Source organism: Erpetoichthys calabaricus, chromosome 5 (genome assembly GCF_900747795.2).
Source record: "Erpetoichthys calabaricus chromosome 5, fErpCal1.3, whole genome shotgun sequence".
NCBI classification, from domain to species: domain Eukaryota; kingdom Metazoa; phylum Chordata; class Cladistia; order Polypteriformes; family Polypteridae; genus Erpetoichthys; species Erpetoichthys calabaricus.
The window spans coordinates 226276180-226420358 of record NC_041398.2 but is presented as its reverse complement, the minus strand read 5'-3'; positions in this window follow the sequence as shown (position 1 = coordinate 226420358).

Below are 144179 nucleotides of genomic sequence, written 5' to 3'. Positions count from 1 at the left end.
GTACCGATTGAACGGACCACCACAAGTATAAATGTGTTTTGGTCACTCACCGTGCACATCTAGACTTCAAGGTGCAACCAAGGAGTGGAGGGGGTCCGGTTCGGTGGCCTCAGGTTCACACTTCTGCTTTTGTGCAGTTGTCCTGTTGGCTCCATTGAGGTGGTGACCTCCGGTGGACACTATGGTGGTTTGCAGCTGGATAAAGGTCAGCACCTCCAAGTCTGAGGTCATGATTCTCAGCTAGAATGGTGGGTAGGGGCTGTTTGCTGAAGTACGAGGGCAATCCCAAAAGTAAGGTCTACTATTTTTTTTAGAAATGCAAACAACCGTTTATTTTCTATAATGTTTACATCGTTTTAAAGGTTTAAAACGTATTTATTTTTCTACATAATCGCCATTTCGGTCGATGCATTTTTGTAGACGCTGTGGTAGTTTTAGAAAGCCCATGTCATACCAGCTCGCCGCCATGTCCTTCAGGAAGCGTTGAACCTCATCTTTCACCTCTTCGTCGGAGTAGAATCGCCTTCCAGACAAATATTCTTTCAACTTAGGGAACAGGTGGTAGTCACTGGGTGCCAAGTCCGGACTATAGCGTGGGTGGGTGATGACGTTCCAACCGCCGATCTTTACGCATGTTTTCCTCAAACTTCGCGACTGTCTCGTCGGAAATTAAAGGTCTCCTCCGCGAACTTCGCACTTGGTGGTAGCGTTCAATGGGAGCTCCATTTTCAAGGGCTGCCAAGCTAAGATTGAGCATCCCAGTGAAGCCGCACATGCTTATTTGGGAGTGGAGGAAGCACCGATCACAACAGTGTGGCTAACAGCCGTACAAACAGTTTCTCTACGTCCCCACCGCTTTGGAGACCTTACTTTTGGGATTGCCCTCGTATCTTGGGGTCTCGTTCACGAGTGAGGTAAGAGAGGGAGAGATGAACAGGTGGAGAGTACCGGCGTCAGCAGTTATGTGGAAGTTGTGTGGGTCAGTCGTGATGAAGAGTGAGCTGAGCCGAAGGCTGGAGCTCTCAGTTTACAGGTCAGTCTCCATTCCTACCATCACCTGTGACCAGGGGATGAAGTCTGCGTGAGCAGCCCGTGATGAGAGAACAGCTGCCCACCGTCCAATATCGGGACACTGGAGTGCAAAGGGCAATAAGCTTGGACTGGACTGGAACCCTGATCCTTTGAGCTGTCAGGCAGTAGCGTTAACTACACTGCCACCCTGTTAGCTGAACGTATTTATTTAAATGTATACGGTGAAAATGGCAATAAATAAAAGGAAATGTCACTCCTGAATGAAATCAGTCAGTCATTTTCCAACCCGCTATATCCTAACTACAGGGTCACGGGGGTCTGCTGGAGCCAATCCCAGCCAACACAAGGCGCAAGGCAGGAAACAAACGCTGGGCAGGGTGCCAGCCCACCGCAGGGCACACACACACTAGGGACAATTTAGGATCGCCAATGCACCTAACCTGCATGTGTTTGGACTGTGGGAGGAAACCCACGCAGACACGGGGAGAACCCGGAAAGCGAACCCGGGTCTCTTAACTGCGAGGCAGCAGCGCTACCCACCGCGCCACCCATCATTAAATCAATAAATGTCAAAATGTTTTTGAGAATTAATGGTGAAGTAAACTAAGACCCCGCTCAGGGTGAAGCCGGCTTAGAAAATTATACAGAAACATCGAGTCTACTCGGGCAGCCTGGGCCACCAAACAGGCATCAGCCCTGGACGGGTCACCAGTCCATTAGTGGGCACACACACACTGGCATAGAGATACTTAAGTACACAGGGCTGGCAGTGGAACCCAGGTCTCTGGGCTAGCACCTCATTCTCTATTATTGATTTGTGTTCATACATTTTTTTAAAACATAAAGGTACTTTTTTTTCTTTTTTTTTTGGCTGAAGTGAAAATGTGACTAAAAAAAGGAAAACCCAGCCTGGCACTGAGCTGCCAGCCAGCGAGTGTCGGCTCTCGCTTGTGCCGCAGCCCTCCTCTGTCTAGACACTTGACCTACTTTTAAAAAAGCCGCACGGCTGTCTGTTTTTTTGCTGAATTCCCTGGGCTCGCCGTTCTGCCTCTGAATTTCCTGTCTTGTCAACAAAAAAAATGACAACAAACTGGCATGCGTGTGCAGGGCGCCGAAGTAAAGACTCACCGGGTGCTCCATCTGCCCCAGTTTGGCTCTCGGTGAGGGGTTTGCTTTCACCTCTCCCATCCTGACCCACCTCCCGAATGGCAGACCCCAACATTTCATCCATCTGTCCGTGGAGAGAGGCTTTGTGTATGGAAGCAGAGCGAGTGGTGATGGGAGAACCGTCCAATGAGCAACCAGAGAAGCAAATGGCCCATCCCACCATGAGAGGAAGGAGCAGCTGGTAAGATGATTGGCACATTGGCATTTCATAAACCCGCTTTGTCATTTTCTGGGTTCTGGACAGCTGGAGTCTGTCCAGGTAGTTTCAGATGGGATGTCCTTCTCCCAGGTGCCACACCAAACGTACCCTTTGTGACAAAAGCTGCTATAGCAGCACTCAACCCGGCATAGACAGACGCAGAAGGCACACTGATCAAACTAATAGATGTTTTATTTTCTTTTGTTCGTCTGTGGGCAACGCCTTCCCCATTCACACGGGCATAACACAGTCCCAATAAGCACAAGCCCACACAATTCTTCTTCTCTTTCTCTTTTTTCCATAACTCCTCTCTGGCAAACTTCATCCACTACCACCCAACTGGTGGCTCCTTTTATAGCCCACCTGGAAGTGCTCCAGGTGTTTGAGCCCTGTTTCAGGCTGCACTTCCGGTTGTGGCACAAGAGCTGCTCACACGGGCTCAGGAACAACTGCAGTGCCCCCTGGCAGCACTCCCAGAACCCTACAGGTTTGTAGAGAACCCCATCTTCCATGGAGCCCTGCAGTAATCCGAGGCACCACTGCCACCCAAGGGGGCTTCACCCTAGCATCCCGGGGGAGGTACTGTTCAGTCCATACTTGTTCCCCCGGACCCCGGCCGTCCGCCAGACCTTATAAATAAAGTCAGCTTATGATGGCGATGAGCACCGGCGCCTATCAAACATGAGAAGAGATTGGCTCAGGTTGGCCAGGCAGCCGGCTCTAGGAGAAATATTTCAGTTTTTTATTCTTAATAGATTTGTAAAAAATTGTAAAATCCTGTTTTGTTTTTGTCATTCCGGGGTACTAAGTGTGGCTTAAAGTATGGAAAAAAGTAAATGTAAGCAATTTTAGCAGAAGACTGCAACACAACAAAATGTGAAAAAAGTGAAGTGGTCTGAATCTGCCGTCCATCTGAGGCCAACTCCCACCCAGTTCCTGATCAAATGAACTGCACTAAGCCAACTCGGAATTGTAGGGCTGGATGAGATGTTGATCCTCACTGATAAAAGGGACACCATTAAAGAAGGATGCCCCTCCAATCAGATGAAGTGGCACAGTCTGGTGGTCTCCAGTGAAAGGCCAACAATGGTCACACGAGGATTACCCTCAGCTGCAGTAGAGAGAGGGATAGAGTGGAGAAATCCAAACGGAGGAGAACCTGAGATGACTATGATAGGGAAATGTTAGATTTGATGCGCCCCTGGAAGACTTGAAGTGGGGGGGGCAGAGAAAAAAATGATGAGTGCTTCAGTTCAGAATGACTGCACCACACGTAGATTAGCTTTATAAGGTTAGACAAAGAGTTGATCAAGGGTCTCCCCCCACCATCATGACTGAGGTCCAGTCCGTGCCAGTTATTTTGCACCCTAGGCCAATCTTCTGAGCCGTTAGATCGACTGGTAAATTGAGAGCTTTGCCTATATTCCTACCCTCACCTATGGTCATGAGCTATGGGTAGTGACCAAAAGAACGAGATCGCGAATACAAGCGGCTGAAATGAGTTTCATCCGTAGGGTGTCTGGGCTCTCCCTTAAAGATAGGGTGAGAAGCTCAGTCATCCGGGAGGGGCTCAGAGTAGAGCCGCTGCTCCTCTGCATCGAGAGGAGTCAGATGAGGTGGCTCGGGCATCTGATCAGGATGCCTCCTGGACGCCTCCCTGGTGAGGTGTTCCAGGCACGTCCAACTGGGAGGAGGCCTCGGGGAAGACCCAGGACATGCTGGAGGGACTATGTCTCTCAGCTGGCCTGGGAACGCCTTGGGATTCTCCCGGAAGAGCTAGAAGAAGTGGCCGGAGAGAGGGAAGTCTGGGCATCTCTGCTCAAGCTGCTGCCCCCTCGACCTGACCTCGGATAAGCGGAAGAAGATGGATGGATGTCCAAACTTATTAGTCTGCCAACCGACTGTTCGGTAGCTAACCCCTTATAATCCCTAGATAATTCCTAATTCACCTTAATGGTGGTTCAATAGTGACGCAGAAGAGGTTGAGACACCAAACAGCAATGTACGAGCAGAGTCATATGAGAGACTGAACATCTAGCCACATTGGGCAGTATGGTGTGCATTGCCACATCTCAATTTGCTTTCACTTTGGCAAATAAGATTAGACAATATAAATGCCACAGGGGGTTGGATGGGCATCCCGACCAGAGAAGGGGATGGTTCCTTACTAGGAGCCAAGCCCGGAAGTGATGGCTGGAGTGGATGGACGGACAGCCCACCTGAAGGCGCTGCAGGGGATGTGCCATTCCTCCAGAATGGTAGGTGGCAGCAGCCTTCTGTATTAGTGCCCTTTTGGGAACCAGCAGGGAATGCTGGGAGATGTAGTCAGGCAACACAGCCCTGCAGGGGACCATGGGTGCCACAAGGGGTTGCTGCAGGGAGATATGCTCCCTAATAAGTACTTCCATCGGGCAGTAGCCCTGGCACTGGAAATACTCCCAGATCCTTAATAAAAGGGACCTCATTTCCTTATCCAGGAGAGTCGGAGCTGGAAGGACGTGGAGCAACACTCAACTGGACGAGGGTGAGAGGAACTGGGAAGAGTTATTGTGGAAAGAGACAAACTGTCTTTGTTCTTGTCTTACTTTGTGGAGGAATTGGTGAATAAAGCATCCTTTATTTGAACCCGGGACTCTCTTTGTGATCGTGTTTGGGGGTTTGAGGCTCATTGACACCCCTCATTCTATCACAACATATATAAACGAAAGACCTGTATGTGTGTATGGAGCAGTCTGCTCTGCTCACGCTCAACCACAGCCACTAGATGCCGCTTGTATGCACTTCACTTCTCACTACGTAAGTCCTGTGCACAGCAAACACAGCTATGCAACAATGGCGTCGTGCTAATGACACAGATGAAAAGACACAACGTCGAAATGAAGCAAACACTGCGGCTCACCAATGTGCAAGTGAAACATCTCAGCAATGGAGGACAAGGCTTCAGATTTTCACTAAAACATTGTCTATCTGGAGGTATTTTCTCGAGACAAAGATTAATAAGACTCATACACCAGCGATACGACTAAGATATGGTAACACCTGTGTCTTCTTACAAAAGCCAGTGACGCAGCAAGCACATGCAGATCCACGTCCTCTGCACTTGGTAAATCTTAAGAGTTAGCTGACGCCTCTCCAAGTTCACAAACATAGTAAAACTGCTAGGGAGTCTTCGGGTTGTTATTTTGACCACACGCAACTGGTCGTGTGATATTCAGATTTTGACAATTACAATGTTTAAGTGACTCAACTGCCTGCTTCTGTTTACTGTGTGCACTGGCTAGGTCAGTGGGTGAGTAAGAGGACACTCCAAAAACTTTCTGTACAGTAGCGTGAAAAAGAATGAAATGTGTGTGCTGTACAAGCCAAGTGCTGCTAAAGACCATTAGATATTATAAGGTGGGTCCACAACACAAGGAATCTGCACAGGTAAGAAAAGGTCTTTGTTTTGTGGGGAGGTATCCCCCAGAAACCTTTCTGTGATGAAGTAACATCCTTTATGTGTTGTATGACTCTGTGATTGCCTGTGTGACTTTCTATGCTGTAGTGTGGTGGGCAAGTGGTATCACTTCAGGAGAGGCCCACCAAATCAATCAGCTAAGTAAAACTTTGTGGAGAGCCCAGGAAGGTCTGGAGCTAACGGAGTCTCAGCTGAAACAGAAGACTCTGCTGGGTGTTTTTGGCAACAGGGTTGGCGGGTTTGGGAGCGATCCAACAACCTCACTACGACAAGTCCCATGGCAAGGACAGATGCCATCTAGTCCTGGAGGAGGTGAGGGTAGGTGAGGAGGAGGTGGAATGAATCAACAGGATGGTGGGCACGTGGCAGCAGGGAGCATGGACAAGGTGGGATGAAGTGCTGGAAAGGAAATTATCTTGGGGTGACATCTGTCAGGCTCAACCACAGTGCATCAAGTTCATGGTTCAAGCCATGTATGATGTCCTACCCAGCCCGGTAAAACTTCACACACACCTGGGGCAAGAGTCAGTCTCTAGTAAGTCCTCACCGCATCAGAAGGGGCTCAATGGAGCTCATCCTCAGTGAGGGCCACTACTGCTGGTGACACAACCAGGTGCTCAAGTCAGTGACAGAGGCCATCTGTAAAGCCATGGCTAACCACAGGGTTATCCGCAGCCAGGAGGACATCACCTTATTCAGGGTGGGAGAGCAGCCTCAGCCACAGCCTTCAGTAGCAGCTGGCCTGCTCACCTCAGCGTTGGACTGGGAACTGTAAGTAGATTTGGGCAGGCAGTTCAAGTTCCTGCACCATGTTACACCAACTTCTTTGAGGCCGGATGTGATGCTAACATCTACCTCTTCCAAGCAGATGCTCATAGTGGAGCTGACAGTCCCTTGGGAGATCCGCATTATGGAGGCTAATGAATGAAAGTGGTCCAAGTGCTAGGAGCTGGCGGAGCAGCGCTGGAGGAGCGGCTGGAATGCTCATTGTGAGCCCATTGAGGTGGGGTGTAGAGGCTTTGCTGGCCACTGATTATCAAGGTCTACAGCATGGTTGGCATCACAGGAGCTGTGAAAAGGAGAGCCGTAAAGTCCATCATAGAGACTGCAGAGTGGGTCTCCAGGTGACTTTGGATCAGGGGTCCGAATCATGGGCTGTTACTGCTGAGGCACAAGCCAGGGTCCAATCAACCCTAGCTGGGTCACCAGAGTGATGTTGTGAGACCAGAAACACCTGTCCCAGCTCATCCTAAGACGTATCTTTAAACTAACAAAGGTGGGCTAAGGTATGGGACACACTCTGGACCAGGGGTGGCCAGCTGTGCAGTGGCTGCAGGTTTTTGTTCCAACTCAGTTGCTTAATTAGAAGCCAATCCCCACCAATAACAGATCTTCTTTGATTTCATGGCGTGTTTGTGTCTTCACTCTGCCATGTCAGTTCATTCTTAAATCATTGATTTATTTTCCTTTCTAAAGATACCTGTGTCATCCAAGTGATGTGAAGCTTTTTTTCAATTCAGTTTTCAATTCTTCACTTTCTCTTCAATTTCCTTCTGCGTTCTTAATTAAATCAAATAGTGAATGATGAATACACGGGTGAAAATGGAGACAAGTGAGATGGAGAACTGCTGGCTCCTTTGTCTTTTGCATCTTATTGCTAATAAGGAGTGGGTAAAACAATGGAAACTAATGTTTAAGACTAAAATAAGCAATTAAAGGGTCAAAATCTTAACAAGCAAGACCATTAAAATGAACTTATGAAATGTCACTAAGCAGTCAGCAATGAATGATTTCTCATGAAGCAATGCGGCCCCCCAGGACCAATGTTACTCAGCCCTGATTTAAAAGGTCCGAGTCTTAAATAAGAAATAAATTAAATGAAGTTAATTAGTAGCAAACACTAGTCGCTAATTAAAAAAATAGAATGAAAATCTGCAGCCACTGTGGCTCTCCAGGATGGGAATTGGCCACCCCGGCTCTGGACCACCTGGAAGTAGCAGAATAGGAGATCATGAATGTAAAACGGAGGGCACATCCTCTCTGTGACTCACTAACGCTGAGGACTGTCGGCACACCAGTTATTCCTCAGATGTGTGTCAAGAAACACGACTGGGGGGCTCCTTCATGCCCACGGCAATGCGCCTTTATAATGCCTGGCTATGACTGCTTTCTTATCTTTCTTACCGAATTGAAGACTGGACTCTTGACCAATGAACGAGGGGCAGAGGTGGGTCTTTAATTCACAACGTCAATCACCTGAGTCTTTAGGTTCCCGTTTATGATGTGCTCTGATTATTTTGGGCGTTCATATTTAACAATATTTTAGCAAACAATTCACATCTTTTGCATGTTTTTAGCAAACGACTGTATAACGGACTTGTGGATTAAGTGATACGAGTAACACAAGCTGTTTTTCTTATTCTTTTTTCCACGTATGTTTTTCACATTGTTTGCCGTTTTACAGCATTGATCACATTGGCTTCTATCCATCCATCCATCCATTTTCCAACCCGCTGAATCCGAACACAGGGTCACGGGGGTCTACTGGAGCCAATCCCAGCCAACACAGGGCACAAGGCAGGAACCAATCCTGGGCAGGGTGCCAACCCACCGCAGCACATTGGCTTCTATTAAATCATAAACTTTTTTCTCTCCATTCTGCACAACGATATAGATAGATAGATAGATAGATAGATAGATAGATACTTTATTAATCCCAGGGGGAAATTCACAAATATGATATGAGATTCAAATTATTTTCTTGGCTACTGCTGCAAACTGCATGGAGTAAGTAACATATTCAATAAATATTTTTTGTATTCTTTTAAAGAAAATCCAAGAGCAACCGCTCTTCTGCACTTCCCATGACCCCCTGTGGCCATCTGATGGAGGCAGTGCCATTTGACAATGATGATGGACCTGACGGCGCCCCACCAGGATGTCCTTTTGTAGCTCCCTTTAATTTGTGTTGTCCTGGAGGTCTTCATGCGGCTCCTTGTTTGGCCGTTTGTGTGACCCTCAAGTCTTATAACAGAAACAGCTTGATACTTCACGGAGGGCTCCTCAGAGCCGTGGTACGCTGTGGACTAGATGGTCATTCCTTGGAGTATCAGATTAGGTGCCTCATTAAGACGATTTGTGTCATCCGAGCTCACGCAGGTTTCCTTCAATGCACGGCAGTGAACACCAATGTGATCGAGACCCCGCGTTTGATCCTTAACTGCCTTTTGAATGTTCAGTAATTGTTCTTTCATTTTGAAAACTAGGCAGTTGCTCGTGTGGATATGGAAAACAAAATCCTACGTGAAAACATTTGGAGGGAGGACCCTGTGCTGGAATGTGCACCTTCAGAAAATGATGGAAAGATGGAAGAAATAAACTGGTTAATTCATTTTTTTAAAATTTTATTGATTTTATTGAAATCACACAAACATTCCATACAAGTAGATCAATTTTACAAGAATAGGATTGAAAATAAATCAACCCGCACCCCTGAGAAAGAGAGCATGGGCAGCAGAATAAAACTTAAACCTAGTAAAAATAAGTAAATAGATAAATTAATAAATGAATAAAAATAATTAAAGTAAAAAAATAAGGGAGAGAATCTGCTTCCTCAATTTAAAAGATTATTCTAAAATGTTATTGATTAGGTCCAGCCAGGTTTTGAAGTTCTGCACAGATCCTCTAAATGAGACTTTGATTTTTTCCAGTTTCAAATAATATAAAACATCAGTTACCCACTGACTTAAAAGAGGAGAGTTAGGATTCTTCCAGTTGAGCAAAATAAGATGGACGTGCCAATAGTTAAGTAAAGGCAATCACAGTTTGTTTGTCCTTCTCCACTTTAAGCCCCTCTGTGAGCCCACCAAACACAGCTGTTAGTGGATTAGGAGGGATTGTGACCCCAAGGTTGTCTGAGAGGTACTTAAAAATTTTGGTCCAGAATGATATTAATTTGGTGCAGGCCCAAAACATGTGACCCAGTGAGGCTGGAGCTCGATTGCAGCGTTCGCAGGTTGGATCTTGCCCTGGAAACAGTTTGGACAATTTTAAACGAGACAGATGTGCTCGATATTTAATTTTGAGTTGAATGATTGTAGCTTTGCACATATGGAGCTCAAGTGGATTCTCTGCATTGCTACCTTCCACTCCTTTTCTGAGATGTTGAGTGAGAGATCTTTTTCTCACTGTCCTCTTGGATCTTTGAAAGGGAGGGACTGTAAAATAATTTTATATATTGCAGAAATGCTGTCTGAGTCCTCGAAACTGATGAATATTTTTTCCAGCATAGAGGGAGGTGGGAGATGAGGAAAATCTGGCAGGTTCTGTTTAACAAAGTTTCTAATTTGAAGATAGTGAAAGAAATGTGTTGCTGGAAAGTTAAATTTAGAATGTAATTGTTCATAGGATGCAAAGACGTTGTCTATGTACAGATCTCTAAGTGATTTAATCCCAAATGTTTTCCAGACATTAAGAACTGCATATGTTTGCAAGGGTTGAAAAAGGTGGTTCTCGTGCAGTGGTGCCACCAATAAAAGATTCTCCATCTTAAAATGTTTCCTATATTGGTTCCATATTCTGAGTGAGTGAAGCACAATTGGGTTTTGTTATTTAGCAAAATGTGACAAGTATGCAAGGCTGTAAATACGTAAAAAAACAAACCGGGACTGCGCTCCCCTCGACTTTCTCGTATACTGAGATCGAGGAAAAGGTCATCAGAACCACTTCCAGTTGCACAAAATTTCTCAAATATCATATGTCTTTGTTTCTCATCATAACTAATTGATAATACCGATACATAATCATTTATCTCTATAATCAAACTTTATATTAAAATGATATTTTCACACTTGGGGAGGTCGAAAACGGAGATGGAATTTTTTCATGATTACATTTGCATTACCTAGATTACGAACAAAGTAAAAAGAGTTATAGTCACTTAAAAACAGAAAAAGTGTTCGTATTATATAATACTATCTGTCCCCTGTGGCTTCGCTCGCGTAGTTGTGAAACAGGACAGTGAGGAGGGCCCTGCTCGACTCCCCACTCCTGACGTCACGCTTCTCCCTCCACTCGGCTCACAGCCTCTGTCTCAGATTCACACGAATATATCGCTCCTTCTAGTGAACTATGACTCTTAGCGCAACGAGAGAAGTCGCAAAATCAACCGGAATGTTCAAGCAAATTATAGGAAAAAAACCAATCTAAATCTGTTAAGTAGCTCTCTCATTCTCTAGGTAAGCAGAGATAAGGTACACACCCCGAGGCTGGCACATGAGTGAGGAGGGACCCGCACTTCTCCCCTCGGTCCGCTGCGTGTCTCTCAGATTCGCACAAATATATCGCTCCTTCTAGCAAACTGTGATTGTTAGGGCAATGAGAGAAGTCACAAAACCAACTGGAATGTTCAAGCAAATTATACAAAACAAACCCAAACTAAATCCGTTAAGTAGTTCTCTCGTGAAAAGCAGACAGACAGACAGACGGACGGACAGACAGACAGACATTGTTGCAATAAATTGCTAAAGGGAAAACTGTGTTTAGCTATGTTAAATTACGATAATGATGGCGGAATTAAAAAAAAAATCATAAAGTTAAAGGTATTACCAGGAACACGACGGGGATGATCCCATTACAGATATTAACATGGCATGTTCAATGTTTACATCCATCCATCCATTTTCCAACCCGCTGAATCCGAACACAGGGTCACGGGGGTCTGCTGGAGCCAATCCCAGCCAACACAGGGCACAAGGCAGGAACCAATCCTGGGCAGGGTGCCAACCCACCACAGGACACACACAAACACACCAAGCACACACTAGAGCCAATTTAGAATCGCCAATCCCCCTAACCTGCATTTCTTTGGACTGTGGGAGGAAACTGGAGAGCCCGGAGGAAACCCACGCAGACACGGGGAGAACATGCAAACTCCACGCAGGGAGGACCCGGGAAGCGAACCTGTGTCTCCTTACTGCGAGGCAGCAGCGCTACACACTGCGCCACAATGCCGCCTCAATGTTTACACGTTCTTGTTAAACTGATGATGTATAAATTAAAATAAAATGAATAATAGTTATTGAAAGAATATGTCCATCCATTATCCAACCTGCTATATCCTAACTACAGGGTCACGGGGGTCCGCTGGAGCCAATCCCAGGGTGCAAGGCAGGAACAAACCCCAGGCAGGGTGCCAGCCCACCACAGGGCACACACTAGTGACAATTTAGAATGGCCAATGCACCTAATCTGTGGGAGGAGAGACACAGCAGACACGGGGAGAACATGCAAACTCCACACAGGGAGGACCCAGGAAGTGAACCCGGGTCTCCTAACTGCGAGGCAGCAGCGCTACCCACTGCGCCACCGTGCTGCCCATTTAAAGAATATGTGTTATATTGAATATATATGTGTTTTTAATATCGTACACACATTTATATTTCCATTATACAAAAAATTTGGATGGTTGTTTAAATAAAATATTACTTCCGGGTGAATAATTTTTCTCAAATTTTGTATCTGTTTGCTTTTTATCATTATCCATATCTATGCAAAATTTGAATCATCTATCTGTAATTGTAACCATAGTTTACTTGAAAATTTGCAAAAGTATTCAATTTAAAGTACCACTCCAGTTGCCAGAAGTGGCCCAAAAGTTGACGGGATTCCTTAATTTTGATATAAAGCAGGTGTACATAATCTCACCGGCCTCGGTCAAAGCGTTTTCCAGTTATCGTTACACACACACAGACAGACAGACAGAATTTCAAAAATGGTATTTCAGACTCAGGAAGGTCTAAAACGTCAAGATTCATCAAAATCCAGAGGTTGAATTTTTCCCTGATTCCTATACTTTCTGTATGCTATATATACAAGAAAGTTAAAAAAAAGAAAAGTATTTTGTCCATCCTCAAGCAACTCACTAAGCCACCGTCCACACCCTAGAATGGCAGAAACAAAGAAAAACAGGAATTTAGGACTTTAAGCAAATGTATTAAAATAAAAATCCAGTGAGCTTCCTCTCAACCCTGCCCCTTCTCCCTGTCCCTGCTGCTGAAAAACAACTCCATAGCTGCCACCATCATGCTTCACTGATGGAATGGTATTGCACAAGTGATGAGCAGTGCCTGCTATCCTCCAGACATGATGAAAATCTTGAAATGATCACACCGGAGAATCTTGTTTCTCACAGTCTGAAAGTCCTTTAGGTTCCTTTTTGTAAACTTCAAGGGAATTCCCATGTGTCCTTTACTGAGAGGAGGCTTCTGTCTGGCCATTCTGTCACAAAGCCCAGGTTAGTGGAGTGTTTTTGTGACAATTGTCCATCTGAAACTTTCTTCCATGTCCACAAACAGGTTCTCTGGAGCTCTGGTTCTTGTTCACCTCTCTTCCCTTCTTCCCTGATTGTTCAATTTACATAGGAAGCAAGCACTAGGTAGAGATGTTGATGTTTCAGACTTCTTCCATTTAAGAGTTGTGGAGGCCACTGTGCTCTTGGGAACCTATTAATGCGGCACACATTTTTTGTAGCCTTCACCAGATCTCCCTCCACACTAAGCCATGGAGGAAGTTCCTTCAACCTCTTGGCTTAGTTTTTTTTTATCTGCGACACATTCTCAAATGTGGGACCTTCTACAGACAGGTGTGTGTCTTTCCTACTCATGTGTTTTGAGCTGAATTGACCACAGGTGGACTTCAAACAAAGTGTAGAAACATCTCAACGATGATTGATGGAACGGGTTGTAACTTGAGCAAAATGTTAAGTGTCATAGCCAAGGGTCTGAATACTGGGGTCAATAGCATGCTTACATTTTTTTTTTTTTTTTAATAAATTAGCAAAAATTTCTAAAGTCCTATTTTTCCTTTGTCATTCTGGGGTATTGAGTGTGGCTTGATGAGGGAAAAAAATAATTTAAATGATTTTAGCTCAAGGCTGAAACACAATAAAATGTGAAAAAAGTTAAGGGGTCTAAATACTCTCTGAATCCACTGTACAGCAATTAGAGAGCACCAGATAGCATGAGATCAGCACATACAGTTCGCTATATCGCTATATAGCTATGATAGATAGATAGATAGATAGATAGATAGATAGATAGATAGATAGATAGATAGATAGATAGATAGATAGATAGACTGAACACACACCATCATTGTTCATAATAACAGAATGTCAGGTTATATAGCGCCCTGCTGTGTGGTGTACAAGTCACAGGAGGTTCTGCTTAACCATTATAACACACTGGTGAGGCCTCATCTTGACTACGGTGTGCAGTTTTGGTCTCCAGGCTACAAATAGGACATAGCAGCACTAGAAAAGGTCCAGAGAAGAGCGACTAGGCTGATTCAGGGCTACAGGGGTTGAATTATGAGGAAAGATTAAAGAGCTGAGCCTTTACAGTTTAAGCAAAAGATTAAGAGGATACATGACTGAAGTGTTTAAAATTATGAAGGGAATGAGTACGGTGGATCAAGACAGTGACTCTAAAATGAGTTCATCAAGAACACGGGGACACAGTTGGAAACTTGTTAAGAGGAAATTTCGCACAACATTAGGAAGTTTTTCTTTACACAAAAAATGATAGACACTTGAAATAAGAGACCAAGTAGTGTGGTAGACAGTAAGATGTTAGGACTTTCAAAACTCGACTTGACGTTATTTTAGAAGAATTAAGTAGGTAAGACTGGCGAGCTTTGTTGGTCTTAATGGCCTGTTCTCGTCTAAATTGTTGTGATGTTCTAATGTTGTGATATCACTGTTTTGTCTTCATTCTCTTCTATGCTACTACCTCCAGGGGGTCCTGAGTGCCTGCCATAACTGAGTGATGCTGCACAGACAAGTTGGGGGCTGACAGAGAGATCAGTTGATATCACCAGGAATTGCTCTGCTTGCAGTGTTTAGAGATGGTCTCTGCACAGCTGACTTATGGAGGTCTCCTATTAGCTCACGTTGGAAGGAGATCACTTCTGAATCCATTGTTGTGAACTTGTGACTGACCACCAGTAGTTCACCACAGTGTAAATATTTGAACTGAGATGCTTCATATTGAGAATCCATGGCAGTACACCCTCCATGGCCTTACTTCGTCTGTTAGATGTTAGTGTGTTGTTGTTGGGTAATTAGGAGCCTGGCCCAGGGTGCTCCTGGTGGACTCCCTTAAGCACACATACTTTAGTTTCATTATAATTTGTCCTGCTGAGGTCCCTCAAGCCTCCTGCTGTTGCCAGCGACAGTTGCTCTCTGGGTCTTGATGGACTTTTTCTCTGCTCATATACCATCCTGGCACCATCTGTCCCTTGGTAACAATTAACAATACCTACTGTGTATAAAACACAAATTAATTGGTTAAATATCTCCACGACTCAAGAATACAAAAAGTCATTTAAGAGTTTTGCTACTTTTCCAATATGCCCAACAAAATGTGATGACCTGAAGATGTCCATGTGAGCATCTCAAAGCTTTAGAGCACCATTCATGTGAACAGCTAGTTTAGTGAGGCCCAAATTCAAATCCTGGTTGACGTGATGTCTACAGGGTGCTATCCATTTGGTTTAGTCTGCACTTTGTGTGAGTGCATGTCCTGGTATGGCTGACTGTTTTGTGCCCTTGGTTGCTATAGTGGGGTCCAGCAATGGAATAAGCGGGTTTTCAAAATAGAACAGAGAGAGAGAGAGAAAGCAAATGTAATTTATGACAGAATGTCTTGTAGTTATGGAGATGGCAAGTTTAAAGCTTTGACCACCATTTGAAAAGCAATCCAGCCCCCTGAAGCAATCTGCAGAGACCCACTCTGCTGGCCTTTAGAGCTCATAGAAGCCTTGGGATTTTCTCACCCCAGGTGTGCTGACCTTTACCTCCTTGAAATAAACACATCACACTAAACGCTTATGGCAGGCGGTTTGCTTGTCAGAGTGGAAATGTCAGCGGAGCTTTTCTGTTTCCCTCCATGTTACTGAGTTAAGGTGGCGTTAGATTCAAGGCCACAACTGGGGTGACGAAGGGTTGCAATTACAAAAAGAACACGGGGGTCTGAATGAATCAACACTGCCCCCATTTTACCTGCTGAATGTCAAGAAAGGGCCGACCTCCACCTGCATGCCCAGTACACAACACCAGACCAGTTCTGCAGCTGAAATGTCTTCAGTGAATGTCGTTTAATGCATGGATAGCAGATCAGGTGAGCACAACTATTGTACACCAGAAACATCCGGAAGAGATGGCAACAGAGTTTGGAATATGTGTGGTGGAACGGACAGCCGGGATTCTTACTCAGCTGGGACGCCTCGATAACAGAAGGACCAGGGGAAGGAGCTTGAATGGGGAATGACAGAGGGCAGCCCCCCTGGCATGCTATAGTGCCACAGGTTTGGAGCATGGAAGCTCAACCCTGCTGGGACCCATGGCCACCGCTAGGGGGTGCATGGAGAACGACTGAGCCGTCCGCTGCAGGGCTGCCACCATATCTGGAAGTGCAGTGGGAAGGAGATCATGGAACACCTAGGTGCTCTATAAAAGGGACCAGCTGCCACAACTTGAGAAGCCCGAGTTGGGAGGTAGATGAAGCTTGCTGGAGGAGGAATGGAGGCAAAGAGGAAGAAAAAAGGGACATTGTATTGGTGCTTTGCACTGTTCTGTACTATACCCGGTAGAGGGGGCCAAAGGAAAAGCACTAAAATAAATGGGTGCTGCGTGACAAGACTGGGCTCTATGTCTGTTGTGTCCGGGTATGGGGAGCTGTACGCCCCCTGGTGGTTCACAGAGGTAATCTCTAATTTTCATAAATTTATTATGTTTTTTTTCCGAATATACTCCTGGTAATGTATTGTAAGTTTCTAAACTCTTTTAGGGCTCCCCCCTATGGGACAACACGCTGAAGAGTGTCTTGAAGCACAAACGTCATATCTGTGGAAGACGGCTTATCCATTGCCGGGGCAACCACAGGCTCCCAGCGCTGTAGCAGCTAACCACGAAAGCAAATCCTAAAAGATCACAGTCACGCTATGAGTGCCTGCCATCGATGGGTGATGCCAGGAACATTATAAATGCAGGGAACAGGATTACTTGGCCACTAACCTGGTCACAACCCTGTCTGACTGCTGTGTCTGTGTATAGGAGAGTGGCAGATCCCGCTGCAATAAATAACCGCGCTGTTTCTGTTTCAAGCTGAATAAAGCTGGTGTCGCTAAAGTACTGAGAATCGGCACGTGTTTTGGGGTGCAAGACAGGGACTCACAGGTCACACTAAATATACAATCTGGTGTTTGCATATGCAAGGATTTTGAATATTTCATTAGAAATGGTGCATCTGGCTTATTTTACAAGCAAACATATTTTGTACATTTCCCAGAATACACTGCAATGCTCTCATTTGTGATGTCATCAGAGCGACCATGTAATGGTTGCCCTTGGCGGTGCTGAGGTATTCGAGTTTGACGGCATTAAACTCATTTTTGCTCATTTCTTTTACTGAATGTCTGCTCTTGATTTTTGACTTTTCGTTATCGTTTTGGTTTTGACGCTCGGTCATGTGGATTCCTGGTTTTGAACTTTGGCCTTTTCACTGACTACAGATCAGCTGGTAATTTTTCATGTTTCCTCTGCTATCTCTTGTGAGTCAGTACAATAGGCTCTACCTCCATCTGTGGTTGAATGATTTATAGAAGGTTGCTGCTTCTGGTTAGGTTTAATCTTTAACATTTTCGTTTGTTTTAGATGAGAGTCGGGAAATGCAGAAACAGAGGTAGCTGACTGACACCGTTACGTATATCTAGGCCACAGTGTATGTCTATTTGACTTCACACTGAAGATATTGAAGCAATTACTTCACTGGTGCGTACGTTTTAGGAAAAATTACACACAAGTGCACTGTAAAGTAACATTACTCACAACTCAAAAAGTTGACGTGACTGGAAAAGACTGAAAGCAAATCTGAAATCAACTTGAAAAACTGATTTAGAAAAGTGTGTTGAGGTCTCCGATGACTACCAAAAACAATTTTTTGTTGCCTTGTGATTATCCATATTACTAACCGAGAATGGTAAACCGGATATGGAAGCAGGTACATGCCCGTGGACGCAGGAGACATAGTGCGCAGGCGCCACACAAAGCCCCCCCGCCCCAGAGTGAAACGGGAGAGAAGTAATATGGAAGCAGGTACATGCCCATGGACGCAGGAGACATAGTAAAACAAGAGGAGTCAACGCCCCACCCCAGAGTAAAACGGGACACACTACGGAGTCCACAAAGGTTCACACATCAAACCCGAGATGGTACGGACACGCGTCTGAAACCGCAGAAGCAAAACTGTCTCGGCTCCAAAACCAAACAGCTCAACAACTAACACAGCTACAACAACGAGCCCGCATGGACAGATATAATGAACGTAGACGGCTACAACGCGCGTCTCCAACTGCGGAGGCAAAGCAGGCACGGGTTCAAAACGAAAGAGCTTGAGTGACCGAGATACAAAAACGAGCCCGCCTGGATATAATTAATGAACGCAGGCGCCTACAACGCGCGTCTGAAATGCCGCAAATCAGGCAGGCACAGCTCCAAAAAGAAAGAGCTCGACTGACCGAGATACAAAGTGAAACAGGAAACACTACGGAGTCCGCAGTGCTCCACAATGCACCGCATAATAGTACGGAAGGAGCTCCGTATTAACAGTGGGGGGCCCCAGAGTGACACGGGCGGACGCTCCGTATTAAACGTACATCATCCTCACATGTCCAAACTATACAGCATAGGTGGATCACATTACAGTGATGCATTATTGACAGTACAGTAAAGATCACAAGATCGCAAACAAATGGAAATTATTACTCGAAAAAGGGAAAATATAATCACCACGGACCGGGTATCATTGAAACAAAAGCAGGATAATGCGAGGTCAGAAATAAATGACTGAGTAGAAAACAAAGTAAAACGTCATACAGAGGTTAAAAAAGGGGGCCAAACACATGGAGAGCAGGTTAGAGATAATGAAAACTGGAATTCAAAAGCTTCAAAAAAAACATAGGCGCGATACACATGCAGAGCAAGATACAGAATATGAAAGCAGAAAACAACGACAGTGTCAAAACAAAGAAAGTAAACATTGCATTAGCGCAAAGAAAGAGAAATTATTACTCGGAGAAATAACGAAATGTCGTATAGAGATCGAATATATGGACACAGGTGATATGTTAGAAGTATGTAAATATTGTAAGGCTTTGAAGTTTAAGTCAAGAGAATTTCAAAAACGGAGTTTACCTCACATGCATTTATTGGTTACTTTGCAAAAAACATTATTAACTGCTGAAGATGTGGATTGTTTTGTCTGTGCTGAAATTCTAAACAGAGAAACCTATCCTGAATTATGGTACAAAGTCATTAAACACATCTCACGGACCTCATTTAATAGATTCAGCACATTGGGACTCGAACGATTCCAAATATTGTTTTTTACAGAAGTTCAGAAATAAAAGTGAAACTAATGAAATAGCAACAATTCAAAGAAACAAAACTCTTAAACGTGTGTATCTGGAAAAACAAAAACGGGGGTTGGCGAGCGAAGCGAGCAGGGGGCGAAGCCCCCTAGTTATTACTATTACCAATAGATATTTGTGGCTACTTGGAGCCAGTGGTTTCATGGTTCTCCTCTCCCTTTTTGAGTTTACAGACTTAGCAGGTAATATCAGGCAGTTAATGAATATTCCGTATGAAAAGAGCCGACTTAGTTTTAGCAGGGTGCTGTTTATTTAACGACACTCAAGTGTAAATTGACGCCTCCTACACTGTAGTACTTATTTGATTATTTTTATTTACTTATTGTTTAAAATCCTTTCTAAAATCCACCCAAGCTTGGTCACAGCCTTACGGAGTGTGAGTTTGCATCAGTGTGAAAGTTTTCACCCATCAATAGCTGTCACCTCTGGCAGCTGCCAGCTCCTCACAGATGGATGAAGATGAGTATCTTAAAATTTGCCTCATTTTTGTGTATACAGTATTGCATGTTTCAACATTATGTTATCGGGTTGACTTTTATTTCCAAGTATGTGATTCCATTCTTTTACATTCTTACTGTTCCTCACAGGCTTTCATTTTAGGATTCAACATCTTTTAACCTTCAAAGAATCTGTTAGCGCTGTAGAAAATGAGCAAGTGTGGTTTTAAGAGTAAATACGACAACCCGTCAGCAGCTGTTTGCTTTTTATGAATCAGACATTGGCAGCGCATTTCATTAAAGTCCGATAAAATTACATCAGCATGTTAAACACAAGCCAGGCCTCAGGAATTGTTATTGCCGTAATTTATGAATGTGCCCCTTTACAAAACCTGCATGCAATGTAATTAAAGCTTGTAACTTCGTCAACATTCCTAACCACTCTTAAAATGGCCACATATGTAACAAAAGTGCATTTGTCAAGTCTGTAAAATGCATTTATTTCACTTTTTCTTGAGGTTTATACTGTATAAAAGGAAGCAGTAGCTGAGTGTGACTCTTTCTGTTAGGACTTCTGCTTTTGTTTTGTCTCCTTTAGCGTTTTACTTTGTTTTTGTTATTTTTTTCTCAATCCCTTGCTTGTGATTTGTCTCCGTTTTTGTTCTGTATTGTCTTTTAATCCCCGCTGCCTAACCTTAGCCTTTGTTAATCAGACTTTCAGGCGCTGCATTACTTGGATCTGCAGTTACCTGCAAGTTCTATACAAGCCACCTGCTGCCATCGCCACTTCACTTTCAATGACTCAGATCTCTGACTCTCTTTTTAAGAAAAACTTTATTGTAAGGTTTCTGCTTTTTTGACCATTCAGTTGTAAACCCATCTTCATGTATTTTTTTCTTTTGTGGGAACAGATCAGAAAATGCAACCTAAAAAGGGTTGGGGTCTCCTCTGAGGTCCATGTTTAATAGTAACAATATTAAATAAATAATTGGGGAAAAAAGAAAGCAGAGAACAAAAGAGATTTGAGCAACAGCTGCGCACTAAAGGCTCCTGTCCTGAGGTGGAAAATGTTCCGTTTTTTGAATTGCCGGCTGTTTATATTAAATTTGAATTATTTTACTCAAATGAGCCAGGATGAAGTGAATTTATGGGATTTTAATTATGTCCATTGCATGCATCGTTTCTTGCCATATTATACCTGTGTTGTACCAGTAATGTAGCCATCTGCTCCAGTCGGATTCTTTTTCAATTAGTTTATGACCTGGGAATGGGAAAAAGCATGAATGCCCAAGAACCTGTTTTAATTCATCTATAGCCTGGGAACAGATGGACGCCATAGGACTAGAAGTTGCAGAATCAGGAAAGAAGGAATTACGGAGGTACTTGAAAGATCAAACACTTTGATCAGAGTCATTTGTCTTCAGGACAAGATAGCCAATCAAATCTGTGCAATGTCATGTGTCCCGAAACCCCACGTGTGTATTTTAATATAGATATGGATTGTCCAAGGGACCAAAGAAATGACAGTGGAGCAACAGAGAAAGTGATGTCACAGCTCAAGATTTGGACATCAGAGAGTGTAACCTATGAATAAAACCAATCGCAAAATCAAAAAGCTGCCCAAGACAACATCCACTCCTTGATATTTCAGTAAGCTTATCCAAGAATGTTTATATCCAGACTTTGCTATCTATTGTATTTTCTATTATATTTTCTTCTGTTTGGTATTGTTAAAGTAATTTAAAAATTCTCAGGATGTCCTGGGTATGACGTTAAACTGCACCCGGCCCTGGAAGTGGTCCTCCAACTTTTTGGGAAATCATGGAGTTTGGTGGCAGGATTGGCACTCCAGGCACTGCAAAAAAAACTTCACGCACCTCTGAGATGACAGGCAGGACTCCTTACTGTTCTCCATGGGGGTAGCTCTTCTGCTGTCGGCCATAGGAAGGCCGCTCGCATTATGAAGGGGTGGAGGAAAACCCTGGGGAGCCCCCATCCCTGGAAAAGTCAAAACTGTTGAAAAGCCAATGGGGCCAGGCCTGTTGGGGATCAGAGCTGGTGTGGTGCTGAGGCGTCGCCCACTGCACGGTAGCATTCGTGTCCCAATTGGAGGCGGCATGGAACATCTAGTCTCACCGGCATGATGATTAATTTCCTTTTGATGTCGGAGGAGCTTCTCTGCATTTCAGTGGCTGCACTCTTTGAGGTGAGCAGACCGGGGACTGGCCAGATCTCTGTAGGTGGATGCACCTTTTATTGGTCTGGTCGGTCTGATGGCTGTCATACTCTGGGAGTAGCTGTTGCTGTAGCGGATTGGCTCCTCCTGATGGTGTCAGATGTCACTCTTTTCAACGAGCGTATTATGAGGCTCAGATTACTGCACTCCTTGGGTGCCTTGTCTATTGTCTCAGTGTATGCTCTGACCTCGATGAGGGAGACATTTTATTCGTATCTTTGCTCAGTGCTTGATGGTTGCCAGCGAGGTGACACTCCTCTGGTCATGGGTGACTTCAGTGCAGCCACTGGTACTGACAGGGCTGGCTATGAGGATTGTGTCAGTCCCCATGGGTCTGGTGACTGTGGTGAAAGCGGCTCCATGTTCTTTGACTTTGCAAAATGTCAGGGGCTGCAAATCGCTGGATCCTGGTTCCAGCACCCTGAGCCGCATCGTTGGACTTGGTACTCCAATACTGGTGGTGTGGTGAAGGAGATTGACCATATCCTCGTGGGCAGACGCTGGGGGCTCCTGCAAAACTGCAGAGTCTACAGAAATGCCCAGTTTGTGAATTCTGACCACAGACTTGTTGTTGCTACACTGAAGATCCAGCTTAGATCCAGAAGGTTATCACCTACTAGGAAAATAAGGATGGACCTGTCAGACTCCAAGATCAGGCTGTTTCTGATGAGTTTGCACGCAGTTTGTGTGAGAAAATTATGGATTTGGGTGCGACTGCCGATTCTAGTGTAATGTGGGATACCTTCCATTACAAAACCCTGAAGGTTGCTGAAGGTTGTGTTGGTGTTACTGGTGTTCTCAGAAGGAGGTGCTTAATCTCACAGGGAACTCTGGATATCATCGAAAGGAATCGCAGCACACAGCGTGATGGCAACTCTAGTGTGTACCGGGAACTGAGAAGGATGGCTGCGAGGGCTCTGAGGGCAGATAAGGATGCGTTTGTTAGAGGAATCTGTGAGCAAGTGACACACCATCTGTGGTCTAGCGCACATCTGAATCTGTTCCTCAGAGAGTCACAATCAGGGTGGCCGATGGAACGGTCCTTACGAATGACACTGCAGTTGTGACCTGCTGGGCTGGCTACTTTGAACAGCTGTTCAAAGCTGATCCTCCAGCTAGGATGTTGGATATCTCTGGGTCCACAGTCCTTGAGGCTGATCCTCCAATTAGCTGTGAACCACTCAATCTCACTGAGATTGCACAGGTGGTGAATCAACTGAGGGTAGGGAAGGCTGCAGGGATCTGTGGTATCCGGGGTGAACGTCTCCAGGCTGGTGGTAAGGCTGTCCTTCTGGCATTGCAAGCAATCTCTGCTTCCATTTGGGAGACGGCATCTTCCCAACTGACTGGAAAACGAGACTGGAAAGGGAAAGGTGATCGCCTGGATTGTGACAATTACAGGGGGATAGCACTACAGTTTGTAATCCAGATGATCTAATGGCTGTAGTAATTTGTCCACATTGTTTGCCTAGGAGGGTAAGTTATATCATCCTTATTAAAGTTTACATTCCTCCTCCTGCAAATGGGAACTCGGTAGCAGGTATGATTCACTCTGTTATCAGAACCCTGGAATGGTGCTGGCTTCAACCAAGTGTCATGTCTTTGTGTTCGACCCACAGGGAAGATTTTCTGCTAAAAGGTTAATCTCTGAGAAACTTGAGACTGAAAAAAAACCTTCTCATTTATGTTTCACTTAAGAATCAACTTTGTCACAGATGTTTCTCCTAAAATTCCTTAGAAGAACTAACTTTAGACAAAAAGGAGATGTGAGATACAACTGAGGTAAAAGGTGTCAAAATTGAGAATTGGTTTGAATAGCATGTTATATATTGTGAGATCTTTTCCTAGTCTTGGTATAATCTCCTTCAAGACTGCAAATTTGGGCTACGATTGATTACATTTTGTTTGTTGTTCAGATTGGAGCACAGGAAGCTGAAGTGACTTTCTTGTGATCACGTGGTGTCAGTAGTGGGATTTGAACTTAACTTTAGAGCAACTAATTGTATTATTAAGAAGCAAGGACTACAGTTTTGTCATCATAGTAAAATTTTTATTGCCACAAACTGCTGTCCATACATTTCACCATATATTATTGACTAAATATGGCAAATACTTTCAAATTGCAAAAAAAAAAAAAAAATGTCAAGGCACTACTTGGAAGATCAGATCCCCTTGTGTAACTTTGCTGAGATCTCCGCTGAAACTCAAGAGGAGACACTTGTGAGACCACCAGTGAATTTTTTTTCTCAGGAGAAAAATCTGAGAAGCATGAAACAAAAGAAAAAAAGGAAAATATCTTCATTTTATTTCATTCTAATCTCGTTGTCTAGGCAAAATCAATTATGGAAATATTATGGAGACCTCTTTTTAGATTTGTCATTCCTATGGGGAGGGTCACCTTCCAGGCTTATGTGAGGTAAGCACTACCACTCACCAGAACACCATGGTGCACGATCGCTAACTCCCTTATTTCTCTTATCACCCACATTTCAGAGCTGACGCCCACTGAGGGCAATTGACCCCGTCCCTTAAAAAGTAAGGCACTCCCAAGAGGTGACATTTCATTCAGATGAGTTACCTGCCCCGCCAAGCTCTGACCCTGTGACTAGACCACCCTCCAGAGCCTCTTGATTCAAAACCAACGGCTAAATAATTGTTTTGTTAACCCTTTGCACTATTAGGTGTCTTCGCCCCCTGCTCTCTTCGCTCACCCACCCCCGGGTTTGGTTAACCGGATATACAATTTAAAGAGATTGTTATTTTCATGGGAATTGTTACATACTCTTTCGATTCTATGCATCATGTATGCATCGCTTCTCCGTGATCATAAATATTCACCTGACTGAATTGTGGTTTCTTCGAAATTAAACTTGTCGTAGCTTTAATTGTTGCAGAACCACATATATTCATAGCGTATGGTCCATTATTGTTTAAATCTATGTTTTGTGCATTGTAGATAGATAGATAGATAGATAGATAGATAGATAGATAGATAGATAGATAGATAGATAGATAGATAGATAGATAGATAGATAGATACTTTATTAATCCCAATGGGAAATTCACAATTGTATGATGCGAACGCAAACAGATTATTGTAGACTCGGATATTTTGCCTGTAGTGTTTGTGGATTTCACTTTTTCCTAACAACAAATCTTTAAATTTTCGCGGATACACCTTTTTCCCTGATGGCAACACGAATTAGCCAATCTACAAGTCTCCGACTTAAACATTAAAGCCTTACAATATCTACATACTTCTAACATATCACCCATATCCATATATTCAATCTCTTTTTGCTGTTCCATTATTTCACCGAGAAATTTCCGTTTGTTTGTGCTAATGCGATCTTTATCATCTTTAATTGATACTTTCAATTTTTCCTACTTTCATCTTCTTTAACTTGATCTGCGCGCATATCGTGCCAACATTTTTTCTGAGCCTTTCAAATTTCACTGTTTTCTTAGTCTTTTTATGAAGTCTTTTATTTCTGACCCCGATTGGACATACAAGCTTTTCAATTCCACTTGGTCCGGGCTGATTATTACTTTCCTTATTTTATGAACTTGCACATAGATTATTATTGTTCCTTTGTGAATTCTTTTTTGACTTCTTTTCTCTCCCACGATTTTGTGTCTCTTTTCAGCGCGCTGCTGTTTCTTCTTTGCTTAGTTATTGAAGTGCCATCTAGAGCATATAAAATTATTAATAGCTGGGAGCACATGAAGTGTGTCTGCCAAAAGCATTCCAACAACTGAGAGGTTAGATGTCTGTGATCTTGTTTTAAATTGTTTGTAAGTAGGGCGTGACGTGCAAAAGTCACCGTCTCACGGGTCTTGAATCCAAAGGTTGTAAAGTCTAGTCTCATGTGACGTCAAAGTGTCTTTCCGAGATGATCAGGTCTCGACCCGAGATTTTTTTATTATAATAGGGAGAAATGGGGTGGCCTGGCTAGCACCCCAACATTTCTTTCTTGTCCTGTCTTTCCCTTAACTAATGACACAGGGAAACTCTGGAAAAAAACAACATCAAACTTCCATCAGTATGTATCTTGTTCCATTGGTGGACACATCAGGCTGGACATGCTTTATTTAAGCGTTAAATGCATTTAATTGTAAACCTGTGGCAGAAATGCACAGACGGGATGCACTAAGTGATTCTGTGTCTTTGCCAGAGAAGCATATCAACGAATGTCAGATGGCCGCTGTCACACATGTGTACATGGGATGACAGTTTACAGGCTGTGAGGGATGGCCGGCCATTTACCCCGGCCAATACCCCCAGGCTGCTAGATGGAGCCCTCCCTGTAGCATGGAAGTGCCCCAAAGACCAGCAGGGAATTATGGACAATGGAGTTTTTATTCCCAACCCTGCTGGACACCGTGGGGCCCACCAGAGGACGCTGCAGGGAGGCTCAAGGACTTATACGTGCCCTATAACCCGGAAGCACGTCATAATCATATGACCAGAGGGAACGTCGTGTTTCCGGGTTGAAAAGAAGGACTTTTTATCTGACCCGGAAGTAAGATGGGAAACACTCCCGGGTCAGGGAATATAAAAGGACGATGGGAAATCCCAGACGTTGAGCTGAGCTGGGTGGAAGGGTGGCAACACGTCTGGGAGTGGAGGATTGGTTATTGTTTATTGGAATTATTATTATTATTATTTGAGTATTGTGGAGTGGAGGGTGCTTTGTGCACATTTATTATTATTATTATTATTATTATTAATAATAAACTATTATTTGGACTTTTATCTGGTGTCTGACGTCTAGTCTGAGGGTTCAAGGGGTCACGGAGACCTTAATCTGTCACAAGGCTCAAATTGTGTCATTTCTCAGCCGGACCAGGGGTTGGTGCTGTCATCTAATCCTCTCTCCTTTTGTCTCTCTGCAGACCAAGTGAAGACCATACCTCCCAGTAGCACCACCTCCAATCCACCCACTGATGATGTTCTATCTGGTATCCAGAACCCACCTTCTACAGATGTCACTTCCTTTTCCGGCAGCCCTGACTCCACCTCTTCCTGTTTCTGCAAGATATATAGGACAGACCTCCATTGTTGAGCAGTTCCATTCTTGGACTCCACTTGTGTAAGATTTTTTTCTTTATTTGCTAATTTTTTCAGTGTAAACCTTTTGGTGCCTCTAGTCTATTCCTTACTTCATGGCCTTAATGAAACAAATATGGCAGTGAAATAACTTTATATGATTTTAATACTACGAAAGAAATGTTAAAAGAAAGCAACATCATTATCAAGAATGCCTCTCAGGGTTTGCAAAGTAAAAATCTAGAAGAATCAAATTCAGAACCATCATAACAGGACAATGATCAAGCCAAACCTAATTATTCTTCTAATGTTTAATAAGAATTGTTCTGTTTGTATCAACATAAATTAAAACGTGACTTTGGTTCTTTAAAGATGTTAGCAACAAACTCCTTTCAAGCTTTAGTACAGAGCTTCATGTGAAAGGTTGAAAGACTTCCTAAATTGACCCTCATACCTACCTGAACTCTGTGCTGTGGTGGCCCATGTTGGTATAAATTTAACACATGAATTTGCTTTCCAACCTGTCATTTGCAAGTCCACGCAGAAGCCACAGACCCCCTAAAAAAAGTCTGAACTGGCTTAAAAGCGGCTATTTACGCTCACAGGCCAGGCACAGTTTACACAATACACATCTGGCAGGCCTCACAAACGTGCAATTAAAAGCCTACAGTGGAGGACGGCTCCCTGCACCCGGCGCACTTGTGCTTACTTGTAGGAAGGATCCTTTGGAGATCTGTGATTAACCGCTGGGCTAATGTCAGGCAGGCATTGTAGTAAAATGTCACATCCAGCGCTGGGCAGGATGTCAGAGAAAAGAGGCTGAAGGCGCCGCTAAAAAGGGGCACGCTTTCTTTGCACTTGGCATTGGCGCTTTGAGATGTATTGCTCACAGTATGGGCCCATCTGTAATTGTAACTGACCGGGTAGACGGCTCCTTTAGAAAGAGATAATGAAGATGGCTGGGATTTTTCTGTCACTATGTTTGCATACATTTTTCTATTATGTCAAAGAGAAATTAAAATCTGGACTCATTTTCTTTTTAATATATAAAGGTTCACCCCTTGGGCATACTGAGCTTAAATGAGTTTGGTTTTATTGTGATGTTATATTAAAACTTAAACAGCATCCAGTTCAAAATATAAAGTACTTGTGAGTTCTGCTTGGCTCAACTCATGTAGTGCCTACAGAAAAGCATACACAGAATACAACATAAATACTGTATACCGTCTATGCAATTATGTACAATATACAGTGTGCGGCCGGGTGCGGCCAGGTCACATTTATTAGCTGCAGGCAGAACAGAACAAAACAAAAGAAATGATCTTCAGTGTGCTTCCCGTTATGTGGGATATACAAAGTGAAAAACAAAAAGGAGTTGTTGGGCTGGATAGCTAAAGTCGGGATGCTAGTGGAGCTCCAGGTCACTCGAGTCAGTAATGACACCTCATTTTGGGACACCCGGGTTTTTATGGTGGCTGAACTGGAAGGAGTGTGGTCAGTTGCCCCCAGTAGGCAGCTTCTCAACAACAACAACATTTATTTGTATAGCACATTTTCATACAAAAAAGTAGCTCAAAGTGCTTTACATAATGAAGAAAAGAAAAATAAAAGACAAAGTACTGCGGTGGGTTGGCACCCTGCCCGGGATTGGTTCCTGCCTTGTGCCCTGTGTTGGCTGGGATTGGCTCCAGCAGACCCCTGTGTTTGGATTCAGCGGGTTGGAAAATGGATGGATGGAAAAGACAAAGTAAGAAATTAAAATAAGACAACATTAGTTAACATAGAATAAGAGTAAGGTCCGATGGCCATGGAGGATAGAAAAAACAAAAAAAAACTCCAGACGGCATGAGAAAAAAATAAAATCTGCAGGGGTTCCAGGCCACGAGACCACCCAGTCTCCTCTGGACATTCTACCTAACAAAAATGAAATAGTCCTCTTTGTATTTAGGGTTCTCACGGAAGGACTTGATGATTCTCAGTACTGTGGAGAAAGAAGGAGATGACACTGTTAGCGATAGCGACCCCTCTTGTGCCGGCAGGTTATTACACACCTCGACTCATGCCTGAGAGGTGCCTATAAAAAGTCAAAGTCAAAGTGAACTTTATTGTCATCTCAGCCATATACAAATATACAGATAGATGAAATTGAGAAGCTCAGGGTCCACAGTGTAACAACATGACGTGCAAATAATAATTTAAAAATAGAATTAAAATTTAAAAATTAAAAATTAAAACACAAACAAGACATTGTGCAAAGACAGGACAAAGAAGTAGCAGCAATATTGATGTGTAAGATATGTAATATAATAAATAAATAATAAATAACAGATATAGATCATACAGAAATGATCAGTGTATGATAAGTTGTTTATGACATGTGTAAACAATGACAGGTCAGAATGTTTCACAGCAGAAGGATAACAAGAGTGTCAAAATACTTAAAGGTCAGTAGGAGATTTTCACTTCTTCTCTACCTGCACACTCGTCTTTGCAGGACAGTGGCTCGCATGTATAAAAGTTCTGTTTTTAGAGGTGGCTGAGGCCGTGTGGAAGGTCCCAGGGGGCAGCCTGGTGTTAAGGAGTCTAACAGCTTGGGGGTAAAAACTCTCCTGCAGCCTGGCAGATCTGGCTTTGATGCTGCAGTATCTTCTCTTGGATGGCAGAAGTGTGTAAAGTCCATGTGAGGGGTGTAAGGGGTCCTGCACAATGCTGCAGGCCTTGCGGACACTGCGTTTGTAAAATATGTCCTGTAGTGAAGGGAGAGGCACCCCAATAATGTTCTCTGCTGTCTTCACTATCCTTTGCAGGAGCTTGTGGTCAGATATGTTGCAGTTGCCATACCAAGCCGTGATGCAGCTAGTCAGAACACTCTCAATGGTGCCTCTGTAGAACATGGTGAGGATGGAAGGGGGAAGACTTGCTCGCTTCAGTCGCCTCAGGAAGTGTAGACTCTGCTGGGCTTTCTTGATTAGTGATGAGGTGTTATGTGTCCATGTAAGTTCCTCAGTTATGTGAACTTGGTACTCCTAACAGTCTCCACATCTAAACCGTTGATGCTGAGTGGGATGTGGGCAGGACGTGATTTTCTGAAGTCCACGATTATCTCCTTCATCTTGTCGACATTGAGAGATAAGATTGTTGTCTTCACACCATGCGCACAGCCGTACCACCTCATCTCTGTATGCTGTTTCATAATCCCTTCTTATCAGTCCCAGCACCGTTGTATCATCCGCAAACTTGATTGTTATATTGTTAACTTGTAATTACAGTGGATTTAATTTGGCTTTTGTGACACTGATCAACAGAAAACAACTCTTTAATGTAAAGGTGAACAGAGTAATCTGCAAAGAAGTGAAAATGAATTTTAAACATAAAACACAAAATCTGCATTGTTGTCTGCATATTCATTTTGTGTTTTATATTTAGAGTGCCCAGAGAGGAGCTGTGGTATTGTATGAGGAAGTCAGGAGTAGCACAGAAGTACGTAAGAGTTGTACAGGATATGTACAAGAGAAGTGTGACTGTGGTCAGGTCTGCGGTAGGAGTGATGGATGCATTTAAGGTGGAGATGGGATTACATCAGGGATTGGCTCTGAGCCCTTTTCTTATTTGCAATGGTGATGGACAGGTTGACAGACGAGATTAGACAGGAGTCCCTGTGGACTATGATGTTTGCTGATGACATTGTGATCTATAGCGATAGTAGGGAGCAGGTTGAGGAGACCCTGGAGAGGTGGAGTTATGCTCTAGAGAGGAGAGGAATGAAGGTCAGTAGGAACAAGACAGAATACATGTGTGTAAATGAGAGGGAGGTCAGTGGAATGGTGAAGATGCACAGAGTAGAGTTGGCGAAGGTGGATGAGTTTAAATACTTGGGATCAACAGTACAGAGTAATGGGGATTGTGGAAGAAAGGTGAAAAAGAGAGTGCATGCAGAGTGGAATGGGTGGAGAAGAGTGCCAGGAGTGATTTGTGACAGACGGGTATCAGCAAGAGTGAAAGGGAAGGTCTACAGGACCTACAGACCAGCTATGTTATTTGGGTTGGAGACGGTGGCACTGACCAGAAAGCAGGAGACAGAGCTGGAGGTAGCAGAGTTAAAGATGCTAAGATTTGCACTGGTATGTGACGAGGATGGACAGGATTAGAAATGAGGACATTAGAGGGTCAGCTCAAGTTGGACAGTTGGGAGACAAAATCAGAGAGGCAAGATTGCATTGGTTTGGACATGTGCAGAGGAGAGATGCTGGGTATACTGGGGGAAGGATGTTAAGGATAGAGCTGACAGGGAAGAGGAAAAGAGGAAAACCTAAGAGAGAATTTATGGCTGTGGTGAGAGATGACATGAAGGTGATGGGTGAAATAGAACAAAATGCAGAGAACAGGAAGATGATCTGCTGTGTCAACCCCTAATGGGATCAGCCAAAAGAAGAAGAAGAAGAAGATAAAACACAAAGTAATTTATAGCATAAGTATTCACCTCCTATGATATGACACCCCTAAATCATCACTGGGTCAGCCAGTTGGTTTTGAAAGTCCCAGAATTAGTTCAAAGGAGATCTCCTGCTTGGTGATTCACATGATTGTTATATAAAAGTTCCTTATCAGGAAGGTCCAACTTGTGATTGGTCAGTATGGTGGCCTAACCTACACAATGAACACAAAAGAACAGTCCAAGCAACAGTGTGAAAAGGTAACTGTCAGAGGATACCCAAGTCACTTAATATCCCTTGAAGCCCAGTATGGCACAGTTGTAAATCTGCAACAGCAGGCCTTTCAAAAAACTGAGTGATCATGCAAGAATAATTCAAGTGAGGGGGGCCACCAAGAGATCTATGAGAACTCTAAAGCTGTCATAAGATGCAGTGACTGAGTCTGTGCAGACAGCAACTGTTGTCCAGCTGCTTCATCACTCACAGCTTTATGGGAGAGTGGCAAAGAGAACCCACTGTTAAAAAAACACCCAGAAGGCACATGGGAAACATTGAAATCAGCTGGGAGAAGGTTCTGTGGTCTGAGCCTTTTGGCCATCAGACTTAATAGCATGTTTGACAACAGCACATTGCCAATAAAAAACACCATCTCCACATGAAGAATGGTGGTGGCAGCATCACGCTCTAGGGATGCTTCTCTGCAGCAGGTTCTGGAAGGCCTGAGAGGGTGAAATGAATGCAGCAAAATGTCTTAATATGAATTTGTTATTTTATCGTTGCATATAATTAACTTTATATTCTGATCATTCTATGATCATCCCCATTTTGTGACTGTTGTTACATGGCCATGCTGTGGGCTCGTTATTTGCTGTTACTATGCTTGTCGGCAGTCATGTGACATTGAGATCACGTGACTCACTTGTCTGTTTAAAGTCTTTATTTTCCAAGCATCAAGTCTTTGAAAGAAAAATCCACAAATGTTGGTGCTAGTTAGGAGAAATCAAGCAGCAAACATGACTGCGATTTTGTTTTGTGTATTAGTTTTGGTGATTGATTGAATTATTTGCTTAGCTTCAGCCATCTTTTCTCAGCTAAAGGATGTTTTTTAATTTTTCTTTGTGCTGTTTTTTGAGTATTATTTTTATATTTTAATACTTTCTATTTTTGGTTTTGTTCCTGCATTAATATGTTGTTAATTATTTATTATTTTTCAATTTGTATTGTATTCAGTTTATATGTATTAGTTTTCTTCATTCTTTGCCCTGTGTCTTGAATGTAGAGCCTAAGGAGGCAGGGCCACCTAATTATGCAGCTAGTCCCACCAGTATTTAAACTAAAGCTTCAAATGGCGTAATGGTTTAGATTCCTGTTTTATGACTCTTTCTTTGTCTTTGGATGTACTGATTTGGACCCCGACTATTGATTAAGGTACTGTTGTCATTGCTCTTCAGAATTTGTTTTCCATTTTTCCTTTTCTTGCCCCATTTCCTCTGCCTTAACTTCGTATACAATGTTTAAAAAAATCTTTAAGTACATTATTTCGCTATTCACTGGACTGTGCCCTGTTTGTCCTGGATTATAAGTTTGCAGTTTCCATCTCTCCCAATTTGGATATTTTTGTGGACTTTTCACTTTAAAAAAACCTCAGGTTTGGCCCCATTCTTGGGCCCATGAAGGCAGGAATCCTCCCTTTTAAGTCTGGAGCTAGGCTGCCTAGGGTGAGGCTCATCCAGTGGGCCTAGAACTGTATAGATCTTTTTTGCATTTGTTTTTGAGGATATTTTTTGTGCAGACTTCCTTACATCAAGTGTTTCTCTGACCTCAGCCTGCTTTAATCAGTGATTTTTGCTTGTTTCTTTTTTCCCACAATTTTCTAGGCATCTCAGAATACAGAAATGTTCTTAACTCGCTCGAAAATCTCAGGGTGACACAAATTAGTTGTAATAGCATTTTATCAATTCTCTTAATTTAGTAAACTACTCCTAACGTCACCAGGATTTAGGAGAGTTTGTAAGATGGCCTAACTCACTAACGACAGAGATTGGCATACACATTCCTGGAAAGATGGAACATTTTTAGAAATGCTAGAGAACAATAAATTTGTAAAATGATACAGTAGCTATCTGACAGAGATAGAATAATATTCATAACAAATGTCATTTGTTACATGATCAGTTTATCTGTGTGAAAAGGCCATGTGCTCTCAACCAAAATGAAAGTATTGGTAACATTATGTTTTTTGGCTATGGGGAAAATGCACTTTGCAATAGTAATGTCACAACCAACCACTTTTTAAACTTTGCACTCTTACAACGCGTGATGTAATACACAGACTCATACATATCCAAACCACTCACCTGTGTGGTAATGTTAAAGCAAACTCCATTCATGCCAATCGCTGGACTTACTGGAGTTGGTGCAATTAGCAGAACACACATAAAGATCAGTGCTCAGGTGTGGAGGAGAATGCATATGAGAATCACAAGCGATATCACAGTGTCAACACACAGGTGGTCATGGATGCAGATGGTACTGTAGTCACCAGCATAGAAGACCGGTGGGCTGGATGAGAAATTGACAGTGAAATGTCACAGGTAAGCTAAGCTTTGGACTCCACAAACCCCTGGAACATTCCTGTCACGCTTTACAAGCCCTGGAAGGTACAAGAAGACAGGTGGAGACTCATAGGGCATTAGGTAAATAGAAGATAACAGAAGATGGGGGGGGGGGGGGATCACGGAGAGTGTCACATCATGACATAGTGAAGGTGACTTCATAAACAGTGTAAGAATAGTTGTGGCTTCTTTTAGTACCTTCCTTTATGAGACGAATACTGTTTTGAAGTGGCCTGGTTCAATGTATGACTCTAGAGGACTTCATAAGTGTGGCATAAATCTTTTATTTGAATGTAATTATTATTATTTTTATTATTATTATTATCTTTGTGGTGAAGCCTTAGTGTTAGTCTGAAGAAAATTGTGACATCATTCATTCTCAGTCATAGCCTCCTACCCGTTGGTGGGAATAACTGTAGGACGCTTCATAACTACCTTTCATATCCTATTCTAGTCTAGGACAAAGTCTTAGTTAGGCCTTCAGTGCAATTCCTAGTAGTAACTCTGAGATGCTTGATAAGTACCATCCACTTCTTGCCTAAACTTCTTCTTTGATACCCTTCCTTATCTCTATTTAATATTTGATGGTAGATTGTAAAAAAAGGCCTCTGATAGCAACCCCCTCCATTAGGACTTTGGTAGAATGAGCTTTATGTTACATTTTGTTAGTGCCTTCAATACCATCCAGCCAAGAACTCAGAGATGTGCACATGGGTGAGCCTATGAACAATTGTGTTTGTGAAAGTCAAGGACCATGTCTCTGATGTGGATGTGAGCAACACTGGAGCACCACAAGGAACAGTCCTGTCTCCTTTTCTCTTCACTCTGTACACCTCAGTCTGCAAATAAAAGAGCAGGTCATGATACCTGCAGACATTTTCAGATGATTCTGCACTTATACGGTGTATTGATAAAGGGGACAGAAGAGAGAAGTCCAGTGGAGAACTTTACTTGTTGGTGCAAAAAGAATTGTCTGCAACTTAACATCAGCAAAACTAAGGAAAGGCTTATTGACATTCACTACGCCAAAGAGCCTGATCACTATTCAAGCAGTGGTGGTAGAGGTGGTCCGCTCCTACAAGTACTTGGGGTTGACATTAATGACATGTTGGACTGGTCTTGTAACACAGAGGAACAATATAAGAAAGGGCAGAGCAAGCTCTTCCTCCTTAGGACACTGCAGTACTTTAATGTGGGAAGTGACATTCTTCACATCTTCTATAACTCTGTGATGGCAAATGACATTTTCTACACTGTGTTCTGCTGGGCTAGTGACATCACTATTTACTTATCTACCTATTTATGTATTCTGTTTATTTACAGAGCTTCTGTAAAAAGCCAAATTTACCCCTGGGGACAAACAAAGTTCTATCTATCTATCTATCTATCTATCTATCTATCTATCTATCTATCTATCTATCTATCTATCTATCTATCTATCTATCTATCTATCTATCTATCTATCTATCTATCTATCTATCTATCTATCTATCTATCTATCTATCTATCTATCTATGTTGACAATGCATCTGCCAATTGGCCTGGGTGTTATATACAGTTGATGGTGTCAGATTTTGCTCATGACAGCCAGCATTTGTCTATCTGCTTCTGTCTCCAGAGAGCCAAGGTGGTCCTTCCTGCCTAACTCAAGTCTGTAGATCCTCCAGTGAGACGTTTCAAAACTATGGATGGCTCTTAAGCCTACTTACATTATGTGGTGCTTTTACAGCCCTGGGCACTCTTTCCAGCCAGTAATAGTTTACAAAATAGACTTTAGATTTGTATTTTTGTAGAAAATTGCTTTAAAATTGGCAACGAGAGATATATTGTATGATCTTCTCTATTTTATTTTAATAGCTGTATTATATTTGTATATGCATAATGCACATTGAGTGTGAGTAAAGGGATTAGTGCTATATAAAAACAATAAAATTAGGAGAAAAATTCGCAATTTTGCTCTTGCTTCATTACCAACTTTCAATTCCCCACACATAAAATAGTATCTTCTAAATTCTCTGGCACGAGAGCCAAAATTTTTTATTAACTTCTGCTAGGGAACAAGAAGCCACAAACCAGTTTCTGAATACAAGGACAACTAAAGAGGCAGCAGCCAAGATTGCTCTTTACGTCTCATAATTTCTTTTTAACATATTGTACTGTCCACCCACTTCTTTGTCTTGCTTAACTTCAGTGGAATTCTGTGGAGGTGGTGGATGATCAGAGAGCTTTGTTCTGAAAGAGGAGTTGGAAAACAGAAGATGACTACTTGTCTGGGAAGATGGGACACAGCGCCACCATGTGGCAAAACAAGTAATCACAGTTACAGTCAAATAGGCAAAACAGAAACATGTGTGGCAAGTTACAGCATGGACTTCTTTCTCAAAGCAAGTCAAGGCTCCTTTATTTTCACACATATGCAAAAAATAATAGTTTTTAAAAAAATTCAGTAATCCCTCGCTATATCGCGCTTTGACTTCCGCGGCTTCACTCTATCGCAGATTTTATATGTAAGCATATTTAAATATATATCGCGGATTTTTTGCTGGTTCGCGGATTTCTGCGGACAATGGGTCTTTTAATTTCTGGTACATGCTTCCTCAGTTGGTTTGCCCAGTTGATTTCATACAAGGGATGCTATTGGTAGATGGCTGAGAAGCTACCCAATCAGAGCGCATATTATGTATTAAATAAAACTCCTCAAATATATTGTGAGCACGGGGGCTCTTCGCACCCCTAGAGGATACGGCCGCTCCTCAAAAAACGCTGAAAGATTACCTTAACATTGCTCCCTTCCTTGCTGGGCTTACATGTGGCTGCTTTGTCAAGCGATATGCTTCCCGCACGGTGCTTCGCATACTTAAGAGATCAAACAACACGTATTGATTTTTGATTGTTTACTTTTCTCTCTCTCTCTCTCTCTCTGACATTCTCTGCTCCTGATGGAGGGGGTGTGAGCAGAGGGGCTGTTCGCACACTGGCCTAGAGGATACGGACGCTCGTCTAAAAATGCTGAAAGATTATCTTCACATTGTACATCCTTGCAGCTGCTTTGTCTGGCGGTGCTTCGCATACTTAAAAGCCAAACAGCCCTATTGATTTCTGATTGTTTGCTTTTTTCTCTCTCTCTCTCTCTGACATTCTCTGCTCCTGACGCACACTCCTTTGAAGAGGAAGATATGTTTGCATTCTTTTAATTGTGAGACAGAACTGTCATCTCTGTCTTGTCATGGAGCACAGCTGAAACTTTTGAAAAAGAGACAAATGTTTGTTTGCAGTGTTTGAATAACGTTCCTGTCTCTCTACAACCTCCTGTGTTTCTGCGCAAATCTGTGACCCAAGCATGACAATATAAAAATAACCATATAAACATATTGGTTTCTACTTTGCGGATTTTCACCTTTCGTGGGGGGGGTCTGGAACGCAACCCCCGCGATGGAGGAGGGATTACTGTATTGCATAAGTTAAGCAAAATAATAATGATGAACATGATATTTCACAATTTCATTACATAATTTACTGTAGTACTTCTTTTGCAGTAGAAACTGTTCATCTATCTTGTGGCCGGTGCTCTAATGGTCCTGTATCTCTTCCCTGAGGGGAGAAGTTCAAACAGTTTGTGTGCTGGGTGATACAAGTCCTTCATGATGCTGGACGTCTTCCACAGACATTGAGAGGTGTAGATGTCTTCCAAGGTAGGCAAAGGTGTGTTGGTAATTTTTATGATTCTCTGCAGAGCCTTTTTGTCAGCTGCTGAGCTGTTGCCATACCACACGAGTCTCCTTTTAGTCCGGACATTCTCAATGGAACAAATTTAGAAAGACACCAGAAGCTTTTGTGACAGATCAGCCTTTCTGAGATTTCTCAGGAAGTAAAGTCATTGTTGTGCTTTTTTTAAGCAGTGACTTTGTGCTTATTGTCCATGTGAGATCTTCTGAGATGTAGGTAGCCAAGAACCTAAAACTATAGACTCTCTCCTCTCTGCCACTGTTTATATACTGTGGCTGGTGGTCATCCTGCTTCTTCCTGAAATCAATGATCAGTTCTTTAGTTTTTTTGGTGTTTAAGTATTGAATTATTCTCCATGTACCTGTCTGTCAGTCTTCATTCCTCCTTCCTGTAGACAGACTTGTCTCCATCGGTGATCAGCCCTCACTATCATTGTATTGTCTGCCAATGGCATTGGTGTTGTGGGCTGGTATGCAGTTATGTTCTTACAGAGAGTAAAGGCACACAGTGAGTGTGTATGGTGGAGGCCCATCCTGACTGACTGTGGCCAGCTTGTTAAAAAGTCCTGTATCCACAGGCAGATGTTAGAAGGCCTAAATCGAACATCTTGGAAAACAGTCTGCTGGGCATGATGGTATTAAAAGCAGAACTGAAATCCACAAACAGCAGCCGTATAAGTGGAGCAGTGTGGTGTGGAGGACAGTGGAAATGGCGTTGACTGTTGACCTATTGGATCTATATCTGTATCGGTGAGGGTCTAGAGTGGGAGGAAGAGCAGCCTTGATGTACTTGAGGACCAGTCTTTCCAGACACTTCATGATGGCTGGTGTTAATGCTACTGGCCTGGAATCACTGAGGCAGGTTACTGCAGTTTGCTTTGGAACTGGTAGTATGGTGGATGTCTTCAGGCAGGTAGGGTCAGTGCACACCACCATACAACCAGATCCAAAGCAGACCGCAGTGACTACAGTGATAGACGTCGATTGAAGATATTTGTAAAAACCTCCACTAACTCCGTAGCACAGTCTCTGAGAAGATGTCCTGGGACACCATCTGGGCCATCCACTTACTGTACAATGATTTTCCGGAATGTACGTTTTACATCAGCAGACTGAATAGTGAGTACCTGGCTGTTAGTATCTGGAGCTGGAATGGTGGCCGTGACAGTTCCTGGTCTCTCCTCCCTATGGTGTCTGAAGAAGCAGTTAAGCTGCTCTGCCAGCGAGGAACTGCTGCTACTGGTAACTGGGTTGGTATTATTGTTTTGTTTAGTGATGTGATATTTACCGTGCCATGCATGGAGGAGGTCTGAGTTATCAAAATAATGCTTAATTGTCCGCTTGTAGGATGCTTTGGCATCTCTAATGCCCCTCTTCAGATTCGACCTAACAACACTGTACTGCTGCTTATCACCAGAATGGAAAGCCTTATTGCAAGCTTTTATCAAGAGTTGTACATCTCTAGTCATCCATGGCTTATTGTTGAAGAAAGCATGGATTTGTTTTGTTACTGTGACCTTGTCTATGCAGCTCTTTATATAAAAGAGAAAAGCAGAAATGTATATATCAATATTGTCATCTTCAAATACAGTCCAGTCAGTGCTACTGAGGCAGTCCTGGAGCTCCCCAGAAGATCCCTCTGGTCACACCAATTGGTTTGACTGTGTTGATAAGAGGTCTCTATGTTGGAGCTAAAAACAGACTGGCCCAGATGTGGGAGAGGTTATGATTTAAACCCATGCTTGAGCTTACTGTACACCTGGTCAAGTGTATTTTTTCCTCTTGTGGGACATTGGATATATTGATAGAATTTGGGGAGCATGGCCTTTAAATTTGCCTGGTTAAAATCATCTGCTATTACAAATACTCCATCTGGGTGGGCATTCTGTTGTTTGCTATTGGCAGTTAACAGAAAGCCCAAGGCAATTGAATTGTTAGCATTCAGAGGCATTTACACAGTGGTGACTGTGATAACTGTAAGCCCATCCATCCATCATCCAACCCGCTATATCCTAACTACAGGGTCACGGGGGTCTGCTGGAGCCAGTCCCAGCCAACATAGGGTGCAAGGCAGGAAACAAACCCCGGGCTGGGCGCAAGCCCACTGCAGGACTAACTGTAAGTTCTCTTGGAGAATAGAATGGGCGACATGTTATTGACACATATTCCAAGCCCAGAGAGGAGTGAGTATCAATGGTCTTAGCATTTGTACGCCAGTTATATGCACAAAGTCCCCCCCGCTCTTACCGGAGTCTCTATTCCTGTCGGCTCTGTGTGCTACATGGCCTGCTAGCTTAATAGTCTTATCCAGAATCATTGGGCTGACCTATGTCTCCGTAACGACCATAATTCAGCAATCCTGAATGATCTTATGCATGGAGATGGTAAGTTCCAGCTCTTATATTTTATTTGGGAGTGGAAACAAAGAGAATTGGCAGCAGAGGTTTATATGGGGTACTCGCTAGTCTACCACGTATACCGGCCTGGCAGCCATGTTTTTGTATCCTCATTCTACGCCGCTTCCATCTCCTTCCACCTGGAATTGTAATCTACAAAGACCACAGCAGTCTGACTAGGAAGGCCGTGATGTTCTGATCTGGGTGGTCCTTGTCAAAAACACAGCTGGTGTGCATTGAGCCGATGTGTATCAGTTTGTGTCTGCTGTATTTGATGTTCACCTGTGCATGTGTGACATGTGGTAGTAAAAAAACTAACAAAATGCTAATTAGAAAGCATCATTTTGTGGAGTGCCGCTGCCATTGTGGCCAACTACATGATAGAATTAAGGTGTTTTCACACTCCTGGTCGACTTGCTTTGTGCCGATTAGTTACTTTCAGACATACCAGAAGTAACAACAAGCATCCCTGGGTGTTTTGTGAAGCTTTTCCAGGGAAAAAACATCTTGAAGAATCGTCAAAAGGCACATTGGTGTGCCACCAAGTTTGTTGTTTTTTTGTGGTTTGTTTACTGTCTGCCCTGTGAGCAGAATGCCTGATACATAAAAACTAGAAGAGGACTACTAGAAAATGATGTGTGACTTCACATACAACAGGAAGGACCCACTTCATCTAGGTGACGCTAAAGAAGATGGCAAGCTCAGCTGAGAGCCACACATAGGCTGACCAGACATCCCTTGTTTCTGGGGCAGTCCTGTTTTTACGTATCGCATCCCATTTTAACCACTGCATCCCCGATGTCCTGTAATTTACGAAAAATGTTCTGTTTGTCCCAAAACACGAAGGGGTACCCAAAGAGGAGTGCATGTGTCTCAAAAGGGAACAACTGTATCTTCAGTTTAGTGTGCATTTCTACAAGAGGCATGAAAGTCTAAGCGGTAAAACCCACTCTTTCATTTACTTTGCATCTCGGGTGGAGTGGTGGCTCTGAGGCTAGGGATCTGTGCTGGCAATGGGAAGGCTGCCGGTTTGAACCCCGTAAACAGCAGAAGTGACTCTACTCCATTGGGCCCTTGAGGAAGGCCCTTAACCTGCAATTGCTTTGCCCCGGGTATGACGTTAATCTGCATCCAGCCCTGCAAGCAGGTCCTCCAACTTACAGGGAAAATTTGGGGGTTGGTGGCAGGATTGGCACTCCAGCCACCGTAAAAAACCTCACGCTGTTCCGGTGTGGTGCTGAGGTGTCACCCGCTGCACTTGGGTCCCGATCCAGGTGGTTCATTGTGTGGTTGGTGCGGTTATGTGCTATCAGCGTATGCTCCCAACCTCTCCCTCTCTAGGGCACAGTGAGTAGGCCCTGTTCTTGAGCCATGAAAACTGGGTCAGCCTAGCCATACAATGATGCTCTTCAATTTCATTTAGACATTAGTTATATGAGATGGACTTCGTTTCACAGTATGACGTTATGAATTCACTCTCTGGTTGCCAGCTGTATGAATGTGACTGCTATTTGGTTGATCTTAAATTGAATGCTTACTGTCTTTAGTTTAGTTTACATTTATTATCCACAAGTGGACGTTTGTTTTGATCCAGTCACCAACTTGATGAATTATTAATACACTCTTAAACATAACTGTGCCAGAGTGGTTCTTCAGAGCAATGCCATAGAGGAACCATTTGTGGTTCCCAAAATACCAATCCAAATGAAGGTTCCAGAAAAAACCTTTATGTATTTAGATCTGCAACAGACTTCATAAATAATCATGAATAGATGGTAATGGGTTTGTGTTGTTGTTTACAAATTTTACCTTCTAGGAGGCGATACTTACAAAATTTTAAAAAGTAGAAGCAGAAATAGATGTAATAATGTAATAAATCCTTTAAATAGGCCAAATTCTATTTTGTTGAAATGATTAACTATTATAGAATCCTGTTTTTATGTATACACTTAAAATTACTACTTCTTTACTGGCACTATATGGTTCTTTACTGAGTTGTGTGGTTCCTCACAGAGCCATTGCCTGACCAAGCACCATTTCATTCTGGGAAGAGATCTTTCTATATGAAGTTGTATCGTTGTGCTTTGTAAAACTTCCAATTATGTAGAAACAAAAACTGAAATATTTAATGTTTTGTAGGCTACTGGCAGGTCACTAACAGATTAAGAAAACCTGGACTTAGCCTGCTATTGTTATAGTGTCATTGTATACAGCAAGAGTCCTTTTAAATCATGACTTACCGGTATTTCACAATTCTGTTACCACCTAGATAGATAGATAGATACTTTATTAATCCCAATGGGAAATTCACAAGTGATCAATAAATAAAAATAGAAAAATAAAGGTAGAAAAGTACACATACACATACAGTCATGCACGGAGCTGCTGAAAAGGCTGCCACTCTCGGCGGCGCCGGATGTATAAGAACGATATCTAGTCATAGTTATTTACTGTATAGGGCCTGTTGCAGGTCTAAACAAACAAAGGTCCTTTCTGAAACCTTCATGTGGATTGGGTCTGTTGAGAACCCAAAATGCTTTCCCAGTGGCATCACTCTGAAGAACCACCCTGGCACCTTTACTTTTAAGAGTGTAGGAACTGCAGGACATAACTGATTACACAACGTGCAACAAGGTCAGCTCATTTCATTGTCGAGCAAACTGCAATCTCATCTTTTAATTTTCGACTTTATTGTGAAACAACAAACACTAGACATTGAATAGTCATCTGTTCTAACTCCAGAGTTCAACAAGCCCCTGTTCTGTTTGCAGAGTTTAAAACATGGACTTACCGTCCCTCTATTCAGATGCAGTTCTTTGTCACTCTTTTTGTTCTTAAGGTTGAGCACTTATTAGCTCTTAACACTCGCAGACACAACAGCTTACCCCTGTGACTCGTGCACTCTACACGAAAGTCAAAGCAGTTTGATTTTGTTGTACCCACCTGTTTGATACTACCTTGATGCATGACTTAGGTGTTCTGAATGGACAGAGGCGGCCTTAGAGGGTCTAGGGCTGACCAACCCCATGCGTGGCCGGTTACGTCAAACGCTGTTACCGGTATGTGTGGACTGTATAAACATGCGCACAAATTTAATAAAAATAATGTTAACATACACCGGCATTTCTCATTACAGTATTCAGCTACCCCTCCTTTAACCGCCACCTTACCGTGGTGGAGGGGTTTGCGTGTCCCAATGATCCTAGGAGCTCTGTTGTCCGGGGCTTTATGCCCCTGGTAGGGCCACCCAAGGCAAACTGGTCCTAGGTGAGGGATGAGACAAAGAGCGGTTAAACAAACCTCCTATGATGGAAAACAATTTTGGACGGCGTTTTCCCTTGCCCGGACGCGGGTCACCGGGGCCCCACTCTGGAGCCAGGACTGGAAGTGGGGCTCGATGGCAAACGCCTGGTGGCCGGGCCTGTACCCATGGGGCTCGGCCGGGCACAGCCCGAAGAGGCAACGTGGGTCCCCCTTCCCATGGGCTCACCACCTATGGGAGGGGCCAAGGAGGTCGGGTGCAGTGTGAGTTGGGTGGTGGCCAAAAGCGGGGACCTTGACGGTCCGATCCTCGGCTACAGAAGCTGGCTCTTGGGACGTGGAATGTCACCTCTCTGAAGGGGAAGGAGCCTGAGCTAGTGCGCGAAGTTGAGAGGTTCCAGCTAGATATAGTCGGACTCACCTCGACGCACAGTTTGGACTCTGGAACCAATCTCCTTGAGAGGGGCTGGACTCTCTACCACTCTGGAGTTGCCCCCGGTGAGAGGCGCCGAGCGGGTGTGGGTATACTTATTGCCCCCCGACTTGGAGCCTGTACATTGGGGTTTACCCCGGTGGACGAGAGGGTAGCCTCCCTTCGCCTTCGGGTGGGGGGACGGGTCCTAACTGTTGTTTGTGCGTATGCACCGAACAGCAGTTCGGAGTACCCACCCTTTTTGGAGTCCCTGGAGGGGGTGCTGGAGGGCATACCATCTGGGGACTCCCTCGTTCTGCTGGGAGACTTCAATGCTCACGTTGGCAATGACAGTGAGACCTGGAAGGGCGTGATTGGGAGGAATGGCCCCCCCGATCTAAACCCGAGCGGTGTTTTGTTATTGGACTTCTGTGCTCGTCACGGATTGTCCATAACGAACACCATGTTCAAGCATAGGGGTGTTCATATGTGCACTTGGCACCAGGACACCCTAGGCCTCAGTTCGATGATCGACTTTGTGGTCGTGTCATCGGACTTGCGGCCACATCTCTTGGACACTCGGGTGAAGAGAGGGGCGGAGCTGTCAACTGATCACCACCTGGTGGTGAGTTGGCTCCGATGGTGGGGGAGGATGCCGGTCAGGCGTGGTAGGCCCAAACGTGTTGTGAGGGTCTGCTGAGAATGTCTGGCAGAGCCCCCTGTCAGAAGTAGCTTCAACTCCCACCTCCGGCAGAACTTCGACTACATCCCGAGGGAGGTGGGGGACATTGAGTCCGAATGGGCCATGTTCCGTGCCTCTATTGTTGAGGCAGCTGACCGGAGCTGTGGCCGTAAGGTGGTCGGTGCCTGTCGTGGCGGCAATCCCCAAACCCGTTGGTGGACACCGGCGGTGAAGGATGCCGTCAAGCTGAAGAAGGAGTCCTACAGGACCCTTTTGTCCTGTGGGACCCTGGAGGCAGCTGATAGGTACCAGCAGGCCAAGCGGAATGCGGCTTTGGTGGTTGCTGAGGCAAAAACTCGGGCGTGGGAGGAGTATGGGGAGGCCATGGAGAACGACTTTCGGACAGCTTCGAGGAGATTCTGGTCCACCATCCGGCGTCTCAGGAAGGGGAAGTAGTGCAGTGTCAACACTGTATATGGTGGGGATGGTGTGCTGCTGACCTCGACTCGGGACATTGTGGGTCGGTGGGGGGAGTACTTCGAAGACCTCCTCAATCCCATTAACATGCCTTCCAATGAGGAAGCAGTGCCTGGGGACTCAGAGGTGGGCTCCCCCATCTCTGGGACTGAGGTCACCGAGGTGGTCAAAAAACTCCTTGGTGGCAGGGCCCCGGGGGTGGATGAGATACGCCCGGAGTTCCTCAAGGCTCTGGATGTTGTAGGACTGTCTTGGTTGACACGCCTCTGCAACATCGCATGGACATCAGGGACAGTGCCTCTGGATTGGCAGACCGGGGTGGTGGTCCCTCTCTTTAAGAAGGGGGATCGGAGGGTGTGTTCCAACTACAGAGGGATCACACTCCTCAGCCTCCCTGGAAAAGTCTATTCAGGGGTCCTGGAGAGGAGGGTCCGTCGGATAGTCGAGCCTCGGATTCAGGAGGAACAGTGTGGTTTTCGTCCTGGTCGCAGAACAGTGGACCAGCTCTATACCCTTAGCAGGGTCCTGGAGGGTGCATGGGAGTTTGCCCAACCAGTCTACATGTGTTTTGTGGACTTGGAAAAGGCATTCGACCGTGTCCCTCGGGGAATCCTGTGGGGGGTACTCCGAGAGTATGGGGTACCGGCCAACTTGATAAGGGCTGTTCGGTCCCTGTACGATCGGTGCCAGAGCTTGGTCCGCATTGCCGGCTGTAAGTCGAACCCGTTTCCAGTGAGAGTTGGACTCCGCCAGGGCTGCCCTTTGTCACCGATTCTGTTCAGAACTTTTATGGACAGAATTTCTAGGCACAGCCAAGGCGTTGAGGGGGTCCGGTTTGGTGGGCTCAGGATTGGGTCACTGCTTTTTGCAGATGATGTTGTCCTGTTTGCTTCATCAGGCCGTGATCTTCAGCTCTCTCTGGATCGGTTTGCAGCCGAGTGTGAAGCGGCTGGGATGAGAATCAGCACCTCCAAATCCGAGACCATGGTCCGCAGCCGGAAAAGGGTGGAGTGCCCTCTCAGGGTTGGTAGCGAGATCCTGCCCCAAGTGGAGGAGTTCAAGTATCTCGGGGTCTTGTTTACGAGTGAGGGAAGAATGGAGCGTGAGATCGACAGGCGGATCGGTGCGGCATCCTCAGTAATGCGGGCGTTGCATCGGTCTGTCATGGTGAAAATTTACCAGTCGATCTATGTTCCTACCCTCACCTATGGTCATGAGCTATGGGTAGTGACCGAAAGAACGAGATTGCAAATACAAGCGGCTGAAATGAGTTTCCTCCGCAGGGTGTCTGGGCTTTCCCTTAAAGATAGGGTGAGAAGCTCAGTCATCCGGGAGGGGCTCAGTGTAGAGCCGCTGCTCCTCCGCATCGAGAGGAGTCAGATGAGGTGGCTCGGGCATCTGATCAGGATGCCTCCTGGACGCCTCCCTGGTGAGGTGTTCCGGGCACGTCTAACCGGGAGGAGGCCCCGGGGAAGACCCAGGACACGCTGGAGGGACTATGTCTCTCGACTGGCCTGGGAACGCCTTGGGATTCTCCCGGAAGAGCTAGAAGAAGTGGCCGGGGAGAGGGAAGTCTGGGCATCTCTGCTCAAGCTGCTGCCCCCGCGACCCGACCTCAGATAAGCGGGAGACAATGGATGGATGGATGGTATTCAGCTAAATTTTTGCAAGGTAACACGCGGACTTAATCAATATATAACGATATAATCTATTAAAAAAGTGCAATTCATAATTCTTGACAATACCACAACAGTGCAAAATGTGATGTGGTGTCATGCGAAAATTAGCAAGGCCCCTTCTAGAAAAGTACCCAAATTGCAAGTATACTGAGTGTACATATTTTTGTGCATTAATATCACTGCACAATTTTTTTGAAAAGTCTTGCTTCCTGAAAAGTTTTTGCTGATTGTGACAGGTACCTACTGGGTATTGTGATAGTTGCCCGGATACCACCAGTCGGAGACCACATCTTTATAAAAGACACACGTTTATTTTCCATTAAATAAACAGTTCCTCACTAACACACAATGCACTCAGCAATAATCACCACTCAATACTCTGTCTCAGTCCTTTGCCGCCTCTACTCCTCCAGGGAGCTTCGTCCTTCTCCCACTCCCGACTCTGGCTCAATGATAGCAAGGAGTCGGCCCCTTTTATCCCTGCCCGGATGTGCTCCAGGTGGCTGATGACATCCATCTTGCAGCACTTCCTGGTGTGGCGGAAGTGCTGCCCTTTGACCCGGAAACACTCCGGGCGTCCCTGGCCGATCCCTCCGCCATCTTGCAGAGTGTGGTGGAAGTAACAACATCCGGGTCCCACGAGGTGTAAAGCGCCCCCAGGCGGTGGCCACGGGTCCCAACAAGTCCGACAGTTCGTTCTCCTTTCCCGTGGTCCTCTCCTGCTCCGTGGCAGTTGTGTCCTCGTGGCCCGGAAGTTATTCTTGCCATCTTCCTGTCCTTTCTGGCGTCCTGGCCAGGTAATAATCCTGGCCACGTGCGACAGTGCCCCCTTTCCAGCGAAGAACAGTCCTTCGAAGCGGCTTGTCCCGCGAGTGTACAACGAAGCGGGCAATCTTTGTTCTTCCTGGCTTGGCCCTGTATAAAACAAAACAGACACCGGGGCGGAGACGTTGCCCTGACGCCACTGTTTGGCTTTCTGTACTCTGGAATAGGGCCAACGCTCCCCCCTGTGACCAGCACTCTGGTTGCCAAAACCTTGGCACCCGCTCCATTTGTTTCCACTCCCCATCCTCCGGGTACTTAGGGAAATCGCTCTTGCTGACTGAGGAGCACCCCACAGCTCCTGTAGAGGACCGTTTGTCCCCTTACGTGTGCTCATGCACTTACTACTCACACTGTAGGAAGAACCGGCTTTCCTCCTCCGATTCTCCCTATTCCTCTGGGGCTTTCTGACGGCCTGGGTCTTCCTATGGAAGAGGAAAAGACCCCTTGCCGCCTGTGCCCCTACAAACTGACGTGAGCGTGATGCTGGCTCTGGCGGTAGAGCACTAGGACCCTGGGCACTAGTTAGCCGGCGTCCTGGCTCCCCTCCTTCCCAACGATCAGCCCTTCTTATTCTCACCACAAATAAACGCGAGCGTGATGCTGGCTTTGGAAGTAGAGCACTAGGACCCTGGGCACTAGTCAGCCAGCGTCCTGGCTCCACCCCTTCCCAGCGATCAGCTCTTCTTTTTTCTCCCTCTGTCGGAGATGCATCTACTAAGTCCCTGTAACCACGCGATCCAGGAACGAATTCGCTCGCACCTCCCTTTTTTTCTCCGGTAACGGTTTTGCTTACCTTTACCTTGACAAACCTCCAGCCAAAGATTCCAGCGTCGCACCCTTCCGCCCTGTGATGTTCGGTCTGTTGTGACGCGACCGCCTTCCTCTCCAGCTTTTCTTTAAGTACACGGAGGTCGTTTTCTACCTGCATGATCCCCTGCGCTAATCGAAGCCACGTCTCCGATTCCTTTGGATCTGTAGGTAAAAATACAGTCTCAGCCAATGGAGGATTTAATTGTAAATCGTTCCTACTCACCGACTTTTCTTGGAGCTTTCTTCCGGGTTCCACCGGACCCTCCCCTTGCTCGAGACGGACGTTCGCCTGCCCCGTCTTCAGCCAATTACCGACGGGCACACGGCACACGTCGTCCAATCTCTCGCCTGTCACGGGCCGGGACTTCCGGTCTTCAGCCATCTGCTCTCTTCCCCCAAAGGATCTGTGAGACTCCTTGCAGCCATTCTGCCTCGGCTTCTTGAGACGCCGTGGATCCTCCCCTTCCTCTAGCGACGCCGTCCCGGCTTCGCGGACAAGACAGGCACCCTCCAGCCACTGACACGGTTCCAGGCACACTCCACCTGACAATTCAGTGCTGATGCCTTCTGCAGTCCCTCCGGCGACGACGGACGCTGGGGAATCCCCTTCTCCTCTGCCTTGGCTGGCCCCTCTCAACCCCCTTGGGTGGAAAGCAGCACACTAGAGAGTCTCTGGCAGCCTCAGGGCGATTCGCGGAACGCCCGCGGTGCGTGTGTGGACCGGCGCCATACCGGGCGTGTTCGTGGCTGACTGGGGTACCGGGCAGTTCACAAAAAATTTATTTAGTGGGTCCCCCTCTTGATAGCAAGTGGGAGGTCCCTGTTCGGGCGCCATTGTGATAGTTGCCCGGACACCACCAGTCGGAGACCACATCTTTATAAAAGACACACTTTTATTTTCCATTAAATAAACAGTTCCTCACTAACACACAATGCACTCAGCAATAATCACCACTCAATACTCTGTCTCAGTCCTTTGCCGCCTCTACTCCTCCAGGGAGCTTCGTCCTTCTCCCACTCCCGACTCTGGCTCAATGACAGCAAGGAGTCGGCCCCTTTTATCCCTGCCCGGATGTGCTCCAGGTGGCTGATGACGTCCATCTTGCAGCACTTCCTGGTGTGGCGGAAGTGCTGCCCTTTGCCCCGGAAACACTCCAGGCGTCCCTGGCCGATCCCTCCGCCATCTTGCAGAGTGTGGTGGAAGTAACAACATCCAGGTCCCACGAGGTGTAAAGCGCCCCCAGGCGGTGGCCACGGGTCCCAACAAGTCCGACAGTTCGTTCTCCTTTCCCGTGGTCCTCTCCTGCTCCGTGGCAGTTGTGTCCTCGTGGCCCAGAAGTTATTCTTGCCACCTTCCGGTCCTTTCTGGCGTCCCGGCCAGGTAGTAATCCTGGCCACGTGCGACAGTATGCACAAATATAGTTTGGTTTTACTGCATCACGTAGGAACTCTGAGAAATAGACATTTATATGTTTACTGACAATAACGTATTTAGTCATGTTTATGTTTCACATAAGCTATTAAATTCAACAGAATTAAAAGTGTTTTGCTCCTGATTTTCTTTTCTATTCAATGTCTGGTGCATCACGTTGCAGTGTCCAACAGTAGTCAGCAAGCATTTACGGATTCCAGTTGCCCTGGTATTGTTTCTCCATCGTAGCAATGTCCTGGTGAAACCTTTCACCTTGTTCGTCACTGACAGCACCGAGATTTGTGGGGAAGAAGTCCAGGTGTGAGTGGAGGAAATGAATCTTGAGTGACATGTTTCTCTTCATTGTCTTGTATGCTTTGAGAAGTTTGTCTACCAGCTGAATGTAGTTTGGGGCTCTGTAATTGCCCAGAAAATTGTCAAGTCTTTGAAGGCTTTCCAGGCAATTTTTTCCAGTCCACCTAACAGATCTTCAAACCGTTTGTCACTCATAACATGTCTGATCTGGGGGCCAACAAAAATGCCCACTTTGATCTTGGCATCAATTATTCTTGGGAACATCTGTCTTAAATAACGAAAACCTTTGCCTTCCTTGTTCAGTGCTTTCACGAAATTCTTCATGAGTCCCAGTTTTATGTGAGGAGGAGGCAAAAATATCTTTGCCAGGTCGACAAGCGATTCATGTGCCTCATTTTTCTGTCCTGGAACCAATGTTTTATGGAGTGGCCAGTTCTGTCGAGAATAGTGCAACTCTTTGGCATGGCTGTCCCATTCACAGATGAAACAACAGTACTTTGTATAGCCGAGCTGCAGTCCTAGTAACAGATCAACGACTTTAAGATCTCCACAGATATTCCAGTTGTACCTGCTATACTGGACGTGCTTCAGCAACAGTTCCATATTCTCATATGTTTCTTTCAAGTGTTCTGCATAGCCAACAGGTACTGAAGGATAAACGCTGCCATTGTGTAGCAAAACAACTTTCAGGCTTAACATTGACGAATCAATGATGAGATGCCACTCTTCCGGGTTGTGATCACAACCCAAGGCCGAGAACAATCCTTCAGTGTCACAACAGAAACAGAGATTGTCGACTTGTGCAAAAAATTTGGTTATATCATGATGTCGACCTCGAAACACAGAAATTTTCATACCTGGTGACAGCAAACACCATTCCTGTAGTCTTGAACCCAGCAGCACGGCTTTTGCTTTTGACAGACCCATATCTCTGACCAAATCGTTCAATTTGGACTGTGTTATCAGATGTGGATCGTCTGATGAGCGCAGTTCAGAATCCGGGTCAATGTCACTGTCAGTACCCTGCATTGCAGTTTTTTCCATCTGGTTCGTCTAAGGTCCAATCCTCTGGTGGTTTCAGTATTTGAAAGACTCTAGTCATGTCGCACATATCTCATTGCTGAAGGCAGATTAGGATATTCAATTGACTTCTTGTTTTTGGCAGAGAAACCAGACACATTAGTCAAACAGAAGTAACAGTCCATCACATGATCTTTCTGTTCTCGCCATATCATCAGAACAGCAAATGGCAGCACATGTCGCACAGCAAATGTGAGGCGCCCATTCCTTGTCTTGATCACCAGTTTTGCAGTCGAAATACAGATGATAAGCTTTCTTTACAAGAGCAGTCATCCAACATCTCTGAGCCGCAAGTCTATATTCGCCACAGATATAGCAGAATGTGTCGTGGCTATTACATAGATTGTTCTAGTTACCTTGACATATTTCTCTTTGAAGTTACATTAACACAGCTAAATTATGTTAAACAAAAGCATTCACTTATTTTCTTTTAAATGATGTGTAATCAGCCTCGGAGATTGCCATCTTTACTCATTTATTTTATGTTAATCTTTGAATTAACACTTTTAATACTCAAAACACAGTGTGCCCATTGTCATGAGACACAGTTGAAATAATTCGATTGAACTTAAAATAAACTTGTTTTATGCACGTGACTGTCCTTATTTTGCATAAAGATCCGCCCCTTTTGTTGCATTGTGGGCCAAGGATTCTCCACACCTTTGTGCAGTTGGAAGGAAAGTTAAAGACTTTTATTAAATTGTTTTTCTGAATGCCAGGTGTTTTGGGTTGTGGTTCTGGAAGCTGATTTATGATACATTTTTTGATATACTGGCAAATTTATTGCCCACCCTACGTCAGGAAAGCCTCCTATACAGCAGATATACAGGTGCTGGTCATAAAATTAGAATATCATGACAAAGTTGATTTATTTCAGTAATTCCATTCAAAAAGTGAAATATTAGATTCATTCATTATACACAGACTGATGTATTTCAAATGTTTATTTCTTTTAATGTTGATGATTCTAACTGACAAGTAATGAAAGTCCAAAATTCAGTATCTCGGAAAATTAGAATATTGTGAAAAGGTTCAATATTGAAGACACCTGGTGCCACACTCTAATCAGCTAATTAACTCAAAACACCTGAAAAAGCCTTTAAATGGTCTCTCAGTCTAGTTCTGTAGGCTACACAATCATGGGGAAGACTGCTGACTTGACAGTTGTCCAAAAGATGACCATTGACACCTTGCACAAGGAGGGCAAGACACAAAAGGTCATTGCTAAAGAGGCTGGCTGTTCACAGAGCTCTGTGTCCAAGCACAATAATAGAGAGGAGAAGGGAAGGACAAGATGTGGTACAAAAAAAGTGTACAAGCAATAGGGATAACCGCACCCTGGAGAGGATTGTGAAACAAAACGCATTCAAAAATGTGGGGGAGATTCACAAAGAGTGGACTGCAGCTGGAGTCAGTGCTTCAAGAACCACCACGCACAGACGTATGCAAGACATGGGTTTCAGCTGTCGCATTCCTTGTGTCAAGCCACTCTTGAACAAGAGACAGCATCAGAAGCGTCTCGCCTGGGCTAAAGACAAAAAGGACTGGACTTCTGCTGAGTGGTCCAAAGTTATGTTCTCTGATGAAAGTAAATTTTGCATTTCCTTTGGAAATCAAGGTCCCAGAGTCTGGAGGAAGAGAGGAGAGGCACAGAATCCACGTTGCGTGAGGTCCAGTGTAAAGTTTCCACAGTCAGTGATGGTTTGGGGTGCCATTTCATCTGCTGGTGTTGGTCCATTGTGTTTTCTGAGGTCCAAGGTCAACGCAGCCGTCTACCAGGAAGTTTTAGAGCACTTCATGCTTCCTGCTACTGACGAACTTTATGGAGATGCAGATTTCATTTTCCAACAGGACCTGGCACCTGCACACAGTGCCAAAGCTACCAGTACCTGGTTTAAGGACCATGGTATCCCTGTTCTTGATTGGCCAGCAAACTCGCCTGACCTTAACCCCATAGAATTTCTATGGGGTATTGTGAAGAGGAAGATGCAATATGCCAGACCCAACAATTCAGAAGAGCTAAAGGCCACTATCAGAGCAACATGGGCTCTCATAACACCTGAGCAGTGCCACAGACTGATCGACTCCATGCCACGCCGCATTGCTGCAGTAATCCAGGCCAAAGGAGGCCCAACTAAATACTGAGTGCTGTACATGCTCATACTTTTCATGTTCATACCTTTCAGTTGGCCAACATTTCTAAAAATCCTTTTTTTGCATTGGTCTTAATTGATATTCTAATTTTCCGAGATACTGAATTTGGGACTTTCATTAGTTGTCAGTTATAATCATCAACATTAAAAGAAATAAACATCTGAAATAAATCAGTCTGTGTGTAATGAATGAATCTAATATACAAGTTTCACTTTTTGAATGGAATTACTGAAATAAATCAACTTTGTCATGATATTCTAATTTTATGACCAGCACCTGTACAGTATTAATATCAAAGTGATCAAAATACAGTAATCCCTCGCTATATCGCGCTTTGCCTTTCACGGCTTCACTCCATCGCGGATTTTATATGTAAGCATATTTAAATATATATCGCGGATTTTTTGCTGGTTCGCGGATTTCTGCGGACAATGGGTCTTTTAATTTCTGGTACATGCTTCCTCAGTTGGTTTGCTCAGTTGATTTCATACAAGGGACGCTATTGGCAGATGGCTGAGAAGCTACCCAACTTACTTTTCTCTGTCTCTCTTGTGCTGACTTTCTCTGATCCTGACGTAGGGGGATCGAGCAGGGGGGCTGTTCGCACACCTAGACAATACGGACGCTCGTCTAAAAATGCTGAAAGATTATCTTCACATTGCTATCTTTTGTGAAGCTGCTTCCTGAAACGACATGCTGCACGGAGCTTCGCATACTTAAAAGCTCGAAGGGTACGTATTGATTTTTGATTGAAAAACAAACTCTGTCTCTCTCTCTCTCTCTATCTCTCTCTCTCTCTGTCTCTTTGTCTGCTCCTGACGGAGGGGGTGTGAGCTGCCGCCTTCAACAGCTTTGTGCCGCGGTGCTTCGCATACTTAAAAGCAAACAGCCCTATTGATTTGTTTGCTTTTCTCTATCTCTCTGACATTCTCTGCTCCTGACGCACACTCCTTTGAAGAGGAAGATATGTTTGCATTCTTTTAATTGTGAGACGGAACTGTCATATCTGTCTTGTCATGGAGCACAGTTTAAACTTTTGAAAAAGAGACAAATGTTTGTTTGCAGTGTTTGAATAACGTTCCTGTCTCTCTACAACCTCCTGTGTTTCTGCGCAAATCTGTGACCCAAGCATGACAATATAAAAATAACCATATAAACATATGGTTTCTACTTCGCGGATTTTCTTATTTCGCGGGTGGCTCTGGAACGCAACCACCGCGATGGAGGAGGGATTACTGTATAAGAAAAACTTTCCCATATACTTAACTGTTTCTGTTGACATAGCATAAGTGGCTAATTGAATTATAATTAAACCAAATATACATTCATGATGGACAAAAAAAGACGCAGAAAATTAAGTTATATTTTTTGAGTATATAATAATGTGAGATGAATATGTTAGATCTACATGTTTGTGTTAAATTAGGACACTTAAATAAAAAAGAATAGGTGTCATATTTGGTACATCCAAGAAATTATTTTTAATGCTGTTGTTTTAAACTTATTTCAAATAAGTACATTGTATATATGAATTAAAAATTGACTTTGCTTAAATATAAAAATAGTTGAATTTTTCTCAATAATAATGCTTGTAATAGGTTTCTATAGTTTTATAGAGTAAATCTGACAAATCATTTTTAACAGAGTATATTTGCGTAAAGATTTGCCCCATTTGTTGCATTGTGGTCTAAGGGATCTCCTCACCTTTGTACTGTTGGAAGGAAAGTTGAAGACTTTTAATAAACTGATTTTTTCCAAATGCTGTGGATTTTGTGTGGTTGTGGATGCTGATTTATGATGCTTTTTTGATACACTGGGAAATTTTTTGCCCACCCTATGTCACAAGTGTATATTTTTTTTTTGCCTCCTTTACAACAGATGTTAATGTTATGATTACACAAAATGTGCAGTCATCTGAAATAAATGAAAAAGTCTTCGGTATTATTCATTGTTTGTGATGATGCAGTGTGAATAGCTATTTGAGTATTAGTTACCCCCAATATCATTGATTTTAATCTGATTTATTGTTTGGACATATAGTAAACATCATTAAATTAAGATTTGGTTTTGGACAGATTTTAGGAAAGTATGCTGGTTTGAATAATATATTTAAGTTCAACTAATAGTAACAACATTAATTAACCCAACTTAAAAATAAGTGTGAAAAACTGAAGTAATTTGTTGCAAGGTTTCACTTTTAACAGTGTAGCTTTTGGTTGTCTAATATGAGTGAATTAGTTAACCTGATATTGTTGGCTTTTCTGTTGTTCTGCTTCTGGTTACACATCAGATTAATTATTGCCCCAGAACAGTCCTTTATATTCAGCCAATCCACTGACATCAAAAAGGATGCATGTATACTTATATAATGCACAAAGCGTGTATTGCTGTAGCCCAGTTCATGTCAATCCGTCTGTGTCTCAGCCACTTTGTGGACCAATGTTTTTGAAATGCGATGCGCTTGTTCTTCAAAGAAAGTTGTCAAAACAGTTCCTTTTTCGTTGCAATATCTCCAACATATCACGCTATACAACATTTACAAAATTTCAAAATCTCTGATTGAAAAGCATTGGTGAATTTTTGAACTCATTTATCTTAAAACTAAGAAACATTCTGAGTGACTTCAGGTACAAATTAGTTTACTGTGACAGTTTTGTCTTGGCAGAAGTTACACCAACTTCACTTCCAATAGCTACTACTAACTGCAAACACACCCCCAGTACAAGTTAATGAAGCACCAGCAGATCGCACGTGCAGGTAGACAGTTGCTGTCACTGGCTGATTGAATGCAAGCTGAAGAGGACAAGGGAATCTGCACCTCAGTCCTCCCAATGCTTTAACTTGTAACAGGTAAGTTAAATGATTTTCCCAACCATAAATGTATAAAATGCAACAAGGAAATCAAAACATATATATACTGTATATATATATATATTGTGACAAGAAGAGACATGAGACATGGCAAAGGTTTGGGGCAGCACCCCGTATAATCTGTATCCTGGCTGCAAAAGTAAAAGTTTGAATGTAAGTCAAGTTTACAAGACAGAGTCCAAAACAGAACTGAATTCCAGAGGAAGGGAGTGAGGCTTTATAGGAAGTCTGGGGGTAGTGATGTCGTCCTCGGGGCCGGGGCTGGAAGTAGCATGTTCCAAGTCGAGGCAATGGCTCCCGGTGGGATTCCCCGGGAAAGGTCTGCAGGGAACTTAGAAAGAGCAGTAGTGCACCCCGCCACCCCCTGGGCAGATGTGTTACCATTATTCTTCAAGCCCTTCAGCTGCCTCCTATTCACACGTGTGTGACAATATATATACAGTATATCTATTATAATAAAAAAAATCTTGAGTCGAGATGTGATTTTCTCTGAGACACTTTAACGTTCCGTGAGACAAGGAAGTGAGACAAATGGACAGCTGCTGTACAGGCTTTTAAATGATCGACACGCAGCGTGTAGTGCGCCCCGGGGGGGGTAGGGGGAATAACGTATTCACTACAGCTTTATTACTGGCAAATATCAAGAAATAAAAAATGAATGAAAATGAATGAAATGAAAATAGCAGTCTCTTTAAATTGTTTATCCGGTTAACCAAACCCCGGGGTGGGCAAGCAAAGCGAGCAGGGTGTGGATCCCCCTAGTATATATGTACATATATATATATATATATATATATATATATATATATATATATATATATATATATATATATATATATAATACAGTAATCCCTCCTCCATCGCGGGGGTTGCGTTCCAGAGCCACCCGCGAAATTAGAAAATCCATGAAGTAGAAACCATATGTTTATATGTTTATATGGTTATTTTTATATTGTCATGCTTGGGTCACAGATTTGCGCAGAAACACAGGAGGTTGTAGAGAGACAGGAACGTTATTCAAACACTGCAAACAAACATTTGTCTCTTTTTCAAAAGTTTAAACTGTGCTCCATGACAAGACAGAGATGACAGTTCCGTCTCACAATTAAAAGAATGCAAACATATCTTCCTCTTCAAAGGAGTGCGCGTCAGGAGCAGAGCATGTCAGAGAGATAGAGAAAAGCAAACAAATCAATAGGGCTGTTTGGCTTTTAAGTATGCGAAGCACCGCGGCACAAAGCTGTTGAAGGCGGCAGCTCACACCCCCTCCGTCAGGAGCAGACAAAGAGAGAGAGAGAGAGAGAGAGACAGAGAAAAACAAACAATCAAAAATCAATACGTGCCCTTCGAGCTTTTAAGTGTGCGAAGCACCGTGCAGCATGTCGCTTCAGGAAGCAGCTGCACAGAAGGTAGCAACGTGAAGATAATCTTTCAGCATTTTTAGACGAGCGTCCGTATCGTCTAGGTGTGCGAACAGCCCCCCTGCTCAATCCCCCTACGTCAGGATCAGAGAAAGTCAGCGCAAGAGAGAGAGAAAGTAAGTTGGGTAGCTTCTCAGCCATCTGCCAATAGCGTCCCTTGTATGAAATCAACTGGGCAAACCAACTGAGGAAGCATGTACCAGAAATTAAAAGACCCATTGTCCGCGGAAATCCGCGAACCAGCAAAAAATCTGCGATATATATTTAAATATGCTTACATATAAAATCCGTGATGGAGTGAAGCCGCGAAAGGCGAAGCGCGATATAGCGAGGGATTACTGTAATTTGTAGCTGGAGATCCACAAAGGGAGAAAATGAATCACGTATCATAAAGTAGTTTTTCTTCCTGAGCTTTCAGCTCCTGCCAGGAGCCGTCATCAGAGGATAATGCTTAGACATACAAGAATCAAAGGCAATATATAGCAAAATTAGGGGGGGGTAGGTGAGTGTGTGCAAGGTGGGGGTAATGAGGTGGGGTTAGAGGGGTGTTGGTCGTAGAGTTTTATTTATTATGAGGATGTTCTTCTAATTAAGTTTGAATATGCTGGGTTTATGTCCAAATGTCTGTTAATGGCGTTTTCGTTTGATAGCCAACTGGCCTTAAATCTTACTTGTACATCGTCCCAGTTAAATGAATGTCCGGTTGAATTTGTGTGTGTATAAATCAGTGATCGTGAGTCGTTCCTTCTGATGGCGTTTTGATGCTCCTGTATACGTGTTGCGATTCTTTTTGACGTTTGTCCTATGTATACCACTGGACAAGAACTGTATGGAATGCTATAAACTGTGTTTGTGTTTCTGCTGCTGATTTCTTGTTTTTGGCATTAAAAAGGACGGTGTGCAGATTGTTTGTGGGTTTGTGTGGTATTCTGATGCCTAATTTGGACAGGATATGTGCTGCGCCTTCTGACACTCCATGATGATTAGGAAGTGTGTGCCAGGTGGGATGGGGGGTCAGATTGTAGTCGACTGTTTGCTGGGTTCTCTGGCGTCTCCTATGTAGGCATTGTTTAATGAATGTTTTTGGGTAGCCGTTTGAAGTGAAAAGATGGAAAAGATAGCGTCTTTCGTTCGTTTTTGTCTCCTTCCTATTACAATGGGTGTGAATTCTTCTGAATAAAGTCTTAATACAGCTCTGTTTATGAGATGCTGGGTGATTGCTGGCAAAGTGTAATATCTTGTCTGAATAGCATTTCTTACGGTAGAGACTTGTGATCAGGGTGGAGTCGTTACTTCTTTCAATGGAGATGTCCAGGAAATTGATGCGTCAATTTTTTTCTTTTTCCATGGTGAATTGGATTGCAGGGAATATTGTGTTGATGTGGTCGTAGAAATCGTTCAGCTGGTTGTTTTTGAAAGCTCAGGAATTAAAACTGCTTTATAATACGTGATTTATTCTCTCCCTTTGTGGATCTCCAACTACAAATATGCAAACCGTATCACAAACCTTTGCTTCCCTATATACAGTGCATCCAGAAAGTATTCACAGCGCATCACTTTTCCCACATTTTGTTATGTTACAGCCTTATTCCAAAATGCATTAAATTCATTTTTTTCCTCAGAATTCTACAAACAACACCCCATAATGACAACGTGAAAAAAGTTTACTTGAGATTTTTGCAAATTTATTAAAAATAAAAAAATTGAGAAAGCACATGTACATAAGTATTCACAGCCTTTGCCATGAAGCTCAAAATTTAGCTCAGGTGCATCCTGTTTCCCCTGATCATCCTTGAGATGTTTCTGCAGCTTCATTGGAGTCCACCTGTGGTAAATTCAGTTGATTGGACATGATTTGGAAAGGCACACACCTGTCTATATAAGGTCCCACAGTTAACAGTTCATATCAGAGCACAAACCAAGCATGAAGTCAAAGGAATTGTCTGTAGACCTCCGAGACAGGATTGTCTCGAGGCACAAATCTGGGGAAGGTTACAGAAAAATTTCTGCTGCTTTGAAGGTCCCAATGAGCACAGTGGCCTCCAGCATCCATAAGTGGAAGAAGTTCGAAACTTCCAGGACTCTTCTTAGAGCTGGCTGGCCATCTAAACTGAGCGATCGGGGGAGAAGGGCCTTAGTCAGGGAGGTGACAAAGAACCCGATGGTTACTCTGTCAGAGCTCCAGAGGTCCTCTGTGGAGAGAGGAGAACCTTCCAGAAGGACAACCATCTCTGCAGCAATCCACCAATCAGGCCTGTATGGTATAGTGGCCAGACAGAAGACACTCCTTAGTAAAAGGCACATGGCAGTCCGCCTGGAGTTTGCCAAAAGGCACCTGAAGGACTCTCAGACCATGAGAAAGAAAATTCTCTGGTCTGATGAGACAAAGATTGAACTCTTTGGTGTGAATGCCAGGCGTCACGTTTGGAGGAAACCAGGCACCGCTCATCACCAATACCATCCCTACAGTGAAGCATGGTGGTGGCAGCATCATGCTGTGGGGATGTTTTTCAGCGGCAGGAACTGGGAGACTAGTCAGGATAAAGGGAAAGATGACTGCAGCAATGTACAGAGACATCCTGGATGAAAACCTGCTCCAGAGCACTCTTGACCTCAGACTGGGGAGACAATTCATCTTTCAGCAGGACAACGACCCTAAGCACACAGCCAAGATATCAAAGGAGTGGCTTCAGGACAACTCTGTGAATTTCCTTGAGTGGCCCAGCCAGAGCCCAGACTTAAATCCGATTGAACATCTCTGGAGAGATCTTAAAATGGCTGTGCACCAACGCTTCCCATCCAACCTGATGGAGCTTGAGAGGTGCTGCAAAGAGGAATGGGCGACACTGGCCAAGGATAGGTGTGCCAAGCTTGTGGCATCATATTCAAAAAGACTTGAGGCTGTAATTGCTGCCAAAGGTGCATCAACAAAGTATTGAGCAAAGGCTGTGAATACTTATGTACATGGGATTTCTCAGTTTTTTTATTTTTAATAAATTTGCAAAAACCTCAAGTAAACTTTTTTCACGTTGTCATTATGGGGTGCGTGTGTAGAATTCTGAGGAAAAAAATGAATTTAATCCATTTTGGAATAAGGCTGTAACATAACAAAATGTGGAAATATACTCTCCGGATGCACTGTATATATATATATATATATATATATATATATATATATATATATATATATATATACTGTATATATATATATATATATATATATATATATATATATATATATATATATATATATATATATATATATATATATATATATATATTTATATATATATATATTTACAGTGGTGTGAAAAACTATTTGCCCCCTTCCTGATTTCTTATTCTTTTGCATGTTTGTCACACAAAATGTTTCTGATCATCAAACACATTTAACCATTAGTCAAATATAACACAAGTAAACACAAAATGCAGTTTGTAAATGGTGGTTTTTATTATTTAGGGAGAAAAAAAAATCCAAACCTACATGGCCCTGTGTGAAAAAGTAATTGCCCCCTGAACCTAATAACTGGTTGGGCCACCCTTAGCAGCAATAACTGCAATCAAGCGTTTGCGATAACTTGCAATGAGTCTATTACAGCGCTCTGGAGGAATTTTGGCCCACTCATCTTTGCAAAATTGTTGTAATTCAGCTTTATTTGAGGGTTTTCTAGCATGAACCGCCTTTTTAAGGTCATGCCATAGCATCTCAATTGGATTCAGGTCAGGACTTTGACTAGGCCACTCCAAAGTCTTCATTTTGTTTTTCTTCAGCCATTCAGAGGTGGATTTGCTGGTGTGTTTTGGGTCATTGTCCTGTTGCAGCACCCAAGATCGCTTCAGCTTGAGTTGACGAACAGATGGCCGGACATTCTCCTTCAGGATTTTTTGGTAGACAGTAGAATTCATGGTTCCATCTATCACAGAAAGCCTTCCAGGTCCTGAAGCAGCAAAACAACCCCAGACCATCACACTACCACCACCATATTTTACTGTTGGTATGATGTTCTTTTTCTGAAATGCTGTGTTCCTTTTACGCCAGATGTAACGGGACATTTGCCTTCCAAAAAGTTCAACTTTTGACTCATCAGTCCACAAGGTATTTTCCCAAAAGTCTTGGCAATCATTGAGATGTTTCTTAGCAAAATTGAGACGAGCCCTAATGTTCTTTTTGCTTAACAGTGGTTTGTGTCTAGGAAATCTGCCATGCAGGCCGTTTTTGCCCAGTCTCTTTCTTATGGTGGAGTCGTGAACACTGACCTTAATTGAGGCGAGTGAGGCCTGCAGTTCTTTAGACGTTGTCCTGGGGTCTTTTGTGACCTCTCGGATGAGTCGTCTCTGCGCTCTTGGGGTAATTTTGGTCGGCCGGCCACTCCTGGGAAGGTTCACCACTGTTCCATGTTTTTGCCATTTGTGGATAATGGCTCTCACTGTGGTTCGCTGGAGTCCCAAAGCTTTAGAAATGGCTTTATAACCTTTACCAGACTGATAGATCTCAATTACTTCTGATCTCATTTGTTCCTGAATTTCTTTGGATCTTGGCATGATGTCTAGCTTTTGAGGTGCTTTTGGTCTACTTCTCTGTGTCAGGCAGCTCCTATTTAAGTGGTTTTTTGATTGAAACAGGTGTGACAGTAATCAGGCCTGGGGGTGGCTACAGAAATTGAACTCAGGTGTGATACACCACAGTTAGGTTATTTTTTAACAAGGGGGCAATTACTTTTTCACACAGGGCCATGTAGGTTTGGATTTTTTTTCTCCCTAAATAATAAAAAACATCATTTAAAAACTGCATTTTGTGTTTACTTATGTTATATTTGACTAATGGTTAAATGTGTTTGATGATCAGAAACATTTTGTGTGACAAACATGCAAAAGAATAAGAAATCAGGAAGGGGGCAAATAGTTTTTCACACCACTGTATATATATATATATATATATATATATATATATATATATATATATATATATATATTTATATATATATATATATATATATATATATATATATATATATATATATATATATATATATATATATATATATGTATATATATATATATATTGTGGAGGATGGCCAGGGTCCATGCCCGGCTAGGACGTCCCTTCTACTTGTATTCCGGGGGAGCAGCCATGAACTCCTCAATACCTCCGCCAGGACGCTTGGTGGCAGCCTCCCTGGTTGATGCCTCAGTTTCCCACAGGGTTTCATGGGAGATGGAGTTCTTCCCAACCCTGTGGGGACCTGGGATGGCCGCCAGGGGGCGAGGTGGAGATAGTTAAGCCCAGCTGGTCAAATCATTGGGCCCACACGGGAATGCAATTGGGAACAGGTGAGCAAGCACCAGGAGCACTCCCGGGAGGGCCATAAAAGAAGCCAGCAACCACCACTCAGGGCCAGAATCGGGAGGAAGAGGACGAGGTGCCTGAGAGGAGTGGTGGTGCCAACGGAAGGATTGCTGTCATTATAAAGAGGTACTTTGGGACTGTGTTATACCTGTGGGGTTCACGGGGAAGACGTGCCCCACAGGTGAAGATAAAGATTTATTTGTGGTGATTGTGTTAAGTGCTTGTGGGACTGTGTTGGGCCTGTGGGACACAGGGAAAACGTGCCCCACGGCTGAAGAGAAAATAAAAAGATTTGTGTACAATTTATACATGCCTCAGTGTGAATCTGTGCCGGGTCGGACGCTTATATAGCGCCTTATTCACAATATATACAGAATATGCTATATATTCATAGCATTCGTAGTCTGAATCACAATCTGATTGTATGGGTGGTTACCTACCAGGTAACACATGTGGTTGGTCTGCAAGTCGGCAAACGTCCGCCTCGCCCTCTCAGTCGCAAGAAGCAGATCATAGAATGTTGCACAGTTTGCTGTCAAATAATGCAAAGAGCACGCGACACGTGTTTTGTCCTTATTTGGGCTCATCAGGTGTACACAGTCCACTGCATCCCATTGCGGGAATCTGACTTACAGACCAACCACATGTGTTACCTGGTAGGTAACCACCCATACAATCAGATCGTGTTTCAGACTATGAATGCTATGAATGTAATTACTCCGCTCTCCAGGCTGTCAAATAAAAAACGAACCACATGCCATGGTGCAGCATAAAGGGGCTTTGCCTCTGACACTGATGTCCGCGGTTCGATCCCCACGAGGGGATGCAGTGGAGTGTGTACACCTGATGAGCCCAAATAAGGGCGAAACACGTGTCGCGTACTCTTTGCATTATTTGACAGTAAGCTACATATATATAGTAATGACAAGACAGACAAATATAAAGAGTTTGCGGCACTTCAAAAGTGAACCCCTATATATTGAAAAGTACAAAAGGCACAAATGTCGAGACTTCTTGATAAGTTCACGGTGTCTGTCCAAGATGGCTGCGTTTCCGGTTGTGATGGTTTCTAGGTGGAAGAGACATGTCCAAGTGGAGTGACGTCATGGTCGGAGGTACGTCAATCTTCCTTTCTGCAGAGGGGAATGGAGAAAAGAAGTCATTATTACTTAGCGCCCTCATGTATAATATAATTAACCAAGCCCTTAAGTTGTTCCCCTAGCTCTTGCGTGTGACAACATATATATCAATAAAGGACCCTGTAGTTTGTAAGCTGTTACAAACAGTGTAAGTAAACATTTATTCAGTGTTAATTTTATACTAAACAAACCTCTATTATCTGCAGTTTATAATGATTACCATACTCACTAATGCTATAATTTACAAGGGTGACCAGAAGTCCTGCTGACAGGAACAGTTTCGATTTCACACTATGCAACCCGATAAATAACTGAAGAATATCAGAATGTCCTGGTTTTAACAGGCTTCCCATCTAATAACGTTTTTTAGGTCCATAAACATTGTGTTAATACATTTACAACACTACACCTGAAACACCAAGGGAGAATCCCACTTTATTAGGAAACAAACGGTATCCTGCCATTTTTTGTTTCCGCATCAAGCACTGTGTGCAGTTCTGTGTGTTTGCGTGTGAAAGTACTTTTTTTTTTTTTTTTTTTCCCTCGACCCTACCTGATGATGATGAGAGGCATTAAACAAATGGGGCTTTATGTGTGGGCATTCTTGCTACACAAGTTTTCCAGTTTGGGACTTTTAAAATCTGGTCACTGTATAATTTACCATTAGAATGCCACATTCTCCTGGTATCGATAATGGTCAGTCATTATAATAAAGTTTGCATTTCACTTGTGTTGTTCACTTACATTTGCCATACCAGAATAGCTTTGCAAGTCCCATTTCATGAAAACAGACACACTCTAGCAAAGAAGGAATTATGGGTGAGGGTTTTATTAGGTAATGTTAATTGTGTGTGTTTGTAAATGAGACTGGTGCCTGTGATGGACTAGAGTCCTGTCCAGTTCTGTTTTCAGCCTTTTGAAAATCGTCGCTAGAATACCTTTGGCCCCATCAATCCTGAAATGGATTTTGAAAGTTCTAGAACCCCCCTACTGAACTCAGTCCATTGAGGGCTACAGTGCCTGCACAACCCTTGAATAAATCTAAATGTTACGTCTGAAATCCTTGTGTTTCTGGATTTTTTAATGTTGCTTGATGAGGGAAAAAATAATTTAAATGATTTTAGTTCAAGCGTTCAACTTTGCAAAATGTGTAAAAGGTGAAAGTTAACTGAATATTTTCTGAAAGCGTTGTATATTAACGATGTCCATTTATCAGAAATCATTGACCTCAGCCTGTTTACAAGAATGTTTTTGGACTATAAGACATATTTTGTGAATATTTCCAAAAGAATAAAGAAGCACATTTACTCCTGAGAGTCGCAGCTCAGTCACACTAAAAAGCATACCAGGGGCTTTCATCTTGAATGGAACCTCGAGATTTTTTAGAGTGAAATTTAAAATAAGGTCATTCTAAGGCCTTTTATAATTGTAGTGGAAAAAATGACAAAATGAACACTGCAGAGACAATGACTTTGGTGCTTTTTTTCAAATTGGCATTGTGTGCATCATATGAAACACTTTGGGAAAATGTATTTGTTTTAAAGTGGCTCAGTCATTCCACACATCCCTCTATAATTAAGTTAATTCTTCTCTAAACAAAAAAAAAAAATAACAGTAACAATAACAATAAAAGCCAAAGAAGAAAAAACAACAACAACAACACATCACAAACCAACCCCAGACATAGAGGAAGGAAACAGCTTTAATGTGTGCTCATTTAGTGTGTTATTACGACTCTTTAATCACATGTCCTTGGCTATTTTTCTTTTCCATCTCTTGTGTTTGGTTAATAATATGTCAATGTTGTAAGCCTTTTATTCATCACTAATAATAAAGCACTGAACCACTTGATTTGTCGCCTCTCCATGTTACCCATACACTCTGAAAACCTCAGTTGTATTATTTCACAAGAAAACTTATTGTTTGTTCAGGTGGTGGATGACTTTTTTTCCATCTGTGCCCACAAAAGCAGCATCCTTCCGGGTTGTCACTGCCAAGATATTTGATTTTAGCCTCTTGATGTGCTTTGTTTACCAATGTGACTTGTGGTGGTTGCTTAAAATAAGAATTTACGTTCACACTTAAGCCCCACATTAAAGCCATTATCATTTAAACAGTTATTCACTGAATAAGAGAGTCTTCAGTCTCTGGAGATTTGATGTCACACAGCAGTGGCATCACCAGATGCCATTCATTCAGACCAGAGTGGGCGAGAAGCTAATAAGTGCCTTCGTATACATAGGTGTTAATCCCCTGAGTAACCTGTATGCAGACATTAAGGATTTGAACTCATTGCTTGTGTGACGGCAGTAGAACTGTCACCGGGTCGTTTGTCGGTGCGGGGAGCCAGAAGAACCAGCAGCAGCCACTATTTAGCCAAATAAAGTACAGTAAAGAGTTGACAGCTACAGTGCTGAAAGATTCGTAAAGTGAAGATTCCCCATAAGACACTTAATGTTAGCACATCATTCTGATAAATATTCAGTTTTTGACTTTAGGTAATGCCTTCACTTACCGGCTTGGCGAAGTCCTCTTCTTAAGCAGACTAGCCGTGTTAGTGGTCAGTAGACGGGCAGTTTTCATTCTATGCACATGCGGCTGCGTACCTTTTATGCTGCTAAAAGCTGGCAAGCAGCTGATTTCACAACAGTCAGGAAGAACGAAACGGAAAAGGGGAAAAGCAATCACAGTACAGGGATGGTAATAGTTTTACTCCACTCGTTCTTGTATTTTCTGTCTTGTTGTTTAAGAGTTTAGATGTAATCCCCGGGGATGTGTGAGATGAATGTAAGATGGTGTATGTGTAGGAATAAAGTGAGGATAAGGGGGTGTTCCTCCCCCTCTATCAGAATGATGGGAGCCCATTGCCTTTAAGCGACTGGGTAGGAAATACTTAAAAGGCCGCAGTGCCATTAGTAAGGGGGGAGTGTTGAGGATTGTGCATATTGCAAAGGTTAATTTTTTCCCCATGCTTAAGGTTGTCTTAAAGGTATTTTTCTAACCTTTTTAAGCCAGTAAGTCTCCTAGATTTTGGGGAGAGCTTCAGCACTTGGTGAGAGGTTTTGGCTGCTACAGAGCCATTGGACCAGTTATTCGATCTTTTTCTTTCTACTATTTTATTTTTTATTTTTTTGGCAGCTTTGGACTATGCGAGAAATGGACACTATCTAGTGACCTGAGACGAAGACTGGACTCCTTTGGTACTGTGTCTCTCTGGAAAATCCTTGAGTACCTTTGGTTTGACTTTGTGTCGAATGAGCAGTTGCTCATGGAGTCCCGAATGAGGCACATTACCTGCATTGTGAGGGAGTGTCAGTTACGGCACTACGGCCATGTGGTGCGTTTCACAGAGGGTGATCCAGCTCGTAGGATCCTCATTGTTGGGGACCTGAGTGTCTGGACCAGGGCAAGGTGTCGCCTACATAACACCTGGCTGCAGCAGATAGAGGGTCATTTCTGGTGGGTGGAACTGGACCGTGTGTCTGCCTTGGGGTTACAAACCTGGATCCCGAGTTGTTTTGTTGTGTAGTGGGTGCGGCAACGCACTGTAGCAGTGCATGCTCCCCAACTTGACTTGACTTGACTTTGGACTATGTGTATTTTATGACCCTTGCTTATAATTACTATCCATCCATCCATCCATTTTCTAACCCGTTGAATCCGAACACAGGGTCACGGGGGTCTGCTGGAGCCAATCCCAGCCAACACAGGGCACAAGGCAGGAAACAATCCTGGGCAGGGTGCCAATCCACCTCAGGACACACACAAACACACCCACACAATTGGGCCAATTTAGAATCGCCAATCCACCTAACCTGTATGTCTTTGGACTGTGGGAGGAAACCAGAGTGCCGGAGGAAACCCACGCAGACACGGAGAGAACATGCAAACTCCACGCAGGGAGGACCCGGGAAGCGAACCCGGGTCTCCTAACTGCGAGGCAGCAGTGCTACCACTGCGCCACCGTGCCGCCCTATAATTACTATGCATGAATGTTTTCAGTAATTTATTGAATTCATCCTGTTTGTTGGATGTGACCACCGTATATACTTACGTATAAGTCTGGTCCTGAAACCCGAAAAATCTATCATAAAATCAGACCCCGACTTATACGCCCCTTCAAAAATGCGACACTTATACATTTTTTTTACATCTTCTTGCCTCCTCCAATCTCTCATCAGTTTCTCAGACGCAATGAATTTTGTTGCAGCAGCACAGTTACCAATTTCTTTCACTACTTCAACAATGTTTAATTTAAAACCATCTTCATATTTTCTTCTGATTGAACACTCCATCGTAGATAAGGGATGCTCTTACGATAAAGGTGTATGAGGGTGTGAGATACAAAAAATATGAAACAGTGCAAACATTGCTTCAGAATAATTTGGGTATTACCGTGTGGTCATGTAGTCACAACACATAGAAAAAAAGGCCGTGTGCTCCGTGGTTACTCTCTCAGATGGGCGTTAGCACATCATAATCTCTTGGACCAATAGCCTGCGTTTTCCACATTCAACAACAACAGCAACATTTATTTATATAGCACATGTTCATACAAAAAATATAGCTCAAAGTGCTTTACATAATGAAGAAAAGAAAAATAAAAGACAAAGTAAGAATTAAAATAAGACAACATTAATTAACATAGAATAAGAGTAAGGTCCGATGGTCAGGGAGGACAGAAAAAACAATTCGACTTATATGACCAACATTATAAAATACTGGAAATTATACGGTAAAATCAAGCCCTGACTTATCCGCTGGAGAACGTATCCATGAGTATATACGGTATTTTGTTTTTCTGGATTGTTACATTTTATTTATTTATTTATTTTTTGTTGTGGATTTTGTCCTTTATCTCACACACAAATACTGCTTTATCATTTTTTTTCTCACAATAAACATTGGTGATTTTGATTTCAAAAGACTTTGTCTGGGTCTTGGGGTACCTTGAGCACCGTCCGGCTATGAACTACTAGCGGACACTGACTGAAGACAATGTTTCGTGACAGCAGTGTTGCTGCTTCAATGAGCCAGTGTAGCAACCATCATGGCTGGTTGGACAGAAGATGTACTGCTACATTTTTAATCATCAGTTTGGCTTGGTAGCACTTCTGCCAGGAAAGAGCTGCAGTAGTCCAGACATGACAAGAGCAATGGCAGGACAGGATTTGTGACGACTATTCTGTCAGATATGGCCTGATCTTGCAGATATTATACAGAGCGAATCTGCATTAATGAGAGACAGTTGCAATGTGTTAGTGAAGGATAGGTGGTCATTAATCATTACCCCAAAAAACATGGACTGATCTGGTAGATGTTAGCGATAATGAGCCAAACTTTACAAAAATATGGTGATGAATCGATGGAATGGCGCAGAGCAACAAGAAGGTCTGTCTTTGCCAGTTTGAGTTGGAGATGGTGTACATTTATCCAGATTGATAAATCAGTGAGAAAAGCCAAGATTCTAGCAGAGACTGTATGGTCTGTTGGAGGGAATGACACGTAGAGCTGAGTATCACCAGCATAGCAGTGATATCCACGGGACTGGATGATAGGGCCTAGTGAGAGTAATGTGAGATTAAAGGACCCAGCACCAATCCATGGGGCACCCCTGTGCTTCCTTGATGCAAATTGGACACACGACAGGATCTACCCGAGAAGTAAGATTCAAACCATTTTGAAACACTCCTAGTGATGCTGGGATCAGAGAGGGTATGAGTAAACGTTCACAGTATTGACACTGTTTTTGCTCTGCTATCTTGATGGTCCTGCTTTTACATTTCACAATCATCATTTGAGATACAAACAAGTTCCTAATAAAAAAAGAAAAAAATGTTTTACTGCTTATTTTCTGAAGCCACTTTTTATCATTATCCCATCATTCTTGTCATGCTATATTGACAAAATAACATCCTTTTTATTCTAAATATATGGTTTGTTGCACTCAGCTATGTTGCTATTTTCTCAGAAACTCCATAAGCTATGAGAAAAGGTTATTACATAATCAAAGCTGCAAACTTGTGATTAACTTCATTTGTGGGATCTTTCTTACACATCACATGCACATTACCACGAGCTGGAGTCTGTGATGATTACACCCTGATGTAAGACATGCTGTTCCTTTCCCTCCTCCTCTTTTGTCCAGTGAATGATTTTGTGGGATCGCAGTGTCACATCGCCATATCCTAACTAGCCATGCATGGATGATATTAATGTCAGCCTCCTTCTTGTTGTCTAAACTGCTACTTTTTCCATCCTAATGAAATGAAGGAAATACACATTTGCAAATCTCTGATAAACTATGTGAATAGACTGATAAGCTCTTGGCTTTTCAGTTCACATTGCAGAATCAATCCTGTAGTCTTTATTTGAACTCTTTTAGGATTGATGTCGACTTTTGTTGATACAAGGGATTGAGGGCGGATGTCGACTAAAGGGCAGAGAATGATAAAAGCTGTAAATGTTGGTAAAACTCGCCATTACATTATAGGTGGACTCTGTTTGTTAGGAGGATGCTTGACTAGTTGACTTGATGTCGAATCCCAGCATGTGTGTGAGTAGTGTAAACAATGTCTAGAATGGTATTGATGTCGAGCTAGAGAGCGAAATGAAGGCGCAAAGCAAAATATGCCGTGCGTAGTATTCATTTTTTTATTTTTGCGTATTATTGCTGATTTGGATGCTGGCTTATCAAACTCAGATTTTAAGATTGAAGAGATTGAAAACAAAAGTCAGGAACCTGCATCGACTGATCAGTCCGTAGTTGATTGTGCAGCTGGCGCGCACACGGCAACACTCATCGAACTCTGCTTTTGATGCAAACGATCTGGAAATTGAAAATGAAAGACTGGTACCTGCATCAGCTGATCGGTCCCCAGCTGATCTTTTCCCTAGATGCTCATGTAGCTGATGCTCCTATGGCACATTTGCCCAGGGAGAACTATACAAACATACATCCATGGGAGGCAAGATGGCTAATGGACTTCATAAAATGACAGTGTGCTAGTGGACACTATGGATTACCAGCCACTCGACTACTTCAAGCTGTTTTTTTCCAGAAAGTGCCTATCAGCTTATGAGTGATGAGACAAACAGGCATATAATAAGTATGTAATAAATATGTGAATGTACATACTGTAGAGGCTAATGGAACATAAAACAGAATGACATTTGTCATTAATAAACACATCCAAATCATATTATGTGATATCATCTACTGCTAAATTCTGCTCTGTACTTGTAATATTTTTATTTTTATACTGTATTGAGGATTTGTTCTGTTCTGTGTATTGTATTGTATTGACCCCCTTCTTTTTGCCACCCACTGCACGCCCAACCTACCTGGAAAGAGGTCTCTCTTTGAACTGCCTTTCCCAAGGTTTCTTCCATTTTTTTCCTTACAAGGGTTTTTTTGGGGAGTTTTTCCTTGTTTTCTTAGAGAGTCAAGGCTGGGGGGCTGTCAAGAGGCAGGGCCTGTTAAAGCCCATTGCGGCAATTCTTTTATGATTTTGGGCAATGCAAAAATAAATTGTATTGTATTAATATGTATTTTATGCTAATTTGCTTTGGCTTGTGTGTTTTTGGGAAAAGTGAGTTTTTTGGAAAAATATTCAGCTGTGGGACAAAAGGGAAAAAATAATTTTTCCTGAAAGAGGTAATAATGCACCATCAGATCAAATAATGCTAAACAATACAGTATAATATTGACAGGTTTAACAAAATTCAAAATTTAACGCAGGAACAAACAAGACTGTTAAATTGACTGACACTTAAGGGTGCACTTGGAAAAGAGAATGAAGCACCGAGGGACCAGTGAATTGGAAATGTTATAGCACAGTAAACACAGCTACTGTTCATTGTGAGTGAACAGCAGGGCTAGAGATGAGTGTCATAAGTGAAAAGGTTCACCAACTAACCAAGGGGGACTGTACCAAACTCCAACAATTGTTTGCTAGTGTTGATCAGTGAAATTTGTCAAATCATTTTCATAATGAATTTGCTGGTTTTGCCGGTGACCTTATTTGCCAAATTTTTTTTCTGAAAATTTGCAGTGTGACTGGCAAATGCCACCCCATGATGCTTTGTGAGGCCAGTATGACATCATAGAGCTATAACAGCCATATTAATGTTGGATGGGGATATCACTACCTGATTTGTGTCTCACAGGCAGAGAACTTTAACACTTGTTACTGTAAGTGTACTCCACCTCACAATTTATGGCACTGCCCAATCTGCTTTATTCATTCTGGAATAATTTACGGTGTATACATGCATATCTGATGCCACTACAGCTGGATTTGCACTCCATAGGCACTTAAAAGAAAAAAAAAACTTGCAATATTTTCACCTTAGGGGTGCATTAGCTGACCATAATGAGAATATTATCAAAATACTTTCTTGTTCTGAATAGATTTATTGTATGTTATTTCTTCAATGCTGGATTAATCATGCTGTGTAGAGCAGATTAGGTAGTGACATGGATTCCCCCCAAATATATAATGGTGATCCCTTGCATCATAGACACTCTTTCTTTACAAGCAAACAAACGTGAAATTTTTGCATGAAACCACTTCCTGACAGGAACTAAACGATGACCCTTTCTTCTTGCATGCATGGCGCAGATTTCTCTGGAAGTGAAATGTGATTAATTTCACAAATGTTCTTCCTTAGCGAGACATGGAGTTTCCCTGCAAATTTAGTTTCCACTAGCACCATATATTCTGAATAAAGATGACTTTACAAATTTGATTTGATCCCAAAAAAATATATGCTCTTTTCTGTCACTGTTTCTGTTATTTCTATTTGAAATCATTCAGTAGTTACAGGGATGTCACATTGTTTGTTGAGGTGTCTCACAGCTCTGGAGATCAGGGTTCACTTCTCCGCTCCACTTCTCCTTATGTGTGGGACTTTATACTTTCTCTCTGTGATGTGTCTGCCAGATTATGTTTCTTTTTTATGTCTTACTGGTTTAGATTAAAATGGATTTATATGTATACTGTCATTATTTTATGTTAATAGTGTTCAATCTATACATTGTTTCTGTGTGTGAAACTAAGTTCTCCTTATGTTCCTTGAGTTTTGTGGGTGGTACCCTAAGAGGTGGAGCCACCCTGATGCCACCACATCTGAGCCCGCTCTCTAGCTATTTAGGTGAGAATGAAGGAAGCTCAGGTCAGTGGTATGTTGAAGTTTATGGGAGTCATTGTGAGTGAATATTGTGATTTTTGTTATTGATTTTCTGGCTTTGTCAAATTACTGTTGTGTTCCTAAATTATTCCTGAGGTTTACATTTTTTGGACTCGTTTTCTTAGGACTACTTTTTAGGCACCTCTTTTGTGCTTCCTTTTGAATATTTTGTGAAATGTTTCTATTTTTCCAAATAAATAAGAAAATAAGAAATCTGACCAACATGAGGAGACCATTCAGTCCATCAGACTCATTGGTTTAGCTAATAGCTAAGCTGTCCCAATATCTCATTCAGATACTTCTTATGGGTTGTCAAGTTTTCTGCTTCAATTCCCAGTCTTGGTAATTTGTTCCGGATTCCCACAACTCTTTGAGTAAAGAAGTGTTTCCTGGTTCCAGTCTTAAATACACTTCCCTTTAATTTCTTCTGGTGATCCAGTTTTTAGGTTACTTCTGATGCCTACATGTTCTAGTTTCAGAATTAGATTTTGGTGTGGGACTTTTTGAAAATTATTTTGTATGCCTTGTTTTTGTCAGCTATTTTAGTGGCCTGTTCTAAAAGAAAAATCTAAATGATTGGTCTGGCAGCTCTTCCATTCATAAATGGCTGTTATGTAGTATGCTATTTTTATATAGGTACTTTTCCAATTTATTTCCTATTATAGTTTTCATAATTTCATGTTACAGAAGTAAGACCTATTGGTTTTCTAGGATCCATTTTAGATAGATAGATAGATAGATAGATAGATAGATAGATAGATAGATAGATAGATAGATAGATAGATAGATAGATAGATAGATAGATAGATAGATAGATAGATAGATAGATAGATAGATACTTTATTAATCCCAGGGGGAAATTCACATATTCCAGCAGCAAAAATATTAAATTAAAGAGTAATAAAAAATGCAGATAAAAAAAACAGACAATAACTTGAATAATGTTCAACGTTTACCCCCTCTGGTGGAATTGAAGAGTCGCATAGTTTGGGGGAGGAATGATCTTCTCAGTCTGTCAGTGGAGCAGGACAGTGACAGCAGTCTGTCACTGAAACTGCTCCTCTGTCTGGAGATGACACTGTTTAATGGATGTAGTGGATTCTCCATAATTGATAGGAGCCTGCTGAGTGCCCGTTGCTCTGCTACGGATGTCAGACCGTCCAGCTCTATGCCAACAATAGAGCCTGCCTTCCTCACCAGTTTGTCCAGGCGTGAGGCATCCTTCTTCTTAATGCTGCCTCCCCAGCACACCACTGCGTAGAAGAGGGCACTCGCCACAACCATCTGATAGAACATCTGCAGCATCTTACTGCAGATGTTGAAGGATGCCAGTCTTCTAAGGAAGTACAGGCGGCTCTGTCCTTTCTTGCACAGAGAATCAGTATTGGCAGTCCAGTCTAATTTATCGTCCAGCTGCACTCCTAGGTATTTATAGGTCTGCACCCTCTGCACACAGTCACCTCTGATGATCACGGGGTCCATGAGGGGCCTGGGTCTCCTAAAATCCACCACCAGTTCCTTGGTTTTGCTGGTGTTCAGGTGTAGGTGGTTTAAGTCGCACCATTTAACAAAGTCCTTGATGAGGTTTCTATACTCCTCCTCCTGCCCACTCCTGATGCAGCCCACGATAGCAGTGTCATCAGCAAACTTTTGCACGTGGCAGGACTCTGAGTTATATTGGAAGTCCGATGTATATAGGCTGAATAGGACCGGAGAAAGTACAGTCCCCTGCGGCGCTCCTGTGTTGCTGACCACAATGTCAGATCTGCAATTCCCGAGACGCACATACTGAGGTCTGTAAGATAGTCCACGATCCATGCCACCAGGTATGACTCTACTCCCATCTCTGTCAGCTTGTCCCTAAGGAGCAGAGGTTGGATGGTGTTGAAGGCGCTAGAGAAGTCTAGAAACATAATTCTTACAGCACCACTGCCTCTGTCCAAGTGGGAGAGGGATCGGTGTAGCATATAGATGATGGCATCCTCCGCTCCCACCTTCTCCTGGTATGCGAACTGCAGAGGGTCGAGAGCGTGTTGGACCTGTGGCCTCAGGTGGTGAAGCAGCAGCCGCTCCATGGTCTTCATCACATGTGATGTTAGAGCGACAGGCCGGAAGTCATTCAGCTCACCAGGATGTGATACCTTTGGGACTGGGGTGATGCAAGATGTTCTCCAAAGCCTCGGGACTTTCCCCTGTTCCAGGCTCAGGTTGAAGATGCGCTGTAGAGGACCCCCCAGCTCTGATGCACAGACCTTCAGCAGTCGTGGCGATACTCCATCTGGACCTGCTGCTTTGCTGGCACGAAGTTTCCTCAGCTCTCTGCTCACTTGCGCTGCTGTAATTGTGGGTGGGGATGTCTCTCCTATGTTGGTATCAGCAGAAGGATGTGTAGAGAGTGCAGTACTCCGAGGTGAGAGTGGGTTAGGGTGGTCAAACCTGTTAAAGAAGATGTTCATTTCGTTTGCTCTCTTCACGTCTCTCTCGATGGTGGCACCCTGCTTCGAGCTGCAGCCAGTGATGATCTTCATCCCATCCCACACTTCCTTCATGCTGTTCTTCTGCAACTTCTGCTCCAGCTTGTACTGCTCCTTCACCGCCCTGAGCTGGACTCGGAGTTCCTTCTGCACGCGCTTGAGCTCATGCTGATCACCGTCTTTAAAGGCCCTTTTCTTCTGGTTCAAAAGGCCCTTGATGTCACTTGTAATCCATGGCTTGTTGTTAGCATAGCAGCATACTGTTCTTACTGGAACTAAAGTGTCCATACAGAAGTTGATGTAGTCAGTAGTGCAGTCAACAACCTCCTCAATGTTCTCACTATGTGATCCCTGCAGGATATCCCAGTCTGTAGTTCCAAAACATTGTCTCAGAGTATTCTCAGCCTCCGGGGTCCACTTCCTGAATGATCGTTTGGTTACAGGTAGGACTCTCACTTTTGGTTTGTAGTGAGGCTGAAGCAGAACCAGGTTATGATCTCCTTTCCCAAGCGCAGGCAGAGGGGTGGCACTGTATGCGTCTTTAACGTTTGCATACAGTAAATCAATAGTCTTATTTCCCCTGGTGTTACAGTCCACATACTGGGAGAATGCAGGTAATGTTTTGTCCAGCGTCACATTTTGTTTGTCTTCTTGAAGACTAGAGTCACATTTGCAACTTTCCAGTCCTCAGTTACTTCTCCTTTCTCAAGAATTCCTTGATGGAAAAAGCCACTTTGGGCCTGTGATGGCTGAAGCTGACCAGTGGAGCTGGGTTGAGGCCTATTCAAGGCAGTTAAAGGAGGCCTTACCTGGCCAGTGAATCCTTTTGGAGGCCTCACACCCCTAAATCATTACAGTTCTGATTTCATTTCACAACACTTTCTGTCTCTATGTGGGTTTTCTGATGAAATTCCAATTTCATCCCATATCCCAAACATGAGTCTATTGCATTTGGTGACAATATTAAATTGATCAGTGTCACGCCCATTTAAGGGCTTAAGTGTTGGTAATTGCCTGCTGAATCAGGGGTTGGCTCTGTTCTATAATGCCTTTTCTCCTCCTACCACTTCAGGGGCCCCATGCATAACGCCGTGCGTAGAATTCACACTACTGTATAACATGACGTAAGCACAAAAGCCGAAATGTGCTTACACACAGAAAAATCAGGATGCAGGAATCTGTGCGTTCGCCAACTTCCTTGTTCTTCCGCTACATAAATCCCGCTCAGCGTGGAAATAAACGCACGTGCACGCGCTTGCTGTCCCGCCCCAACTCCTCCCAGAATTACGCCTCTTTGAATATGCAAATCAATATAAATAGCCCTTAAGCCCAGCATTCTGTGAAAAGGCAATGGCAAAAGTACGAGGAAAAATAGAAGAATTTCAGCGAATACCAAATGGAGGCAAAGAAAAACGTACTATTTGTTGGTTTAAACAGTTATATAAGCAACAAAAGGAAGTTGATCGAGTGACATAGCGTGTCGGAGAAACTTGAAAGCTCAAGTTCACAAAGTCGCACAGTGCCCGAAATAAAAAAGTTGTCACATATCAAAATCGGCGTGAAAAGGCGACTCGTAGCCCACCGTCTGAGTGTCATATGAAAGCTTATTAGGGTACAGTGAAAAAAAAGGCAAACAGTGTGAAAAAAGCTCAAAATTTCCACTTTAATCACGTAGTTTATTTTGTCATTAAAGTAGAACATCATAAACTTCATCTTAAAATAGTTTAATTTACTAGTTTCTCAAATCCCATCGTAACTAAAGTAGCACGTTAAATGCTTTGTTGTGTATTTGATCTTATATGTGCTGTATGTGCCTGAATCACTGCGTGCTCTTCCTCCGACAGGACACAGAATCCATTACGTTGGTAATATTACAGCTCTCTGAGTAATTAAAATACTGAGAAGTATACGTGATATCATTTTCATGATGATATGAGGTAAAGCATGTTATTAAACATGGGAACACGGTGGTGCAGTGATTGTTCATGTCTTACAGCAAGATGCTTGCTGCGCCATGCGCGACCTTCGATGAAATGCTTTATTACAGAAGTACTGTCTTTTTCAAACGTACTAACCCCCAATTCCTGTCCTTACTTTTCTTTCTCCAAATACCCAATCGCCACACAATCAGCTCTGTAATAGACGTTAAGCCATCTGTAAGCTTAGAACGCCGATTCTTCAAAACTTTTAAGGAACATCTATCCTTCCAGTGTTGCGCCAGCCACAGCATTAAAACAGTGCGAGGCAGGAACAAACCGTGAACGAAGCTCAAACTCGCCAACGCTGCGGCACTGTGTAGTTAAAGTAATATTTTGCTGCATTTCATCTTAAAAATGATATTGTCATCATATGTAAATATGCGCTTTATAAAGTGGCTTTGGTTGTGCAATATTATAACTGTATCATAAGTACAATTACCTCACGGTAACTTGCAAGTACAAACAGTTCTACAAGGAGCACTTGAGCCGCCGTTGTGGATGTGGATCTAAGGGTAACCACACAGGAACAGTAGCACTGCTTTGACGCTGGATGCCGCCAGTCTGCAAAACCTAACAGAGAACTTGCGTACAACAGGGTATGAGGTACCGTGGAAAAGTGGCTTGGCTTTACGTCAAGTGTAGGTTTTATACATCACGATTTGAACGTGGAAACGTTCTTGTGCAACATTTCTGTGTGTACGCACCGTTTATACATGAGGCCCCAGGACAAAAGATTGACAACCTCGCCATCTCTGAAGTCACTTCCGCCCTCCCCAACAGGACCCACTCCTTCCTACCTATGCTGCATAAGACCAGATACACCACCATTTTGATTCAGTCTGCTTGCTGACTCCTGTCTGAAGACGTTCTTGTGATTTTGTGATATATTGATCCATCCAGTTATATGGGGTTCACCATGGTGCCGCAAACCTTTGTTCAACTTCTTTGTGCTTTATTAAACCAGATATGAGTGAATACATTTGTTCCTTAGTAAACTGGAACCTCATGCATGAGTAGGTCTGCTATATGCCCAAAGCTGCCCAGACACCCACTAGCTTGTTTTGACTATTTATTGGAGTAAACAGTTTTGAATAACAGATGAATGTATAGAATAGTTTAACTAATTACTGTATAATGAGCCATCTTGCTTCTTGGGATGGCATGTTGGTGCAGAGGTTGGGACGGCTGACTTAATAGTTCCCATCTCCATTTAAACCAGGGTGACAGTTTATTCTTCCCATGCCACTGTGGGCTTTCCCTCCATGTACTCCAACTTTTGTCTTGCACAAATGTGCTTTAGGTGGTTGGTGACTTTAAATTGGTCCATTTGGGATGAATGAATTTTATTCAAAACAACAGAACCATCAAACTTCAGTTAGAATAAGTGTGGTCCCTGGGAAGGACTTGGGTTTTTTTTTCTCCTGTGGCTTTATATTATAATTAGCTGAAAATAATGCATTAAAAATTAAATTGTTAACATCTGTGTCCATGGATTCCTGACTTGTGCCCATTGTTTCCTGTGCCAAATCCATTGATTCATATACAGTATGTGCACAAAAACCCACAATAAGTGGAAAATTTAACTACATTCACACAAACCCACAATAAATGGAAAATGTAACTACAGCATGAAAATAGAATCCATTTATGGGTTTATTGATACTCATTAATCAAATGTTAGGTTGCAGGGAGTTGCAGCCAATCTTAGCAACTCGGGCACAATAAGGAAACAAAACTGGAAAGACAGGCCATCCATCACAGGGCACACCAATAGCATACAGCCCCACTTGCTTATGCCAGGCCAATTTGGAGTGCCCAGTCCACAAAAAGAGCTCGGCTCAGAATAGAGTAGCACAGTCCACAAAACTAAAACTTAACCACTGAATACATTGTATTATGCCTACGAAAATGTATATTTAGCTTATACATTCACTCCATATAACACGGAAGTGTAAACAAGGCTTGAGGGAGCAATACTTATTATTTTCCACCCCCAAAACGTTTCAAATTCTTATAAACTGTAGGGTGTTTTACATTTCACAATTCCAAAATCACCGGACAAATTAATTTTAGTGTTAGTTTCATGAAACTGTATGTGAACTGACACTTCCTTGTTCTACTCATCACCAGTGTTCATCTATAAAAAGGAAGATCTCATTATTCAGGCCACCATGGAGCAAGTGGTGTTGGGAAAGCTGAGATAAGTTTGATCTGAGATATGAGTTCAAGTGTCTTGAGTGTAAAGACCGAACTCTCAGTTTACTGGACGATCTACACACCTGTCCTAACCTATAGTCATGAGCTGTGGGTAATGAGCGAAAGAGTGAGATTGTAAGTACAAGTGGCAGAAATTAGGTTTCTTTGCAATTTGATTGGGCTGACACTACATGATAGGATGAAAAGCTCATCGATTTGGGCATGTATTCTCCGTAGAGCTGCCCTGGGCAGTCCCACTGAGCAGATACACTGGAGCAGACATAGCATCTGTAGCTGGGGACAGTTAAGTCTGAGCTTACCTGCTTGGCCAGCTGCCACTGCGACCCTAACTAGGAAAAGTGGTTTCAGAAAATTAGAGGAGGGATTGAGATATTTACCATTTATTACTGATGGATGTGTTTTGAAGGCTAGATTACTCTTCAGGTCATTTTCTCCTTCCTTTCATTCTTTGCTAGTCAAATCATGCTCATGTAATGGATTGGCCATGGCCAGTCAGTGCCCTGCTAAACTGTATGGGCTCAATGGAGTTCTCATGCACTTTATGAAAGCCAGGGGGACATACAGCTCCCCAAACCCGGACACAGAGAGGCACAGAGACACAAATCCAAAAGCAGCAGATAGTTTATTTCCTCGTGGGGCAGCTCCCCACTTCAGATCACCATACACAGTTATATACTCAGTCCCTTAACTTTCTTCTTCTTTCTTTCTTTCACTTTCTCTCTCTCTCTCTTTTTCTCTTCTCTGCCGCCTCCACTCCTCCCCACAGATGCTTTGTCCACCACCTCCTGACTCTGGCTCCTCGAACGGAGTGAAGCCGTCTTGTTTCTAGTGCACCCGGAAGTGCTCCAGGTGCACTCTGATCCTCTTCTGGCAGCAGTCCTGAGTGTGGCAGAAGTGCTACATAGGCACCGGGAAGTGCTCCAGGTTTCCCCGGATACTCTTCTGGCAGCACTCCTGGGTACGGTAGAAGTACTGCAGTCCATGGCTCTGGTACTGTCCAGGCACCCCCTGGTGGTGTCCATGGGCCCCAGCAGGATTGAGCTTCCAACCTCCAAGCCCGTGGCCCAATGCAATCCAGGGGGTTGCCCTCTCGTGTTCTGGAGGAGGTATTGCCGTGAACCTGTCCTCTCCCTCAGTCCTTCCATCACAGGGGCCCCAGCCGTACATCACAACTTATTGTTGCAGACTAACTTTTGATGCTGTCCAGTTTCAGCAGTCTCTTCTGAAGAAATAAAAGCTTTCTTAAAAATACTCACCCAGATGAAACACCTGTTGAAGGCAAGTGAAAGTGAGAGAAATCTGAAAAAAGACCACCCCACCATACAAGAGGAAGATGGGAGCTGTCAAAAGTGAATGGGCAACTAAAGAACTGTAAATGCAGTTGGCCCAAAGTAGAGCTCTAGCAATGGAGTCACAGCTAGCCAGCTACAGTGCATTCCAGTTTGTTCCAATGTAGGTCAAAGCAGTTGTTTAAAGCAGATTGTGGGCTTTGCAATCAGTTCTATAATTAAGAATGGCTCAGGCTGTGGTTTTGCAAAGTAGTTTGGTTTTACTTTTGATGTAATGCGATTAGATTTTCACAAAATGGTTGTGGAATGTAGAAGGAGCATGTGCAATAATATGCTATAGTATTTTTAGGCTGATTTAATGCCACTAATCTGAAATTCAATACAGCATTGAAGGAATAGATTTTTGTTCTCTCAGCATTCTGTTACCCTAGTTCTGTGTGAGGAATTAATTGAACTAGTGGTTGACAATAAAACAAAAATCTCTGCAACCTTCTTTTTATGTGGGTAAGGACTTTGCTTGTTAAGTCTTTTCTGATTAGCAAACATTAAAAAAACTAATGAAATAATCAGGGTCAACATAATACGACAAATAACGGAGAAAGTCATCCAGCACTAGGCATATCTATGCATAGAAATAGAGCAAATCATATTCTGTTACTGCTACAGCCATCTTTTCTGTAATAAAACTAAAAAGGAGTGATGAGAGCTGCAACCAACTCTGGAAGGTGTACAAGGAATATTTGCATCTCAGACACACACTGACACTCGCCCATAACGTGCCCATGCAGAGCGACCAGTAAACCTAACTGGTTTGTTTTTGGGATATGAGAGGAGTACCAGTGTACTTGGAGAAAAATCTAACACAGATTCTGGGAGAACGTGCATGTTAAATTTTTGAATTGAATTTCTTCTGGTGGCCATCTCATTTGCCTTGAGTGCACTTCAGCTTGTTCCAGTTTCCAGGTCCTTCCCATCACATGCAGTCCGGGTCTGTCACCTGCTGGTAATTGCAGAAGAGGGTTTAAATAGTTGCCCACTTCACCGTGTGTGCAGAATAAAACATCTTTGGTACACCTACTGCAAATATTTCATGTTTTCTTAATTGATCTCTTGGGTTCCTGACTTATGTTTTGTCCTTTTCACCTCGATTTTCATCTTGCTCTTTAGCTTCTTTGTTTCAGCACTTTTCGATCTCCTAGGTTTGACCCATTTCTGTTTCGCCTCTCTTTCAAGGTTTGCCCTTTAAAAATCTTGTGGGTTTCCTGACATTGCAGAGTAGATTCCACATAGGCAGTGATCAAGGCAAGAGTCAAACCCAGAACACAAAAGTCAAAAATGAATACAGGCCTCCCAACAACCAAAAGCCTGATATATTTATAGGCTTCAGTTCCCTGAATAGGCCTCAGCCCAGAGAGCCTAGCCACAAATTCACAAAAGCTGGCTTGGAGCACATCATCAATCAATAGATTGTGGTCACATAATCCTAATTGGCCAAAGGTGAAGGTGACCACTGAAAAGAAAATGATCTCATCAAAATGACTTCAGGAAATGAACTAATATAATGTGTCACAGACGTGTGATTGGGAGACAGCTGAAGGGTCTGAATGATAGTAATTCCACACCAGACCAGGGGGCGGCAAGGTGCACTGGCTTTCTTTATCAATCCCATGCAGACCATCCACGGGAAATCCCACAGTGTTCCAGCACCACTGATGATGCCACTTCCAGTCTCGGCATAAAAACGCCGCCATCTTTAGCAACCAAAGTCAGTTCTGTTTTGGACTCGTACTTGTGAACATCTCGCAATTATTTAGCCCTTTTCACAGCCAAGGCACAATATACGGGTGGCTGCACCAAACCTTTTTGATGACTTTGTGTCGTTTTTGTGACAAATGATATAAATTTATGACACCCATGTTGTCACACCATGATAGGGTGAGAAGCTCATCAATTTCAGAGAGCCTCAGAGTAGAGCTGCTGCTCCTCTGCACTGGGAGGAGCCGGTTGAAGTGGTTTGTGTATATCATAAAGATATTTCATAGACAGCTCCCCCAGTGCTGCTCCGGGCACATCCCAATGGTCAGCAACCCTGTGGCAGACTCAGGACACACGCTGGAGGGATTATATATCTCTCGACTGGTTTAGAAACACCTTGGAATTCCCCAGGAAGTGCTGGCATCTGTAGCAGGTGACTGGGAAGTCAGGGCTGACCTGTTTGGCCTGCTGCCACCACGATCCTCACCAGGAAAAGATGTTTCAGTAAATGAAATGAGATGAAAAGTACAAACTATAATAGTACAATACAATACAATACAATACAGTTTATTTTTGTATAGCCCAAAATCACACAGGAAGTGCCGCAATGGGCTTTAACAGTCCCTGCCTCTTGACAGCCCCCCAGCCTTGACTCTCTAAGAAGACAAGGAAAAACTCCAAAAAAAACCTAGTAGGGAAAAATGGAAGAAACCTTGGGAAAGGCAGTTCAAACAGAGACCCCTTTTCAGGTAGGTTGGGCGTGCAATGGGTGTCAAAAGAAGGGGGTCAATACAATACAATACAGTACACAGAACAGAACAATTTCTCAATATAGTAAGAAATAAAAAATATAAATTTTAGAAGTACAGAGCAGAATTTAACAGTAGATGATATATCCCATAATAAGATTTGGATTTGTATAGAGTCCTGGAGACCTCATCCTTCAAGCTGCCTCCCCCATTTGGCCATTCCACAGCTGAAACAGTGCTGGGCCAGCCAATCCGATGAAAGGACCCCTCTCTCCCACGATTCCTGCGATCCTCCATCTGGGATGACTTTTCCTTAGGCAGGCAAAACAACTTGGCAGGTGGGCCATGGCACCAAGTGCCACATTTGAGTACCGAGAAGAAAAACAGAATAAGTGAGGGTTAGTATATAATTATAACTGTCATGTTACTTATGTTTAAGTGCTAATGACTAACAACAGAGATGCAGTCTGTACAGTTAATCAGCAGCTCTAGTCAGGATATGCTAAACTGAAGTAGTGAGTCTTCAGCCGGGATTTAAAAGCTGAGACCGAAGGGGCATCTCTTATAGTAGCAGGCAGACCATTCCACAGTTTAGGGGCCCTGTAACTAAAAGCTCGACCTCCCACTGTTATTTTATTAATCCTTGGAATCATAAGCAGACCGGCATCTTGAGATCTTAATGTGCGCTCTGGTTTGTAAGTCATGATAAGTTCAGACAAGTAAGCCGGACCTCGACCATTTAATGCTTTATATGTTAAAAGAAGGATTTTGAAATCTGCCCTAAACTTAACCGGGAGCCAGTGTAAGGATTTAAGAACTGGAGTTATGTGTTCGTATTTTCTTGTTCTTGTAATAATTCTCGCAGCCGCATTTTGGATTAACTGGAGGCTGTATAAAGAACAGTTTGAACATCCAGTGAACACCGCATTGCAGTAGTCAATCCTACTAGAGATAAATGCATGAATTAGTTTCTCAGTAATAGTACTAAACTGCAAAAATGAAACAGCCATTGTTGATATTTAAGTTAGTTTTAATATACATATTTAAGGGATCTAGAAACCCGTTTTTGGAGGTAGCCATTCTTTACTTTAATATCGGATTGAATGTATCAAATTTAGACATTTATTGTTTCTCTCTATGAAATTAAGAAAGGGGTTTAAAGCTGGCCATCATTCAAATAGGTGCACATTATACAAAGTTGTGTTCTTAACATTCTGTATAATGAATTGAAAAAGACATTGTTTACCACATAAGAATTGATGTTTCTATGTATATAAGATGTGAGTAACTGCTTAGACAAGGGTTGGAGTACCTCCAGGTAAACTCCATTTAATTCTGAAATGAAAAGAAATTAAGTAAACAAAACAGATGGCATTAGCTGTTGCTCAATGGTGCTTTCTCCAGATGGTCTCAAAATGAGTTAGTGGTCCATATATGTAGCGGGGGTCTTTTGTTTCTGGAACTACACTGAAATTGAAGTTAAATGTTTTACCTCACAGAAGCCTTGAAGGTGTACCCTAAGCACACTCTGGTGACATGGGCCACTTGTCAAGCAATAGTGTTGACTGGCAAAATTCACCAAAACGTTTCTCATTTTGTACATTAGTACTGTAAAATTGTTTTGGTGCTGCTTTGGGCATGTGTGATGTCACCACCCAGTACTCCAGACTTCCAACTTGCAAGCATTTAAAAAAAAAAAGCTTACAGTATTCTAATTTCAGCAGTACATTAGCTGACCATAATGAGAATATTATGAGTAATGCATCTGGACAGTGCCATGTGGATAATTTGCATGCATAACTAGCCATGTGCCCAGCTATATCTCAAAACAAGCCTTAAAGGAGCACTGCCCCTCCCCGAGAAAGAAAACACAACCAAACCTATGAAATAATATAATAATGAAAATGTATTACTCCTTAAAGATGTTTCTGTATTCTTCATGGGAGAAAAAAGTGCAAAGCATCTGCATAGAGATCAGAAACAAAAGAGATGAGCAGCTGCACCTGGTGCTAGGGCTTCAGGTCTAATGCTGCTGCTTAATCATATAGCTGATGTGAGCCCCAAGATTTGAACTCTGTCAGCTCAATGATACATATATACAGTGGAACCTCGGTTCACGAATGCCTCGGTACACGTACAAATCGGTTTACGACCAAAAAGTTCACCAAACTTTTGCCTCGGTTCACGACCACACACTCGGTATACGAACAAGCCAGTTTCCCTTTCAGTTTGTACATGTTCAGTCTCTCCCTGTGCATTTCCTGTGCAGTGAGCAAGAGAGAGAGAGTGCGGCACACACAGGCAGCGTGAGAGAGAGAGAGCTGGATGCATAAGGTAGGAAGGCAGTTAAAGAATGCACCGGGCTTGATTTTGTTTTCACTTCTGTTTACATCGATCGGTTCGTAGCGTGCATTGTTGCAGTGTTACTTTCCTTGGTGGTTTATTAAATTACGGATTTTTTCAAATCTTCATTTTTTTCCCTGTGCTTAAAACTCATTAAAAAAAGTGTTTTTAGTGAGTGGTTTGTAGCGCTATAGCACGAACTATTGCAGTGTTAGTTTTCTCTGTTGTTCAAGGTTTTCTCAGTGTTTTTCAATGTTTTTACATTTGGTTTACTATTACGCTGTGCATTCTATGGCATAATTAACTATATTTGTGCTTAAAAACTTAAAAAAAATATCTATTTACATACAGTTCGTATGGTCTGGAACGGATTAATTGTATTTACATACAATCCTATGAGGGAAATTGCTTCGGTTCACAACCAAATCAGTTTACGACCAGAGTTTTGGAACGAACCGAGGTTCCACTGTATATACAGTCATAGGCAGACGTTTGGGAACCCCTCTCAGCCTGCATAATAATTTACTCTACTTTCAATAAAAAAGATAACAGTGGTATGTCTTTCATTTCCTAGGAACATCTGAGTACTGCGGTGTTTTCCGAACAAAGATTTTTAGTGAAGCAGTATTTAGTTGTACGTTGTATGAAATTAAATCAAATGTGAAAAACTGGCTGTGCAAAAATTTGTGTCCCCTTGTCATTTTGCTGATTTGAATGCATGTCACTGCTCAGTGCTGATTACTTACAACACCAAATTGGTTGGATTAGCTCGTTAAGCCTTGAACTTCATAGACAGGTGTGTCCAATCATGAGATATAAAGGTATTTAAGGTGGTCAATTGCAAGTTGTGCTTCCCTTTGACTCTCCTCTGAAGAGTGACAGCATGGGATCCTCAAAGCAACTCTCAAAAGATCTGAAAACAAAGATTGTCCAGTCTCGTGGTTTAGGGGAAAGCTACAAAAAGCTATGTCAGAAGTTTAAACTGTAAGTTTCAACTGTAAGGAATGGAATCAGGAAATGGAAGGCCACAGGCACAGTTGCTGTTAAACCCAGCAGGTCTGGCAGGCCAAGAAAAATACAGGAGTGGCATATGAGCAGGATTGTGAGAATGGTTACAGACAACCCACAGATCACCTCCAAAGACCTGCAAGAAAATCTTGCTGCAGATGGTGTATCTGTACATCGTTCTACAATTCAATGCAATTTGTACAAAGAACATCTGTATGGCAGGGTGATGAGAAAGAAGCCCTTCCTGCACTCACGCCACAAACAGAGTCACTTGTTGTATGCAAATGCTTATTTAGACAAGCCAGATTCATTTTGGAACAAAGTGCTTTGGTCTGATGAGACAAAACTTGAGTTATTTGGTCATAACAAAAAGCGCTTTGCATGGCGGAAGAAGAACACCACATTCCTAGAAAAACACCTGCTACCTACTGTCAATTTTGGTGGAGGTTCCATCATGCTGTGGGGCTGTGTGGCTAGTTCAAGGACAGGGGTCCTTGTTAAATTCGAGGGTTGGATGAATTCAACCCAATATCAACAAATTCTTCAGGATAGTGTTCAAGCATCAGTCACAAAGATGAAGTTACGCAGGGGTTGGATATTCCAACAAGACAATGACCCAAAACACAGTTCAAAATCTACAAAGGCATTCATGCAGAGGGAGAAGTACAATGTTCTGGAATGGCCGTCACAGTCCCCTGACTTGAATATCATTGAAAATCTATGGGATGATTTGAAGCAGGCTGTCCATGCTTGGCAGCCATCAAATTGAACTGAACTGGAGAGATTTTGTATGGAAGAATGGTCAAAAATACCTCCATCCAGAATCCAAACACTCTTCAAAGACTATAGGAGGTCAGCATCTAGAAGCTGTTAGATTTGCAAAAGGAGGCTCAACTAAGTTTTGATGTAATATTTCTGTTGGGGTGCCCAAATTTATGCATCTGTCTAATTTTGTTATGATGCATATTACATATTTCCTGTTAATTCAATAAACTTAATGTCACTGCTGAAATACTATTGTTTCCATAAGGCATGTCATATATTAAAAGGAAGTTGCTACTTTGAAAGCTCAGCCAATGATAAACAAAAATCCAAAGAATTAAGAGGGTTATTCCCAAACTTTTTCATATGACTGTATTTACTTATTACTAGTTTGTGGCCATTTGTTGTATTTTGTTTGTGGCCATCATTCCACTTGCATTCTTTGTTATATGAGGCACGGTGGTGCAGTGATTAGCACTCCTGCTTCACAGCACAGGTCACATTTCTAACCACAGTAATCGGTCCAGCATAGTTGGTAGATGCATCCATAATCCTCAGAAACACTTAAAACACCATTGCACAGTTCCTGTATAATCCACTCCAAACTAGTTCAGTTCCTCCTTCCCTATTGACTTAAGTGCATTTTGTGAAATTCGGTGAAGTCTGTTGACATTTCTGTGAATTCAATGAAATCCAATGGGTTCGCACATCATTATCAAGCACATTCTTTTTAATAAATATTTAACTGATATCTCTGCACCCCTTATTATGCTGCCCCTATTACTTTTATTAGGAACTTGGAAAAAAAAAAGATTTCAATTTTTGTTTTTTATATATTCAAGGAAAAATAAATGGTAAATACATTAATAAGTAAATACTGATCGTAATACTGAAATAAATACTGAAATAACCACAGAAATTTCAGGGACGTTGCTGCTCGCTCAGATAATAGCATGATAAACAAGGTGTCACTTAATAAAGCACAATAGAGCCATAACAGGAATGTGAATTAATTTTTTTTACTGTAAAAATCCTTGTCTCTAAAGCTAGGTTTTGAGTTAATCGTTCATCTTATTTTCTTGTGTGGTAATGAGTGCTGTAACCTCACAGCCCTAGGTGCCTGGGTTTGAGTCCCAGTCCATGCGGGTGCCCTCCGCTATTCAAAAAGTTTAATTAGTGACTCTTAAATGGCCAGGAATGTGCAGTGACTCCTAACTGACCATGCACAGTCTTCAGCATGTCTTGTGGTTAACAGTTTTGGCTTCGGCCTGCACTCTTTAAAATAAAGGTGCCAAAGTGGTTCTTCAGATCAATGCCATAGGGCATCTACATTTGCTTCCCAAAAGAACAATCCACAAGAAGGCACCAGAAAGAACCCTTAGTTATTTAGATTCATATCAGGGTCCATAAATAATCATAGAGAGATAATAAAGGATTTGTGAAATACCAGTGGGCTCCAGATTTTAAAAGGACTGTTGATCCAACAGTGTCCTGCTGGCTGCCCACTGTACACTAAATAGTTCTGTATTTTCCACAAATTAGGAACCTTTTCAAAGTCAAATGAACCAATTTCTTAACCAAAGAAAGACATGGTTCTTTGTTAAATAAAAGTTCCATATGGAACCACACAACATAGTGCCATTAAAGAGACAGTATTTTCAAGAGTGTCAGTCATTATCCAACCTGCTATATTCTAACACAGAGTCACTGGGGTCTACTGGTGCTGCACAATTTCACCTGGAGAGATTCTGGCTTCTTTTGATTCTGAAATGTAATAAAGGCCCATTTTAGGAGAACTTTTCATGACTCCAAAGCGGCAATATTGTATTTCAGTTTAAATACTTTGTTGCTTTTTGGGGTAGCACTATGCTTAAACAGTTATTGCGGCTGCCTCCGAGTTCCGGGGACCAGGGTCCATTCTTCAGTCCATGTGTATAGAGTTCATGAAGGTGCCCTCATAATTCAAAAATGTGCTGTTAGTTTGATTAGTATCCCTAATGACTTGTCGCACACGTGCGCATGGGAGGCAGCTAGAGGGCTTAAATAGTAGTAATACCACGCCAGACCAGGGGGTGGCAAGCTGCACTAACTCTCCCGGTCCTCTGCAGACTATCCTTGGGGGAAATCCCACTAGGTGCCGGCGCTTTTGATGACATCACTTCCGGCATCGGCGGCATTGATGATGTCACTACCGGTATCGGTGCCACTAACGACATCCCTTCCGGTGTTCCAGATGATGTCACTTCTGGTCCTGGCGGCATCACTTCCGAGTCTGGTCCAGAGGACATCACTTCCTGTCACAGCCTTTAAAGCCGCCATCTTATCCAACCTGAGTCAGTTCTGTTTTGGAGTTCAACCTGAACACAACTCTTAAAAATTAACCTTTTGCAGCCAGGGCATAATATACGAGTGGCTGCCACAAACCTTTTTGATGTACCTGTGTCATTCTTAGCACACTTTGTAACCTGTAACTGGCCTGGTTTAGGTATATGCAGTGCAGTAGGGTTATAAGAATAGTGTTTGGCTGTCCAAGATCCAAGAATTGAAATAAGGGAGAATGGTTGATGTGTCAAATTTCAATTAAATTTTAATACTGCGTGGGGCAACACTGTAGCACTGTAGCTAGTGCAGCTGCCTCTCCATTTCAGAGTCTGGGACTCCAATCCCTGTTTGTGTTGACTTTTCCAGTGAACTTGGGGACACATGCGCTCAAGGCAGGATTAAAACTTGTATGGGCTTCAGAAGCTCAAAAGACCTTGCACCTCAGTATTATCACTAGGGACACCCACAAAGTCAGACACTATGAACATCACATTTGTCAATAATCAATCGGATAAAAGAATTGAAGTAGAAAAAAAATCCAAGCTTCATCTTCCTTTTGACTTCATTATTGTGTTACCATGAATGTAAAAAATGAATTGGTGAGTGCAACATCACATATGCGGGAAATCAACTAGCGATAGCACAGCTACAAAACATGAATGAAGCATTTTTAAAAGCCCTAGGCCACTTTGTGTCAAAAGAGTAATATGTAACGGAGCAGTTGTGTTCTCATAATGATAGATAGATAGATAGATAGATAGATAGATAGATAGATAGATAGATAGATAGATAGATAGATAGATAGATAGATAGATAGATAGATAGATAGATAGATAGATAGATAGATAGGAAAGTCACTAAATAACAAATAGATAGATAGATAGATAGATAGATAGATAGATAGATAGATAGATAGATAGATAGATAGATAGATAGATAGATAGATAGATAGATAGATAGATAGATAGATAGATAGATAGATACTTTATTAATCCCAAGGGGAAATTCACAATGAAATAAAAGACTGTATTGAGATTGTCCTTGTTTGTGTCATATCTCCAGCAATGGCCTAGTTGCCTTCCACATTGCTGTTCTCGCTATTGTCGGTGTGATGGGACTGCGCTTTGCTGCTAAAACTGCTAAAAGCGTTGATTTTAGACTTTCTGTAAGTAGTCAGTTACATTCGTCTCATGTGTGGTGTGTACAGTTTATTCAAATCATCATTTTGACTTTTTGAAAAAGCTGCCAATGTCAGGTATAGTTTTCAGCAAAATGGCACCCTTTGCTTTGCTCTTTTTTTTAAGTCTTTCATTTTTCTGCACCACTTGGCTCTCGTTTTGAATCACCATCCATTTTGCCCTTTTTTCTTTTTGCGGCATGTCAAAGATTTGATCTCATCAAGGTGGTCTATGAGGGGACATGCCCAAACTACACGAACCAACCAGGACTCACTTTTAATTCTGGTGTGATTGGTTAGGTTTACAGTCGTGAGGACTGAAGTGAGGTAGGAGTGTCCGTCAGTATGGCTGATTGCTGTGCATTGCTGTACTTCAGGTGAACACTTGGACTTGTCCTCATTTTGTTTCCTCATATGTGTTCCTGGCAGGACCCCATGGTGCACACCTAAGTTGGTGGATTTGGCTTTGCATGTGCTTCAGTTTAGACCTCCAGCTTACGAGATTAAATGACGTATCTAACTTTACCCAGCATGAGTGAATATGTCTGGTGCGGCCAGGGTGATTCCAGTATAGGAATAAGAGGGTTCAGAAAGCAAACAAATGACAAACTGTTGAGTAGTTTTTGTTCTGATTGTTGTAATTCTTCTATTAGAATACTTCACCGGCATATTTACAGAATGTTCCCTTTTCTAGAGGGAAAAAAAAGGGTAAAGGTTAAAGCTGCCGTCCACCTTTGCTTGAAAATGTGTTTCTGTCACGATGTAACACGTAAGACGGGGATGCAAATCTTTTCAGTCTCTTCTGACTCTACCTGTTCATTTTGAAACTAAACATACAATCGACTGCTGCAGCTCTCCGCATAATTAGTGTCGGTCTAAAAATAGCAACTTCATTTCCAGCTTTGAATAGAAACGTGTCTTTTTTCCTTTTTTCTTTTTTATGAGCTGAACTTTGTGTTATCAAATACTTTTACTTTTGTCATTTTATTTTTGAGACGAGCTCTCTGTGGATGAGTTGCTGCTTTGATTATTTTGCATTATAATTTGGACATGCTGGGTGGCAGGATACCACAGCGCTTGGCCAATCTAAATACACCAATCAATCTAGCAGATGTTAGGCAAAAGGAAAGCTGATGGTAACACAGGAAAAAACTTACAAACTCCAAGCAGACATGGGGCACACTGGGGATCCCATTCAAGTTCCCTGGAGATATGAGGTGGATTGGATATTTTGGTTGTGTATTAATAGGATGAAACAGATTACAAAGATTGCTGCCCATGCTCATTTTCCCAGGATTGCATTTTTTAGTGACATGGCTGGAAAATTCTCACAGTTCCCAAGACACAAATTATGGAAATTTCATAGTAGAAAGAACATTAAATAAGCAGATGACAAACATAAGTTAGGGTTAAATATAGTAAACACAGTAGATGTTCTATTACATTTAGGACCAGTGCCATAACTGAAGTGGAAGTCACTTCCCAAATCCATGAGAAGGACTTAATAGAGAGTGTCACTAGTCATTTCCTTTCTTATGGTTACCACCTGTTTTTTACTCACTGTTGCAAATAATTGTTAAATATCCATTGTTATTGTATTGTATTTAGGACAGATAAGCCCAACAGGCTTATCTGTCCTATTCACCTAGATTGTCCAAAATAATACCAAGTTGAGAACTGAAGAGCCCTAAAGCAGGCATGTCAAACTCACGTGCGTCAGTGGGCTGCACTGTAACATACTGAAAACTTTAAAAGATGTAACACTTAAAGTTTAAAGAAAAGCAATTTATTTTCATACAATCTTTAGCTAGGTCCTTATATTATTATATTATATTCATTCATATATTCATATTTTTGTAAAGCACTTTGGCCACAGCATTACTATGTTTGTTTAAATGTGCTATATAAATAAATTGACATTGACATTCATTGCTTATATAGGAGTCTTACAGTGTCTTGAGCGATGTGGGGTTTTGGTAGCTTTCATTAACAAAAACAATTGCTCATAAAGGTAAGTGCTTCCGAACATTGACAGTACTCTTGATGCCAACTTACAGATCTGCACATACGAGGGTGGCAGGTAAGCATACAAGCCTGACACACCAACTTCGTTGTATTTTGCCTTCAGAATAGAATCTGACTGCAGTTCAATTAATTCTCAGGCACCTATTCTCAGGCGCATTCTCAACATTGTAAGAGTATGGTGACGTAAACAGCGCAAAGTCCTGTTCGTGTGGACTGAAATTACGTAAACGCTCACTGAATTCATTGCTCAATCATTCAAGTTGGAAAACAAAAATCCAAAAATCTAATTTTACTTTACTAAGTTTGCTTCAAAGTTTATATTGTAAAATAAGCCGATATGCAAAAAGCCCCCGACCTACACTAATTTTACAAACTCAAAATCACAAAAATTTGTTAAAAACCAACTCACCAACTTCTCACATCCACTTCAGATCTTCAGCTGTAGTCTGCACTAACTGTTCGTTACAATACTAGCACAAAATTACATAAAACTAGAGCAAAAAAATGTGAAAATATGCAAGCTATTACTACTCATGATGGTCAGTTTTGCCCAGTGGCCAGTCTCAGCAGCCCAGCCAGTAGTGTAGCCTGCCAGGGGCGGCTCTAGGCTCGTGGCGGCCCTGGGCAGAGAAAGAATCGGTGGCCCCTTCGCCCGCCAATGTCAATATGGTATCTTATGCACGGCGGATGGCCACGTCCGTTGCGGACACTGCATAACCACCTCGTGCTCATGACACGCTTCTATATGCGCGTGTCCGTAACTTGAAAACCAAGTGGCGGCCCATGATATTCTCATTACAGCAGAACGTTATAATACTTCATATAGCTTACTGCTCCGACTCGAGCGATATTAGTAAATACAGCGTACTAATTAACAAGAAACACAATGTTTTTCGGCCACATTGCCGTCAGCTGTGTCGTTATTTTCCGTTCTGTTTATATTCAATATATATTGGCGTGGCGGCCCTGTGCAGGTGCACAGTTTGCACATGCCTAAGGCTGCCACTGCTGCCAGGCTGCTGCAGCCTAGCACTTCAGTTGCGATGTTGCGGCTCATTAACTTTGGACAAGGCTCATGGCTATACTGGCAGATGACGTTTCCAGTACCGTAATGCCATGGGAAAACGCGCTTTTGTCAGAAGGCAGAAGTAAGAAAAGTCAATAAGTAACGCCGAAGATGCAGAATGATTCAATCACAAACGATAGTAATCATTTTGTACAAGTTTAGTGCTAACTAGAATCTGTCATGCGGGCCGCACAGATTTCTGTTGCGGGCCGCATGTTTGACATGCCTGCCCTAAAGTCCTGCTTTCCACCGCTCTACTTAGTAATTATTATAACACGTCTCCTTGGTTTTTAATGCAAAAAAAAACAAACTTTCTAACATTTGTGTAAAATCTGCTCTTAATACAATTTCCAACTGTGTTCCTGTATTCAGTCAGTCATTCTCCAACCCGCTATAACCTAACATAGGGTCACGGGGGTCTGCTAGAGCCAGTCCTAGCCAACACAGGACGCAAGGCAGGAACAAATCCCGGGCAGGGCGCCAGCTCACCTCAGGGCACACACACACACACACACCCCAAGGACAATTTAGGATCGCCTATGCACCTAACCTGCATGTCTTTGGACTGTGGGAGGAAACCGGAGCGCCCGAAGGAAACCCACGCAGACACGGGGAGAACATGCAAACTCCACACAGGGAAGACCCAGGAAGCAAACCCACATCTCCTAACTGCGAGGCAGCAGCGCTACTACTGCGCCACCGTGCTGCCTCGTTCCTATATTCATGTGGAAGAAATTATTTTAAAGTAACATGTGGGATTGGCTGAACCAATTCCTTTCATAACTTAAAACAGTTCAATAATTATTTTAATGTCAGCATTTTCTTCTTTAGTCACGTCAATGTGCTTTGTGAAGGAACGGATTATTTACTGTCTTCAGGAAAGACTTTGTGACCCTGTGCAAGTGGAATGGAAAACGCAGGTTCAGAAAATGAATGGATGGATGAATAAAGTCTAATATCAGTGGTAGCGCTGCTGCCTCGCAGTAAGGAGATCATAGATTTGTGTCCTGAGTCCTCCCTGTGTGGTAGCACTTTGAGTAGTGAGAAAAGAGCTACATAAATGGAATGAATTATTATTACTATTATTATTTAGCCTCTCATAGGTCATGGACGTCTTTGTTAATTGTTCACTTTGCTAGGTGTATCTGCCATTTCTATATACTCAAGTGCTCAAGTGACATTACAGTTGATTCAGAAAGTATTCAGTCTCTTTTTCCACATTTTGCTGTGTTGCAGCCTTCTGCAGTAAAATCATTTATATGTCTTTTTACATCATCAAGCAATACTCAGTTCCCCAGAATGACAAAAGAAAAACAGGATTTTACAATTTTTGCAAGTTTATTAAAAATTAAAAGCTGAAGTATCACTTTGACACAAGTATTCAGATCCTTTACTCAGTAAGTCATTGAAGCTGCCTTGGCAGCGATTACAGCCTGGAGTGTTCCTGGTTATGACATGACAAGTTTTGCACACCTGGATTTAGTGATTTTCTGCCCTTCTTCTCTGCAGATCCTCTGGGATGGAGGCAGTTGGTGAACAGCTATTTTCAGTTCTCTCCAAATATATTCACTTGGGGTTTTGGCTGGGCAGCTGAAGGACTTTCCCAGAGTTGTCCTGAAAACCACTCCTGTGCTGTCTTTGTTTTGTGCTTAGGGTCATAGTCCTGTTGGAAGATGAACCTGCGGCCCAGTCTGTGCTCAAGAGCGCTCTAAAACAGGTTTTTCTTAAGGATATCTCTGTATTTTGCTCCATTCAGCTTTCTCTGAACCCCGACAAGTCTCCCAGCCCTAGCCGCTGATAAACCACCCCACAACATGATGCTGCCACCAGAATGGTTCAGGGTTGGAGTGGAATTGCTCAGGTGATAAGCAGTTACTGATTTCCTCCAGATCTTGAGTTTATCAGACCAGGGAGCCTTGTTTCTTATAGTCCGAGAGTCCTTTAGGTGTCTTTTTGTAAATTCAAGTGAGCTTTTCATGTGTCAACTGGCCATTCTGTCATTAAGCCCAGATCAATGGAGTGTTGCAGTGATGGTTGTCTTTCTGGAAGTTTCACCCATCGGCACATTATCTGGATCTGGATTCTTTGGAGCTCCGCCAGCATTACCATCGGGTTGTGGGTCACCTCTCTTGCCATAGTCCTTCTCCCGTGCCCAATTTGGCCAGATAGCCAACTCCAATAAGAGTTGTGGTTGTTCCAGTCTTCTTCCATTTAAAAATTATGAAGACAAAACTAGGAAACTTTTAATGCTGCAGGAATTGTTGTTGCCTTCCCCAGATCTGTGCCTTGATGCAGTCCTGCCTGTACGCTCTGCAGACATTTCTTTCGACCTCATGGTTTGGTTTTTGCTCTGATACTTGTCGTCAGCTGTGGGACCTTCTGTAGAGAGGTGTGTGCCTTTCTTAATCATGTCCAGTCAATTGAATTGGCCACAGGTGCACTCCAAACAAGCTGTAGAAACATATCAGTGATGATGAACAGAATGCCCACATGGAGAGTGAAATTTCAAGTGTCATTGTAAAGGGTATGAAAACTTGTGTCAGTGTGATATATAAGCTTTTTATTTTAATACATTTTCAAAAAAATTCTAGAGTCGTTTTTTTCTTGCTTTGTCATTCTCAGGTATTGGGTGTTGCTTGATGAGGGTAAAAAAGTAAAGGCTGCAACATTACATTATGTGAAAAAAGTGAAGGGGTGTGAACACTTTCTGAATCCACTTTATAAACTTTACTAACAGTTCTGTTAAAAGTAATTAGGACTCGGTGTCTTTGTATGGTTTAAAGGAACAAGTGGTAGAGCTTTAAACTGCAGTAAAGGGAACACACAAGATGGCATTAGTGTAGCAGGATCAGTAAAGCTACAGGATGCATTACATTAGATCCTATAGCAGCTTAAATCTTCTTAGCGCTTTGAAGAAGGGGATTATTGAGAGATGTACAGAGTATCGAGCCCACGCCTTCAGGGGTTCATCCATAATGCCACTCAGTGATAATGAATGATTTTGAAGATGTGTTTCAGTATTCTAAAAAGCATTTCAGATATGTCTAATTAACTTGAAGGTATCTTAAAAATGTTTTTCAAGATGGCCCTAAATGAGTTTTGAAATATTTCTAAATGTTAATTCAACTACTACTTTCCTGGAATCCTTCCTTCAATCATCTTTCTGCTTTGTGCATCAGCGATGGCCCCCTGTGTTACCTCTTTTTTTTCATTATGGCACCCATTTGGGCATGAACTGGTCCAGTGATTCACCTGTTATGACTCAACTCGGCTTGGTTTGAGATAAAGCCAGATGTCCATACTGCACAATCTGAGGCTTGTTGGTAAGCAGTTTTTACTTTGTAATTTGACAAATCACTGACTTTACTGTCTACCTAATTAAATTACAGTTCTTATTTTACACATGTATAAAATTGTTGCCTTGACCAAAGTGTAACACGGTGATTTAGTGCTTGCGCCTTCTCATACTGGTATTAGTGGGCCCTGTAACAGTTGAGGCGTGGAGCCACCTCTTGAACCCTCAGGTACCACTCTGAACACGAGGTACAACAACTATTTATTTTGTTGTCACACAGTGCACAAAGCACCCTCCACTCCACACTCATATACAATAAACTCTTCTCTATAAATCAACACAATCTTCCTCGCCCAGACACTTTGCCACCCTACCTCCCAGCTCAGCTCAGTGTACTGGGCTTCCCATAGTCCTTTTATATCCCCTGACCCGGAAGTGGTTCCTGGCACAACCCACAAGTCCGTTTCCTTCCGGGTCAGGGCAAACAGTCCTCTTCTTCATCCAGTCACGTGACTGTGACGCACTCCCGGGTTATAGGGCATGTAAGGGCCCACTAGCCCCCCTACAGCGACTCCTGGCGGCCCCCAAGGTTTCCAGCAAGGCTGTGTAACGACACTACAAAGTCCATGAGGCCCTGCTGGAACTCGGGGCACGAATATGCTGTCCGGAGGGCTCCTCCTAGCGGCCTGGGGGTGAGGGCCGGACTGAGAAGCCGGCAATCCTCCACAGCCCTTTCCCTGTCAGTGTGGAGTTGGCCCTTTCTCTTGATGTTTAAATGTCCCCAGTGACTTTGGTTTTCCTCTCATATTACTTACTTTTTAGGCTCATTGGTAATTTTCCTGGTTTTAACATGTGTGCCTGATCATGCTTTTTATCCAGGGCTTTGTTAACTGCCTTGAGACTGATGCCAAACAGTAAAATTGCCAGTATTTTAAATTAACATTGGTGCATGCCTTATGCCCGATGATTGCTGGGAATGGCCACCCTGCTCTGGATAAGCAGGTTATGAAAATGGATGGATGGATTGTACTGTGTACAAACATTGAATCCTGCTGTCCTGTCAAACCTGTTTTAAGCAGGTTCAGAAAATGGATGGATGATGTTCTGAGTAAATAGAAAAGTCAGGCTTATTAGCGCCAAATCGACATCTCCACTGTGAGTGCTCGAGAGCTGACATGCGTTGGATGCTCTCTCAGTGCCATGCGACACTGCCATTGTGAGGTGACACACAGCTGCTGTGATCACCATCCCACCTGTAGCAGCTGAATTACAATCTAATACCACTCAGTTATCACCAAAGCTGCACAGCACTTTTGATTTTCCCCGCATGCTATTGTGCCAGGTAACCCAAAATGCACTTCTTTTAGTGTGCCCTGTGATGGACCGATGCGCCTTCCAGAAAGTGGATGGATGGACGTCACTATGCATGACAGTCATCCTTCAGCCCAGTACAGGAGGTGATCTACGTGCACGTTCATGTTAAGTTACTTGGTTTGCTTTAATTTTTTTAGATGACGCATCTCTTTTTAGTTATATGGCTGCAGTGATGTCATCAGAGACGGTGGAAAACAAAAGCAGCAAACAGTCGTCTTGTGCCCAAGCCTCTGGGGGCACAGTGAGGTGGTGGGGGGGTATGGTTTAGAGTAGAGAGTGTACTGTCTTGTTAATCATTTCTATAGTGGAATGCACTCTCAGGCCAATGACCTGACTGTCACAGGCCAGTGTCATGCGTCAATGTGTCGCCATCACATGCAAATGGCCCGCCTTTCTGTGCAGACCACTAGCCTCCTCAGGCCAATGGTAATGAAAAGAACAACAGCAGTTAGAGCATAGAGTGTACTGTACTGTTGTTACATTTCCATGGGACAGTGGCCCGCACGCACAGGCCAGTGGTGTGTCCTTATGGGCCAATGGCTAATCACATGCCTTCACACACTTCTTAGGACACCGGGCTAAGGTGCAGTATGGGTCCCTAATGGCACAGGACACTCATTACAATAGCAGTGGCCGTTAGTGTGCTGATCAAACCAAGAAGATCATAAAACACAATAAATATGTATGATTTCTCAATCTTTGCCCACAGCCACAACATTAATACACAATAATGTGAAAATACATCTTAAAATCCAAACCATCACATACTAAAAACTGAACATCATTGCATCATAATTTATGTGAAATAAACTAATATTATTAATTAGTAATTATCTTGTTTCAAAGGAAGCAGACTATAATGACATAATGACGTTTTGACAATACATTTCAATAGAAGAATGCAGACAGGAACTAATTTCTAAATGTGATGTAGTAAATTATATAGTCACTTGGCATTGACGCTTGAGCAACTGTGATATTAATATGGTTATTTTGGAGCTTATGCAGCCTTTTATGAACATTATTCCGAGAAGAAAGCAAAGAAATGCTTTGGCAGTTTCAGAGGAGCTACGCACAGCAGCAGGTATTGTTTGGGTCTTCTTTCTACTTACATCTAATCATACAAACGAGAATGACATTGCATGGGTGGGGACAGATATCATGTCTGTCTCCACCTCATCCTTCATCCTGAAGTAAGGGGCAGTTAGCCCAATGAAGGCGGACTGGCGGTCTTCAGCGAAAAGTCGGTCTTTGGCCTGACAGTGTGCCATTGACAAATGGTGACACTGGCCTGTGAAGTGTGGACCATAAGCTTGTGAACGTGTGACCCTGACCGGTGAGGTGTAAGTCACTGGCCTGTGACCCGTGACACTGGTCCATGAGGTGTGGGTGCTGATTTTTGACTGGGTGACATTGACTTTTGCAGTAAACAACAACAACAACAACAATATTTATTTATATAGCACATTTTCATACAAAAAGTAGCTCAAAGTGCTTTACATAATGAAGAAAAGAAAAATAAAAGACAAAATACAAAATTAAAATAAGACAACATTAGTTAACATAGAAAGGAGTAAGGTCCGATGGCCAGGGTGGACAGAAAAAACAAAAAAAACTCCAGACGGCTGGAGAAAAAAATAAAATCTGTAGGGGTTCCAGGCCACGAGACCGTCCAGTACCCCCCTGGGCATTCTACCTAACATAAATGAAATAGTCCTCTTTGTAGTTAGGGTCCTCATGGAGTCACTTGATGCTGATGGTCATACAGACTTCTGGCTTTTAATCCATCCATCATTGTTGGAACATCATGGTGCTTTGGGTAGATGGTGGTGGCGTAAGCCACCACCAAAAGGACACCGGAAAAGGAAACAGAAGAGAGAGTAGGGGTTAATACAGATTCTGAATGAATAGTTATTATAATGAATTGGATATACAAAGTATCAGGATTAAATTACAGTGAAGTTATGAGAAGGCCATGTTAAAATAATGTGTTTTCAGTAGTTTTTTAAAGTGCTCCACTGTATTAGCCTGGCGAATTCCTACTGGCAGGCTATTCCAGATTTTAGGTGCATAACAGCAGAAGGCCACCTCACCACCTCTTTTAAGTTCTGCTCTTGGAATTCTAAGGAGACACTCAGTTGAGGATCTGAGGTTGCGATTTGGAATATAAGATGTCAGACATTCCGATATATAAAATGGGGCGAGATTATTTAAGGCTTTATAAACCATAAGCAGAATTTTAAAGTCAGTCCTGAATGACACAGGTAACCAGTGTAGTGACATCAAAACTGGAGAAATGTGTTCGGATTTTCTTTTCCTGGTAAGGATTCTAGCAGCTGCATTCTGCACTAGTTGCAAACGATTGATGTCTTTTTTGGGTAGTCCTGAGAAGAGTGCGTTACAGTAATCTAGCCGACTGAAAACAAACGCGTGAACTAATTTCTCTGCATCTTTCGATGATATAAGAGTTCTAACTTTTGCTATGTTTCTTAAGTGAAAAAATGCTGTCCTAGTGATCTGATTAATATGCGATTTAAAACTCAGATTACAGTCACCAGTTACCCCTAAGCTTTTTACCTCCATTTTGACTTCTAATCCTAATGCATCAAGTTTATTTCTAAACTATCCTACTTAAGGCCGGTGAGATATTACATGACTGCTAGGGGATGTCAAACTTGACAACTGCCGTTGCTGATCTCGTCAGATTAAGGTCCAATCACGCTACATGATTTTACAGTTATTTTCAGGCATCAGTTTCATTTTCATAATCTTAGTGAGTTGGGGGCAGTCATGGCATGCTCCTTTGACTCTTTCTCTTGTAGTTTGACATTTGCCATGACTCGGTCCAACCAGTCTGCAATGCACCCCTGACAAATCTCAAGTTCTAGCTGCATCCTCTGTGTATTCAAGAGCTGGCACCCATTGACCACTCGCCTGCAACCCAGCTGAAAAGAAACTGGGGAGGGATGTGCTTGTGAAACTCGCAAATAGAAGAGTGTTGTGTATGTCTGATATCTCATGTTTTACATACCACAACAAAATAGAAACAAGAACAAAAGGGAATGACACTGAGGCTGAACTTACCATACCTAGCAAGCCTTTGTATAGCCCTGGCACTGTCAGGCAGCATGTTATTGGCTGGCTGCTTCTCCGGTCGCAGATGTATGGGAGAGTGGCAAAGTGAAAGCATGCACATGATATCTCAGATGAAGTTTGCTGGAAGGCACATGGGAGACTCTAAAGTCAGCTGGAAGAAGGTTCTATGGACTGATGAGTCCAAAATTGAGCTTTTTGGTCATCAAACTAAATGCTATGTTTGAACACTGCACATTGTCAAAAACACAATCTCCACTATGAAGTATGATGGGGTCAGCATTAAAATGTTGAGATGCTTCTCTGCAACAGGCCCTGGAAGGTTTGTGAAGAAGCAGGGGAAAATGAATACAACAAAATACAGGGAAATCCTGGAGGGAAACCTGATGCAGTCCGCAAGAAACCTTTCATTTGGAAGATTTGCTTTCCAGCAGCACAACAGCCCCAAGCACAAAACCAAATCAGAGTATGTATATCAGGGATCGTGGTTCCTTCCTTCTGACAGTTTTTATATGCGTATTTACGAGTATTTTAGATGTTTGTCCCTTGTATACAGCTGGGCACACGCTGCATGGTATACTCTATACTGTGTTCTGTGTCTCTGATGCAGATTTCTTGTGATTGGTTTTAAAAAGGACCGTCCGCAATGTGTTTGCAGGTGTCAGAAGGAAGGACCCACAATCTCCGATTTACACACATACAATTTCAACTGCACACACGCTTGACTGGGACATGATGCAAGTAATATTCAGTGCTAATACTAAAAGTGCCAGAGAGCTGGCTGAATCGTGGGTCTCAAATGAAAACGTCATTAACAGACACTTGGACTTGAACCCAGCATATGCAGGCTTAAAAAGAAGAACATCTGAATAATAAGAAGACTTTATGACCAGCACCCTCTGAACCCCACCTTACAGATCCACCCACCCCTTCATTTGCGGCATGGTGGCGCAGTGGTAGCGCTGCTGCCTCGCAGTTAGGAGACCTGGGTTCGCTTCCCGGGTCCTCCCTGCACGGAGTTTGCATGTTCTCCCCGTGTCTGCGTGGGTTTCCTCCGGTGCTCTGGTTTCCTCCCACAGTCCAAAGACATGCAGGTTAGGTGGATTGGTGATTCTAAATTGGCCCTAGTGTGTGCTTGGTGTGTTTGTGTGTGTCCTGCGGTGGGTTGGCACCCTGCCCAGGATTGGTTCCTGCCCTGTGCTGGCTGAGATTGGCTCCAGCAGACCCCCGTGACCCTGTGTTCGGATTCAGAGGGTTGGAAAATGGATGGATGGATGGATATTGCCTTTGATTCCTGTATGTCATTTTCCTCTGATGATGACACCTGGTAGGTTGTCGAAGGCTTAGTAATAAAAGACTATTTTAAGATATGTGACTCATCTTCTCCCTTTGTGGATTACTAGCTACAAATATGCAAACTGTACCACAGACCTTCACTTCCATAGTGTACGTAATTGTATAGACAGTATGTGTATGTTGCATTTGTGTATGTGTTTGTGTCTTTTTATTTTGTATTGTATTACTGTCACTCTTCTGAGGAGACATGCAATTAATAATTTTATTGTACCATGCAACAAGACAATAAATTTTAACTTGTGTAACCTACACACCTAAGTAAATGCATAAAACACAATTTTGACCTGCATAATTGGCAGGCAGGCAGATAACCAGTCTTTTAGGAAAATTCTGCTAAGCTACAGTAGCATTCAGGTGCCTCGGATTGTGCCGCATTAGCCATTTTTACATTTTCATATAACACTAGTATTCTCCACAGAGCTCTTCTCCCGTCTCCATGGCGATGTAATGATGCCTTGCCAACTGTCCACAAAGCCAATGTGCCAGAAACATTTCAACTTTCAATAGTAATCACAGGAAGACACACATAAATCAGTTGACCAGAGCTTTTTTTGTTTTGGGAGGTTAAATCCCGAATGAATTTTGCAATGGAAAATGCAGTTTTGTAAAATTAAAGCTGAACTAATTGGTGTGTTGCAGTTTCTTCAAGGAGTAGCTTTAAAAGAAAAGGAAAATGTACATGTAAATGAAATGGCTTTAGTATAAAGGAGGAGGATGAGAGCATTCAGTGCTTACAGCACAGTGCTCTATACCCGCCACACAACGAACCACCGAGATTGGGATCCGAGTGCAGCTGTGCAATAAGTGACACCTCAGCACCTCACTGGACAGTGTGAGGTTTATTACAGTGGCTGGAGTGCCAATCCTGCCACCAACCCCCAAGTTTTCCCAGTAAGTTGGAGGGCCTGCTTGCAGGTCTGGATGGAGGTTAACGTCATACCCAGGGCGAAGCAAGTGCAGGTTAAGGGCCTTGTTCAAGGGCCCAACGGAGTAGAGTCACTTCTAGCATTTACAGGATTCAACCCAGCAACCTTCTGATTGCCAGCACAGATCCACCACTCCTCCCTTTCAATATAAAGAGCAGTACTTACTGGGATCATCCATTTAGCCCATCTGCCTTTAACGTAGTACCTTTTACAATGCAGTCTTGGTCATTATATTATATGAAGGACATGTTGGTGGGTTATAAATCACTGACAAAAGCTATTATAGGAGCTTGATACCAGCCTCCCATAATGCAATTTGTTCCTTTACCCATTTCTGTCATGATAAATATGTTCACCTGCATTTCATCACCTCACAGATTTCTCCTTATGTCCGTATTTATTTCTTCATTTAATATACAGTGTGGGTTTTCGGAATACTGGAAGGATTATTTTCCAAGACCATTCTTGAGCTTTCCACTGCAGTGCTGTAAATGGAAGCCAGACCTGCTGTACAGACCTCTGTCCCCACCCTCTGGCCAGGTTACCCCATTACACAAAGTGCAATTTCACAGTCATAAAGACACACAGTGATTAAGGGACTTGCTGGAGGTCACATACTTTAGTCAGGTACGTTGGCATCTAAGAATTGGATGGCAGTTGTAGTGTTAAATCACACCTGCTCTAGCTACAGCACCTTGACCTGTCTGTCAGAGCTGTGGACGTGTTGCTTTTGCAAGAACAAAAGTTCAAAGGCAAAGTTTTTGTGTCATTTATAACAGCTGCTATATGCTGAAATTCTTAGTCATACATATTCACACAAAAATAGACACATCTGAAGCAAAAATAAATTGCTTTAAGAAATCAAAAAGAAGAAGAAATGAAAAAACTAAACTGGCACAAAGGAAAAAAGTCTGTTCTTTGTCATGCACATCATGTCGCTCTGCGGGAACTAAATTTATTTTTCTCTCATTTTTTTCTCCCAAACAAAAAAAAAATCTCATGATATAAAAATGGATTGTTGTTTGAAATGCAAATTTGTTATACTGCATTGACAGCAATAGAACTACAAATAACAATAATAACAGTCCTTCATGTTGTACAAGTCCTTCTTTGACAGTCAAATTGTCAGCAAGGCTGTGTTCATGAGGCCTGAGGTTTGAGCCCAATTAAAAATGTGATCCACAGGGTGGCGCTAACAGTAAACATCATTTTACTTACGGTGGTGTTAGGAGTGGCATGCTATTTAATGAAGATGGCAAATTTAAGAAGGAGGACATTGTAACTTTTCTTAATGTGCAGCCATATAGCTATACAGGGACTGCACCAGCTCCAAAATAACACTCACGCTAACCACCTGGCATTAAGTTAGATCTCTCTGTGTCTGGTTCACAATGTGGCTGGACATTGTAGACATTTACAGTATATCTGGTCATGAGTTTAAACAGATATTAAGTTTCAAATCAACCAATTTCACTACAGCCTTACATCTCCTAGCCGAAGATAAAAATAGGAATGTGGACTATTATTCTGACTCCATCTATTGGTCTAAAAGACCAATTTTGACATATGAAATGAATTAGTTATAAGTTACTATAACATCTGAGTTAGCTTGACATACGATCGCTTAACAAGCTTTAGGTTATGTTAGGATATGGCAGGTTGGATAATGACTGACTGACTGACTCCTAGAAAGCAATACAACTATGGGTAGCAGTCACATTTTCATGGTAACTTCAGAGCATGTGATTTATAATACAGTAAAACCTCAGGGGCTAAGTAGCTTTCTTAGCATGTATTACATGAATAATATTTCATTTGGAGCCTCAGACAGTAAGCTCCATTCCTTAATGCGTCTTTCAGAATAAAACTTCAGAGACTAGGCAGCTTAACTTAACTTGTGTTACATTACATTCAAAGCCTAAAAATTAAAGAATACTCGCCAATTATGATATTCAGACTGCATATCTCAGAGGCTGAGTTCCAACGTGTGTCCATAGAAAAGGGCCAATACCTTTTAATTACAATTAAAGAAGTAGATAAACAGTACAATATTTCACAATGTATTAATAGCAAACTCAAAATGGCATACAGTATCAGAATAGAATAAAGTTTAAAAAAATGGTGAGTTAATTATTAAAGATTAATGGCACTGGACCCATAGATCTTAATGTTACTAGCCATCCAGGGTATAGAAAGTTTTTATTTATCTTTGGACAGTGAATTTAAGCGGAGGAGCATGAAAGAGTATTCATGGTGTGAGGCTGTCACAGTGGAGGGCTATAGGGCAAACCAAATTAACATTTGGTCTAAACATACGTAAAAATAAATTTCTGAAATCTTAATATGCTGTTCACATTTTCAGATATCTGAAAGTCGTGTCAGGGTATCTCTAAATATGTTCCTTGACATTTTAAGATAGCTGCAATCCACTTTGAGATATCTCAAATACCTTTTCATAGGCCTCAGAGTAATTTGGGATGTATTTTAAGATATCTCAAATTGACCTTGCATGCATTTTATGATTTCCAAAATTCATTTTGAGATGTCTCAAAACCCCTTCCTGTAAAATTTCCCATTCTTCCAATGGGACTTCCTATCTATTTCAAATATCTGAAATTAACTTCCTGCAATTCTCAAGATAGTGTCAGATTGACACTAGGTATGTCCTGGAAGTTATTTTCGGATATCTTCATATGCATTTCAAATATATGAAAATGGACAATAAGCTATTTTGAGATATTTGTAAACCTGTCTGAGATTTCTTAAATTGTATTGTATATATCTGAAAAAAGATATTCAGATATCTTTACTATATTAGTGCTTTGTAGGGCTTCTCCTATACTGACGTCACAGGTGTTTCAGAGTAAAATGGCCTCAATAATTGTGAAATGGAAAAGCTTGGAACCACCAGGGTTCTTCCTGAAGTTGCTGTGAGGCAAACTAAATAACCAGGGAAGAAGGGGCATGGTCAGGGAGGTGACCAAGAACTCAATGGTCACTCTAACAGAGCTTCAGAAGTTATTTGGTAAGATAGGAGAACCTATCGTAAGGATGACAATTGTTAATTCATAGTACAGTGACTAGACAGAACCTGCTCTTGAGTAAAAGGCACATGACAGTGTAAAGGATTCTGAGAACATGAGGAAAAAAAAATTCTCTGGTCTGAAGAGACAAAAGCTAAACTCTCTGAGCAGAACTCCAAGGAACTATGACTGGTGAAGATCTGGTGCAGCTCATCAACTTCCTAATACCATCCCTACTATGAAGTCTGGCAGTGACACCATCATAGCTTCTCAGCAGCTGGGACAGGGAGACCAGTCAAAATTGAGCGAAGGATAAATGTAACCAAATACAGAAAGGTCCTTGAAGAAAGTCTGCTCTGCAGTGCATGCTAACTCCAACTGAGGTGTTAGTTCACTTTCCAGTACACCATTGGCCTGAAGCATACAACCAAGACAATTATTGAGTGTCAACAGGACAAGTCTCTAAATGTCCTTGAGTGATTCAGTCAAAGCCCAGACTTAACCCTGAAGATGGCAGCTTACTGATGATTCCCATCCAGTCTAATGGAGCTTTAGTGGGTCTGTCAGGAAGAATGGAATAAACTGCCCAAATCCGGGTATGCAAAACTTGTCGAGACTTTCCCAAGAAGACTCAAAAGCTGTAATTGCTGCCCAAGGGACTTCTGCGAAGTTCTGAATTAAGGACCTGAATACTTACCTGAAGAATAGATTTAGGTTTTTGATTTTAAATATAAATCTAGAACACAATAAAGTGTGCAGAAAGTGAAGGAGTCTGAAAACTGTATGACTCCACTGTGGGTTAGACAATGGATGGATGGATGTATGAACTGAAAGAATAAACCAAAAAAAGTGTGTTAATAACAGATAAGAGAAAGAGAGAAATTAATATATATAAATGATTTAGATAGGAATATAAGTAACAAGCTGGTTAAGTTCGCAGATGATACCAAGATAGGTGGATTAGCATATAATTTGGAATCTGTTATATCATTACAGAAGGACTGGGATAGATTTGTGGCAGATGAAATTTAATGTCAGTAAATGTAAAGTATTACACATAGGAAGTAAAAATGTCAGGTTTGAATACACAATGGGAGGTCATAAAATCGAGAGTACACCTTATGAGAAGGATTTAGGAGTCATAGTGAACTCTAAGCTATCGACTTTAAAACAGTGTTCAAAAGCCATTAAGTCATTAACAGAATGTCAGGTTATATAACACGATGTGTGGAGTACAAGTCCAAGGAGGTTCGCACAACCTTTATAACACACTGGTGAGGCCTCATCTGGAGTACTGGGTGCAGTTTTGGTCTCCAGGCTACAAAAAGGACATAGCAGCGCTAGAAAAAGTCCAGAGAAGTGCAACTAGGCTGATTCCAGGGCTACAGGGGTTGAATTATGAGGAAAGATTAAAAGAGCTGAGCCTTTACAGTTTAAGCAAAAGAAGATTAAGAGATGACCTGACTGAAGTGTTTAAAATTATGAAGGGAATTAGTCCAGTGGATCGAGACTGTTATTTTAAAATGAGCTCATCAAGAACACGGGGACACAGTTGGAAACTTGTTAAGGGTAAATTTCGCACAAACATTAGGAAGTTTTTCTTTACACAAAGAATGATAGACACTTGGATATAAGCTACCAAGTAGTGTGGTAGACAGTAAGACTTTGGGACTTTCAAAACTCAACTTGATGTTTTTTTGGAAGAAATAAGTGGATAGGTGTCACAGGTGTCTGGTCACACTTATAGGTAATCTAACTTAGACACCATTAAAATATCCGACTACGCCACCCAGTTTTATTAAGAGACTGGGAACTCCTGAAATTTACCAATAATAGCACACAGGTTTCTTTAAATTGGGCGGTGAGTAAACACACAATGAAAGACACAACAGTAATTTCAGAAAAAAGGAACAGTAAGTTCTATTGTATAAGACAATATAAGGTACATTAAAAAGATAAACGAACATAACAGAACCTAAACATATCAGGAATTAATTTCCTTTTTTTAAAAGGAAAATACACAGTCCACACTCTAAAAGTCCGTAAAAAACAAGAATTGGAGGATACAACCTTTAGTGGTGCAGAGTCCAGTTTGTGCACTGTGTTACCCCAACACTTAGTTGTTCAACTGTCCATGGATGCACTCTGTTCCCCGGACACTCATTCCCCTACAGAAGTTGTGTCAAATTGTTGCATTCCTGTGAGCGTCTCTTCGTTGTTCCTTTTTCTTCCACTCTGGGCTCCTTGTGTTGCTGGGACCTAGGCATGCCTCATTTCTCGTCTGTCAGCTTTGCTGGGTCCTTTCATGCAGATTCCCTCTCTTGCTGAACCCACATCCGGCGTCTCTTTGTGGAGCTGTCTTTTCCTCCCTGGAAGTGTTGCCGTCCTTGTGCCTCACGTCATGCCAGCCAGGTACCCTTGTCTGCCTGCGAGCCCCCTGTGCCCTGTCTGAGTGTCTTGGCAGCGTTTCCTGTGGACTCTCCCTCCTGCCTTCTTCTGGCCAGGAGTTTATATTTACTTCAGTCCCTGCTGTTGTCAGTCCTGGACAAACAGTTTAATCAATGGCACATCTAAATTGCCTGGGTTTAACAATTAATGAGAACACAAGTTAACAAAATGTATGGTTACCAAACATTAATAAGTACAGATATGCTGATTAGGAACCAATATTTCCAAGCCAGGTAAATACAGGCATCCTCCAAGGCCAGACTTCAAAGCAGTGACTCCCTTGCAAGACAGCAAATACCATTAATAAGTACAGACAGCCTTTTAACTTCTCACCCCCCAGACCCAACAGTGGGTGCCTAATGGAACCACCCAGTGCACAAAAAAATGTAAAAGTGCCCCCCTCTGACATAGGACTGGCGAGCTTTGTTGGACTGAATGGCCTGTTCTCGTCTAGAGTGTTCTAATGTTCTAATGAAATAGAAAATTCTTAATTGTGCCTTTAAATGAGCACATTGAAGGCAGTTGTTGTGTCTTACAAAATGTAGTTTTCAACTATTTTTAAAGGTATCTTTTTTTATAATTAATGCAAACACTGAGAATTGTGTTTACGTCTTGAAAAAAGATTCTATTACAAATTAAGAAAAAGAAATGAAATAGACTTTTTACAGCGCAAATAGCTTTAGGCAAATTATACCTTGTAATAAATAGTCTTGCATAATCTCACCAAGAATCCAAACAGCTATTAAATCATTTACCCATCACAAAGCCTGTTGTGGAAAAGGGCAGAGGAGCAAGTAGCAGCAAAAAGCCTGCTGTAGGCATACTGTGGGAAACTGTAGAAAGAAAAGCGGCCATTTGGCTTGTGTCAGCAGCAATCTTTAGTGGTGGCCTTTTGTTCACTCTTACAGCAAAGCACTGAGCTGAAGCGGAACTGCAAGAAAAATAAGAAGTGAAATGATAGTTTTATTTCACAAAAGAAAGAAGACTTGATAGCTGCAAATCCTTAGATGAAATTCTGGTGTGATATTAAAGTAAACGTACTGGAAGTTGTATGATGCATAATAACCACCCACCCACCCCCTCCCCAACAACAAAAAGGAGTTACACAAGACTGGTGAAAGAAATGAGCAACAAAAGACTCCTGCTGTGCACCACCCTCATGAGCCAGTGAGGTGGCTGTCATTCATGGCTAATATTAAGTGACCACTGACACACATGGTCCCAGCTATGATAAATCAGAGGATTGTATATAAGAGAGGCATAGACACTATTTATGGGGATGCAAAATCCCAGACTAATAATCCTGCAGCAATGCTAGAGAAAAGTCACAATGATAAAAATGAGTAGAAAAGTTCATACCAGCTGCATTTGTTTCCATATGTTGCTACATGCTATCATGGCTACCTTCAGACTGCAGTTAAAGGTGACTCAATTCCAATAATTGGCTCATATCTGATTGTTTGGCTGTTCAAGTTAATTTTGCAATAGTTTCAGATCTGATTTGATTGTCTTCTAAAATATATCCTGAATCAGCAAAATTAATTCATTAGACAGACATGACCAAATAGCCAACCAAAAATACCAGTTACATGCTGACCCCAGACTATTTACGGAGCAGGACATCTGTAAACCCATCAGTTCATAATGCCAAGTTCTCAAAAATGCTTAGAGTGAGATCATCATCATCCGATGTGCACATAGAAACATGTTGACACCCACAAGAGAGGAGGGAGGACTAATGGGAACAAGTGGAAGGGTTTGCTGCAAAATAGCTGTTTGACTATTTCAGAAGGTTGAGGGGACATTTGATTGCAGCAATATCTTCTTACAAGACTCATAGGGCAGGCACTGTGGTATAGTGGTTAAGGCTTTGGACCTCAGACCCTTAAGTTCTGGAGTCAAAGTCTGCTACTGACACTGTATGACCACGAGCAAGCCACCTTACCACCCTGTGCTCCAACTGGAAAACCAAACCAAATGTAACCAGTTGTATCTCAAATGTTGTAAGTCTCCCTGAATAAAATTGTCAGCCATTAATGTAAAATATGCACATCAAGGTACAGTATGACATCTTTGAAAAGACATACCTGTAGTAATTAGTGATGGGTGATTCATGAACAGTTTGATATTTTGGATGACTCTGTTCCATTAATCATGAGAATTGATTCACGAGCATGAACAGATTGAGTAGAGGTCAATGGGAGTGCTAAAGTGCATGTGTGATGGCATCAGCTTCTTTTGTTTAGATGTTTAAAGCGCATGTGCAAGTACCACTCAACAGATTCATGAATTTTGTTCACTTAATCAATACTTCTTTCGAGTTATATTTCAATCTTTAGTGCACGCTTTTAATGGCTCATTGAGCAAGTATCATTCATTAATTCTTTTGAGTTTGAACTGAATCATTACCTGAAAACAAGTCACACACGCTTCTCATTCATTTGATTTGTGAATGAGTCACACAATTCTTGTTCATTTTATTCATGAATTGAATCATTATCCAGAATGAGTTACATGATTCTCATTTGTTTGATTCACATAGTGAATCATTACCTTAGAAATGAGTCACACAATTCTTGTTCACTTATGATTCTCAAACTTAGTGTCTTCTTTTAACTCTGCATTTTCATAATAATTCATTCAAGGGGGGACCACTTACCTTCCCAAAAGGTTTTTTTTTTTTTTATTATGACTGAAACAAACAAATCAAATTCACACAGATTTTTGTAAAAGTAGCACCATAGCTAATTAATCGGCCTCAGAGACAGCTTACAGTGATAGTGACAACATAATCATAACATTACTGTGCATACATCATCCATCCATCCATCCATTTTCCAACCCGCTGAATCCGAACACAGGGTCACGGGGGTCTGCTGGAGCCAATCCCAGCCAACACAGGGCACAAGGCAGGAACCAATCCCAGGCAGTTTGCCAACCCACCGCAGGACACACACAAACACACTCACACACCAAGCACACACTAGGGCCAATTTAGAATCGCCAATCCACCTAACCTGCATGTCTTTGGACTGTGGGAGGAAACCGGAGCGCCCGGAGGAATGCATACATCATAAATCAGATTAAATTTAGGCCCCAGAAATAAACTCCCAAGCCCTAATATAATCACACATTTCAGTGAAATCAAAGTATAATTACTAGTTTTAAACATTTAGCCATTATTCCTGTTTATTGCATTTTTCCAAAACATATGCAAAGGAGGCAGTATCACCATCCAATCAATGTCCAACATCAGCAAGAGAATGACTATGGAGAACTTTTATAGCATGCCTGGAGCAATTTTTAAAGAGTGTAATGAGTAAAGTCATAGGTAGTGAGGATGATATTTAAGAATTTTAACCCAGTTCTTGAAATTAAGCTTATTTCAGAGTTGCTTATACTTTGCAGTTGCCTTTAGTAATGCATTCAAAGCTTAGCATTGTCCTGTTTCCCTGTTGATCATTTAATTTTATTTTGTGACAGCTGTGTCTCCTATGCTACACCAGTTTGAAGATTATTGTTATTCTTTTTATTGTTGTAGTTGGAATATTATCTATAATGTTATCATAAAAATCATATGTAGCTTGTGACTTTTTGTCTCAATAGTGTTTATGATGAGTTAGAACCCATGAAAAGGAGGACCTGCCTCTTGGCAAACAGAGCTGTTATCACTGTTCAGACTAAAGATTTACACAATGGACTTGGCATCCTGGATGCACACTGTGCCTCCTGAGGCACTTAAGCATTCTTTCTGAGCACCCTAAAGATGACAGCTGGAGGGTAGCATTGGCTTACTGCCCGCTTACCATACTCTTACTGTCAATCCATGGACACATCCTGATTGAACATATGATATGCACCAATTTACAGTATTTGCTTATATTCAGGGGTATCCTCATTTGAGGCTCTGGATATCTGACATTGGTTCAATATATCTCTGAAACCCCAACTGCATACCCAGGGTAATATATACTGGAGTTCTTCCTAACTGAATGCTCTAACTTTGTAGCCTTCATATATATCCACACTTGCTTCTAGAGAGTTTATGCAGAATTTCCAACTACAGTGGCATATTGGATGAGGAGCCCGACAGCATACAGCATGTAACATTGAACAAGCCATTTAACCTGTCTTTAAACAAAGCAATATGACTGTTCACATTTGCCTAATGAGGACATGCAAAGGAAATCACAGGAAGAGACTATAGAAAATGCCAGGGCACTCACATAATTGTCTACTTCATCCACAGCTCAGAAGGTGCTTGCCCACTTTACAGATGGGATCTTCAATTCACCATTAAACAGGGTTTTCCTGAACTGGTTCCCTATTGTTCATTTGTTGTACATTGCTAAAGGCTTACTTAATTCAATGTATAAGCATCTCTCTTCATCTATGCCAAAAATACTCTCCTAATGTTTTCCTGAATGGCTAACCAGCTCCCATTCTTGCTGAATGCAATGTGTTCTTCGTATCCTTTCAGTGCACCTGAAAGTTTCAACCTATTGACCACTGACATGTTTTTGTATGTTTAATGCTGCAGGTCCTCACCCCTAGATGGTAGATGCCATCTTCATCTCTCGTGTTTGCTTACTGATCCTTGTGGGTAATAGCTATGTATGATCTTATTTCACCATGGTAGCTTTATGTAATAAAAATATACCTGATTCTGAGCCTCATTAGTCTTGAAACACTCTGACTTGTGTTGGTTTCTGTGTAGAAGCCCCCTGATTTTATTGTAATTATGAACCTACTTAGCCTCACTATGTAGGTACATGACCTCTACCACTTAACAAATGACCATAAAGATCCAGTGGGCATATAATGGATCCTTATTGTCTGGTCTGTTTTTATCTACCTAACTTAATTTTGAGAGACCAACAGCTCCATAAGTAACCTGATGTGGAAGAAACCAGCCTGTCTGTGATGTGGCAATGGGGTCAGTAAGGTACCTCATTGCTTAAAAATGGTGGTTGAGCCACTCCTAATAACCATAGGCCTGTTAGCTTAACATACTTCACAGGTAAATAAATCCAATCAATTATTAAGAAAAAGACTGAGCAACACATGTCGAGGACAGGTGAATTAATGAATAGTCAGTACAGATTGTGGGGGGAGTGGTGTTGTTAATATGGCAGTGCTCATTGAAAGCAACAGTAGCATATGATGTTATTTATCTTGATTTTCAGAAGGCTTTGGATAAGGTCACATATGAGAGGTTAGACATCAAACTTAAAGAACAGAGACTTCAAAATACAGCGTGTAGCTGCTTAGGGTGTAAACACACTATAGTGTGAGGAAGTTAAAAGTGGTGTCCCTCTGGTGTCAGTACTGGGGCTGCTGCTCGTTTTAATGCATATAAACATTATAAGACTATTAAAAAACAAGCTGGTTAAGTTTGTAGATAATACCAAATTAGATGCCAAGCCAAATGATCACACACAGACCTAGACAGCACACAGACATAAATAAATCTGTGGCAGATAAAATGTATTATTTTGTAAAGTATTACACATAGGAAGTAAAAATGTGATGTTTGAATTCACAACGGGAAGTTTCAAACCTGAAAGTACACCATATGAGAAAAACCTGGGAATCATAGTGGTCTCATTGCTGTTAACATCCAAGCAAGGTACAGAAGTGATCAAATAGGCTAACAGGATGTTAGCTGACATACTGTATGACGATGTGTGGTGCACAAGTCAAGGGATGTTATGCTTAAATGATGTATAGTGAGACCTCACCTAGAGTACTGTGTGTGGTTTTAGTCTTCATATTACAAAAAAGACATAGCAGTAATAGAGAAAGTCCAGAGAAGAGAGAAGAGATATGAGCTGTGAGGAAAATGTAAAGAAGTTAAACCATTTTTATTTTAAAGAAAATATTAAGTAGTGACATGATTGAAATGTTCAAAATTGTGAAAGGAATTCGTACATTCAATCATAGCTGTCATTATAAAATCTCATTTCTTAAAACCACTTTTCCAGGCGAGTGTCAGAGCAACAGCAGGCTGAGCAGGTCCGCCCAGACTCCCCTGTCCTCAGCTACAGATCCCACCTCTTCCTGGGAAATTCCAAGGTGTTCCACAAGCCAGCTGAGTGATATAATCCCTCCATCATGTCACGAGCCTGCCGCTAGGTCTCCTTCCAGTGGAAATTGCCCAGAGCAGCTTTGGAGGAGCTATTCTTATGACATATCCAAACCACCTCAACTGGTTCCTCTCTAGATGGAGGAGCAGTGACTATACTCTGAGGCTCTTCTGAAATGCTGAGTTTCTCACTCTTGTCATGGAGTGTCAGCCCAGCCACCCTGTGAAGAAACTTCATTTCTGCTGCTTCTACTCACAATCTCATTCTTTATCATTACCCACAGCTCATGACCATAGGATAGGACAGGGATGTAGATCGACCAGTAAACCAAGAGTTTTTTTTTTAGACCTCACCACCATGGACTGGTATAGCACCCATAGAACAGCTTCCACCACCCCAGTTTGCTCCCCCAAAAGGAGAGACCAATCCACTCTTTCCTAAGAGAGAACCATGACCTCAGACTTGGAGGTGCTGATCTTTCATTTTAAAATGAGTTCTAAAACAAGGACACACAAATGGAAACTTGTTTAGAGGAAATTTTGCTAAAATCTTAGAAAAATCTTCATACACAGAGCCATTAACACATGGATAATAAATCAACAAGAAATGTGTTTAACAGTAGTACTTGGGGGACTTTAAATTGGAATTAATATCATTTTGGATGAATTACAGTAGGTGAATAGGATTGATAAACATTGGCCTAGCTGGCCTGTTCTCACCAAAATTGTTCTAATATTCTAAAAATGATTGGAATGAGGTAGAGTATGAGCAAAGTATGGAAAAATGAGCACCTAAATGTAAGCATGTACATGGAAGCAGTGGTGTTATGTGTACTATGGCCGCTATGCCACCCTACCTAATTTTACCAGCAAAAGATAAGAGTCATAAACTTACTTGAAAGTGATTTTTTATAAAGTAAATACATCCATCCATCCATCCATTTTCCAACCCGCTGAATCCGAACACAGGGTCACGGGGGTCTGCTGGAGCCAATCCCAGCCAACACAGGGCACAAGGCAGGGAACCAATCCTGGGCAGGGTGCCAACCCACTGCAGGACACACACAAACACACCCACACACCAAGCACACACTAGGGCCAATACAGAATCGCCAATCCACCTAACCTGCATGTCTTTGGACTGTGGGAGGAAACCGGAGCGCCCGGAGGAAACCCACGCAGACACGGGGAGAACATGCAAACTCCACGCAGGGATGACCCGGGAAGCGAACCCGGGTCCCCAGGTCTCCCAACTGCGAGGCAGCAGCACTACCCACTGCGCCACCGTGCCGCCAAAGTAAATACATTTTGATTGATTTATTTTATGCTTTGTGATGGACGGCCGGCAGCTTATCCTGGCCGACACATCCAAGATGCTAGATGGCGTCTTCCCTGCAGCATGGTGGTGCCCCGGATTCTCGCAGGACACCATGGGAGATGGAGTGTGGCTTCACAGCCCTGCTGGGTGCCATTGGTGCCATCGTGTGATGCTGCAGGGAGACACAGGGATTTTTATTTTCCCTATAGCCCGGAAGTACTCCAAAGTCACGGGGACGGAAGAACAGAAGGTCAAGGACTATGAGAGACCCAGCAAGCGAGCCGGAGTTGGGAGGTAGTGTGATGGAGCTGCTGGGAGGAGAGGAGGATCTTTATTGTGATTATTGATTTATTGTTTATTGGGGTGATTGTGGTGTCTACTGTGGCACAATATCGAAAAGAAAAGAAATTAAAAAGATTATTGGTGTTTTATTTGGTGTCCTGGATGTTTGTCTGCGGGGTTTGAGGAGCGACAACGCCCTCTAGTGTCACAGCTTGATGAAGTTTTTGTCAGAAATTATGTTGTTTTTTGAGAAAAATTATCTAAATTAATAATCTGCTAACAGTCACAATCTGTTCTAGGTTATTTGTCTGTGCTGTGGGGTATCATCTAAAACTACCCTGAGGGGATTGTTTCCACATTGATTTGACTTAATTGATTTGAGTCATTGATTTGACTTAATGTATTTTTTATTAGCTAATCAGCAGTACAAAAAACCTCTAGGTTAGGGTGGTGATGTAGACACTGTTGTCCAATTAGGTGGCAAATTTTTAAAGACATTCTGTCTGCAGAATATGTGTCAGAGCATACCAATAGGACTTGAGCACACTTCAGCCAGCAGGAGTATGTAGGGCCAATGGGAGGAAGCCTTTAGCGCACCTGGCATTCAGCAGGCTGAAAGGTTTAGAGCAGAGCTTCTGCAGTCTTTCATCACAATATCTAAGTGTGGGTTTTTCATAAAAAGTGGAAGTTCCACTTGAATGTAAGAAGTTCATGGTGGCATTGCTTTTGTTTTCAGAGTGCATGTACAGTACATATACTAAGTAGTAGCATTCTCCATAGCTGATTTATTGTATATCTCACAGTGTCAGAATAAGCTTTGAATGTTCAGCCAACAATGAGCAGTGACAGGACTGAATTCTTATTAAAATTTTTTTTACCTTCACAGCAAACCAGGAAGCACAGCAGTAGATATGCTATTTTCCGGCATCAGTGATATTTGTGTTGTCTACGAAGGCCACTTCAAAGAATCTCTAGGTATTTGTTCTCTTGCCAATTACTATAATCCTCAGTTGAGCCTGCAGTGATAAGATTACCCTCTGGAGTTATTTTCACAGGGCACTGGATTACGGGCATCAGTTACAGCAGGATTCTTGGATCGAATTCTGGAACTGTTTTAAGAAGTAAGCACATAAATTGTAGACAGGTTAGTAAAGCTTGGTGCACAGTTGTTGATTTGACAGGTTTTTCTACATCTATATGAAAACTCACTCAGCGCCTCTCTCTTTCTTAAGCATATGCAGTAATATTAAAACTACAGAGACACTTACCACATTCTGCCTTAAACAACTGCACCTCTAGATAATCTTGAAAGCACACACATCTGTTTTTCAGAAATCTTGTTTAAAAATTATAGTCATTGCATAATAATGACATTGGCCTCAATTTCTTTATTTCACTTATATTTCTATGCAGCAGTTATTATAGCTTGTTTAATAATGTCTTAGTGATCACATACACTGTATGTTACATTGTATTACGTATCTATCTATCTATCTATCTATCTATCTATCTATCTATCTATCTATCTATCTATCTATCTATCTATCTATCTATCTATCTATCTATCTATCTATCTATTACCACACACTTATAAGCATTTTTGCTGTAAGCTTTTGGAGATTTTGTCCGATTTGATAAATGAATAACTTCCAATTACATTTGCAGCTTTCTTCAGTTATCTAACACTAGTAGTCTTCATTTCATTTAGACTGGATTAGTGCAATTTTCTTTTAGTTTGAGTACAGATGTTTCAAAATGCTAATGATACTGTCATTCAACTGAGAAAGTTGTAGATGTCAGTACCTCAGAGCACCTGTCATTACAGCTTAAGTTGTATACATGGGAACGACACTTGAGACACCAAACCTCTTAGAACGCTATACAAAAAAATAAATTGCATTTCATGTCACAACAATGAAAAATGGCCCACATACGGTGCTTTCCCACCAGGAGGGACTTTGTTTTCAGGAATCAGTGAGTTCCTGTACAATGCTGTCCCTGTGCCACTTGTGGTCCCTGGCTGCATTAATTTGTTGCATTCCTACCACACAAAAGGAACTCTAATCTTTATGCAAAAAATGTGGTAGGCAAAGAAGAGTGATGCAGTGAGAAGTGAGGCATGTTTGGGAGTTCATGGGGAACCTCTCCCACCCCCATTATTGTTTCAAAGCAATCACGACTTCAGAGGGGGAGATTATGAAGATGCTTCAGTGTGGTGCATGGCATGGAACACCAGGGAGATGGCAATGAGGAGTGATGCAGTGTGAAAAGAGACACATTCAGGAGTTTAAAGGGGACCCACCTTATTGCTTCAAAGTGATTGTGTCTTCACAGGGGAGATTATGAAGAGTGATGTTTTGCGAAGTGTGGTGCGATCGGGAGTTCACTGGGGAGATTATTGCTTTGATGTGTTGCATTGCACACCGGACGACTAAGAAAAGTGATGCAAGTGAAAAGTGTTCAGGAGTTCATGGGGAACCCCATCTTACTGCTTCAAAGTGATTGTGTCTTCACAGGGGAGATTACGAAGAGTGATGTGGTATGAAGTGCGATGCAATTGGAAGTTCACGGGGGACGGTCGCGACTTCACAGGGGACATTATTGCTTCGAAGCAGTGCATGGCATGGTGCACCACGGAGATGCCTATGAAGAGTGATGCAATGCAGAATGCAGCCATGTCATCTTCACTGATAACTCTCCAAAGTCCAAACTACTAACCCATTTGTAATATGTCACTAATGTTTGTGGTCAACCAATCAGCACAATGTTTTCGCCTGAGTCCCACCCACGATAGTTCCTGGTTGAGCTTAAAGTACATACCCTGGAGTAGGAGCTAAAAAAATGTACCAGGAACTACAAATGGCCTAAGTTCCTGTTGTGGGGATGCTACAAAAGTTCCTGAGTTTCTACAAAGTCACTGGCTCCTGAAAAACGTTCTTGTGGTGGGAAAGTGTGTATAGCTGCTGTCATGCTGACTGTCGGAAGAGTGTTTTTTTTAAAACTGAACTGAACTCATTATTGATAAGTGCATGTAGCCAGTTGTAAATAATGAATTGTGTATTTTAATGTTTAGCAACCAATCAGCAGTTACATTTCAAATGTCATGTCTCTGATGTTCTGTTTGAAACAGAGAGAAAGCCCACTGGCATATTTTATTTTTCTGACTATCATTATGTACAGCGCTTAGCCCCATGTCATATTTTTGCCTTGCAACAACCTTAATTTTTCCATGTGTGTGTATGCACCTATATTTATTCAAGAATTGAAGATAACTAAGAAGAAGAGAGAATACAGTATATTATAATCAGGATTCAGACGTTATTATTGAAAAGAGTGGTTCAATTGAAATATCTAGGATCAATGGTAAACCCAAGATGGAATACTAGATGCAGAGACAACCCATACAGTGCAGTGTAGATGGGAAAATTGAAAGAAGGTATCAGGAGTATTGTGTGATTGAAAAATCAAGGTGAGGGTTGATGGTAAAATTTACAAGAAAGTGGGGTGACCAACAATGACGTATGGAGCTAAGACATGAGCAGTAAAAGGAGCACAGGAGAAGAAGTTGGATGTGGCAGAAATGAGAATGTTGAGGTGGATGTTTAGAGTTGCAAGGAAGGACAGAATGAGGAATGAGGCAATCAGAGGTAGAACAAAATTAGGCAAGATATGTGAGAAATGGTATGGATTTGTGATGAGGTGTGAGAATTGATATGTGGGCAAAAGAGTGATGGAAATGGAAATATAGGGGAAGAGAAAGTGCTAGAAGCTGAATCAGAGGTGGGTGGATAAAATACAAGAAGACTTGAAGGAAAAGGGTCTGACTGGAAAGGAGGTGCAGGACCAAGCTGTATGGAGAATGTTTGTAAAACACATCCACCCCACCTAAAAGTGAGGAAAGATTTAGGCAAGCATTGCATAGTTAACTGGTCATTCTTAAATAAATTTCCTTGAATACTGCTGCCTAGAATAGCAGTCCGTCTTGGGCTGATACCTATGTATAGTATTGCTCAGGGATACTGACACCCCATAACCCTAAACTGGATAACAAGACCAGAAAATGCTGATGAGCAGCATCTGCTGATGCTACCTCTGAGTGACATCAAATCTCAATCCAGATTCTTTTCATGTGTAGCTCCTAGCCAGTGGAATGAGTTGCTCACCTCCATTTGAAATTCTGACTGCATTTTAAGGAGCATTTGAAGACTCTTGTTGAGTGAATTTCTGTCTTGCAGAAATTAACTGTTAGATGTTGTAACCTAGGATGTGTAACTCCCTTGTATTTCTTTTCAGAGTCTTTATATTTGTCGTGATCAGGACCTTGTTTTGTGACACTTGTTACCCCAGACTGTTTGTTTGATTATGTTGACCTCTTTTTGTAATTAATGTAAATTTAAAGTGTCTAGTTTGTTAGATGTGATTCTTCCTGATTGAAGTTAACTGCTTTTTAGAGGCATAAGAAAAGCTTAAACCTACATTGTAAACTGCTTAAAAATAACATTCACTTTAATGATTAAGTTTTTATAGGCACTCCATCTTGAAGTCTTTTACAGATGTTTTCATATTAACACAACTGGAGCACTCACTGTTTTACTGACTCACTTATGGCACATAATGAGTCAGTACTGGAGACTGATCCTGAAGTCTTGCGGTTTTCAATCTGACCCTTCAGCTATTAGGCCGCTGTTACTCCACCACATCTTAAGGTTTATTAGAAATATAAACAACCTGTCATATGTTCTTAAATTCCAGCATAGTGAAACACAAATCCTAATTAAACAAGGGATTCACTTCTAAGCTCTTGTTAGGGTTTTTTTAATTGTGTGGCTGTGGCACACACCTTCAGCCTCTAAGGCACAGTGGACATCTGGACTCTCCTTTGTCAGGTTTCTTACTCACAATGCAGTTCACCTGGATGTTATGGGCAGCTATCCACATTCCAAACTGTTTTTTCTTTAAAACAGAGTATGCTGTCCTTTATTGTTGTCTGCCAACTTGATTCATAACCTTGTCATCTGGGGCCTGTAAGTTCATTGCTATGCACCCCTCAAGCCTGCTGCACTCAAGCGCTCTTCTTTCCACTTGTCAGTTTCATTTGTAAACGACTCTATGATGTGACACGACATCATTTCCAATAGAATGCTATTGATTGTATTTAAAACAGTTTGTTGACTGTATGGGGAAAAAAAATTTAGATAACAAATAAAAAGTTGTTATTCAACACAACCAAAGTTGCGGTTATGCCCATGCTCCTTACAACACCGGAGCTGTCAGGATGATTCCACTTAAACATAAACAAGTAAATGATAGTAGAGAAAATATCTTAAATCATTCAACAACATAATGTTATATACTGTGTCACTCTTAACTTAATCAAAAGTAATGATTAATTTAATACAAAAGTCGCATAAGGAGGATAATCACGGAAGAATAAAAACTAACCAAAAATAACGTGAAAAACAAACTCCTCAAGACTCTCAGGGCCTGAGGACACAAAGTTGAGTCATTCTTTATCTAGTGGGGTGGCTCATCCAAGAATGGCACTGGTATCAACATGGACTATGTCTCTTTCACACTTCACAAACTCAATCAAGCTAAAACCACACTAGCTTCCTACCTGTTTGATCCCTTGTCCAACTCTTCTTCTGACTTCTTCTTTTCCCACTTCTGTGTTGGGTCGTTGTGCCTGACCAGCCTTCCAGCTCGGTCCTTTACCTTCTCCCCAGTCAGACCCTTTTCTGTCAAATCTTCTTTTACTTTAGCTTTCCACCTCCGCTTTGGAGTTCCTTGCTTTCCCTTTCCCTGTACTTCCATTTCCATCACACGTTTGTCCACATATAATATTTATTGTCTCTCCTCATCACATGGCCATACCACTTCAAACTACTTTCCTACTCTCCCATGTTTGTTGTACCTCTGATTCTCTCATTTATTATTCTGTCCTTTTTTGTATCTCCACACATCCATCTTAACATTTTCATTTTTGCCACATCCAAGTTTTTCTTCTGCACCCCCTTTACTGCCCACATCTCTGCTCCATACACCATTGCTGATCTTACCACTTAAAAAACCTTACCTTTTAAATTTACCTTAATTCTTTAATCAAAGAATGCTTTTGGTATCTTCTTCCAGTTGTTCCATCCACACTGCGTCTGCATCTAATTCTCCATCTTGGGTTACCACTGATCCTACATATTTACACTTACCCACTCTTTTCAATTACTCTACTTACTTGCAGGGTAACTTCTGAGTCGCTCTTCATTAAGCATAAAACATTCTGTATTCTTCTAATTTATCTTCATTGCTACTGTATGTCTTCTAAAACCCTCCTCCATTCTTCCAAATTTCTCTGTTTCCTCCATTATGCTGCTACACAACACAATGTCATCAATACAAAGTATGCATCAAGGGCAGTGGTCTTTTATCCCACAAGCCAGCACATCCATAAGCAGCTTACCAAAGGTAAGGACCTAAAGAAGATCTTGGGTGCAAATCTGCTAACTAGGATCTTGTCTGTTATCCCAAATGTCTTCCTGACTCTAATCTCAAAAGCCTACTGGCTAAGAGGCAGTTTAATACTCCACTCTGAGACGTGGACAATCCACGGAAAAAGTTCCAGAGTTGGGAACACTTCCAGAAAGTCTAGTGGTCCTCACAAATGAGTTCTACTTTGGTATCCTTATCTCAGGAATCCACAAATTCATATAAAGGGCCAGATGCTGACCTCTCCTGTTCCACATAACACAGGTGTAACCTGGCATTCTAAGGGAAATTTTCCAGGTCTCTGCCTATCTTCGTAGCCTGGTAATATTGTGCCCCTGGAGTAATTACCTTTGGGTAATTGCTAAAGAAAAACGAAGATGAAACATCTGTCAAAGTCCAACCAAGATTGTCAACCAAAAAATGAAATAAATCAGTAAACAAGCCCAAAACAAAACCCAGACATTCAAATATGTAGTCAAGTATAAATTGAAACCAGGATTCTCAAAACAAACCACAATCATAAACTCCATGAAACTCTCTGTAATGTCAGATGACCAAGAAAGTGTACAAGTTGACCTTTATCCTGTTGCCATGATGACATGACGTACACACACTTCCAGTCCGATTTTTATACCCACACAATTGCGGCCATGCTATTAAATGGTGGTGCCTATTACAAACAAAATAGTATCATGAAAAGATACACAGAACGAATGAATACAGTGAAGCTGAAATGAAAAAAACTAACACCAGAAATGGATTCTGCAGCTCTGAAACTTATAACATCCATGTAAATACTGTAAAGAATGAATAGTATAAGGTAATCCTAACACTTGTGAGATAACTGCACCTGCTAATAGTTTCTTACCCACATTGCAGTGCTAGCGTGTGTATCTGTTTATCAATTAAGAAGGTACAGCAACTTCTAGCAGGTGTTCACCCATACTTGTGGAAACTTGCAATAAACTACAAAATGCACTCACTGGCCACTTTATACGGTACACCTTGCTAGTATGGGGTTGGACCCCCTTTTGCCTTCAGAACTGCCATAATTCTACATGGCATCGATTCATCAAGGTGCTGGAAACATTCCTCAGAGATTTTGGTACAAATTGACATGATAGCATAACACAGAGTTGAACCTAAGACACTTTTGTGTTATTTTGCTTTGTGTTTCGGGTCATTGTCCTATTAGAAGGTGAACCTTCAACCTTGTCTGATGCCCAGAGCGCTCTGCAGCAGGTTTTCCTTTAGTACATCTCTGTACTTGTTTTTCAGTCCCATTGTCTTTTAGGTGCATTTTTGCAAACTCCAAACACGCTTTCAAGTGTCTTTTACAGAAGAGAAGCTTCTGTCTGTCTACTTTGCCATAAAATCAAGGTTAGTGTTGTGTTCTAGGGATGAACAAGGGGGCTCCGCCCCCTGCTCGCTTCGCTCGCCTACCCCCGGCGTTGGGTATCCTGAAATACATTAGTTGGCCCAAGCAGCACATTATTCCTAACTTCACTCTGCAGTTGTGCCACTCACAATATGGCGGTGACACCTGTGCCTTCACTCCGCAGTAGTGCCACTCACAATATGGCGGTGACACCTGTGCCTTCACTCCGCAATAGTGCCACTCATAATATGGCGCTGACACCTGTGCTTTCCGTACTTTATGGACCCGTGGGGCCTCCTTAGCCTCTTCCGTTGGAATCTGGGCTGCAGCGCAGAGTCCTCTTTTTTGTGTGGCTGTCGGTAGTCGTTAGCCATGGGCGCGTTGTTGCTTCATTTCTCATTCACGTCAGTTGAGCTCTTTCGTTTTTGGGCCGTGACTCCTTTGTGCGCGGTGGATACAACTTCGCGTGCGGTTTATGAGATGCGCGCTGTACGCGCCTGCGCAGTACGTCTCATGGTCCCATCGCCGTGTCCCTGCGTCCATGCCATCTGGTTTACCATTCTCGGTTAGTAATATGGATATTCTTCTGAAAGCTTCTTCCATCTTCCCAGCAGTTCTCTGGACCTCAGCCAGAGCAGATAACATGCTTTGGGTCACCATGAACATGGTCCTTCTTCTCTGATTGCTCAGTTTGTCTGTGTGGCCAGCCCAATCAAGAGTTATGGTTGTTCCAAACAAATTGTGGAGACCACTGTGCTCTTAGAAACATTCAATGCCACAGAATTGCTTTGTAACTTTTCTTAGATCTGTGCCTTGGCACAATCCTACTGTATATCTCCAAGCTCTGCTGGCCAATCCTTTGATCTCATGGCTTGGTTTTTCCTCTGATACAAATTGTCAATTGACGAACTGTCTATAGACAGATGGGCGCCTCTCCTAATCATGTCAGTCAGTTGAACTCCAAACAAGGTATAAACACATCTCATGGAAGACCAAAAGAATGGGACACACCTGAGCCAGATTGCAAGTATCATTACAGTGGGTCCCAATACTTGTATTAGTGTGATATTTTTAATAATTCTACAAAGTGTTCCATTTTCATTTTGTCATTTTGGGGTATTGAGAGTTGCTTCATGAGGGAAAAAATTAATTTAAAGTGATTTTAGCACAAGCCTGCAACATAACAAAATGTGAAACAAAGACTTTCTGAAGGCACTTGTACATGAGAAGACATATCTAGTTAAATAAAAAACACATACAGAAATTAATGATTGTAGTTAATGTGTAGTCCACATCTGTATCATAATATGATGACCTGGTATTGTTAACGTCTAAGCTTACCAGTTACTCTGATTGCTCATTTCGAGGCCAGAAATTGTCAATTATTGGGAAATGGCCATCTGCATTAAGCAACATGGTCTGTAGTTGTTCAAACTTTTCCATATGTGCTTAGAGTAGCAGCAGACGACTCTCACGCACCGCTTCATAAAGAATCATTGACGTAATATTCAGCACAGCCTGCAAAATAAACATTAAACTGAGACTTTATTGTGTAAAAATATACCCCTTACTGTTATGAAAAGAACTTTTTAGTACTGTATAGATGTTCCTAGTTTGTTAGTTAACAAAAGTTCTTAATTCTTTATAATAAAAACGTTGGCATACTGTACAGTACCAAAAAATGCAGAGAACAGAAATCTGATTGTTCCTTGTTTAAAAACAATTGTGTAGCCCATGAACTTTTTGTGTAAGTTCTGGCATCCACTTTGCTGTTAAAATGAGGTTAATGACCTGAAGCTTGGTTGAATAGTCGTCGATATATGCTGTAATTTTTAAAGACTATATTATTTATTGTTAAGCTTCATTATTCTGAGTTTTTTCTTGGGGTATTCATTGATTTTCAGAATGTTTTCTTGTTTGCTTTAAATTCTACTTATTAAATCCTTTAACACTTGGTGTGAAAGAGGCTTTGTAGGAGCTTTATTATGAGTTTGCTATATTCCATCCATCCATTTTCCAACCCGCTGAATCCAAACACAGGGTCACGGGGGTCTGCTGGAGCCAATCCCAGCCAACACAGGGCACAAGGCAGGAACCAATCCCGGGCAGGGTGCCAACCCACCGCAGAGTTTGCTATATTATAATTATATAAATGTATTTCTTTGTTATTTTTTGTGAGAGGGAACCAAGCTACCAACTGAGGTTTCCAGGACCAAGAAGTCATTGATACTTGTCCTGAATTATTGTGAGAATTAGGAAAAAGTTAAAGGAAAGGATTAGGCAAATTAATGGTTAATAAAGAGGCAAAAGCCAATAACCAAAATATCAGGAGAAAGAAGCAAACAACAGTGAAAGAAAACTCCAAAGACATAGTCAAATGAAGAGAAAGTCAGTCAGTCAGTCATTTCCCAACCCGCTATATCCTAACTACAGGGTCATGGGGGTCTGCTGGAGCCAATCCCAGCCAACACAGGGCGCAAGGCAGGAACAAATCCCGGGCAGGGTGCCAGCCCACCACAGTGAAGAGAAAGTATGGAAATGTATTCCTGTCACTCAAGAAAAATTCTCGACTATGTTATTTCACTGAAGTATTGCATTATTTTGCAATGGTTAAATCATTATTTCATAAAAGAGTTGCATTGTTTCACCATAATCATTGAGTTATTAAATAGATAGATAGATACTTTATTGATCCCCTCAGGGAAACTCAGGTGTGCAGTAGCTCAAGCACAACAGTAAAAAGTGTTACAATTTTTTAAAAAAGGCAAGGAGAACAAAAGATAAATAAATAAATACTTAAAACTACAAACACTGTTACAGTGTTGGAAGGTAGAGTGTTGACCAGGTCATGAATTGCTTGTGTTGTAAAATCTGACAGTGGTAGAAACAAATGATCTTTTAAAGCGTTCTGTTCTACAGACAACTGTTGCATGTACTTCTCTGACCCACTAAAATGTTGTGGAGGGGATGACGCCACAGTCAAGGATGATCTGTACCTTCTTCCCATACACCTTTCCACCACAATTCCCAGTGAGTCCACAGTTCTACATAGCACCAAGCTGGACTTCTTCACCACCTTCTTCATCCAGCCTCTGGATGTCCTTATCTGTCATACTGCCTCCTCATCACAAACACCAAAGAAGAGAACACTGAAAACAACTGTCTGATAGAACAAAGACAGCGCAATACACAATAATTATTGCATTATTTTGCAACAGCAATATCAAAACTGTCCAAGAAAAAATATCATGTTACTCGTGTTGTATTATCCATATGCCAAGTCATCCAGTTGTATGTTTACAACATCCCAAATATGTGTATTTTTACTAAATATTGTTAAACTATCTGTCCTCCCAGTCTGAGACAGGCAGTGGCAGACCTACAGTTTTGGGGCCCTGAAACTTGAACTGTTATTGGGGCCCCTTCTCAACCAGCAATGAGGCCTGGGTGATCACTGTTATCTTCTTCAATTGGGTTGCTCCATGACAGATCACCACACATATTTTAAAAAGTATAACCACTACATCTAATATTTTGATTAAAATTGCTGTACTTGATTATCTCACACGTCAAGAAATTCCTGTGCCTTACAGATTTGAGTTATGGTGGGGAGGAGGGCTGAATAATTAGGGAAATGTCATATACATGCATGGTGCATCATAGAATGATGAAATAAAGCATGGATAAAACCACAGTCAATATCTTCTTCTTCTTCTTTTGGCTGCTCCCGTTAGGGGTTGCCACAGCAGATCATCTTTTCCATATCTTTCTGTCCTATTCATCTTGCTCTGTTACCCCTATAACCTTCATGTCCTCTCTCACCACATCCATAAACCTTCTCTTAGGCATTCCTCTATTCCTCTTGCCTAGCAGCTCCATCTTTAACATCCTTCTCCCAATATACTCGGCATCTCTCCTCTGCAAGTTTGTCTTTGTCTTTGTCTCCCAACTGTCCAACTTGAGCTGACCCTTTAATGTCCTCATTTCTAATCCTATCCATCCTCATCACACCCAATGCAGATCTTAGCATCTTTAACTCTGTTACCTCCAGCTCTTTCTCCTGCTTTCTGGTCAGTGCCACCGTCTCCAACCCATATAACATAGCTGGTCTCACTGCCGTCCTGTAGACCTTTCCTTTCACTCTTGCTGATACCCGTCTGTGACAAATCACTCCTGACACTCTTCTCCACCCATCCCACCCTGCCTGCACTCTCTTCTTCACTTCTCTTCCACAGTCAATATATTTTTTTTTTATTTTAGGCACTTTTGAGACTTGAATAAAACCTGACCAAAATGTTATCCTTTACAATGACCACAAGCAACTAAATATGCTTTAATTTTTAGATTACAGCTAGCCTGAGATAAATAACATTATCTTCTGTCATAAATGTTAATAGTGTTTTAAATAATTTATAGTTATTTTATATTAAATATGCTTAGAAGGAAACAGCCATAATTTGAATATGTTTACAGTTAGCCTACATGATACTTTAATAACCTTTTAATTATTATTTTAGCTATTATTGTCTTTTGAATGTATCGAAGTACACTATTTTACTATTTTTTAAAAACCCCTTCTCACACAGTAGACACCCAAAATGTTTAAGCAATGTGGCATACAGTCGCTTCTGGGGCTCCTCCAGGATTAGAGGTCCTGAAGATTAAGCTTCATTAGTTTTATAGTAGGTCCGAACCTGAAGACAGGTTAAAATCTAAGCAATCAACATAGACCTCAGCATTTATGTTTGGAATATATTTTGTAATGCATGTAGTAATAAATTGCATTGCATTTGTCATTTCAGCAGGTGGTGCATCACAAATATCCATCTTAATAAAGGGAAAAATGTCTGTGTGTCCATCCAGTTGCTATGTCTCTGTTATCCAACAGATGGTGCATCACAAACATTAACAATGCTATTACAAATCCTGTACCAAATGGCATGTAACAGAGACAAACACACTGAAGGCTGAATACATCCAACAGACAGTGACATCTGGATGGACAGAAATCAACATATCCACCTTAATAACAAGACAAGTGTCAGTGAGTCTTTGTACCCGTGTGTCCGTCTGGTTGTTATGAGTCAGTCATTGCAACCGATCACGCATCACAAACATTTGCAGTAATGCTCTTCATTACTACAGATGTTTGTGATGCGCCCTCTGTTGGAATGACAAATGCAAAGCATTTTGTGGGTTATGGGAATCTGGAGCAAACTACCAATATATGTATGAGGAAGACAGTAAAAGTAAAGGCAGCTTATCCTTTAATACCAGTAAATTGTGAGCAGATGAACATAGCAGTTCTATGTCAGTCTCCCTGCAAGTTGATGCACTTCTTGTTTCGTTCCACTAACTTCTTCATTCTTTGGGAGAAGAAGCTTTTAGGCTGGTTCCAAATCCAAATCTGTGCCTCTTCCTTAGCCTCATCAGAGGTGAGTCTACAACCTTGTAGAACCAAATCATAATTTTCTTGGTGGTGGGTTGTTGTTTGAATTTCTTTTTTCCTGGGAAAGACAAGTGTTCTTACTGCATGCTTTGTCCCTTGCTGTCCAGCTCAAAGCGATGGACTCCAAAACACTCGGATCTTCTTCATAACATATTGGGTTGCAACCTCCACACACTGTTGCTTGTGCAAATCAGTAAGCTGTTTGGGTATTCATCTTGCACAAACTTTACGGTACCTCAAGTCAGCATGCACTATGCCATGTGCAGAGCCATAGCTGATATCCAAATGTTCAGTATCAGTGGAAAACGTACTCCATCAGTCTTCTCTGGTGAAGACATTCATCATGTCAATGTGGGCTTGTGTGCGTGATGTTGATGGTTGACCAGATCAAACTTCATCAGTTACATTTTTTCTTTTCACTTAAAACCTTTCTTACCCATTCATAAGATTTTCATTGAGTCCTGCTGTCTTCGTTTCTGTACTGAGCCAGCATCCTTCAGTGAATTTCTGTAGGTTTCACTCCCTCTGCCAAAGAATTCTCACTACAGTGTTTTCTTCAACAAATGTGTAATCCTGCGGAGGAGTGTCCATGTGCATTTGACCTTCTCTTCAGCTAGACTAACGGCAGAGCATTGTGCTGTGTGTGCTTGAACTGCCCATCAGTCATTGTGATTGTGATTGTATTGTATTATGTCATCTTCTATCCATTGATGTTATTGTGTAGTTTGGACTCCTCTTGTTTGTCAGATTTCTTCTGTTCATATGTTTATGGGATGTGAAAGGACTTGGAGAAATCCCACACATAAATGGGAAGAATGGTGAATGCTGCACAGACATTGCTCATGTCAAGAAATGACCCCAAGTCTCTAGTGTAATATTTATCATGGGGTCATTGTTCTACCCCCTGATTAACAACATTCATAGGATTGGGACTCTGAAACTGCACAGCAGCAAATCTAACCATTGTGCTGCCTTCACACCTACAAAAGGAAAACTAAAATTGCATTATGTAGCAATGGCAAAATAGGAAAAACAAGGGCAATAAAAACAAACAAACTGTACAACACTTTGTGTCACACTTGTTGTGTTTGCCAGATCCTTTTGTTAAAGGGCAGAAGTCAGAAAATCAAAGTTCCCCAACCATTCAAGACACTTACTACTTAAGGTTGAACACTTTGAGCTCTGGTCTGGGGTTTGATGATGTGCTACCGCCTGAAGGCCTGAGAAGCGTCTGTGGCCTTTTTACAGCTCTGTCTGGCGTAAGGCTCGGCAGCTGATCACAAGTTAAGGTCCTTTGAGTTTACATCAGCGTCACAACCCTTCAAATGACCTTTCTGCCACACTATGTGATGACTCCATCAGTCATGACATTTTATATTAAGGCAGCAATTAAAATTCAAGTATCATCTTGCTCAGTCTTCATTTTCTCAAGCACACAGAGGGTAGAGACACTATCTCTGTATGCTGCAGTATAAACAGGCAATTCGTTTAAAGCAACAGAGAGAAATTGTCTCAAAGCGATACTGATGCATCGATAAAGTGAATGATTATTTATTCTTTTTTTTTTTTAACTGTGAGATTCTGAATCTTCCACTTTTCAGCATAACATCCTCAGTCCTGGACAGGAAGAGTTGTCAATTGACCTCAGGGGATGTGCAAATAAAACTAGGACCATCCAGATGAAAAACCCACCCAGACACAGGGAGAAAATGCAAACTCCACGTGGACAACAACCAGGCACAAGACTGAGACATAGGAAGAAGGATCCATGAAGAAGAAGCAATGCTATCCATTACTCTGCTGTGCCACTCCACCTTCACATCACTCTGGGAATTTCTTACAAGCATTTCCAAAAATGTTAAAACGACATGCTTCTGAGATGACAGTGTTACTGAGAAATCATAATTACAGAACCACATTAATTGCAAGCTACCCAGACAGACAATTTAGCACATGGTGCCTCCTCAAATGAGGCTCACGTGAAGGGAGGAAGCTGCCCCTCTGGGTTATTGTTGTTCACTTACATAATACGCTAAGTATAATGCAGCAGGATGGTTTGTTTTATTTTACAAAAGGCTGATTATACATAGTTTGCTGTTAAGTTTTCACAAGCAGCTATTTATCTACTTAGCTGGATTATGTGGTCGTAATTTTCTCGGGAAACGAGCAGTTCTCACAGTGATGCCGCTCTCCGTAACCTGTAAGTGCAGCTAACAAAACAAAGGGGAGTTGGAGCTTAAAGAAGATTAATATATTTAGAAAGTCGCTTTGCCTAAACACTCCTAACATTTCTAAACTGTTTTGATGGGGTGATTGCATGCCAGTGCAAGGATTGAAAAAATAACTCGAAATCCATTTTAGGTTTAGTCCCATGAGCTAGGAAAAATTTGGAAGGCTCTCTCTGAAAAGCCAGCAAGTCGGAAAGATTAAAGGGAAAAATGCAGGTGGGAAAAAGACAAAAAAAAAATATAACAAAGGAAATTTCATTCACTGTATTCTTATTGTATTCGTCTCAGAATGAAACCTTGGGTTTGCAGATACAAGACAGTGACAGTAATGGCATCATGCATCATATACAGCACATACATGAGCACATACATTTAAACACAGAGCCATGTAATCAAGCTGAGGGTCACCCAGCAGCACCAGGCATGGCGCTGGAATCAACCTGGACAGGGCACCAGTCCATTGCAGGGCCCACCAACATGCATATTTGGTTAATTTAGGCAAAGGCATTGGAGTGGAAAATCTCGAAGGCTGCCAGTTCAGTCAACCCCTTGAGGTCGAAATCAACATCTTAGTTAAAGAAAGAAACTTATCCTCTAACAGGACAAATCTGATAAAACCTTTTAGTCAGTAATCAGACAGGAGAAAAGCTTGTCCATCTGCGTCATTTATTACACCTGCAGTACCCAGCTGAAGAGGGAGCATCTCTCACAGCAGTCTGTTACAGCAGAATCGTTTTATAAACTATTGAATTTACATACAGTGTGAATATAATGCATACGTTACATACTCTAATTGGTTAAAAGACACGAGGTATTTAGCACAAAGCACAACCAGCTTAAATAAAAGTCTTTCTCCATTTTATCCTTGTTCTTCAATATCTGTTAGTTTAGAAATCTCTGTGTATGAGACAACTGTCCAGTTTTATCTGCTAATCTCTTAATCATACATTTGATGTATTACATCAACCTGCAACCTGCTCCTGGTGCATTCTTGTCTTTGTTGTTCACTTGACCTGATGTGCCCAAATGGGTTTCTGACATTTATTCACCCTTTAATCCTTCTAAGATGGATGCTGTATTTTAATATGGAAAGCATATCAAAATACTTTATCCTAAAAGACTATGTGACCCCTAAGTCTAATTTGTCTTCCACACCCTGAGGCCTTGAGCAGGACAGTTAGAGTTTTTCTCAAGTGCTTACATGCATTTCTCAAAACACCAACTTAATTTATTCAAGCCAGTAAAAAAAAAAACAGCACTATTACCTATAAGTCCAAAACAACCTAAAGCACTCAAAACATTCAAAGTATATGTGAAGGCACACAAAGTCTGTCAGTCTCCATGAAGCCGTTACCTTTTAGCCTATTCATAAACTTTTTGTTGAGTTGTGCTGTTTTCATTTCTGTACTGAGCCAACATCCTTCAGTGAATTTCAGCAGGTTTCACTCCCTCCCACTTCCACTTCACAATAATGGCACTTACAGTTGACCTGGGCAGATCTAGCAGAGTAGAAATTCCTTGCACTGACTCATGGCAAAGATGGCATCCTATGACAGTGCCACGCTCAAAGTCACTCAGCTCTTCAGTATGACTCAGTCTCCTGCCAGTGTTTGTCAATGGAGATTGCATGGCTATGTGCTTGAGCTTATGGACTTGTAACAAATGAAACAACTGAACTCAATCATTTGGAGAGCTGCCCACATATATTTGGCCAAATAGTGTGTGAAGAATACAAGATATAGACTTGAATAAAGTGTCTCATATGTGAATACTGAAATGAAAGAAAACACCAAGACTAAGTTGTTTTAATGTCATTCAACTCTCTCCTCTCTGTTGGGCCACAAGTTTGTTGTCAATGTCACATTGGATGTTTTCCCTTGAATGGTACTGAGGGAAAAGTCTTCTGACATGTTTCAGCCACCCTTGGCAATTCCTAGCTATGAAGTTGTAACAAGTATCATCCATGACTCTTAAATAGACCATTTGATTATGTGGCTCATGGTTCTACACTTTCCACCTCCATGCTTAATCAAAATCAACATTTAGGCTTAGGAAAGTTGAATGGAGGTGAGATCAGAAACCACTTTAACATTTGGTTGTGGCTGGAAAACCACTCTTTCTCTCTTTACGTTGGATTAGTTAAAACTGTCATTGCCCCAAATTACCACATACAGTAATTTGGTAGGTCAAGCTTCAGCACTATTATGTCATTCTCAGGAAGGAGAGTATTGCGTGGGCCATTGAAGAAATCAATAAGATGTTTATATTGTAGGATCCTATGGAAGGAACATGGTGGATATATTGCTGAGAGATATTACTGTATAGATAGATAGATAGATAGATAGATAGATAGATAGATAGATAGATAGATAGATAGATAGATAGATAGATAGATAGATAGATAGATAGATAGATAGATAGAGGTGCATCCGGAAAGTATTCACAGCGCATCACTTTTTCCACATTTTGTTATGTTACAGCCTTATTCCAAAATGGATTAAATTCATTTTTTTCCTCAGAATTCTACACACAACACCCCATAATGACAACGTGAAAAATGTTTACTTGAGATTTTTGCAAATTTATTAAAAATAAAAAAAATTGAGAAAGCACATGTACATAAGTATTCACAGCCTTTGCCCATGAAGCTCGAAATTGAGCTCAGGTGCATCCTGTTTCCCCTGATCATCCTTGAGATGTTTTCTGCAGCTTAATTGGAGTCCACCTGTGGTAAATTCAGTTGACTGGACATGATTTGGAAAGGCACACACTTGTCTATATAAGGTCCCCACAGTTGACAGTTCATGTCAGAGCACAAACCAAGCATGAAGTCAAAGGAATTGTCTGTAGACCTCCGAGACAGGATTGTCTCGAGGCACAAATCTGGGGAAGGTTACAGAAAAATTTCTGCTGCTTTGAAGGTCCCAATGAGCACAGTGGCCTCCATCATCCGTAAGTGGAAGAAGTTCGAAACCACCAGGACTCTTCCTAGAGCTGGCCGGCCATCTAAACTGAGCGATCGGGGGAGAAGGGCCTTAGTCAGGGAGGTGACCAAGAACCCGATGGTCACTCTGTCAGAGCTCCAGAGGTCCTCTGTGGAGAGAGGAGAACCTTCCAGAAGGACAACCATCTCTGCAGCAATCCACCAATCAGGCCTGTATGGTAGAGTGGCCAGACAGAAGCCACTCCTTAGTAAAAGGCACATGGCAGCCCGCCTGGAGTTTGCCAAAAGGCACCTGAAGAACTCAGACCATGAGAAAGAAAATTCTCTGGTCTGATGAGACAAAGATTGAACTCTTTGGTGTGAATGCCAGGCATCACGTTTGGAGGAAACCTGGCACCATCCCTACAGTGAAGCATGGTGGTGGCAGCATCATGCTGTGGGGATGTTTTTTCAGCAGCAGGAACTGGGAGACTAGTCAGGATAAAGGGAAAGATGACTGCAGCAATGTACAGAGACATCCTGGATGAAAATCTTGTCCAGAGCGCTCTTGACCTCAGACTGGGGCGATGGTTCATCTTTCAGTAGGACAACAACCCTAAGCACACAGCAAAGATATCAAAGGAGTGGCTTCAGGACAACTCTGTGAATGTCCTTGAGTGGCCCAGCCAGAGCCCAGACTTGAATCCGATTGAACATCTCTGGAGAGATCTTAAAATGGCTGTGCACCGACGCTTCCCATCCAACCTGATGGAGCTTGAGAGGTGCTGCAAAGAGGAATGGGCGAAACTGGCCAAGGATAGGTGTGCCAAGCTTGTGGCATCATATTCAACAAGACTTGAGGCTGTAATTGCTGCCAAAGGTGCATCGACAAAGTATTGAGCAAAGGCTGTGAATACTTATGTACATGGGATTTCTCAGTATTTTTATTTTTAATAAATTTGCAAAAACCTCAAGTAAACTTTTTTCATGTTGTCATTATGGGGTGTTGTGTGTAGAATTCTGAGGAAAAAAATGAATTTAATCCATTTTGGAATAAGGCTGTAACATAACAAAATGTGGAAAAAGTGATGCGCTGTGAATACTTTCCGGATGCACTGTAGCACTTCATTTATTCCCATGGAGGAAATTTGGCACAGTGACTCTCCTTGTCCTGGACCTGTAGGCGAAGTGACTTGTGCAGTTTTATTTTGTTTTAGTGTGTGGTGCAACACAGTTCTGTAGTGTAGGTGTGGCAAGGAATGAAAGACATGCGACCATGGAGCATTTAAATGGAAAATGGCTAATTAATTAAAAATGTGTAAATGATGGATCAACCCAGCCACACCTCATGCTGATTAGTGGGGAGGCACTTGCATTTGTATAAAAGAGACTGAGTAAAGGGAGAAGTGAAAAAAAACATCATCAGACAAGCCAGGGGAAGGAGTTAAAGAACTGAGTTGGCAAATGAGAATGACAGAGAAAGAAGTGGAGAAAGAAACCAAAGAGAGGTTGTGAAAGAGCACTTAGATGTATGGAGTAGTCCTGTGGCAAGTCTCCAGGAGCAAGGAGTGCCATTTTGGAGAAGGTCTAAACCTATTGAGTGACAGAAGGAGCAGCGGATACTGAAGGATTTGTTTGGACTCCGTGGGTACTGACGGAGGTTGCAGAGAGGGCACCCCGGGCTTATTTAACTCATAGCGGGGTACCAAAGGAGGTGGCACAGAGAGACAGGGTGCCATGGAGACTACGTTCTAGGGAGTGTCGAGTCTGCTGGGCATCATAGAAAGCAGAGGGAATGAGAGGTTCTTCAGTGAGGATCTGTGATGATGACAGAATGAATTTTCAATTCTATTTTAATTTAATAAATCTATTTACTGAACACCCGAAAGCACTGCACTTGAACACTTTTGCTTTTTACTAAATATGCACCTTTGCACTTTTTGCAATCAGACGCATGTTGCTGTTTCCTCACTTGCACCAATACATCTTGGCTTATAAATTATATGATGTGCCAAAAGAGGCTGCTGACATGTGTGGCTTGTCACCTGCCTCCATATTCATCACCCTCTGCAAAACACACAAAGTAGTTCACATTCTGTGAAATCCAAGCAGTGCAGACACCATTTCAAGTATCAAAATGGTAAGAGTACACCTACTATAGTCTACTTTGTGTTTGTAAGGACACTGAAATGAGAATCGTTCCCTTTTGGCTTTACCTGTGCATAAAGGCATTTTAGCTTTGTCGCCTTCTCGGTGTTCCTTTCAAATGGAGTGTTTTTCAGCTGTTTCATTGAACCCACATGCCCCCTCAGCAATCAGCAAATTGTCCATCGTGCTGTAGTTTGTGTGCAGTGATATATGCAATGATTAAGTGTGTCAGTGTGAGTGTTTCTGTTTTGACCATCATGTCAAGCTCAAATGAGAATTGAATCTATGCAATGGCAGTTGTGCTTAGTGTTTTAGCATTTTCATTTTGTATAAATAAAGTGAGATTTGTAGAGGGGATCTGACCGACTATAATAATGCTGCAAGTTTTTGAGGCACTGGTTTAAGAATGAGGTTGGAGTTTAGAGAAATGTAAAAAAACCCAATGGAGAACAACTGCTATGCATGTGTATAAAAATCTGCAAACATTGTTTAAATATTCTGATTTCATTAGTCTCCTTGAATAAACTTGCTAGCCGAGAATGTAATAATACATTATTGCTATCGTAAAATGAACATTTGAGGACCCAAAGAAGCAACCACACAGGCAAGAACAGAATGTGCAAATGCCACACAGATTCAAATCTAGGAGACAGGATCCATGAGACATCAGCCGTGAGGCTGGCTCCACCATTCTGACCCCAAAGAATTTATAATCTACAGTAAGAATTTAAATATCATTAGACCAATAATTCTTAATACTCCAAACAATGGAAAATAAGTCAAAAGAAAACAAAGTAAGAGAAAGTAAGTTGAATGTAAGAAGCAAACAGAAATTCTCGTTGAATACAAATCCCTGGATACTCCAGGATCTTTCACAGGCCCAGTCTGGACATTTTGATGTCATTGGATCCCAATTACTCTACTGTCTGGCTGCAATGTCTGGAGGAATTGCATAGATAGGGTAGCCATTAAAGTGGTAAAATCTAATATTAAAGAGTCTCTATTTAGACATGACGTTAGATAATGGAAAGACTAGCAAAATTACTTGGCATTTCCCGGGTAAGTAATTTTAAGCTCTGGTCCTTGTGTCTGCTAGTCTGGCTTCAGTCTGTTCTGGTGTTTCACTTGCTCTGAGCCTTCAGGTGGCACTGACCTTAAAACTCATAGCTGTAAAATGACCCCGCCCAAAAGGACCATTCCCTCCCAAAAAAAATAGGTACACCCAGGATCAAAATTTTGAGTCCAGCTGGCTAAGCATCAAGGGAGTCCCGTTGTTTTGTGTTTGCGTTCACTAGTATGTCGTATGGAGTATCGTTTCTATCCTGGATCATTTTTGTCCTGGATTGTCGAACCTGTAAGGATGTATGGACTGACTTGTGATTGCCTGTTATGTGAATAGTGTTGGATCGCACTTCATCTGAGGATGCACCCCCCAAATCTCATCACCCCTCACCACATCAACACTACTGGTAGGACTGTTTAATACATTACTTACAGAAAGTTGTTTCCTGGATCATCATCTTTTCCTCCGTTCCACTTCCGCTGCATTTAGACTGTTTGGTTGTTAGTGTTTATTGTTAGATGTTTATTGTTGTGTTATTATTTAATATCATTGTGGGGAAAAGGGGTTATCTGTTTATTTGTTGCTCATATTTTTGTTCAGTCAATATATAGCTTTATTAGTTTACAGTATATCCTGTCATTTCATGTCTCTGTGTATGAGTGGTACAAGTTGGGCCAAGGCTGGGTGCGTTCCTGGGATTCCCACCAATAAAATGAATAAATCACTGTCTCTACGGTGGTGTGAATCCGAGCAACCTCTAACAGCCAAGTCCAAAGCAGTCCAGTATAGCAGATGCAGAGGATGATAAATGTGTGAATGAAAAACCCTGTGTACAGCTTTCTGAAAGAAATGTAAAGTTTTGTCCTACCAGGTTCCTGATGAGATGTGAGGAGTTGAAGTGATTGGGAGCTCTCCCTATACGAAGACGTATTCAACCAGTATGAACTCACACGGTCAAACAGGGACAGGACAGCAAATACATCCTAATAGAAACTGTAATCCAAGGTGGTTGTCGTAATCCAGTTGTGTAATGAGACATATTAACAAACAGATGGGCGATTGCAATCCTCTTCGGCATCGTTTGGGTTCCTTTTTAAAGGGCCTGCTTGCTTGATGTTCTTCCCAGCAGCCCCAGCACTCTCTAAAGCTGTCCAATAGCATTATACTGCTGGGCTGCTGGGAGATGTAGGACATTTCAAGTAGTGCTGCTACAATCCTATCCTAAAATACAGATTGTTTTATTCCCACTCCCAGAGTGTTTGTTCTAACACCAGCAGTTCAGGGGTTCCAGCAGATTGCCATGCCGTAGGAGCTTGACAGTCAGCAGGTCCTACAGCTGTTATTCTTCTTGCTCCTGTCACATAATCAGCTTCTGCAATTTGCTTCCTGCTCAGCAGATGTCACAACCATTCTTTTTCTTTCTGCCATGTCACCTTCTCAATCAGTTTGCCTATGCAGCTTTCCATCAGAAAGACGCAAGCCCCAATAACTACTACTAGCCACAATTTGTGCTTTGCCAGTGCTTATCACGTCATAAACATTTGAATAAGACCAAGATCAAGATTGCAGCTCCAGTGGTTTGCAAGTAATCGTGTGACAAACAGACAACATCTTTAGCATTTTATCTGTATAGATAGATAGATAGATAGATAGATAGATAGATAGATAGATAGATAGATAGATAGATAGATAGATAGATAGATAGATAGATAGATAGATAGATAGATAGATAGATAGATAGATAGATAGATAGATAGATAGATAGATACTTTATGGACTTGCATAGCAGAGTATTTTACAGAAAATGGCGCAGTCGAATTCTGCTCTTAACAAATATGAACAGCCAATGGAACTAGTCCCCGAGGGCCACATGTGTCTCCATTAACAAAATAGCAAAAAGTGTTTCACAGTAATGTTCTCATAAATAAAGAAAACAAAAGCCAGTAATCCATTTGAACAAAACGTTAATCTGTGCACTCCTGTCATTTTCTTTTGCTTTTTATTTTATCGTGAGTCCACGAGCAGGACAAAGACTTCATTCTGACTGCACTAAAGCGCTTTAAGAGATCTTTCTCCAAAGCTGCTATTACTCTTGGGCTTTCTGTAATTTTAATAACTGGAATGTTAATTGGCTTCATTATCAGCCCACTTATAGCCTTTATGTTACCTTTGACATCAATTATAAGGCAGGAGTTGCATTGCTTTTTTGATCTAAATTGGAAAATGTTTCAATGTAACAGCAGGGAATACATTTGTAGAACTGATAATAGAGTTGGAGGAGCATCCAAAACTACTTCCCATTGTAGGTGGAATTAGTGTCTTTCCTTGAATCGTGTTTATCTGCTGGATGTTTATTTTATTCAAAAGGTTTTCTTCTTGAGGTGGCACAGTTGTTAATGATGCTGCATCACAGTTCCAGAGCCATGAATTCAAGTCCTGGCCAGAACACACAGTGTGTATTTGCACTTTTCTCGCAGTGCCTGGGTGGATTTTCAGCTGGTGTCCTGTGTTTCTCTCATGTGACTGTTTGGTAGATGGCCGACTCCACATTGGCTCCATTTGAATGATTGTGGAGGTCACTTTATGCCCAGTGATCGTTTGGATCAGGGGTGTCAAACTCGAATCCTGCAGGACCACAGTGGCTACAGTTTTCATAATTAGCAACTAGTTACTGCTGCTAATGGGTCATACTTTTTATGTCTTAGTTTTAATTAATTTTCCTTTTTAAGATACAAGTCAGACTCAGGAACGTAATAAAGATATTATATTTAATGCTTCAAGATTGGTTTATTACCATTACTCAAAAATATTTTGAGTAATGTTTTCCAATTTTAAGACATTCCAGATTATTAAATAATACCAAAGTGTTTCTGCAAAAAACATCTCCGTTTTGTATAATGAAGCTCCAGACATGGCTTGGAGGGGTGTGATGCCTCCAGTATGGTCCACAAAGCGGCCTCAAAGAAGGCTCATCCTAAGGCAGCCAGTCTCCAACTACTCCCTACAGGCTTCAGTTTAAATGTTCTGGTTTTGGCCTGGTTTGCTTTGCATCATAGAATCCACGATGATCTTTCCAATACACCAGAGGTGTTTGAGGATAATGTGAGACCACCACTCAGAAAACTGATGCTCAACCAAAAGTGGGGCTTGCAAATAATAATGACCCTAAACATGCGAGTAATTCCGCCAAAAAATCGCTGAAAAGAAAGACACTAAGGTTTCTGGAATCGCCAAATCAAAGCCTGCGTCTGAATCCCATTACGTTGGTGTGTGTTGGGGGATTTGAAATGAGCTGTGCACACAAGACACCCCTCAAAGCTACCCCTTGGCGGTCTGGGCTCTAAACTCTGTGCTGGCCCCCCTGCCCTCAGATCTGCTCCTCGAGGCTTATTTATTTGCAATACATTTGTTACTCTTGCTACTACTGTTGTTTTGTATTATTAGTTGTTATTAATTATTTATTGCTATCCACTTCAAATTATGATTATCTATTCACTTAACCAATATTTATTTTTGTTATTGATCTATCTAATTATCACGGTGGTGCAGTGGGTAGCGCTGCTGCCTCGCTGTTAGGAGACCTGGGTTCGCTTCCCAGGTCCTCCCTGTGTGGAGTTTACATGTTCTCCCCGTGTCTGCATGGGTTTCCTCCAGGAGCTCCGGTTTCCTCCCACAGTCCAAAGACATGCAGGTTAGGTGCTTTGCCGATTCTTATTGTCCCTGGTATGTGCTTGGTGTGTGGGTGTGTGTGCCCTGCAGTGGGCTGGCGCCCTGCCTGAGGTTTGTTTCCTGCCTTACGCCCTGTGTTGGCTGGGATTGACTCCAGCAGGCCACCCTGTAGTTAGGATATAGTGGGTTGGATAATGGATGGATGGATAGTTGTTTTCGTCTTGCACTTGCCCTGGGTGCCAATGTATGCTGCAATACAGTATATGTATGATAGATAGATAGATAGATAGATAGATAGATAGATAGATAGATAGATAGATAGATAGATAGATAGATAGATAGATAGATAGATAGATAGATAGATAGATAGATAGATAGATGCTTTATTAATCCCAAGGGGAAATTCACATACTCCAGCAGCAGCATACTGATAAAAAAAACAATATTACATTAAAGATTGATAATAATGCAGGTAAAAACAGACAATAACTTTGTATAATGTTAACGTTTACCCCCCCGGGTGGAATTGAAGAGTCGCATAGTTTGAGGGAGGAACGATCTTCTCAATCTGTCAGTGGAGCAGGATGGTGACAGCAGTCTGTCGCTGAAGCTGCTCTTCTGTCTGGAGATGACACTATTTAGTGGATGCAGTGGATTCTCCATAATTGATAGGAGCCTGCTGAGCGCCCGTCGCTCTGCCACAGATGTCAAACTGTCCAGCTCTATGCCAACAATAGAGCCTGCCTTCCTCACCAGTTTGTCCAGGCGTGAGGCATCTTTCTTCTTAATGCTGCATCCCCAGCACACCACTGTGTATGACACTAAAGCCACTTGACCTGACTCGAGGTGTCACACAGTGGAATGAAGGAGTGGGAAAAAGTCAGTGTCAGAGACTGGTTGAGAGTTATTGGAACCACCGAGTTTAGGGGGCAATACCACCCATTAGAGATGAGGGTGGACTTAGTTTTTCCATAGATAGACATTTTTCATTAAGTAAATTATTGCAAAGTCATTTAAAATTTTTTTTTTCAATTGCATCACCTTTATCTACTGTTTAAATAAAGATCACATTTTGATATGGTATGTCCACATACTGTATGTTAAAAAAGAAAAATACATTTTATTGGGATTCATATGACATGTAAGTCTGAGTAATTGGTG